Raw genomic sequence first — 144,179 nt, 5'->3', positions numbered from 1 at the left:
GAAGAAGGATAGAAGGAAAAAGAAGGGGGAGAGAGAGACAGGGAGGGGGAAAGAGAGAAAAAGAGAGAGAGAGAGAGAGAGAGAGAGAGAGAGAGAGAGAGAGTATATGAACTACCTGGATGGGTGTTGGAAGCCTAACACTGAGAGTTCACCTGTGTCCCAGACTGTAGAGAGATTCAATGAGGGAGAAATGTTTGAAAACCCTGCAGGAGTCATCTTAGCTTTAAACATCTGCCCAGACTAGGGTCAGTGCCAACTCACAACAGTGCCAGGTCTTCTTCACATTTTCAATCCTAAGGAAGCCAAAGGTGCCTAGACAGTGGAGGAGAAAAAAGTGTTGGCAGACAAAATAGAGAAAATGACAACTATGCCTCTTTGCCCCTTTGGTCTGTCGTAGTCCTGGGGGAAAACCTTCAACTTTAAAATAAGAGTGGAATTTTGATTATTATGTAGGGATATACATAATAATTACTGAACTGAAATGGTTTGGCATAATATAATGACTGGAGAAATTTTGTTTTTTAATATGAGAATGACAAGATAAGTAAGTAAAGAGGTCTGATTGAAAGGCAAGGAAAGAATTAGCTCCTCTGAGTATATCTGTTTGGGCATTAAGTTGTAGAAAGAGAAAACAATTTTCTACCTGCATCCTATAACGATTGCCTTAAATATATAACACACAAACCCCTACCTTTCAACAACATACACAAAAATAATGCAAAGGGAAAAAATTTTTCCCAAGTATTTTTTATATTTTCAGGATTAAAACATTTTCCCCCTGAAATTATTCCAAAAATGTAGGTTTAAGAAGCATTTATAAAAACAAAAAAGTTCCTATTTTTATAAAACATAAAAGGGTTCCGGTTCTAGGTAGGATGGAGCTATAAAACCTGGACAAGACATGTGGACGAGATATTGAGGACTTATAAAAGTACAGGGTGCAAGGTAATTTAGGGGAAAATAACATTTAATTCAAAGTATAACCAAACTATTGGTGAGTTCACAGTTTCCTTTTCTTCTGTTATCATTTGGCCTGGACATAAGATAACCAGAAACCTGGAAGTGGCATCAGTGTAGAAAGAGAACTAGAGGAAAACCCCTCTAGTTCTGTCTCAAGGAGCAGGAAAGGGTTCCACAGCACTCAGAGAGAAGAGGGAAAATTCCCCCATAAGACTGAAAAACAAGTCAAGGATGTCTACTCTCACCACTCCTTTTCAACATCACACTGGAAGTCCCAGCTAGTGCAATAAGGTAAGACTAAATAAAATACAAACAGATTGGGAAGAAATAAGATCATCCATATTTACTAATAACATGTTTCTGAATATAGAAAATCCCAATAAATCTACAAAAAAAAATAAATAGCTACTTGACTCATGAGTTTAGTAAGTTCACAGCATAAAAAAATCTACACTCAAAAATCAATAGTATTTCTATTCACCAAGAACAACTGGAAACCAAAGTTAAAAAACAAGACCATTTACAATAGCTCCAAAAAATGAAATAGGTAAAAATTTAACAAAATATACAAGATACGTTTTCCAAAACCTATAAACACTAATGAAAAAATAAAGAACAAATAAATGAGACTTTCCATGTTCACAAATTGGAAGACTCAACATAGCAAAAATATTAATTATTCCCAAATTGAAACATAGAATTGCAATTCTAATCAAATCCCAGCAAAATATTTTTAAATACAGATAAACTTATTTTTAAATTTACATGAAAAAGCAAAGGAACTGAAACAGCCAAAACAGTTTTGAGAAATAGGAGTAAAATGTTGTCTTATTACCCAATCTTAACATTTCTATAAAATTACAATAATCAAGACAGTGTGGTGTTGCTGAAAGGATAGATTCACTGATCAATGTACAAAATAAAGGCCAGAATGGACCTTCACAAATACAACTAATTGATTTTTGCAAAGATGCAAAGATAGTCAGTCATTTCAAAAATAGTGTTAGAAAATTTGGACATTCAAATGCAAAAATAAAAATGAACTTTGTCTTAAACTTCATTCCCTATACAAAAAATAACTCTAATTAAGTCATAGATCTAAATATAAAACATAAAGCCATAAACATCCTAGAAACATTATGAAAGTCTTTTTGATCTTAGGCTAAGCAAGGAGTTTTTAGACATGACACCAAAAGCATACCCATAAGGTAAAAATGTAAAGACTGGATTTTATCAATATTTAAAAATTTTGCTCTGCAAAAGACACTCTTAAAAATGAAAAGACAGGCTACAAACTGAGAGAAAATGTTTAAAACATTTGTAAATCACATATTTCACACATGACTTGTATCCAGAATATATAAAGAACCCTCCAGGACTGAAAAAACAAATAGCTCAATTTTTAAAATAGATGAAAGGGTTGAACAGAAACTTCACCAAAGAGAATACAGGAAGGAAAATAAACATAAAAGCATGCCCAACATCATTAGCCATTAAGGAAACTCAAATTAAAACCAAAATGAGATATTACTATTCACCCTTTAAAATAGCTCAAGTTAGAAATATGAATAATGCAAAGTGCAGGGGAGGACACAGAACAAATGGGACTCTGACACATTGCTGACAGGAATGTAAAATGGCACGCCATTCTGAAAACTGTTTGGCAGTGTCTTATAAAGTTGAATATGCTTTTACTATATGCTCAACAATCCCACTCCTCATTGTTTATCCTAGAAAAAGAAAATTTATATTCACACAAATGCCTATATATTAATGTTTGTAGTAGCTCTATTATTAATGGCTAAAAACTAAAAGTAAAGCAAACATCCTTCAATGAATAAATACCCTGGGGCACATCAAAACAATAGAATATACTCACCAATAAAAAGGAATGAATTATTGATATATATTCAACTTGTATGAATCTCAAAAACATTATACCAAGTGAAAGAATATAATCTGAAAAGATTGCATATCAGATGATTCCATTTACACGACATTCTTGAAAAGGTAAAACTATAATGATGGAGAACAGATCAGTAGTTCTGAGGGGTTAAGGTATGACTATGGAGGGATATATAGCACAAGGGAGTTTAGGGGGCAATGGAACTATTCTGTATCCTCAGTGTGGTGGTGGTTATATAAATCTATACCCCTGTAAAAATTCAAAGAATTGCACACTCCCCAAAAAGGTCCATTTCACTTTGTTAAATTGAAAATTAATATAAAATAAAAGGAAGGAGAAGTAGTTGGGAAATGTCTTATTCACTCTCTCTACTTTCTGGTAACAGACAACTGTTTGCCAGAAACTACTAGCCAGGCTAGATTACCCTACCAGAAATGCATTAAGTTGTCCAGCAGAGATGTGTCTCTTAATCACACAGACACATTACTGAAGGTGTTCTCCAAGAATTGCAAAAGAACTTCCAAAAAATTTGCCAGAATAAGAACTGCAAAGAGAGAGAGAGACACTAAGGGAAACCAGGTTTTGCTATTCTTGGCAAACTTATTTGCCAAACCAAACCCTGTCAATTACAAGATAACATTTACATAGGATTGGGATGATTTCCTTTCCTACCAAGGGAATGGGCACTTACCTATTGCTGGTTTAAATATGTCAAATGGAATGTTATTTCTGTTGGGAAATAAAAACCTCAATTTCTTGCTCAATTCTAAATTCAAATTTAACTTTACAATTATAAAGACTGCAAAACTGGGCCTCTTTTTAGCTACATCATGATCACATAAAGGGCAGATTTGGGGAGGAAATGCTCAGGAAACCTATTTTTTTGGTCATGTATGTGGGTTAGTAGAAATATATAATTTATTTGCTGGGATAATACATAAATTCTCCATGAAGATATAAAAATACATGTTAATTTGTTCTTGAAATGAACTAGTAAAAGTATGTTGTTTGTTAAAAATAATGAAATGAAATCAAGAACAAGACCATTTCTTAAAAGGCAGTTAGAAACCACCCTCAGAAAAGGTCTTTATAAGTGATTTGGCTTTAAGAAAAAAATGTCAGTGAATAGGTCAAAGGCTGAAGAACTTAGTCCAGCCTACATGGTTCTTCCTTGTCTCAATTACATTGCAATCTCATTTCAGTAAATATTCATCGTCTAATTTTTGTCCACAAAAGCAAATAGAACATTCCAGCCTTGAACCTCCTCTGCTGCTTTGCTGATATAGATACAACAAAGGTGAAGGCACATTCTGATAACTGAATAATCGTGCATGACAGAATATTCAGGAGCCCCATTATTTTATAACTAACGTGTTTCAAAATGATGATGTCTGAGGACACGACATTTATACTAAGCAGGTGTAAGTGGCATTTATTCTAAGACAAAGTGCTGCTTCGGTAGTTTGAGGAATGAATCAAAGTAAGCATGTATGTATGTGTGTGATGTATGTGCTTATTTATCTATAGATGGAAAGCTTTCTTCCTCAGGGAGGGAGGGATAGGCAAAGGAAGGGATTGCTGCTCTCCTCCTCGGCACCTGCATAGCCAGTTATACCTATCGGGGAAGGAGAACCAATTTACCCCAAACCTTTGCAGCCTAGCTTTCCTGCCCTGTGCAAATTGACTGCCGCACCCACACGTTCGGCTAATGTTCTTCCCCCAAACACACCTAATTCCTCTTGATCCCTGTTTTATCCAGTTTTTTAGATAAACATGTTACTGATTAGATAAAAATACATGACAATAACATAACTGGCAAAAATACTTAGTAAAGGTAGCTAACAAAGTCCCAAATTATTAACAGCACTGAGCATAAGATGCTGGTAAATGTCCTCTCTCTATCCCACTGCCTCAGGTTCCAACCTCTGTAAAGTGGAAGTCAGTGAGAGGGGACATTCTCTCCCTTTGGGCCCTTTTTCTCAGGCCCTGTCCATGCAGGCTTTCGTGCACCTCATGCATTTAAAATCACAATCCCTATTTATTACACACCAGCTTGAACTAGTACTTGAGATGTTATTTTTTTGATCATGAGAACAGCCCTGAGGCATAGCTTTCATGAACCCCTTTCCATGAATACATAAGTTGAGGCTCGGGGAAGTTGCGTAAGTGATCATGGTGTGTTTAACCTTTAGGCACCCAGTGGGGATTCTGGCCGAGGTCTATGTGACACCATGCTGCTTGAGGCCCACGGGCTTCGTATAGACAAAGTAACCGTATGTCCTTGTCTGCTCCGGACAGTCCAGATGTATGTCAGTTCTCCTAGCATCGCATCTGACTTGGTATTTCTCCCTGTCCTTTTGTACTTTCAAACACACCCCAGTTTTGATAATGAAAGATGGAAAGGCCCTGCACTGACATCACAAAGGGGAAAGATATGTGTCTTGGTTTCTTCCTCTCTCCCCAACTTTGCCCTTGACTGATTTTCCTTTTCTTCTCAAATGAGACCAACAGCCTCTCTTGAGGCCTTCCTTCATACTGGTCCTCTGGCAGCGTCTCTCTCTGCTACAATTTTATAATAAAGTTGAGATACGCCCACCAGGAGACCTAAGGGTAAGAGTGCTATTGTTGGGTATGGAAAAAAATGAGTAGTTAATGAGGATTTACAAAATCATGTCTCCACTAGTTTATTTTGACAGGGATTGAAAAGAAAAAGTAGACTAACATTTACAGAATGCCCATCATGCAGCAAGCAGAATGCCAAGACTTTTACGTGAACAAATTTCTCCTTTTGCCAGTGAGAAAACTGAGATTCAGAAAGATTAAGTAACCTTCCCGGGGCCTGAAATGGATCCTCAGCCTCATGGGTCTGACTCACACGCCTTACTTTCAGCTTGCTGCCTCCTACATAGTGTGAATGTAACACATTCAGGCATTAATATAAAGATGGTGCTGACTGGAGTAAGAGCCACATATTTTATATTTAAAGAATGTGTATTTTTCCAAGGCATTTTTGACCTATATGCTGTTTTTTGTGTCACGAAGCTATGAGTTAACATGAGATGAGCTTGCGGTAAGCAGACCTATATTTATTCCTCCTTTTGTTTCCTACACAGAATTACCAGGGATGTACGTGCCTTCGTGATCAGCTTTGGTTGCTTTGGTTTGTGACTGGGGCCCTTAATTGGTAGAAACAATTCTGTGAATTTGTGTATTTTTGAAATGAAGTCAGAGAATGAACAAAGTAAAGCTTCCCTTTAAAATGTAACAACACCTCCCACCACCGAGGTGGAGGCCCCGTCACCTGCCTGGCCACGCTGCCTCTGCAGGCTCCACACCTACCTCTCTCTGGGCTTCTGTTTCCACCACTAAGATATGGCTCTGGAGGGCGTGGGCCACTTTTTCCTCGAGTTGGTGGAGAAGAAGCTCAAGGGTGCTGAGCTTCTTAAAGATACAAAACCAGCATGGTGGCCGCATTCTCTCCAGGACGTGCTGAAGCCTCCCAGGATGAGCAGGCTGACACTCAGGACACCATGGAAGTTGCCATGGCCTTGGAGAGGAACCTGAACCAGGCCCTTTGGAGCTGCAGGCCCTGGTTCTACTGGAACACCCTCATCTCTGTAACTTCCTGCAGAACCACTTCCTGGGCGAGGAGGTGAAACTCATCAGGAAGATGGGCCACACCTGACTCACCTCCATGGCTGCTGGCCCCCAGACTGGGTGAGTATATCTTCGCAAGGCTCACCCTCAAGCACGACTAGGAGCCTGTGGAGCCCAGAGGCATCTAAAGGGACCCCTGTTTATCCCCTTGGTGTCTGCCTTTTGCCTGAGTCTCTACCCAAAATGACTAGCCATTCTTTTTTATTTTTTTAAATGTATTTTTGTTGGTTTCAGAGAGGAAGGGAGAGGGAGAGGGAGAGAGAGAAGCATTGATGATGAGAGAAAATCGTTGGTTGGCTGCCTCCTGCACGCCCAGCCCCCCCCTCCCCCCCCCCACACCCTGGGGATCAAGCCCACAACCCAGGTATGTGTCCTGGACCAGAATCAAACCCGGGACTCCTCAGTCTGCAGGCTGACACTCTATCCACTGAGCCAAACCTCAGCTAAAGGTTGCCATTCTTTTAACAACCCTGAAGCCCTCTCCCATGCATTTGGACCAAATGGGAGACAATAAAACTTTTTGCAGGGGAAAAAAAGGGGGGTGGCCAGCAGAAAGTCTGTTCCCTGCCCTAGCTGGTTTGGCTCAGTGGATAGAGCATGGGCCCATGTACTGAAGGGTCCCAGGTTCGATTTCCAGGCAGATGCCTCAGTTGCAGGCTGGATCCCTCCCGCAGTTGGGGCACGTGCGGGAGGTAGCCAATCAATGTGTCTCTATTACATCGATGTTTCTCTCTGTCTTTCCCTCTCCCTTCCACTCTCTGAAAATAAATGGAAAAATATCCTCAGGTGAGGGTTAACCAAAAAAATAAAGTGTGGCCCAGCCGGTGTGGCTCAGCAGTTGACTGTCGACCTATGAACCAGGAGGTCACTGTTGGATTCATGGTCAGGGAACATGCCGGGGTTGCAGGCTTGGTCCCTGGTGGGGAGCGTGTGGGAGGTGGCCAGCCAGTGATTCTCTCTCATCATTGATGTTTCTTTCTCTCTCTCTCTCACTTCCTTTCTGAAATCAATAAAAATATTTTTTTAAAAAAGAAGAAATGGGGAGAGAAACTGGAAACATGGGCAGAGACCTTGGTATCAGGTTAAGATATTAAGATTTTATCTTAAGGTAAGATAAGGACATTAAATGTTTTAAAGAGGAAAGTACCATGATTAGATTTTAGTTTTATGAAGATTGCCCTCAGCTCTGGGCCTTTTGGCTAAGATCAAGTGTAGAAAGATTAATCTTAAGATATGCCCTAAAAATGTTAAAGAAAATGAGATGATTGGATTTTCCTTTGAGAAAGACTCACTTGACTAAAACAGCTAAGGGGAGTACACAGGTATCTAAGAAGGGTAAGGTTTGAGGAGGGAGAGTGAGAAATGAGATATGCATTTTAAAACTCACTCCCAAAGGCCCTTACAAAGTATAAATGGAGAATTAACAAAAAGCCAGAGGAAACTTAGTCAATGGTTAAAGTCAAGATCTCCACCATGTCCTCCATCTGCTTCATTTGCCATTTCTGCTGCCAGCCCCTGAAGCTGATTCAGTCCACAGAGACCTCAGGCCTTGACCTCAGCCAAGAACCTTCAGCTTTGAAGCTCCCCTCAGCTCAGCAGGAACTTGGAGACACTCCGGAGGAAGGCTCTGCCTCCAGGATGGAGACAGACATTGAAGAATTCCAGGATAGGGCCTCTGGATGGACCACCCCTGGTAATGGTGAGATGTCTGGGGATGGTCCTAGCAACTTCATCCTGTTCGGGAAGCTGGCCTCTGGGAGGACTCTCAGTAGCATCCAGAGGGCCACGAAGGGCCTTTGTGACATCCTATCCAGTGAAGAAGAGCTGTACCACCCCCTGTGCCAGGACTGTACTAACAGTATCGAAGCAGCTGGACATCCAGCTCAGGATCTCAGAATCTGACAGTCAGAACTACAAATGCTGTTTGGAGACCATGGATGGATTAGGTGAGGACACGAGGGTGACACTGCAGGACGTGGAGCTCGAGGAAGCAAGGCTGGTCCAGGAGCTGGAGGAGGTGGAGAAGAACTGAGAAAGGGTATTGTAGCTCTGGAGGCAGCCTGGACAGAGACAGAGATGCTGGAGCAGCAGGAAAGGCAGTACCACAGGGACCTCAGTGAACTGCAATGGCAACAACTGGAACTATGAGCTATGGAGCGTGGAAGACGGGCTGTGGTACGCCCAGACACAGATAGCCTGGCTGAAGAAAACCAACGCCTTCAAGGCCATGTTTGAGATCTACTGTGATGGCCCCGTGGCTGTCAATAGCTTCAGGTTGGGCTGCATCCCCACTGTCCCTGTGAGCTGGAGTGAGATCAATGCAGCCTGAGGGCAGACAGCCTTGCTGCTCATGGCCTTGTCTAACATAGTCAGTCTGCAGTTTCAGAGGTACCAGCTCATCCCCTGCAGAGGGCACTCCTATCTGAAGTCATTGACAGAGGACCCCATGGAAACTATAGAAACAGACTCAGAGAACAGGCACACAGCTCTGATGGGAGTGGGGTGAGAGGGGGTTGAGGGATTGAGCATAAAAAGAGAATTCATGGACACAGACCATAGTGTGGTGATTACATGTGGGGAGGGGGAGGTGTAAGACGGTATAGGAGAATAAATGGTGATGGAAAATAACAAAATACAGGAATAAAATAAATAATAAAATAAAATGTAACAGCACTAGCGTTTACTCACCATCCCCCTAACATTTGGGTTATCTAAAACCATTCCTTGAATGGTTGTGTTCAGATATACATTCTACCTAAAAGTCCATGAAAGAAGAGCTTTCAGCTTGCTGTGTATACTAAAAGAGCTTACCAAAGGCACTGGACTGATGCAGAGAAGTGCAAGCCAGAAAGGTGATATTCCCATCGATTCCCAAGTCGCTCAGTGACGGCTCAAATGTAGCCTAGGCTACTTTTCTTCACAGTTTACTGTCACCAGACTTGAGGCTGATCATGGCCCCCTGCCAGAAACAAAAGGCGCTTTAGTTTTCTTATATTCTGTTGGAGACACAACTCCCGTGTGAATTTGGTGGTAGCACTCAACACAGCCCAGATACTCTTCCCAACCTCCGTATATACAAAGGCTCTGCTTCGTGGTCCCTGCGGCACTTTTGTGAATCTGGGGGCACTCCAAGTAGTGACTCAGAACGTTTCAGCAGCCAAAACCAGAGTCCTGAGCATCTCTGGCCCAGCTGCAGAAACAGCCTGCCATTAGTCAGGTTACCCCCTAGAATCTATCCTTTCCCTTCAGATAAACGAAAAGGAAATAAAGATTTCACACAGGGACTTGTGACCAAGGGAACTGTGAGGTAGACCAAGTCTCACTCCGCAACTCCTTTCACAGTAGAATCTCGAACTCCTTAACCCCAAACTGGAAATAGAACTTTGGAAAGAGTGTTATGTAGTAGATAAAACGCTGGTCAGGAGAATGGACTCGGGTCCGAGCTCTGCAACTACCTTGCTTCACTGTCAAGTTAGGGTGTATCCTATGCTTTTTCAGTTTCCTCCAGCTCAGGAATTGTAGGTTTTCTGTTTTTCTGATTAACCAGTTCTTGCTAATGTACCACTGAGCCAGGGTTAAGTATGGTGTAGCCTTCTGACCCTTCCCTCATTTTTAGTGGCCTCTTTCCCATCCCTGATCCATGTAAACACCAAGCATAGTTTTGTTGTGTCTGTCTTCCATGAGATGGAGCGCTCCTAGAGGACAACGTGTGTCTTATCCATTTCCACATTCTCTTTGGATCAGGCAGGATGTCTGACCCATAGTAGCTACTAAGCAAAAGGGGTTCACCTGTTTCTTGGCTAGCTAATGTCTGTAACTGAAGACCATTTATGAAGTTAGGATGGCACAACTGATTGTCAGCAATAAAGTAAGTTACTGTACAATAGAAAGTAGCCTATATTGTCTTTTTAATCTTATCCCAGTGTCACCTTCCCTACCATTTTAAGGACAAGCTTTATTCATCACATAATAGTCTAAGCATTGTAATCATGGGACTATTCATTTTTATTTTAAATTTCCTCAACACACTGTGTGTGTGTGTGTGTGAGAGAGAGAGAAGAGAAAGAGAGAGAATGCACTTCCCCTAGTTTAACATTTCAACTTGGAAATACTTTTCTCGCTGTGTCATTCATACAGGTTTCACATCCCCCCAAAACAAAAACTGACCGCAGATGCTGTTCTCCATTCCCTATCCCCTTTCTACTTCTTACTACTTCAGTGCATCAATTGAGCTCAATAATTTATTTGTTAATCAGCAAACTTAATGGAAAAACTCAAATTTCAACGGCTAAAACTTAGGAAAATGAGGAAAAATGTTGAATCAATAACATGGGTGGGTCACTACATAATATTCTGTTCCAATTTGATTAGCATCGCTCAGTCTTCTGATGAGTAAACTGTGACAGTCGACATACCAGATTCCCCAAATTAAACATTCTTCTCCATAATTAAATATCACAACTTCATTGTTTCGATAACAAAATTGAAATATTTTCCACCATCATAATATCCTTAGCAGATAATGTCATTGGAACAGAATGATGTTACCACATGATAATAGGCTCTCGATGCCAAAGTCAAGTTATACTGTTTATTTTCAAAGCAGATCATTACATTGACTTTTTTTTCCATTACCAAGTGATTGATGCAGCTTTAAAGGTGACCAACAAAAATTTCATCCAAAAAAAAAAAAGTGATCTAACGATGGGGTTATGTGCTGAATGATTCAAATACCAAGGGAGATGCCACATATAGCAGCCCAGAATCCATTTAAAAATTAACCTTTGCCAAACCTTCAGCAGCAGTTTGCTCTAAAAAAGTGAGAGCAGCTGTCAGAGGCCCCAAAGTGCCTCGAAACACAATAAAACCTTATGTTGACATAGTCCATTTCTTGATAACTATGGAATTCTGGAATAGAACACCCGCCAACAGAGGAACCTGGTGTGCAGCTAACAGATCTGAGCCAACTCATCTTGACAAGCAGCCTGAAGAAAGGTGGTTCTACAAATGCCAGGCCCTGCAAACAGGCCCTCACCCCAAACCACAGAAAAGCCTTCCCCATGCCTCCCAGACCACAGTCATTTCAGTCACTTGGGGATACAACTCTATCGGTGAGGTCATCTTCAAACAGTAGAGACAAACAATGAATACCTTTCTCGGAGACTCAAAGCACCTACACAAAGAAAGGCCTTTCAGCAGGAACGTGCTCAGTACAAATGACTGCATATCACATTTCATCTTTTCCCTCCGGAGGAAGGCAAAGGGACAGGGCTACTATCTCTAACATAAAAATGCTAGGTGATCTGACTTGGACTGGTTGACTTTCAAAATCAAGAGTGGGATAGAAAAAATATACCAAGTCCTGTACACTTTTCATTATAACAAATATTTCATGCTGAGGGCTGCTGGAGAAAGAAAAAGGAAAAAAAATCTACTCTACCCAGATCAAGCAGCCTGCTCACTGGTATTTATTTTCTCTGCATGAAGTCATTTGAGCTGGGTGGATTCCAGTTGAGAGTACTTTGTACAGTCAGTGCTTGCTGTGTGCATGAGATGTGTGCCATTCTCAATATTTTTGATGATGATGTTAATTGGCGTTGAATACAACTTATTTATAATTCTAGAGAATTATACATGTGTTAGGGATGCCTGAGGCTATAAGAGCCCAAGTTACATATTAAAGATGAAAAAGGACAGATTTCTCAACTGGACAGTCCAGCAGGCTGACCCTAGCTGATTATTTGCAAATATGATAGCCACAGTGCTGAGAAGAAGCATTAGTAAAAGAGGAAAAAAAATAATATTTATTTATTGATTTCAGAGAGGAAGGGAGAGATAGAAACATCAATGGTGAGAGAGAATTGTTGATTGGCTGCTTCCTGCACACCCTACACTGGGGATCGAGCCTGCAACCCGGGCATGTGCCTTGAATGGGAATTGAACTGTGACCTCCTGGTTCTTAGGTCGATGCTCAACCACTGAGCCATGCTGGCTAGGCCAAGATAAAACATTTAAATGACAGCTTGTTCATGAGCACAGTAACTGAGACCCCATCAAACATAATCCAATAGAGCAATCCTCAATGTTATATATTGTCCTGGGGAAGATCTTGTCCACCCAGGGCTGAACCACCTAGATCAGCAAAGAGCTCTTCAGCCCCACATGATCAAGCATTCCATGGAATCTACAGCTATGCCCCATGCCCAGCTCCTGCCCAGCCCTCTCTCAGCTTCTGCTCTGATGTCCTCTGATGGCAGAAAATTCACTCCCTCAATAAGGTCCCTAGTGCTAAGCATGTCTGCTCTACTTTTGATTTTTCTATAATGCCCTGTCTGGGTCTCCTGCTCCAACATTCTTTATGCTACTTTCTTAGCACCCTACACATCTTTTCAGTAGCACTCATTGGTTTAATGTCGGTTTTTATCATTAGATAGTAAGCACTGTGGCCCAGGAGTTTGTATCTGGATTGTCTCTACTGTATTCCCAGTACTTACTTAGTACAGTCCCTGGCACAGAGTAGGTACTTAATAAATATTTGTTCATTATCTTGATTTCCATATGCACATCCTTCCCCCAGGCTCCAGGTTGGGGAACTGAATTCTAGTTTAAAACCCATTGAGACTCATAAACAAGTCAGACCTGCTACCAAGGCCAGCTTTTATCCTGTGCTAGCTTATAGGAATCCACATCTGACCCTTAACCCAGTTTGGGTTCTCTAAGGCTGGGCCGTGACTTGCTCCTGCCAGTTTTTCATGGTGTGGGAGGAAAGCCAGCTACCTGCTGACGACCTTCCTGGTGGCCCATACTGCCTAGTCCCCATCCCTAGACTCTGCCTAGCAGTTAGAGGCTTTCTCTTGAACTCCCCTGATGCTGTTTCTATGGATATCTTTCTGTTGCTCATCATGACGCTCTAATTCAAGATAGGTTAGCCTTAGGCAACTTTGTAATTGTATCAAATATATTAAAATGCTTCTGTGTCCCTTTTTAAATGTAATATTTTACTGAAACCTTTTGAAATATCTTTAGAATTTTGTTTTATAAATGATGTGGTACACATAATAAATTCTCTATAGCCATCACTCATTCTTGACAATTTTAACAAGTTAAAAAAATACAGATTTACATTTTCAAAGATCTCTCCAGCAGAAATGTAGAGGATGAAAGGAGTTGAGGGAGGAAAGGATATAAGATTTAAATTAGGGTACAGCTATAGCAATAGAGAGGAAAAAACCTAAATATTATTGGGACATATTGGGAAATAAAACTGGCAATATCAGGGAAAGATTACTTATTTTTAAAAAAAGGATCAATCTAAAATGACTTGAGTATCTGGCTGGGAGATGGAATGGATCGTGAAATAGAGACAGAAAAGAAGAAGTAAATTGTAGAGCAAATGTGCATAGTTTATTTCCATACCTAAGGCATTTGAGGTACCATATGATATACAAGGGTAATATTACTTGCCCAGTGATCAGAGTGGTGAAGTGTGGAGAGATTAGACTCTCACCATTTAGGTGAGAACTAAAGCCCTGTTAATGGAACCCTAAATAACAACAACATTAAAAACAGGGAGAGGCAAAACAACGACAGCAAGAGGAAGATTTGGAAACAGAAAGAGAAATTATAGGAGAAGCAGGAAGACACCAGAAGAAATTTAACATATGTATCGTTTTCAAACTATGATATGTATATACAAATACAAGTTAAAAATAACTGAGGAACATTATTCCCCTTGTTTAATCACTCTTATGTAATTGAAGAATTTTCTTCCTAATTTCGAAATAAAGTACCACTGTGTTAGGAAAAGTAGAGAGAACTGGTCAGTGCTTATTTATCTGTTTTCCTAATTACCAGCCCCAATTCCCTCTTTAGTCTCCCACAGTAAAGGGGTTTCCAAGCTGTTGCTCTCTCCTGCAAATGTCCAATACATGGGTATTTGAGCTGAGACCAGGGCAGTCCTATGTGCCTTTGGCTTCTTGTTTTTTCTCTTACATGCAGCCTTGATTAAACATTTTTTGCTTCCAAGTAAGGAAATTAGGTCTTGAAAATGAAGAAATGCAAACTCTAAATTTAAATTAATTTAACTAGTGGTTGCTGTGTCAATGGGTGAGTCAGGCCATTTTAATAAATGAGATTCTCAAAGAAAAATGAAGGTAATGAGAGTAGCAGTCAGGGAAAAACCATCATTTCCTTATATTACCCTCAGCTATAGTTTTACATTGTTCCTATCAAAAGGAAGAAAATAAAATGGAAGGATTTTATGTGGTTAAACTTCTTCATTAGCAAAACTGAAGTCAAGAGGGCATATATTTCTTTGATTCAGTTCCAGTATATTCTAAAACCTTGGTTTCACCACCAGACCTACCCCAAACTGCACAATAGAACATACAACTCCCTGCATTGTCTCCCCACTTCACTGATTGAATTTTCAACACCATCACAGACCATTATATATATATTTATATATACATCAAACCATTATATATACATCACCTACATACATTTAGACTCTATCTTCCACCACAAGAATGTAAAGTCCGTTAAGGGTGGGATTTTTTCTACTTTGCTTATAGTTTAATTCCCACTAAGAATAATGATTGACACATAGTATATGCTCAATAAATGTAATCAATACATGAATTAATGTTGTCACATCACTATCAGATGTATTTCTGTGACTAAATGATGTCTTAATAAAAATAATCTAGGATATAATAAAGTATTATTGTAAACTAGAGGCCCGATGCACGAAATTCATGCAAGAGTAGGCCTTCCTTCCCCTGGCTGCCGGCACCGGCTTCCCTCTGGCACAGGGACCCGGGCTTCCCTCTGGCCGCCAGCAGGCACCTGGGACCCAAGCTTCCCTCGCAGCCCCGGCTTCATCTGGAAGGTCGTCCGAAAGGATGTCCAGTCTAATTAGCATATTACACTTTTATTATTACAGATAATAACAATGATATTAATAAATGTGAGAGGCATATGTCATACAGATACCAATACAATGTTTTAATGCAGCTTTGAAAGCTTTAACATATCTATAATAATAAAAGCATAATATGCTAATTAGACCAGACATCCTTCTGGATATCCTTCTGGGGCAGAGCTGGGGCTGCAGCCATGGGATCCAGGCAGCCACCTGCAGCTGCAAGGGAAGGATCCAGGCAGCCTTGGCTGCGAAGGCCTACTCTTTCACAAATTTTATGCATGGGGCCTCTATTCGTTATATAAGAGAAGGTGAGGTATATTGACTGTTAAGATCCCTTACTGCTCTAGAATCTTATGATTCTAGATTAAGGTTAAGTCAATGAAAGAAGAGAAGGAAAAGGTCAATAGCGAAGAAAGCTTTTTTATAATGGAAATGTGGCCTAAAGGGTGAGATGGGTAAGGGCTAATAATGGAGACAGGGTGGGGTAAGTAGAGGAAGTTGGCAGTTAACTTTGTTAAGAGTTGGCCCAAGTAGAACAAAAATGTGAGAGCTCAAGAGAAGACAAATCATGAAAAGTTGTGCTTCAGGCAATCACTGTGGATTTCAGGATGAATGAAGGAAAACATGGGCTATCATCAGTCATCTATTGAGAAGTTGCAGAGCTAATCTATACTAATAAAAGGGTAATATGCTAATTAGACCAAACATCTTCTGGACATCCTTCCGGACAAAGCCACGGTGGCGGGGGGCGAGGCAGAGGCAGTTAGGGGTGACCAGGCCGGCAGGGGAGGGCAGTTAGGGGTGACCAGGTAGGCAGGCAGAGTGGTTAGGGGCAATCAGGCAGGCAGGCAGGTGAGCAGTTAGGTGCCAGCTGTCCCAGATTGCAAGAGGGATGTCCAATGGACATTACCCGAGGGGTCCTGGAATGGTGAGGGTGCAGGTCGGGCTGAGGGACCCCCCTCCCCGTGCACGAATTTTGTGCCCCGGGCCTCTAGTGTGTGTGTGTGTGTGTAGTGAGATAAAAACTATGCAGGAACAAAGTTTCTGTTGGAACCCTAGTACAGCCACCAATTACTGAGGACTCTCAATTTCATAGCTGAATTTACAGAGCTGATGGTTTCTTTGATTCCCAACTATAGAGGTAAAAGATAAGTTCATGGAGTGACTCAGATATATTCTTAGACTTAACTGAAAAATCCAAAACAGATTCTATGTTCTCCCTTCTAGAAAATCTCAGGAAATAGTTAATTTATTCCAAGGCCTTTCCCCTCTGTCTTGCTTCTGCTCACCATCTGTTTATTTGGAGTTTCTCATGGCCTGATCTTACACTGATATGCAGTCAAAACACAGAAATTAGAGGGTTTTTCCCAGAGAAAATTTAACTTTCTCAATAAGCACATACTTTTATAACATTAGAAATGATTTTAAGTAAATATTTGGTTTTATTTCCACTATTCTTAAAAAAAAAAAACACCAACAAAACTAAAACTAAACTAACACCATAACATCACTGAAACGCTATTTTAAAAAATCACTAACATCCAATATAATCAAAACATACCCATTATTCTAGTTTGTATAGCTATCCACAATCCCACTAGGGATTTCTAATTAAAACCAAAAAGAAAATAAACTCACTAAATCCCACTGGAATCCACTGAACACAGCTATAATTTTTACAAATATAAAACAATGCTGTGAGCATCTCTTTTGAATAAGTGTCTGCATTCTTTCAATTGTTTATTTAAACTATAATTGCTTGTTGAAATATTATTAAGAAAATAAATGTACCCTTAATTAAAATGAGTAAAACCAATCATATTAAATGACCCAATTAGCTCTACTAATCCATTTATTGCTTTTTAGCCAATACCAGTAGGAAACTATGACTTCCTGGATTTGGAATTGATACTCAGCCCTTAATGAGCTTATACAATAATGCTCTCTACTTTTTCCTGCCAAATAAAACAGCAACTGACCTTTATTCATTTGTTACACACAAAAGTTTTATATACCTTCTCAATTTTTTTCAGTGATTTCTAGTAATATTTGAAAATGGCATTCTAGGCATGTCTTAGGGGACAGGAATGGAAGGAAGGCAGACCTACTAGTTTTATTTCCATGAGACCATGATGGGCCTTATGGTAGAAAACATGGCTGAGCCACTTGGGATCGAGAAGTGACTCCAAAACAGTCTGGAAATAATGGTATAGTCCCTGCTGAGTCCCAGGCACTGTACTACTTTGGTAAAAACTCATTTGAAAGGAAGAAGAGTCAAGGCACTTTCTTGGTTCATTAGCTGGGGTTTTTGTGAAGGTGAATGGTGTGAGTAAAGTATAATGTAGTACCACTGAAATGATAATTTGTCCAAGCTGCAAAAAGATTGGTCCACAGGAGAAAGGAAAGTAAATGGTAACTAAGATTTATCAAATAAAAAAATACATTACCAGACGTGCTGTAGAATACATAGAACACACTGCTACTCTAGTAAAGAAAACAATTTATTCAGAGGCAAAGAGTAATTTTTGCCCCTCTGCTTCCCTTCACCTGCCACCACACCACCAATGGAAGATAATCATGGTTTCTAAGCACTTTACAAGTGAGCCAGTTCTTCCTTCAAGTAGCATTTTATACAGATATAAGACAGATCAAAGGAAAGTTATTGTACTAGCTTTCTATGACTGTCATAACAAAATACCACAAACCAAGCAGCTTAAACAACAGAAATTTATTCTCTCAGAGCTCTGGAGGCTAGAATTCAGAAATCCAGATTTTAGCAGATTAGTTCTTTCTGGAGGCTGTAAGTGGGAATCTGTCCCATACTTTACCCATAGCTACTGGTGGTTGCCATTGGTCCTGGGCATTCCTTGGCTTGTAGACATATTTTAATCTGTCTCCATCTTCACATCTCCATTTTCACCAGTGTGTCTCCTCTGTGTAATGTTCAAATTTCCCTCTTCTTATTAGGATAGCAGTCATTGGATTAGGGCTCACCTTAATCCAGTTGGACCTCATTCTAACTTGAGTATATCTTCAAGGATCTCATCTTCAAATAAAGTCACATTCATAGCTACTAGGGGTAAGGAATCAACATATCTTTTGGGAAAGGGAGAGGGAGGTACATTTCAACGTACAACAGCTACTCTAGATGAAAGGTTGTCTCAAGAAGGAGCATGGACTCAGCTGGCATGGATCAGTGGTTGAGCATTGACCTATGAACCAGGAGGTCATGGTTTGATTCCTGGTCAGGGCATGTGTGGGGTTGATCCCCAGTGGGGTGTGTGCAGGAGGCAGCTGATCAATGAGTCTCTTTCATCATTGATGTTTCTCTCTCTCCCTCTCTTTTCCTCTCTGAAATCAATAATATATTTTTTAGAAAAGGAGCACGGCCTGGCCCATTATCCATCGTCCCTCAGGTATGTGTTGAAGCATTTTCAAGAAATCCTACAATGAGAAGTCAGAGAGAAGCCTTACAGTAATTACAACTATGTCAACATCAGGAACATCTCCAGAGTAGCTGAGGCTGGAAAAGAAGAATAACATTATGACCAGAAAATGATGGTTATAGACTCAGAAAGTAATGATGGGATTTTGTAGGTCTAGGGAAAGGCATGAGACCTTACTTTTCTTCAAGCTTCTAGATGAAGCTGATACTACCAGACCTTACTTAGATCAGACTTTAGGTAGCAAATGTTTAGGGGAAGATGACTATCCAATATGAAGAAATGAGAAGGCTGACATACACCCTGATATTATTCGAGGCCACAAGGCTTGTTGGAGCCACACACACACACACACACACACACACATACACACACCACATCACAGTTTTGAGCTAAAAAAGTAGATGCATGGAGTTGTTGGACTTCTCTCCTATCACTATTACTTTCCTCTGACAGAAAGGTGAAAAAAAAATGCTAACAAGGGATGTCTTGGTTATTGGTGTTTTGTGGGGTTTTTTGGCGTGTTTGTTTTTGTTTGATTTTATGTGAAAAGTGGTTGAGAAGAAAGGATATTAAATAAACAATTCTAACACCAAAAAAAATCTACTGAAGAGCAGGAAAAGTATAAGAGCTAGTCAGCAAACCTTTGGCTTAAGGAACCAGAGGGGGTCAGAAACGCCCCAGGCCTGGAGGCTATATGGCCACACACAGGAGTGTATTTGCAACTTTGCAGTATTCCCAAGAGTTCCAACTCAGCCAAGCTGAATGAGGCCGTGAGAGAGGGAGGAGAAAATAAGATAAGACCTAGTGAAAGGAGTATGCTACTCCCCAGCTATCAGGATAAAATGGCAGCCCAAGAGAAGGGTGTGTCAAGAAGCAGCTTCAGTGAGAAATTCTCAGAATGCCTTGCCCCAAGGCAGATTGAAAGTGAGCCCCAAATGCTCCAGAACACCAGTACTCCTGCATGAACCTGACAGCAAAATAGTCTCAGATGGGGTTTCTCCCGCTTACATACAAGCACTAATGAGTCACATTAAGTAGCAGCCTCTAGTATTATTGGCTCCCCAGAAAATTGTAAATCTGAAGCAGTTAAATTCCTGGGAATCCCTTGAGCAGTTCATTAAGAATGAATTACTGGCTCTGCATCATCCAGTCCAAGTAAGAAGTCCCAGAATCTGGTCATCTGTTTGAATTTTGGCAAAAGCATTCCCTGCATTTGGTGATTTTATTGGTTACTATTCTCTATCAAATTTCCCAGAAAAAAAAAGCACCTGTGTTTTGTCCATATGGCAATTATTCACAACACAAAATGGTGGTAAAGACATATTCAAATATAAAATAACATAAAAGTATAACTAAAATTTGTTAGTACCCAAATGCATTAGTTTTCTTTTTTTATAAATTTATTTCCATGAAGCCAAGGTACTGTTATGGACTATACAACTTTTTCCACTTAAATATTTTGCAATATGTTTCTAAAGTCTCTGGCCATTCCTTACTTTTACTCTCATTAAATTATCTGACATATTTATTTGACTTTTATTTTATATATAAATATTGATATTTATCTGACTTTTAAAAAAAAATATATTTTATTGAGTTTTTACAGAGAGGAAGGGAGAGAGATAGAGAGTTAGAAACATCGATGAGAGAGAAACAATCAATCAGCTGCCTCCTGCACATCTCCCACTGGGGATGTGCCTGCAACCCAGGTACATGCCCTTGACCGGAATCGAACCTGGGACCCTTCAGTCCGCAGGCCGACGCTCTATCCACTGAGCCAAACCGGATTTGGCATATCTGACTATTAAGAAAGTAAACCACTGATACTGACTTTTCTATACTACAAATAAATGAAGACATGGTGTTGATAAATTAAAGAAAAAGAAATTTTGTCCAAAATCTCAAAAGTGATTATTTTGTTTTATATAACTAGTACTTACTTATTTTTTAGAAATAATCAATTTTTTAAAAAATACTTCTTAAAGAATATATAATTCCATATTCAAGGCAGAAAAAGTCATGAAGAGCCTGGGGCATTTGTTTGTCAAAAAGTAAAATGAATTCAGAAATGCCTGATAGTAGTGTACAAAATTATAAAGAGTTTAACCTGCAGAGAGGCCTGGCCTATGAGTGAACAAGTAGTGACAACTTGAACATTAAAAAAAAAAACCCATCTCTATAATTAGATCATTAATTCATTCATTTCAACAAATATTGAGTGTGTACTGTGTGTCAGGCATGGTTTTATGCTGGAAATAAAATACAAACAAAACAGACATAAATCTGCAGTGCATAGGGCTTATTTCTAGTTATAGGAGACATTAAATATATAAACAAATGAATTCATAACATTTTAGGTTCTGTTAAGTACCATGAAAAAGAGCATAACAGGATAAAAAGACAACGAGGGATAGTGAGGGAATGCTATTTTATATAGAGGTGTCAGGGGAGGCTTCTCTGATGAGGTGTCATTAAAAGCATAAAGGACTGAGCCAAAAATATCTGGGAGAAAAGTGTCCCAGGCAGAGGAACCTGAGAGGTAAATCCCCAAAGTGGGAGCACTTTGGACAAGTTTGAGGAACATTAGCCACTGTGGCTGCAGAAGAACAAAAATGGAAGAAAGAGATGAACTCCGAGAGGTGGAGGGGGTCAGAACATGTCATGTGTGATAGGCTGTGGGCAGGATTTTGGAACAGCTAAAGAATTTGACCCAAGGACTGATAAGCTCTCGTGTGTTAAAAGGATAACTCTGACTGATGTGTTGAGACCATATGGAGGAAGGGTGAATGTGGGGAGAGCAATCAGGAGACTATCACAACAGCTTAAGGTTGGCTGGTGAGGAGTGATTAAATATGAGATAGATTTTGCAGGTAGAGTTGACAGGATTTGCTGACAAACTGCTGTGGGAGAAGAAAGGAAATATACATTTTGGGGAATGTGTGTGTAGATAGATGATAGATTAGATAGATAGATAGATAGATAGATAGATAGATAGATAGATAGATAGAAACATATAGTATAGATATATAGATATAGATTTTTAGATAGAATCATTGAGTCATATAAAATTACCATGTTTGTATATAAAAAAAAATAGTCAAGTGTGAAAATAAAGAAAGAAAAAAATGATCAAGTGTTAGAAATTTTGTATGATTCAACCAAATAAAAAATAAATTCAGGGGTAATTATTATATAAACATTATTTAAAACCATAGCAATTAATCACATTATATAAAAAAGTAGAATAGAGAATTACAAGAATTGAGCTCTGGGATAGTCCAACCTTAATAGGTCAGGAAGAGGCAACAAAAGGAGACTTGGAGGGATAGCTAGGAACATAGGAGCAAAAAGTATCTTGGAAGGCAATTGAAGAGATTGTTGCAAGGGGAAGGAGTTATTCAACTTTGTCAAATGCTTCTGGTAGGTTAAGTGACATAAAGACTCATAAATGACCATAAAAGTGACACTAGTTATATCTAAAAAGACTATTCATTCATAATGTTACAAAAAAGAGAGAGAGATAAGTATAAATGGAGACAGACTCATGGATACAGAGAACAGACTGAAGACTGTTAGAGGGGTGGGGAATGGGGTCTAGGTGAGAAGAGTGATGGGATTAAGCAAAGAAAAAAAAAGAAAGCCTAGACACAGTGGCTCAGTGGTTGAGCTTAGACCTATGAACCAGGAGGTCTCAGTTTGATTCTTGGTTCAATTCCCCATCAGGGCACATGCTGGGTGGCAGGCTCAATCCCCAGTAGGGGCGATGCAAGAGGCAGTCAATCAATGATGTGCCTCTCTCATTGATGTTTCTCTCTATTCTTCTCCCTTCCTCTCTAAAACACAATAAATATATATCTTTTTTAAAGAAAGAAAAAGAAGAAAAATGCCTGAGTAAAATTATTAAACTTGTAAGTTTCTATACCTTTTGCCATAACAAAAATGCCTCCTGATCCTCATACATGTACAAAGAACATATGTACTGGGGAAAAGAATAAGACACTAAGAAGATGCAATGATAAAATATATACATGTACCTAGCAATATTCTCTCTCTCACACACACATATATACATATATGTATGTGTATATGTATGTGTATGTGTATATGTATGTGTATGTGTATATGTATATGTATATGTATATGTATATGTATATGTATATGTATATGTATATGTATATGTATACTAGAGGCCTGGTGCATGAATTCATGCACCACTGGGGTCCCTTGGCCTAGCCTGCAAGATTGGGCTGAAACAAGCTCTCCGACATCCCCCAAGGGGTCCCGGATTGCGAGAGGGTGCAGGCCAGGCCAAGGGACCCTACTGGTGCACAGTTGGGGCTGGGGAGGGACACAGGAGGTTGACCAGACAGGGAGGGACTGTGAGAGGGCTCCAGGGTGTGTCCAGCCCATCTCGCTCAGTCCCGATCATCCGGACCCCAGCAGCAAGCTAACCTACCAGTCAGAGCGTCTGCCCCATGGTGGTCAGTGCATGTCATAGTGAGCGGTTGAGCAGCCTTAGCATATCATTAGCATATTATACTTTGATTGAATGGTCAACCAGACAACCGGACACTCAGCATATTAGGCTTTTATTATATAGGATGTATATATGTATGTAAATATGTATGTGTAAATATATATATACACACACATATATATATCTGTGTGTGTGTGTGCATGTGTGTATCAATTAAAGGAACAATGGAGAAATTTGTAGTTGCAGATTTTAGTCCATTCCTTCCAAAACTGATAGTTTAAAGCAACTAGAAATATAAAAAAATTGAAAAACATAGTCAATTACATTGAACAATAAATATTGATATTTATACTCCAAAAAGAGAGAAAATACATTTTTAGCAAACATGGAGCATTCACAAAAACTAACTAGCACTAGAGAAACTAAGGCACAAAAGAAGCTTTAATAAATACCAACTAATTATTAGCATACAAACTATATTTTCTAACCACAATATAATAAATTTAAAATCAATTATAATAGAATAAATTTAAAATCATATATGTATAGATAGATAAAGATATGTGTATGTATATGGAATTTGAAAACATACAATGAATCTTGGAATAAAAAGAACATAATGTTGAAATTATAATATACTTCAGACTGAATGACAATGAAAGCACTAAATGTCAAAATTTGGGACAAAGCTTACATTACACTTAGAAAAATATTTAGTGCTTTAAATAATCTATTTAAAATAAAGATATACTAGTAAAATAACCAAAGTACACATCCAGCCACAAATTAGAAAAATGGCAACATAATAAACCACATATGAGAAAATGAAGGAGAAAAACAAAGATAAGGCCAGAAATCAATTACATAAAGCTTATTTATAATAAAGATGGTTAACACAAACTAAATAATAATTCATTAAATAGATTAATAACACAGAAAAGACTGAAAATACTGCTTTTTAAAATTTAGAAAAAATAACTATAGATGTAACAGAGATTTTTTTTAAAAAATAATAGAATATTATTAATAACTATATGCCAAGACATTTGAAAACCTAGCTTAAATGGATACATTTCTGGAAAAATATAAGATGCCAAGAGAAACCCAAAAAGAAATATAATACTTGAATAGATGAATCAGACTAAAAAACTGGATATGGGAATCAATAACTCCCCCTCCAAAAATGACCAAAACTTGGTCCCACATGGTTTTGCAGTTGAGTGCTATGAAACTTTTAAGAACAGATAATCCCTTTCTCAGACAAGTTCCAGAAAAATAGGAGGAAAAAATTGCCCAACCTTGAGTCTAAAAATGAATGGATCCTGGCCAGATAGCTCAGTTGGTTAGAGCACTGTTCCGATATGCCAAGATTGCAGGTTCGATCTCTAGTCAGGGAACATGCAAGAATCAACCAATGAAGGCATAAACAAACAGAACAACAAAACTCAACCCCTCTCTCTCCCCCCTACCTCTCCTCCTCCCTCTCTCTCTCAAGTCAATAAAAATAAAAATAGGAATGGATAAACAATAGAGGGGGAAAGCATAGATATTTTAATTTTAATTTATGAACATTTTAAACTTCCAAAAATCTTTAAATAAATTATCAAACAACTGAAATTATCAATTTATCTTAAAATTAATATATCATGATCCAATGTGGTATATTCAAACAATCCAAGATTTTTTAACATCACAAAATGTATTAATGCAATTCACAGCATTAATAAACTAAAAGGAAAAAATCACATGATCCGTATAAATGAAAAAACTGTACTTGATAAAGGTCAATACATATTTATAACTAAATTCATAGAAAACTTGAAGTGAAAGGAATTTACTTGACTTGATAAAGACGATCAAATAAAAACCAACAGTTACAGTATAATTCCTGTAAGAACTAGAACAACATAAGAATTTCCATTTTCTCTATTACTAGTCAGCATAATAATACTGAACATCCTAATGAATGCAGGAAGATAAATAAGAAAGGATTATGATAATTGCAAGGGAAGGTACAATGGTATGATCATTTTAAAACACAATGAAGTACTGGAAGGAATAAGAAAACCCATCAAGTTTGTAAATATACTATCACATTATAGAAATAATAAAAACTATAACTAGATAATCTAATGAATAAGGAATTTATAAAGGAAATGTTGAAGCACTTTGGGAACTATCATAAAAAAAGATCTAAATAAACACACCATATTTAAAGTCAATACAATAGTAATTCTTTTAAAGTCTGCAAAAAATTTTTAGAGACCTTCACAAACATTTTAATACTTGTGTGGAAGAATAAAATCTCCAAATACTATGGCTCATTCTATCAAAAACAAACAAAAAACTATATACACAAACAAAAACTAATAATGCAGAATAAATGGTCCAGAAGTAGGCCTATGGGCCACCTTTATATAAAATATAAAATCCAAATCCAAAATTTCCCTCACCATATAGCATGCTAGATTTCTCCAAATATCTACCAAAATATTTGCCCTTTTCCATAAATTTGTATTGTTAGCACTACACTGGTTACACTTACTACAATGAAGACTAGAAACTCCTTGCCTCTAGCAGTTTGAATATAAACATGACATTGAAACCAAGGACTCAAAGCTTAAACCAAGATGCCTCAGAAAAGAGCAGTGTGGTGTTTGTACGAGAATTCAAATAGGAACATGATGGCTTAAAAAAGAAGTGATTGAATTGATACTCTCAACGTGAGTAAAGAGATCTTCCAAAATATTTTCTCTTAATATTATCTTGTTGAGGCAAATAATTTTTTCAACATTATAGGGAGCACTGAAGTTCATTAAGGAGGTGTTCTTTCACAATCAAGAAGTGTGGGACTTCTGATGAAAAGTGTTTCATGTTTTGTTATAAAAAGAATACCTAAAATGCCTTTGGAGGGACTTCTGCTTCCAGGAAGGTAATTTAGACATACTTGTATACAGTTCCCTGCTAAGTAAAATAAAAATCTTGGACACTAAACATAAAACAAATGTAAGAAGATTCTGAAGATGAAGAGAAGATGGCAGACTAGCAAGAAACCCAGAATCAATATGATGGTGAGTACACTGGAATATCTTTTGGAGTCCTATCCCAGACTTTGAGCCAATGAAGCTGATAACCCAAGAACAACAATGGGCATAGACAAAAACAAACAAACAAAACAAAACAAAACAAAACAAAAAGCCTGCTCTCTCTAGCCAGAGGACAAGAAGGCAATTTAGCAAGATAGAAAACCCTTAGAACATAACTGTTCTGTTACAGCCAAACACAATAGAAGGAATACTGTGCCACACCTCACTCATAAAAACAAAGGCCCACTGGGAAGTCTAGACTTCAACCCTAGACAGACTGTAATAAAGTGCCTCAAACCTGGCACGAGGATGGTGTCACAGAAGGCTAAGTAGAGGGCTGGGATGTTCATCCCCATAGGTAGTAACAAGGCTCCCAGTTCCTCACAGTGTCAGTGGAGACCACATGTGGAGCCTGAATTAATCAGCAGCAACAAAGTTATCCCACTCTCTACCCTGTGAAGTGATATCAGAGGAAACCTAGTACAGAGTCAAGATTTTAACCTTGCCACGAATAATGCAGTAAGACAGCTGTCATGGTGTCAGTGGAGACCTGGTAGGGAGCTAGAATTCCATTCAGCAGTGACAACAGAGGCCAAGTGGGAATCTGTACTTCTACTGCCACCTAACAGTAATGGGGTAACACTCCTTCTTCCTGTGTCACAGGAAGCTTGCTAAAGGAGACTTTTTAAATAAGATGCAGATTCTCATTACATAATACCCAAAAAATCCAGATTTCAATCAAAACTCACTTGTATACCAAGAGCCAGAAAGATTTCAAACTGAATGAAGAAAGACAGCAAGTGCCAACATTGAGATGAACGAGGTGTCAAAATTATCTCACAAAGATTATAAAGTAACCATCACAAAAATGCTTCAACAGGCAATTACAAACATACTTAAAACAATTTTTAAAAATAAAGTCTCAGCAAATAAACAGAGGTATAATGGACAACTAAATGGAAATTTTAGAACTGGAAAACACAATAACCAAAATTTAAAAACTCGATATCCTGAACAGCAGCACGGACAATGTGACTGAACAAATGTACCACGTGAAACACCTCCAATCAGATCCACCATTTCAAAACACCCAGAGTTTTAAGAATGATGTTTCTAGAATCTAAATTCCCAAAACTGTTCTTGTTTTTTAAAAAAACTTAAATAAAAAATGCCATTAGCACTGATATTGCAATATGGTTGACAGAAAACATGAATGAAATAACCCGTAGTGATGTTCTTGCAGTTCCCCCAGGATTTGCTGTGATGACAAGCATAAATGCTTGATTTTGTTGAGGAAGTTGGTAGATATCATTGGCTGCTTTACAGAAAGCACTTACTGTACATGAAGTAAGAAGATAATAATAATAAAACAATACTCAAAGTCATAACCTCAGCCTGGTTGGTGTAATAAGATGACCATACCACTATTCCTTAAGATTCCTTAAAAATTGTGGCTGCTTACTTTCTTAGTCACTTAGGATATGAAGTATCTTTAAAACTGGTTATTTATATCACTTTTAGGCTACTAACAACCCTATGGTAAATTCTATTTTTGAGAGATGTGATATTGACTTTAAATTCTATTCTTCAAAGATGTGCTATTGACATTAAACAGATATTTGCAATGCGAGTTAAAATTTACAACCATTCTTTGCCTCCAGTCCTACGGTATTGACAGGAGATTTGAAAGCGGGCAATTTAAGAGCATTTGAAACCAACTTCTTATAATCCAGCATACCAATTGTACAATTTGATCCCAATAAAAAACAAATCCATATTATTTTCTATTTTCTACAGTCCTATTGAAACCCATTAAAACTAAACAATAATAAAATGCTTCACAAATAAAAACATGAGATGAGTGGAGTTTGGGAACAGACATTTCCTTCCGTCTAGCTGGGTTCCCAGCCTCTTATTTCCCAGAATGATTCTCAAGTAGAACATAAAGCTCAGAAGGTAGACCTAAGATCTCAAAACTGGCTGTGGTGCAGGGCTAAATATTACTACGTTTACAGGAAGCCACATTAAAAAAAAGAATCTTGTTTCTCATATAGCAAGTAAAAAATGTTTATGTTTTTTGTAAGAAAATTTAGGTGTGTTTCCAGGCCCTTGCTTTTACTCTCTCTTCTTTGCCAACTTTTATGTAGGGAGGAGGGTGGCAGAAATGTTAACTTTGGTGGACTGAGAAGAAAGCATAGACATACATGCCCATATAACATATAGATCCACAGTCCCCACCCCGTACACACCTGCTCTGTCCACTTAGTTCCCTTTTTTCCTACTCTACCAACACCACCCAAGGAAGAAAGTTGTGTGAATAGATTGTTAGAAAAAAGCAATGATCACGGAAGAAATGTTCCATTCCTCGGAGCTACCATAATGTGCTAGAAGCAGGAAATGTATGACTTCACGTTATTCAGAACAGAATGGCATGGGGAACAGCTGTTCATGACAGATGAGAGCAAGGCTCCCATGAGTTTGGAGCTATGTACTAGAGAGGGTAAAAGGTTTTAATATAATCATGGTAGTTTATGTTCTTGAACTCCCATAAATTTTTGTGAAAGATTCAAGGAAAGATTGAATTTCCTGCCTGCACACTGCTTACTTAAACTCCAAGATTATCCTTGGGGTAGAGGAGAGATTATATGTGAGGTACTAAGTGAAAGTCCATGGAGGTGAATGTGAAAGAGATGAGGAAATGCCAAAACTCCAGAGTTTAGTTGTGCCAGAGAGACTTTTCATATACAAGTTAATATAAATGTAAACAAAAGTAAACTTTTAGAATATTTTTATTCACTGAAATATTATCCAGCTCAATGTTGGCATCTTGAATTCAGAGGGGCATTTTCCATTTTATTCCAACTGGTTGAGAGGCAGAGATGAATTTATGGATTTCTAGGTATGTACCCTTATTTTCAGACTATATGTCGTTGGATATTACTTCTTGTTTCCTGCCAGAATGGATATTCAAGAAGCATCTGAATAAAGAATATATGGTATGTATGTATATATAAGATGGAATACAACTCAGGCATAAGAAAGGATAAAATACTGCCATTTGTGACATGACTAGAACTTGAGAACATCATGCTAAGTATATTGGACAAAAAAGGACAAGAACCATATAACTTCACTCATATATGGGATATAAAACAGAAAGCAACAAATGAACAAACTAACTCATAGACTGACAATATAATGGTAATTATCAGAGGTGAAGGAGGATATGGGGAGACTGAAAGGGTAAAGGGGGTCAAATATATGGTGACAGAAGGAAACTAGACTTTGGGTGGTGAGCACACAATGCAATGTACAGATGATGTAATAGATTATACACTTGAAACTTATATAATGTTATTAATCAATGTCACCCAAATAAATTTAATTAAGCAAAGAGGCTTCCTGACATATAGCTAATATGCCCCAAGAGCTTTCATGGATGTATAGCTCAATATTCTGGGTCAAAAATACCCTTTTTCAGCAGTCCCTCTTATCTGCTCCCACCAGTATTCATGCTTCCAGATGGCAGGTTCTATTCTGATGTGGTTGATGCATGTTCCATCACTTCTTTCTTTATTTCTTCCTATGATGTAATAGTTAACAATTCTTGGTAAAGAAAATATATTTCTTCTGTCAGATATTGAACACGGAAATTGGAAAACTCAAATTAAGAGTGTAGAGCCTGATATGAATACGAGATTCCAAGAAATCTAGAGTTTTAAAAATCTTTTTACCATCACCATTTATCCCCTCTGTGCTCTCTTTCACCTCCACCAACCATCCCTCCCTTCAATCATCATACTGCTGTCCATGTCCATGAGTTCCCTTTTTTTTTCTTTTTTGCTCAATCCCTCCACCACCCACAACCACCCCCTTTCCCACCGGAGCTATTTAGTAGTTCATGACCAAAAAGCAGGTAGCCAGGACCAGCACTTCCAACTCTTTCTTATTTCACACGCCATGCTCTTTCTTCTCTACAATGCTCAAAAGAGTCAATGCAACAGTTGACACAAAAGTAAAATCGCTTCTCCAGCAGAAGTAAATGGAAATTGCAGATTTCAAGTCAACCATCACTAGATCCTCTTTTTTTGATGGACAACCAAATGACAAAAGTGTTCCTCAGGCAGTAGTGATCCTTAATTGATATTTTGCTCACCAATAAAATGAGGTTGCCCAGAAAATGTGAAGTTTTTCTAGGTCTAACCCATGTTGTGGAGTTTCCTTCCCAAAGGACACCCTCCTTTCCCATTCTCAACTAAGACTTTCATGCACTGTGGCTGCCAAATAATAGCCTTCCCAGGGTGGCTTATTCAACAACCCAGACTTTGCCTTGTTTCAGGACCAAATAAAACAGCTGCCCATTGCCTTTACTGCCCAGGAAACCTTCCCCAAAGTGCCTGGTTTAATTTACTTCATGGTTTCTGAAATGTCTCCAGCTATTGATTCTTTGGGGTAATCAGACCCTTCTTAAAATGCAAACATTATAGGAGTAGTAAGATGTGTATCAATTATTCATACTTAAGTGTGGATTAGTTCAGCCAGCAAGCTGTCCTCAAAATCCACTTGAAAATTCCTCTGTGAGGAACATAGGGAAGACATAATTAGAGAGGGAAAATACTACTTGGGAATATTTTGAAGGTAGAAGCCATCATAACTGGGGTTTTTTATATCTGGAGAGCAATAACAAGTACAAGACCCTAGAATTGGAGTGGAAAGGATGCCAGTAGGTGGCAACATAGGGTAACCAACAGGTAAGAAGAGAGATGCAAAAGGCAAAAGGTAGATTTCACCTCCATGCCAACTCAACCTATTGAGCCATCCAGCTCTTGAGACTTTCCAAGGAGGCAAGCCCTCAATAAGACTAATTCCCTGCTTCTTGGAAGTTGGTCCTTTGCAGAGTCACAGTTTGAAAACCAGGACACAATCCCTAGCCTCTTCCTGTCCAGATGACCAAGAGGGGATCTTCTGTACTCACAGTTACAAAGTAATTGTTCTGGAGGATTGTGGCTCCCACTCTCCCTAACTAATGAGAAAATGAAAAACAGAATGAAACACAGCATAGCTGAAATGGGTTAGATGGAGGAAGGAATTATTGATAACCAGACCTTCACCTTTATAGTGCCATATCTCTAGTTTGAGTGGAAAGGTTTCTGCTTTGTGTTTTATTATAGCCAGCATATTATGAGGAGAGGTCTTTTTAAAAATATATTTTTATTGATTTCAGAGAGGAAGAGAGAGGGAGAGAAAGACAGAAACATCAAATGATGAGAGAGAATCATTGATCGGCTGCCTCTTACACCCTTCCCCCGCCCCACTGGGGATTAGGCCTCACACTCCCCCCCCCTCACCCCCACCCCCGCCCGCAACCTGGGCATGTGCCCTGAGGGGGAATCAAACCATGACTCCTGGCTCACAGGTTGACCCTAAGCCATAATGGTTGGGCAAGGGGTCTTTTTATGATTGTGGATTCAGGGTTGAGTTTTTATTGTTAATTGTGTAAGAGATCAGAATGGTTTAATATGTCCTCCGGCAATATTTCTATTCTAATTTTAAAAAATGGAAATAAGAGGTGGAGTGGGTGTTTCCCCACCCTACTGAAGTCTTTGCACCCTTCCAGAGTCTTAGCAAGTGGGTAACATTTGGATCCGTTCCTTTTTTTACCTCCCTTTGGTAACCAAGAAGCAATAAGTGATGGAAACTGATTACAGTGTTCAGAAAAGGCTACACAGCGGTGTGCTCATTACCATTCTCTTTTAAGTTTCTAATAAATGTGTGCGGTTACACAGAGATGATATCATCAGTTTGTGGGGAGTGCTGCTCTGAATGCATCACAGCTGGACCATTCTAAGAAATATCAGACTCCAAGTAGACTAAAGATTTTAACCCTAGTGAGTTTTTTTTTTCTAGTGAGTTTTTTAAAAAGAGCAAGAAAATAGAATTTTGCCTTAGAATGAGATTATATATTTTTTAATGTACTAGTCTCCATAGACAAAGATCAAACAAGTGCCTTGAACACAAATGATATTGGTGAAAATTATACACTTGAGACTCTTATCGCTAAATTAAATGAATGGAGCTATTTTCAAGGGGTAGGAAGTATGCTTGTAATATTTGGAGAAAAACACCTATAAAATTCAGACCTTGACCTTGTCAAGGCAAACACAACTGTAACTTCTCTTTCATATTCAAAGCAAGTTTGCCTTCTACTTGTAGACACCAAATGACAGTGAGGTCTTTTATAGATGAGAAGGTCCAAAACAGCTGTTCCCATGTCTGTAACAGGACTTTTGAAAATATTACTATGCCAGGTCCTCTTTGGAATCCAATACTTCATGGGTTTGCTGAAATGTAAAAGCTCTGTCATTAGTCCGACTATGCTTTTGTCTTCTGCCTAGTTTTTCAGTCATCCACACAGGAGCAGTATTTGTTTGCAGGATCTGGAAATATTAGCAGGGAGCAGATATTTGTGGGATAGGCAACAGGAACAACCCGCTGGATGAGGTCCAAACAGAATCTTCCAGCCTAGGATACATTTGCTCCCTGCGTAGGGGCACCGTAGTTTTTACAGGACCAAACCCTTAGGAGGGACTCTTCCAGTAAATCTTGGTTTCACACATAAGAATAAAACCTCAGGACACTCTGTCTTCATTGCAAAAAAATCTCCTTTTGGGCACACTTCTCTTTCTTCACCAGGGTGGTCTTCTTGGTCTTGTTCATGCCTCTTTCTTACCCCATTGTGAGGAAGCAGTTCTCACCATCCAATTATTACATTCGATAAATTGCAGATTGCTATGAGATTGAAAACTCATACTGAGTTCCCGGAGTTAAACAATAGTCTGTAATTCTCATAAGAGGACACATAGGGAAGAGACAGGTAATTGGGTAATTATGGAAAACAGAGCTCAGAGAACCTCTCATGGCCTCCATTTGACATTAAAAACCTTTCTGGTAAAAACAAACTAAGCCCTCTATGTTTCAGAGTTAACAAAGTAAAGAATCATTTCTGGTACCATTCCAAGATGAAAATAACACCCTACTAACAGTTGGAGATGCACAAACTTCAGTGGAGCCTTGAGTCGTGATATGGAAGCATGACTAAGTTTGATGGAATAAAAACATTGCATCTTTACATTGAAAGCATCTCATCTATAAATTCACAGTAATAAAAGCATTGATTCACAAAAACAACTAAAGCATCTGCAGAACCATAGGTTTGAGGTCACACATTTGAATCACTCAAATGTAATGAATAAACAAATACTTATTGAGATCCTACAACATATTCAGCCCTGCAGAACAGGGGGGAAGAACCAATGATATGTTGCATGCCCTTACCTAATTGGAGTGACAAGAACTTCTATGAAACCAATACAAAGGATACCTACCACACTTGGTGTAGAAGAGGCTATGGATACTATTAAAAGAATGATCAAGATTGTGCCAAATTTTCCAAGAAAGGAGGCAGACATTGAGCTGAGCTTAGAAGGATAGACAGAAGAAGGGTCTCTGGTCTTAAGGTGGAGAGATGCAAGAGCAGACAAACAAAACTAAATTTAAACATTCAAAAAGTATGTATTGAGCACCATTATCACTCAGCATTGTGAGAACCTAACTAGCACCAACTTACCTTCTTAGAGCTTGTCAGAAGCAGCCGATGCTCAATCCTTTCTTGATGACTTTCACACTTAAACATGAAACTCTTATTTAAATGTCTCTTTCTGCCCTACTATCTTGGTGTACATAACGAAAATATAATTGAAATGCTGACTGCCAGATTTAGGGCACAAGTAGTTAATTCAAAGTTAATGCAGAGATTTTTATTTTAAGTCTTACGTATAAAAGTTCAATAGTCTCAGTAGAATAAGGTAAATATTCTGATCCTGGGGTAGGCAGCTAAATGGATCCATATTAAATTTTGTATATGAATCTCTATTAAAGGAAAAAATACTCAACATAACTCGGGGTTTTCCAACTGAGTTCATAAGAAACCCAAGAGTCCAGGGGCATATTTCCCAGTTTCTATAAATGTTTGCATAGAACTTACTTTTATAAACATAATTTAAACAATTTTTAAAATGATAGTAAAAATCCATTTTTTATACACCAGACTTTGAAAAATGGCAGGTCGGCAATCCTAAACTTGTTGGACTGAATTATATATCCGAGGACATTTTTCATGAAAAGAACTTTCACTGAATTACTTGATTTGTTCCATAGAATGTCTATGTCATTGTAATAGCTAACATTTATGGTGTGTTTATTAAGTGTTTATACTAAGACTTATGCTAAGCATTTTACATGAGGCGATTTAATGCTCACAATGATCCTATGAAATAGAGAATATTAATCCCATTCTATAATCAAATAAATGAAGTTTAAGAGACAACAATGAGCCTAAAGTCACAAAGCTGGTAAATAGAGCAGCTATTTACTAGGGATTGGCAACCTATAAAGTCTGACAATAGAGACCAAGCTCTTGGCTACTAAGTCGAAATTTATCAAATTTGGCTCAGACTGAATCATTATCATAATTTTAAAATCAATGGTAATAGAATGATATCTTTTCCCCACAACAAAATATCTATCCATGACTAGATTGACTTCAAGCAGCTTTGGTATTTTTCACATAACAAATTACTTATTTTTCTTTTCTTTTTTTATATCAAATTACTTTCTATCCTCAGAGATGCTCAGAGCACTTTGCTTCTCATGTTCACTGCTTGTCATGCACACTGATCATGAAGAAAGAAAAATTCCTTTAAGATGTACCTTATTTAAATTCTTCATTCTTTAGCTCAACATTATTTACTTTTATGTTATTTATGCCAAGATTATTTTTTCTTACTGTTGAAAAGATGAGCCATTTTTAGTGTGTACCTAGCTGCAATATCTCCAATAAGGAAAACTTGTTGAGATAACAATGTGGAAATTATATTTTAAAAGAGAAAATAAAAGAGCCCCATGTCAATAGCTTTTAGGTTGCCTAGACTAATGAAAATGCCTTCATTTTAGTCCAGCCAGGATATGTCACTGGCAGCTTCAGAATTCGTTTACCTTTTTCCTCAGAAGCTTTAACTTATCACCTTCTAAAATCTACTGTCTAGAAAGTCAAGAATGCAAACTACATTTCATATCCCTTACACCTCAAGTTTATCTCCTCCGTTTAGATGATGTGATAGTCTACGAAAATTGTAGGACTTACTAAATGCATTCACCACCTCAGGTTCAAGTAGCTAATTTTCTCTGAGAGGGGTTTTTTTTGTTTTGTTTTTTTCTTACATCAGACATCCGCAGGACAACACTATATAAACATAAACTGTTAAAGAGAGTTTTCAGATTTCAATGACATCATTCTTATGCACCACTTAAAAGGTTTTGTTTATTTTTGAAAATCATTTTATTCTGATAACCTGCCAAGTATCCAGTTCATAGTAAAAAAAAAAAAAAAAAAAAAAAAAAAAAAAGAAAGAAAGAAAGAAAGGAAAAAAAAGGACAACATATATTAAATGTTTTACTCTCATAAAACTAGATCTTTAAAGGATTTATCTGTTCCTGAATAGGATTCTTTTGTGTCCTTAGCCTGGAAAGGTGGTAAGAATATGGCTGATAGTCCTGGCTTTAATTACTTTGAGTTCTACAGATCTCCCAGAAGCATAAAAAAATGTGATATTTGAATTATTAAGCCACAATGGACAGAAGTGTGGTTTTGAACAGACATAGGCCTATAAAAGGGAAGCCATTGTAGGGTTTGGAATTTATATCCTCAGAGACTTAATAGAACTCAAAAATACATGAACTTACCTATGTTCAGAGCTGATAGTATAGAGCTGGTTGTGTTTCAATATTAGGCCAGCATGGCAGGGCCAAGACCCATTAGATGCACTGGCTACTTCTCCCTTGTCCCCTTCTCTTTACACTTTCTGTTTTCTGGGGCCTCATCTTACAGTTAATTTCAGATCTCTATCCTACAAGAAATTCCCTCAGTACATGGCTCTTACCCAATATAACTGGACCAACCACTTACTTCCTATGCTTGGTTCCAGATAGAGTACAGGCTTTGATTCAAGTGAGAAAGGTGCAATTTTTTAGCAAAATGACTTCCCCTTTCAAACTCAAGTCAAAGAATTTTTAAACTTTGTCATACTAGAGAGAGAATATATTTTAGAGCTCAGTAAGTAAGGAAAATCAGACCCAAAAAGGTAAGGCAAAACCTGGCTAGTTTTTCTCAGTGGTTAGAACATAGGCCAGTTTACTGAAGGGTTTCGGGTTCAAGGTATAAATAAGAACTAAATGGAAACCTTAGTACTGTGAAAACCAATAATCAAAATTTAAGAAATACTGTGAAGGCCCAATATCAATTAATGGAGATAATACAAAAGGAACATGTGAACTTGAAGACAGATCCATAGACATTTACCTAATTGAAAAATAAATTGGGGGAGGGGGAAATAAGTAACAGAGCCTCAAGGATATATAGCTATATACCAAAGGATCTAATATTTTGTAATTGGAATCTCAAAAGACGTTAAGAGTCCAGTGCTCAAAATAGCTGAGATAAATGGCTAAAAACTTCTAAAATATGGTAAAATACATAAACCTACAGATTCAAGAAGCTCAGTGAACTCCAAACAAGAGAAACTCAGAGACCAATGCTCAGAAACATTACAAATTGCTGAAAATTAAGACAAATGAATTTTTTTAAGTAACCAGAGTAAATGACTCAGTATTTAAAGGGAAATAACAATTTAAATTCATCAGAAAACACAGACACCAGTAGTAAATTAAACAACAGTTTTAAAGAGCTGAAAGAAAAGAACTGTCTACCCTGCACAGTGAAAATCTTCTTGAGGAGTGAAGGTGAAATAACGATGTTCTTAATAAAAGAAATACAAAAAGAATGCATCATGAGATCTGCTATGAAATAATTAAAAAGGAATTTTTTTGGAAGAATGGAAAGTTGGAACACCAGGAATAAAGAAAAATAAGAAATGGTAAATATTCATGTAAATGTAATAATCTCTGTAAACATGTTATTCTTTCTTCTCATGTTATTTAAATTACTGTTTTAGGTAACCTTCTCAAATGACTCCAAATATGATCCCTCCTCCTTAATATTCATGCTCTTAAGTAATCCCCTCTCCCTGATTGTGGACTAGCTTAGCAACTTGATTCTAACAAACAGAATTTGGCAAAGTGATGAAATGTCACTGTCATGATTACACTGTCCAAGACTATGACCCCCATCTTTTTCATGCAGCAGTAATATTTTGCCTTCCCCCTAGCAATGAAGAAGAGTTTCAGTTTTTCCACATCCTCACCATAGCTTGAAATTTTCAGTATTTAAAAAATTAGCCATTCTAATATCTCATTTTGTTTTGTTTTGTTTTTATTATTGATAGTATTACAGATGTCTCCCATTTCCCTCCTACCTCTACCCACCTCTGCCCAGCCTCTACTCATTTTGATTTTAAAACCAAAATACAAAATGCTGCTCTGGAAAAACAGTTTGTCTATGTTGTATAAAGTTAAATACACATTTACAATATGCCCAGCAATCCTACTCCTAACTATTTACTCTAAAGAAAGGAAATTTATGTTCACACAAAAAAATTATACTTAAAATATTTATAGCAGCTCTAGCCATAATTGCCAACAACTGTAAATAATAGTTGTCCAGTATCCTGATTGCAGTGGTAGTTACAGAATCAATACATGGGTTAAAATACATAGAACTACATAGCAAAACAAAGCCAATATTACTGTATGTCAATTTACAAAATAAAATTCTGTAATAAAAAAATTGTGGTCCTTGTCTCAAAAAGCTTATAGACAGGATGATGTCGAATAATATATAAAACAGACCTGTAGAATGTTTTCTACCAAGTGGAATTATACATGCTACTATGCTCGCCTTTAGCTTAAAGGTAATCAATCACTTATTCCCACTTTGCTAAGAGAAGCTTTATGTTGTTCTTTGTAATAGGGATCTTTCTCCTGTTACCTCTACTTTTTCCACATTCTTTAAACTAGACAGTTGTCGCCATTACCCCCAAAGGAAATGGATATCCCATTAGAAATACAAAGGAAAATAATTAATTATTAGCTTGGAAATGTCAAGAACTCCAGCTCATCAAAGAGAAAATTTCTGGAAGAACTTAGCTAAACTGGAGTTCATCTTACCCAACTAAAGTACCCACCACCACCAAAACTACACTCCTTCCCCACCCTAACACCTCCCCAAGTAAAAAAAAATTCCTCTCATGGGTGGAGGTGGGAAAGGATATAAGGGGGAATCAATGGTGATGAAAAAAAAATTTTTTTTTAAATAAAAATTCCTCTGTATTAACGAGGAACAGTCTCCACATACCACATTCATGAAATAATTTGCCCTAGAAATGGTAATGCTTTCCTGTTCCAAAATAGGCAGGAAAAAGAAAATGGAAAGCATAACTGCTTCTCATAGGTTCTTAAAACCGAACCAAACTTCTCAAGAGTTTTTCTTTTTCTTTTATTTTTCTTTTACACTATTCCAATTTCTGATCTCCTGCTTACCTCTCAGCTTCTACAATTCAGCTTCTACCCTCATTGCTTCACCAAAAGAGATCTTGTGAAGGTCACTAATAATTTCATGTTAAAAAAAATCAATGGACATATTTGTCCTCATCTAATACCATCTGTGATGATTACCTCTTCTTTTGAAAAAATTTTTGCTATAGACATTTGTTTGTTTGTTTATTTGTTTGTTTCCTCTATCTCTAGTCAATCCTGTATTTCCTTTGCAGGCTAACCCCAAAACCACCAAGCCATCACATGTTGGACTTTCAAAAGCCTGGGTAGTGGACAACCATTTTGTTTCACCCGCTATGTTTCTCTGAGAAAATCATATCCATTGCCACAGCTTTAATTATTATATACACTATGATCACTCCCACACTTTTAACTCTAGTCCAAAACTATTCTGAGCTTTATATCTTTATTTTCAGCTTCCTACCCTACACCTCATTTGGGAGTTTCAAATTCAACATTTCCTAACTAAGCATATTCAAATTCAACATATACAAAAATCACGGTATTGATCTTTCCCCTAAAATATGAGCTCTATTGGAACCTTCCTCACGTCAACATTCAAATCCAGTCCGTCACAAAGTCCCACTGACATAACTTCGAATTCAAATCCACTGGCTAGTCTAAGAATCACTATCTTTCACCTGGACTACTGCAGTAGACTTCTAACATCGTCCTGCATTTATCTGGCCTTTCACTAATCTGTTCTTCGCACTGCAGCCAGTATGATCTTTTCAAAATGCAAATATAGTTTTTTCTCACCTACCATTCCCAGACACCCTCGTCCTATCTAACTGAGTCTAAAATTGCCAACAGACACAAACTGTTCCAGGCAACCGCGCCTGCATGTACATGTGGGTGGGAGTAAAATGCAAAAACCTACACATGCAATTTTGAGAATGTGCCTGATTGTGTATTCTTTTTTTTAAATCCTCACTGAGGATATGGTTCACTGATTTGAGAGAGAGAGAGAGAGAGAGAGAGAGAGAGAGAGAGAGAGAAACATCCATCATTGAACCCACAACCTAGGTATATACCCTGACCTGGAATCAAACCAGTAACCTTTGGTGCACAGGATGATGCTCCAACCCACTGAACCATACTAGCCAGGGCTAATTATGTATTCCAATCATGTTTTAAAATCTCCCAAAGAGTTTCTAGGCTTGTTTGCCATTGGAAACCATTTATGCCTTTTCACAGGAAATGTCAAGTTTTCTGTAGAGTAAAAATCTTCATCACTTTCCAGGTTTATTTCTTTATTTTTCTCTTCATTGCACACAAATCATATAACATGGGTGAATTTCAGGAGGCCTTGCTTTTTTTTGTTAACTTTTATTCACATTTATTTTATGCTGGCTGAATTTACTCTCAGGTCATAAGTTTTTTCGTTTTTCTTCTGTGCAACCTCCTCTCTGATTTAAGAACAGTCTGCTCTTTTTCAGTAAGACCATCTTTCTGTGGCAAGGAAAGCTCATGTGTGGGTTAATCCACCCGTGAGCTCTGTAAGTTCTGTGCTGTATCTTGGGAGCTTTGTTCACCTGGATATGCTCAATGACCAGAGAATCTACATCTAAACCCTTAAGTTCAGCACTACTCTCTACATTTTTCTTGTGGAGCAAAAATTCAGCACTTTTTTTGAGCCACTGACCCTTTTGTCCAGCCTCACTCTTCGGCCTGGGTACACCTACCAACTCTACCATTGTATCAACGGAATAGGACACATTGCTTCTGTAAAGTGACATCTTTCAAATACTTGCTGTCTTTTTGGATATGCATACCCTTGATGACCTGGGCAATGTCACAAGTGTTCTCAAAGTGAACACAAAGATTTGAACCTCTTGATTTGCATGATTTTGTGGGGTTTTCTGGGTCAAGTGAATAGCGAACCATTTTCAGAGGTCACCTCAGGCCACTTTTGGGAAGAGAAGGAGGCTTTGCTGTTTGAGAGGCAGCATGGTGGAGCAGAAAGAGCTTGGATTAGTGAGTGAACAGATGTGAATTTAAATCACAGCTCTGCAACTTGTTAATATTATTTAAGCTCAGTTCCCTATTTTGAAATGAGAATCTCTCATAGCTTTTTTTTTTTTTTTTTAGAATTTGATGAGCTCATCTATGCAAAGATTCTAACATTTCATTTGACATGACATGCAGTAGGTGGTCAGTGAATGTTCCTTCTTACCAAGATGGGTGGTGTCAAAATATTCTAGTCCAAAGAAAATCCCAAGATAATTTGCAAATTTCTCCATAGCTAAGTTTGCCTCATAGACACTTGGAAGTGTGTGTTGAGTTCAAATTTCATTTTTATTGATGCATTTTAGCTAGCATAAATATTAAGCACTTCCTACATGCTAGGTTTCATGCTATGCAATTTACATTCATTATTTAATCACCATAAATTCCCTATGATGTACCATCCCATCCCATTTTATAGCTAAAGAGCGCCAAAGCTCAAAATTGAACTCGGTCAATCCACTCCAGAGCTTGTGATTTTATCTATAAGATTCTGACCTCTCTCACTGAGAGACCTAATACAGAAAACTCAAAGGAGAACTGCTGCCTCTGATCATCTAAGTTTCATCGGGGACTTGTAGAACACTGCAGTTCATTTTGCTAAAATCCAGAGCCTGGAACTCAACCATATGAACTTCTTTATATGAAGCAATTTCACTTCATTATATTACATGGCAACTCTAAGATTAAAGACCTAGAATGTACTTTATTTTTCCATGTTTGATATTATCCAAATAACATTTCTGGGATTATAGCATTTAATACCTCTTTTTGGCAGTATTAAACACCAATACCCTAAAAGATTATTCAGGCAGTGTTAAAGATAGGAATTTGGCAAGAGGGGAGAATTTTGATTGTGATCTTTATAGAATCAGGCATAGTTTAGGGACCTGATTTTGATAGCACTGTGTATGTTAGCTTCCATCTTTGACAATACTGATAGATTTTCAAACAAACTATCTCTGAAATAAAAGTATGAACCTCAGAGAATATTTCAAAGGTCAGGAACTATGTACCCAAAATTGTTATGCAACATAATATGCACCAAGTTCACATATAAGGAAATTATTTTTCCCAAGGTTAACTAAGGGTTGAAATCTATCCCATAAGGGAGTTCTATGGCAGTACCCAAAGAAAAACACATGTCTGTCTCACAGCCCACAAAGAAATCCATAGGAAAATATGAGAGATGTGTTTGGAATATTAGTTCACAAATCTGCCTGCCTTTCATAGCACTGGTGGAAGTTTGGATTCAAGAACAATGTGAAACCACAGAGTACCTGTAGCTTATAAATAGTCATCACTTTGCTTGGTTGGTTCCTGCTAACCCTGAATTCCAGCTTTGTGAAATCTAATAAATATGATGGAATTGACCAATATTTTGTGTTAGTATATCCTAGGTAGAGTAATCTGAGAGCAATGACTCTTACAATGACTTAGAGTTTTCACTTGGCCACATTATTTTATAATTTTAAGTAGCAAATATATATTGAAGTATACGTAATAATATTGTACAATGCTAAGTATATGGCAGCTGCTCAGTGGAATACTGATCAATTGACCAATATCTCAGAGTGCTAATGATATTTTTATTTAATTTTTTATTTAATTTATTCAAGTGACATTGGTTTGCAAAACTATACAGGTTTCAAGTGTACAACTTAATAAAACATCATCTGCACACCCCACCATGTGCCAATTGCCCCAAGCAAAGTCTCTCTCCATCCCCATTTACCCTACTTTGCCCACCTACACCTATCCCCCCATCCCACTTTCCCTCTGGCTATCAACACACTTTTGCCTGTGCCTATGTGTTATATTTGTATATATGCATATATTTGTTTGGTTTGGGTTAATTCCTTTACCTTCTTTCATCCAGCTGTCATTCAACAGAATGGCATACATCTGTTCCATGTGTCCCTGCCTCTGTTTCTATTTTGTTCATTAGATTCCACATATAAGTAAGATTATATGGTATTTGTCTTTCTCTGATTGGCTTATTTCACTTAGTGTAATATTCTCCAGGTCCAACCATGCTGTTGCAAAGAGTAAGATTTCCTCCTTTTTTACAGCTGAGTAGTATTCCATTGTGTAAATGTACCACAACTTTCCTATCCATTCACCTACTGATGGGCACATGGGCTGTTTCGAGTCTTTGGCTATTGTAAGTAACACTGCAATGAATATAGGGGTGCATATATTCTTTTGAATTCATGTTTTGGGTTTCTTCATATATATTCCCAGGAGTGGAATCATTAGGTGAAAGGTAGTTTCATTTTTAACTTTTTGAGGAAACACCATACTATTTTCCACAGTGGCTACACCAAACCGCATTCCCCCAACAGTGCATGAGGGTTCCCTTTTCTCCACATCCTCACCAGCACTTGTTTGTTGATTTATTGTTGGTAACCAATACAGGTGTGAGGCAAAAAATCTCAGTGTGGTCTTAATTTGTATCTCTCTGATGATTAGTGATGTCGAGCATTTTTTCATATGTCTATTGTCCTTTAAAAGGACAGAGTTTAGCTAATAAATTTCTTTTTTTCTTTTTATACTTTCAAATGACTGACTTTTAGATTCAAAACAACTTGTAGCCAAAATATCTACATATCCATTTTTAAAAGGCAATTAAGAGCACAGAAAATGTCAGGGGTAATAAACTTTAAAGAAAAAAAAAGCCATCGGTTTAAAAAAAAATCAGTTACACTGAAGTTCTTTAATAAAATACCTTTTTAGATAATTTTGAAATAGGTACAAATGATAAAGAGAGTTAGATAAGGCTGCTTAATTCAATTCCTACATAATGGAAGGGCCCACTTTCACAAAATAAAATAATATAACCTTGCATTGATATGGCGGATACATTCTAAGATGATCCCAATAAATCATTGCCTTGCATAATCCTTGCCCCTTCAGCATGGGAGGCATCTGTAACTTGCTTCTAACCAACAAAAATGGCACAAGTAATAGGATTTCATTCCCTTGATTTGGTTATGTTATATAGCAATGGTAATGAGAGATTGTTATTCCCATGATTACATTATGTTGTTGTGTTAGATTTCTAGGGCTGCCATAATAAAGTCCCACAAATTTGGTAGCTTGAAACAACAGAAGTTCATTCTCTCACAGTTCTGGAGGCTAGAAGTCTGCAAGCAAGGTGTCTGTAGGCCTATGCCCTCTCTGAAGGCTCTAAGGGAGGAATCTTTCCTTGCCTATTCTAGCTTCTGGTGGTTGCCACAAATCCTTAGTGTCCCTTTGCTTGTAGCAGCCTAAGTCCAATCTCAGGCTCTGTTGTCATATGCCTGTCTTCCCTCTGTGTGCCTGGGTGCCTCTATTTTCTTATAAGGACACAAGTAATTCCATTAGGGCCTGCTCTACTCCAGTATGACCTCATCTTAACCTGACTAGTTACATAGGCAAAGACCATTTTGCTAAATATGGTCATATAGTGAGGTTCCAGATAGGCATGAATTTGGGGAACACTATTAAACCCAGTACAATTACGTATGACTTTATCTTAGCAGACCGGAGGGAGGACCATTTCTTGTTGGCTAGAGTAATGAGCTCCAGGTTTTGAGAGGGCTTATGAGGAAGCCATAGAGCAAAAAATTGTGGGCAACCTCTAGGAGCTGAGAGCCACCTATCCTGGCTGACAGCCAACAAGAAAATAGGGGCCTCCATTTTACAAGCTCAAGGAAATGAATGCTGCCAATGACCAGAGCTTGGAAGAAGACCAAGCCCCAGAAGTGAGTGCAGCCCACTGACACTTTGATTGCAACCTTGTGAGACTCTAAGCAGAAGACCCCGCTAAATCATGCTCAGACCCCTAACCTATGTAAACCATGAGGTAATAAATGTGTATTGTTCTAAGCCACAATGTTTGTGGTAATTTCTTACATAGCAAAAGAAAACTAATACAAATGGTATAGTGTTTTAAGGGTTTCAATCACTATACCTCATTCATACCTCCCAAAGCTTCTTCCAAAGGCATTTCTTTTAGTTCTAAGTTATGTATACCACCAGCATTTCACCGTATTCACATGGATCATTGGGAATTACATATAGAACATGAGTGTGCTTAGTAAAAAAAAAAAAATCACAGAATTTTAGTACTTATGAAGAAAATGAGCGCCAGACATGGAAATTAATTCTTGATCACCAAGGTACCAAGTAGAAAAGGCAAACATGGATCCACAGGTCTCCTGGGATCCAGTCCAAGATTTTTTTCAATATTCTAGATCATCACCAACTCACTGGGATCCTTTAAGATCCCTAATATCAAATAACAAAGAGCTAAAAAATAAATCATGAACTCTTAGAAAATGCACATGTCCTGTAGCTTAATAAATGTTAGCATTCATAACTAGCTCTAAGTATCTTCTAGAAAAGCAGCAGTCACATGATGGCACTCAGTAAGTACAGGGTGAGGCACACACAATTGTAAACCTACTTTTGTCCCACCCGGTATTAGATGAAAATTAATATCATGTTTTATGTACTATCACTGTTATAAAACATAAAAGACATGAGCTTATCCCACGTGTGTTGATCTGAAGACAGCACAGCCCTGTCTGCAAAAGCCACAGCTGCCACATTGATGTCAGACCCACCTGAGTTTGAATGCAAGGTCTCACATTTATTCATGTGTAAACTTGGGAAATTTCCTCAGATTTTCAGTTGTCAGTTTCCTCATCTGCAAAATGAAGGTAAAAACAATGACCTCCCAGTGTTGGTTTTAGATTCAAACAAAATAAATGCAAAATGCTTGGCACTGACAGGGTGCTCAAGAAATGTCATCCCACTGCCCTTTGTTGATGCATTTAAAAAAAAATAAAGAGCAGTTTTCCACTTCAGATATTTCTTTGAATTATAATCTATTTCAGAGGCATTTAAAGTCAATATACTTTTAATTCTACATTAAGAAACATTTTCTTTGAAAACAATATTCTGTTGGAAGGATTTACTCTTCTTTGGTCTAACCACCCATCTTTCATCCCCTCAACAAGCTCAATAGAAAATAAAGGTCTAAAAAAATCTAGAGAAAAAACAAATTCATTTGACTAGGCCTGAATTCATTGACACTTAGGAACCACACGCAGAAAAAAGGCAACAGTTTGAAGATTCTTAAATTAGTCATTGATTAGGAGTTTACATAATTTAGAGGTAGTAATCCAAAACCTGCTTCAAATTAGATGAGAGCAGAAAAGTGATGTGGAAGTAGTTACTGTTAAACTGGAATTCTTCTGATTGCACTATTTATCAGGTAGTATTTCAGATAATTAAATAGAACTATGAGTAACATGAAAGATTATAGTTATGGTTCATTTTTGCACGGGTCTGTTGAGACTTGGAAATTACATGCAGGCAGAGTTGGAAAAATTCCAACATGGACCATAGTGAATTAGGCAACAGCTGGTGAAGAAGGTTTAGTTTAGGCACTGTCCTGACAGCTGGAGAAAAAGTTGTATGTGGTCCATACTAAACTTCACATTAAAAATTAGCAGTAAAATAATTACAAGTTAATTAGAAATGTACTGTCTTGATTTCAAAGCTTAAACAATCTTCCTTGGGGCCAGTTTAAAACCATTTTAAGGTTCTTTAATCTCGGCTCAAGAGAATTTATTTTCTAGCAGGTGTGCCTTAAAGCTAAAAATGTAGACATGACTTAAAATCATTTCCATGAGTTTCAAGCACTTCCACATGTTAAAAAAAAATCATTTCAATATTGCTTGAAACCCACAAAAGGTCATGGGGAGAGGAAGCTGTGAAAAACTTAATCCTGCAAATCTCATGACACATGGCATGATGCAATGGGGTTTAGAGCCAGCAGGCTTGGGTTCAAGCCTCTGCTCTGCTAATTACTAAGTAGGAGGTTTGGGGAAGAATGCATGTCCTTTTCAAATCTTAGTATTCTCATCCAACTTGGGAATGATAACACCTACCTTCCAACTATTGTGAGAAGTAAGGAACCTATATATGGTACCTAGTTTGTGGTTCCCAAACTGCACGGAGGCACTCCAGGACACTGAAGTACAGTTAGGGTGCTATGGGCTATTTCAAATTTTCAAGGGAAATACAGAAATATTCAAAATCTGTCAGCCACTGTGTGAACTACTAGCTCAAAGTGGTTCACAGTTTCAACATTAGATCATATTACATTCTTCTCAGTGATGGTATATCTTTGTGAAGCTGGGTTTTGGTGGTTGCTAGACAAAAAGGAAATAGGAGTGAAAATCAATGTAGAACAGGAAATGATGGTAGTGGTGCCAATCTGATTACAATGTCTGAGAGGTGTGTGGTGCCCAAGAGGCCCACACATCTTTTTAGTACGTAACTCGTTAAAACGAAAATAATTTTTTTCTTTCAACTAGGTATAGTTTTTTCTTAAATATGTTTTTTAAGTTGTTATAAATAGATTTTCAATTGTTTGGACCTAACCACTCAATTAACAATATAGTTATTTATTTATTTTGGCCTAGGAATCCATGCAAAAAATACTGAGACACTGAAGGTGTCATAAATGGAAAAAAATTAGAGAACTTCTGTAGTCTATACCAAAAAATTCATTTCCTCTCAGACATGATATTCTTTTACATGATTGAACTCTTTCTCTCAAAATTTAAATAAAATTAGTTCTGTTGTCATTAGTAATGCTTACCACTATTCTCAGATTTTGCAAGTTGATGGGGCCATATGATTTATCTTTGACCAATGGGATTTGAAGAGGTTATGAACTCTCCATTCACTCTTCTCCTGCTGAGGCATCTTACTCAGTTGAGAAGACAACAGAGACTCGAGATCTAAGTAGTTTTTTTTTCAAGTTACTGTAGGAAGAGTCAACCTGGACTCACTGAGTCAAGCCAATGAGATTTGGTGGTTTTACTAATATTCAAACTTGTTTCTATTACCCTCTCCACCATTCTCCTAAATATGGTTTTCTTATTCTTTTTACAACTAATTCTAAAAGATAATTAGGTAATAACTGGTGCTGCAGAAAATGTGACCCGAATAATAGAAGCCTGGATGGTGGAATACTCAAAGAATAGTAGTTATCGACAGTGTTGGCTAAAACAGCCTGATCATGGAGTGATGCCCCAGATCACAAATTAAAGTAAAAAACACATTCATTCAATCAATGTCAACCTGTGGTTTATAACATCTTAAGGGTTAAAAAGAAAATTGCAAACATTTAAACAGAATGATTACATTTGGGTATAAGGATATATATAGTAAGATAAAGCTACTTTTATATAAAATGTTGGAACCATAGATGTTCAATGTATTTTCTGTACTTTTGGAACTTTGGCTTTATATCACAAATGGGGAAGCAATTCAAATATTAAATATTTCCAGGGTGGGGGAATTTCTGACTGGGATAGAAGGCATAGAAGAAGTGATCATTCCCAGTAGTTATAGAATGAGAGTAGTAGGAGGAGGCTTTGAAAGTTAAATTTAAATAGGTCACTCAATACCTCAGATATTATAAAGAAGAAGAAGTGGACTAGGAGGAATTCAGGAAAAGAACTGCATTCATTGATTCATCAATGTTTATCAAATATCTTAATGTGTATTCCATAAATGCTACCAGGTAACTGGGACTTGGTATCTGATTCTAAAGGCTATTAATCTAGCAAGGAGATAGACTTGGAAAGGCATAATCACAACATAATGTGTCCATTATTATTTTAAAAAAACAACAACAACAAAAATGCTCTGGAAGTTCACAGATTTACAAGAATAAATTTGCCTACAAGAATCAGTGGTATTTGTATCAAAGAGGAAAGATTTAAGCTGGATCTTAAAAGATGAATAGAATGTGTTTAGAATTATAAAGTTTTGAGATTTTAGCCTATTAGCAAACTCTCATGCAACAGTTTCATGGATGCTGGCAGAAAACTTGAGATTCCTGAATCAAACCGAAAGGGCTTCAACTCAGAGCCACAGTCATAGCCAGAACCTTAGCATTTTCCTAGAGCAGTTTCCTGAGTCCCAATTCCCATGGATGACCCAAAAAGGGGCAAGTAACACTTGCATGCGTAGTGGGTTGTATTGCAGAGGAGAAACCCTGAGCTTAGGGTGGCCAATTTTTTTATATATATAATGGTCAATAAACATGCCTGCCCTGTGCTCGGAAGACACTATCTCTGCCTTCTAAGGATGCTTGTCATACAAATATCCTGGCAAAGATAATCCAGAACACTGGCAGTGAGTGCCTCTGCTCACAAGAAGTGCAGAAATGTAAGTGATCCACAGAGAATGATCTACCAACAAGCAGGGGTTCACCAGGACGGTAGAGCATGATATCTTAGCAGAATGTATAACAAATGCGACTAGCCAGATTTCAAGATACCTTTCAAAGAATGAAGCAGTGGGGAGGAGTAGGCAGGGGGTAGTATGTGTTAGGAAGAAAAATAAATCCATAGAATTACATTGGAATTAGATTGTTGAGTAAAAAATATATATATAAAATGTTAACCTGTGTTCACCAATAGTTTTTCAGTGTTAGCCTCTTGTTAAGAACTACTTATATTAATTGAATGAATGAATGAATGAATGAATTACCTGCTTTGTCTTGTAAACATAGGGAGCTACCATAATTTTAAATGAGGAGGCAAACGATCATATCCGGTAGCAGTGTGACAAAAGCATTACTGTTGAAATAGAAAAATTTAGTTTATAATTAGGCTTTTGCAACAAAATAGGGGAGATAAAGGAGAAGCACTGAGTATTGAGAGGAGTTGTTGAATTCATTTAGAAAGACCAACCAAAGAACCTGGCAGTCCACTGGATGTGCAAGTGAGAGTCCAAGAATAAACATGAGTTGTATAGTGGGTTTAGGAGAAGGTTGTTGAATAAATGGTGATGTCACTAACTGTGATAGGAAATGCAAGAGAAGATGCAAGTTGGAAATACAAAGAACTTGATGTTGGGCTTGTTTCATTTACATCTTAAGAAGATACACATGGCAAATCTGGAAGGATTTCTGAAGCTCCAGAGAGAGAATGACCTGGAAAGAAGTGGTAGGCACTGAGATAATAGCTAAAGGCAAAAGAGTGAAAGAAATAACGCAATGACAGAGAGAGAGAGAAAAGGCTTTTCATATGGGAAGTGCCAACCTTATCTCCCAAAAGAAGTATGTGTGGGAAAAGAAAGAAAACTGGTGAGAATAATTTAGGGTTGGGGGGGCGGGGAAGGAAATACTGAAAGAGGTGGAGAGGGAATCAAAAGGATGATACCAAAGACAGTTTCAAAAGGGAAAGTCATTAGCAAGGGGAAGTCAAATTGGAGGGGAGCTAAAAAGTACCCATTGGATTTAGCTTTTGAATCATCTTAGATTTCAAGAAAATAGTAGGGGGAGAAGGTAGATTATATAATGAAGCCAGCTTCTTATTTCAGAGAAGAGGGGAGAGGTAGGTTCAATCAAGTTGGTATCAGCTTACCTGGTGTGATAAACTGTGGGGTGAGGGGGGGGGGGGCACTTTTCAATATACGCCTTAAAAAGAACTTTCTCAATGGCACCCATAAGTCATCACCTGAAGTCTCCTCTACCATACATTGCTACTTTGAGTCATAAAGTTTTTTACCCTTTCAAAGATCCCCTAATAAAATGAAGTTGCTCCTTAAAAAAAAGTAATAGTTTAAACTCTTCCTCTGAAGTGTTAGTTCACATGGATTTAACAGAGAAAATGTTCTTAGCAAATGAGACACCAGAGTGGTCTTAGTATTCTAGAAGTAGAATAATGGAGGAAGGGGCCTATTAAATGGGGACCTGTGAGGTCCCCAAAAATCAAGGTACCTATTGGATGGTTAAAGTCTGGCTAGGCTGTCTTTTTGCTGGCTGGCTCTACCAAACATTTTATTTTTATTTTTTTACTATTTGAGAACACAGGACAGTTGAGAAAATATAAGTGTGCAATAGAAGTGAATTTATCTTAAAGCACACAGTAAATGGTGGAAAGTTACCGAGTTGTTAATGGTTGCTGTTGCTACCCCGACTATCAATTAAGATTTTAAGCTACTGCACTCACTTTAATTAAATCAAGCATGCTTTTTTGGCACTAACCAAGAGTATTTGGCTCATCTGCAGAGCAAGGCAGATCCATAACAAGAGTCTTCAATTTATTAACAGCTGCTTTCCAGGTTACTGAATTAACCAGGCATTTACTGAGCATCTGCTATGTAGCAAGACAGTGTTTGAAGTAAAATAACGATGAATGGGAGTTGGGTATTACTTTAATTCAAAGGTAAGTTTTTGGCTTGTAATGAGGAATTGTATTAAACACAAATAAGATGTTTCCAAGTTGGCCATAATGTTCATCTCATTAGAAACATAAACACTGCTGTGAGGGGAAAAAAACTCCCTCGCAACCAGCATATTCAAGATCATCTCCACTAGGCAAATTCTCATGAATCTCGACTAGAGAAGAGAAAGAAATAATGGGATATATCATCTCTTTTTTAAAAAAAAATTGTCACCAAGTTTCATCTAGTTTTATGATGAGTATTCTTTAAGTTTCAGAAGCAAATAGAGGCTTCTATAAAATGACAGATCCTCTTGGAAGCAGTTCCAAACATTAACCAATTACAATAGTACCTTCTAAAAGATTTAAAGGAAAACTAATTTTCTTTCACTTCAAAAAATACACATCTATTTATGTCCCTAATTTTTCTTTTTTTCTTTTTATTGTAATTATTAAATATTTGAATTTTTCTGTGAACCTAAAAATGCACTAAGAAAGTGAAGTTTCGTTTTTTTTTAATTTTTAATGCTTGAGGGCAGGGACTATGTTTTTACATGTAGAGTAAATTGGAAAATCTAATAAATTTAGATCTACTCATGATTTTAAAAAAGGATTCTTAACCCAAATTTCACAAGTCCTTTCCAATTCCAAAATTTAACTCTAGTGTCTGCAACAAAAGAGGTACTGGCACAATGATTATTTATAAGGTACTCTACACCATAAGGAAGCATCACATCTAACAAGTGTGGGGAGAGAAGTACGTGAGAGTGGAGACCTTGCATACAACTCATAGGCAGTTCCTGGGGTATCAGCTCTACCACAAAAGGATCTTGAATTACAGCCACATAGAATTTGTCAATACTCTACAAAATGTAAGGCTTCTAAGTTCTCTTTGTCCCAGAAATTGTATTTCTACGAAGCTGTCCTGTTGAAAAAAGTCATAGACATGAGCAAAGATGTTTTATAAGTACAGACATAATAATGTCCACTGCAAAAATTGAAAACTCAAATATCCATCAATAGGGAATTATTTAATAAACTACTATAATATTGCCCCAATATTCCATGTAATTGGTATAATATGGCCATTAAAAAATAATGTATAATATATAAGAATAGTAAACAGCAAAAAAAATGTTCACAATAAATTGTAAAGCTAAAAAAATCAAAGTATCTATAATTGATATTCTAAAAATATATGAAGCTATAGTATAGGTAGATATAGATATGAATAAAACAAAGACCTGAAGGACAATGCTAGTCAAAGTTGTCATTAACCTGATCTACTGCTATAACCTTCCTAACTGGTTTTTATCTACTCTTGGCTTCTAGTAATCCTACTTCTTCTAGACTGCATCTATATCGCTTCAAATACAAATCCTATCATGCCATTTCCAGTTAAAAATATTTAAAAATGTTCCTTCTACAATTACAATTTATAGGGATTGTTCCCTCCCTGGTTTTCTCTCAATCACCTCTTGCCACTCTCCTCCAGGTCTCTCTGAATGCCACTGTCAGCACTCATAACAACTGCAACCCACGATTCAGTTCAAGCAGACACTGTTCTTATCCTTCTCGAACTAAGCATTGTTTTCATCCTCCCTGATCTGTACAGTATAAGAGGCCTCAAAAGCCTATTCCTAAAGAGGAATTTATATTTCCTATCACACCAAGAAACAGGCAAAAGGGTTTTCAATCAGCCCTGAAGCAAGATCTTGGCTAGAGAATAAACAAAAATGCACAAAGGCAGTTGGCCTCTCTATGAAGGGTTTCTCTGGCAAGCTGTTGAGCTTAGCAGAACAACAAGAGCAGGGCTGCCACCATAGAAAGTAGAGAACCTACCTTTTTGTCTCTGTCTCTGAATCGTGATCATAGAAGAATGTTGATTTATTAGCAACACTCACATCCTTCATCATCACATCTACTACACACACCAACTCTGTGTCTTTAGAAAATTCATTTAACCTCTCAATACCTCATTTTTTGATACCGTGTAATGGGGTATGAACTCAGTCATATATCCATTTCTACACTTTGTTCTGGTAGCTGTAACTCTAAGACTTGCTGGCATTAATGTTCACCTTACCTTGGTTTTACCTGCATACAAATTGGACTTCAAGGGCACGCATTGATTTGCCCTGGTCCTATAAAGCCCTAGAAATGGATTTGACCAATAGATGCCACAAAGAAAAGATTGCTATGAGAAACAGACAGTGCATGGCATTAGCAGACAAAGCAAATCATTTAGCCAAATACATTTAAATCCATAGGCCAAAACTGGGCAGCCCAAATGTTTCATGAATTTCAGTAGCTGAGTGACTCTCTGAATTTGTATGGTGTGTGTATGTGTGTGACCTTCTTGCAAAGGAAGCCCCCTGGACCCCCTACCAAAGTGCAAACAATCTCCCTTGTGTGCCCGAGGCCTAGATTGTTCAGGGCTACCCTGAGATAAATTCGACAACAGGTTGTGGAATGGGGCACCTCTGGAGGCTGATAGGCTAATAGACCCTAATCCTCACAATGCTCCGCATTAAAATTCCTTTGAAAAAGGCACTCCTGAAAGGGAAATAACATGTCCTGCAGGGAGAAACCCAGGTAGACAGTGAACTCTTTCCCTCATAATTTTTCTTACTAGTCTTTCTGATTTTACAGCATGATATGTTCTGAACCTTTTAGTAAAATGGAGGTTTCTCATTTCAGCCTAACTGCTGTTAATCTGTTCCAAATGTGAAAGTTGCAAGTAAGGTCTGGTAACCATCGCCGTATTGAGTTGATAATAGGAATAGAGTTGATCACCATCTGGTTTGGTTCAGAGTACAACTTGCTGCCTAATATTGCAGAATTTGAGTTGGAAGACCCCTGCATTTCATGAATGCCACAAAAAAGAATTTAAAACAGCACTCCCCAATAGTCAGATGTCCTTATTTATTGCTCTATAGGTTTGCTAAATATGGAATATCACATTACTAATTTTGGCAAATTCCAGGGTACATAAACAGGCCAAAACCTCTTAACATAAATTATGCCAGAGCTGCCTAATGATAATTTGAAAAATTCATGGTGCTTGTTTTCCAGAGTTATGACAGAAAACCATTTCATAAATAAGAAACAAAATTTGAAATCGGTTTCTTATTGCAAGTCTCCCTTACCAATGCTGCTGTTTCAGATCTATGAAAATATACTTTCTCCCACCACATTATGAATAAATTGGAAAATCTGATTTATCTAGAACTACCAGTAATTTTCAAAATGGATTCTTGACTCAAAAAGAAACATTTCACAAGTTCTTTACAATTTCAAAGTTCTAAGTATTAGAATAATCCAGCAACAATCTAGCTTTATAAAAAGGAAACTTTCTTCTAATTATATAAAATTATTACTAGGCATTATATTTTCTGAGAGTCCAGACAATAAATATTAATGACAAGGACCATGTCAATCTATTTCCATTTTCTTTCCAATGTTTTGAATTATGCCTGGCACATAGGTGTCTACTTACTGAACAGAGCCCAAGAGGCCTCCATAGGAAAAGTAACAAGTCTTTGAATAACAACTTCCTATTTGCTTGAAATTTCTTCCCTTTAATCAGGGCATTTATAAAAGATAATCAAAGAATGTAAACTCTCCATAAACAATGCAAGAGCATGCAATGCCTCGCTGGCAGGAGATCCCAATTTCCTGAGCACACATTGCTCATTTATTTAGGGAAAGCATGTCCCAAATAACACAAGCAAGACAAAGACAGAACTCTCCTTGACAGACTTATTTCTTTATAAGTAGAGTATATCTCCAGGCACTCCCTCTACTGTAGGAAACAAGATTTATTTAGATATGACTTTCTCAATTAACTATGGCTTCAGGAATTCTTTCTGAAATTTTTGCCCTAGTCCTCCAACTTTTTAACTTTATTAATAAATATGTCATTTCATTTTGACAAGATAGACTTTCTAATATGTCCCTGTTAAATACTTCTAAATATCCAAAAGCCAATTCCTTTAATTAAATGACTTGAATATAATCACAGATTTGCAAGACAAGAGTAGAAGTCACCTAGTCCAGCTCTCTATATCCATTGAAAGCAGAACCTTGTGAAAAAGTATCACTCCTATTTTTTAAAAACCTCCCAAGTAGATTTTAAGAGCATCCATTGAATGACTGTCCCAGAATCCTCTTAGATTAAAGCATTTCTTTAAACCTCATTTTCCTTCTATACCTTCTGGCCTACCTATCTCCTACAAGACCAGCTCTTGTTTCCTAGCCAAAGGCTAATGTCTGTGAACTATGGACTGGCTGTTTTTTGTTTTGTTTTGTTTTTTTAACAGTATGACTTCCATAAGAGCAAAATTGAGGTGAAAAAGCAAACCTATTCCCTGTTCCTTTTTTCTCCATCCTTCTCAGTCTTCCAACTCCTTTCTTTTCTGGTTCTGCACATCATATCTCAGAAGCCTATTGTGTATTTGCTTTGTCACCCATCAGACATAACTCTGCAGAGAGAAAAAGTGCCTCTGTGGCACATTATAACTTGGGCCAATAAATCCCCACTGTATCGAGAAAATTCCTTTGTACCGTGATGAAGGCACCTTCTAACAGCCAAGAAAGGAAACACCAGTCCACATGTGCACCTTAAAAGAAACTTCATGTACTTTGTTTTCCCTTTCCATCTGACAGCCCTGCAATCTGGAAGCTAAACAGAAATGGGTCTGCTTAGTACTTGGAAAGGAGACAGTTAGAGAATGCCTAGTACTGTAGGCTTTCTCTCCTCCCGCGCCCCCCTTACTCATACTCCCACCTGCCCGAGCATTGTGGTGGTGAAGAAAGCACACTGAATTCCTGATAAGCAATACAGTGATTCAATAACCTTCTATGAATTACAAACCTTCACTGTACCCAAATTACAGAACAGATTTTTAAAATTTTCTTTCAGCTCTAAAAGTCAAAAAATAGATTTTTGTGAAGAAAGTCTATTTGTCCATATTGTTAAAAATTGGGTATGCTGATGGGCGATTGAACTTGAAGAAGAAAGTTAAATGTATGCAACATTGAAAACACTCTGAACTTACATTCTCCTTTTTACCCACTGCATTGGTTTGCTCTGAGTTGTAAACCACTCTGCCCATACAAGTTCTACATCATCCTCAAGACCTAATTCAAGTCTAACATTCTGCCTAAATCCTAATTGCTATAACCTCCATTAAATACTCTGTCCTCTGGATATTATACCCAAAGTCTTGACCATATGATTCTGGGTTTAATTATTCTCTATTTTTTCATGTGTTAGTCTTATCCTCTCATTGAAACTGTCAACTCCTTGACAAGCTAGATAGGAGAATAATTAAACTACTCTTAGCTTTGGTATTATTCCTTCATTCACCACATCTAGCTGTGTGGCCCTGAGCAGGTATTTGAAATTAACTGTGCCTGAGTTTCCTCATCTCTAAAACAGAGCTAACAATACTAAGCTTACTTGGTTTTGAGGGCCCAGTAGATAATCAGAAATACTTGAATCAATGTTTCCTTAATAATTTAGAAAGATTTTTAAAGTATTTCAGCCTCATAATTATATTAAAAAAAAATAATTCTAGCATTTTAGACCTAAGGATAGGATAGTCAGGTGACTTAATGTAGACCTTGCTTGAGATGTGGATGATTTAAAAAATCTCTCTTAACAATTATACTTACTTTCTCTCTGCCTCTCTCAAATAAAAGAGGAGAGCCAAAGAGAGATTTACTTGAGCTTTGGTGATTGTTTCTATTACAAACAGAGTAGAATTTATCATATCTTCATTTTATGAATTGAATATGTCTGCTGAAAATTCGTAAGAGGCAAAGAGGGTACGCAGAAAGAAGCTGTATGTAGAAGGTAGGCAAGGGTTCAGATACCTCAGGCTTTTAATACTCCATTCAAAAGAGGGGTGAGCAGTAGGATTATAGATACCAACAAATGAACATAATTAGGGTAGGTCAAAATATCACTCCTTTTAGCTGTCCTTTCTTCTGGTGTAATACAGAATACTGTCCTGGAGGTAATTGTCTAGAAAATTTTTCATATTTTCTCTTTGAGAGTAATAAGACAAAAGCAAATGGTAAGGAAGTTTAGTAATGCCCTAACCGGTTTGGCTCAGTGGATAGAGCGTCGGCCTACGGACTCAAGGGTCCCAGGTTCGATTCTGGTCAAGGGCATGTACCTTGGTTGCAGGCACATCCCCAGTAGGGAATGTGCAGGAGGCAGCTAATCAATGTCTCTCTCTCATCGATGTTTCTAACTCTCTATCCCTCTCCCTTCCTCCCTGTAAAAAAATCAATAAAATATATTTTTTTAAAAAAGGAAAGTTTAGTAAAAACTTGCTTACTCGTAAATGTTAACAGTGAGATATAAAGAAAAAATTGACAAGCTGGAAGAGTGTTTTCTGCTTGTGTGAATGAATGATATCACTTTGTTGGTTAATGAAGATTAAAACCCTCACTGTAGCTCCTGTAGGAAGACCACAAACAACCGGGCACTTTGTTATTACCATCACGTTTAAAACATGTGGAAAGAACAACAGGTAACAAAACCAGGGACACTTAGGATGGCTCTTGAAGTACGCACCACAAGATTCAATCCCCCAGGTGGTGGGACTAAGTGCTGCTGTGGTTCAGCAAGCACATGACGAAAAAGCAGTGCAATGTGAGGAAATGACTACAGAGGAAGGAAGGATTTGTCAGCAGTGCAACTGGAAAAGTAATTCTTCCAAAAAAAAGGGCTTGGCTTCCATGTGAATTTAGCTTGGACCTGAAAAGAAATTGCCTAAGATTTTCTGAATGCTGGCATTGCAGGAAAGGCATGTAGCTCCACCGGCAGTGCCAGCCTTCCTACCCACTCGTAATAGCTCAGGTTGAGGAAGATGATTCTGGAAAAGCTGTTGCTGCTCCTTTGATTTCGTACTGAATCCTGGAGTCTAGAGATTTTAAATGCATTTGGCTAAAATGAAGAGAACCCAGATCACATTACTCATGATTATCCAACTTTAGAGGATTAAGGACAAAGATAACCCAAAACTATGACAGGAAAAAGGTCACTCATCCTCCATACTATTGCCAAATTGATCTTTATTTATTTTCTTTATTTTGAAATTGAAATCTAGTAAAATTTATTCGTTTGGGTCTGCAATTATATGAGTTTTGCCAAATGCACAGCATCATGTGACAACCATAGTGTGGGTATTGTTTTAAACCCTGCCCCCTGCTCAACAACTTCCAATGGTTCCTAATGGCTAATAGGTTAAATCTAAATTTGGTAACATGGTATGAAGGCTCATCATGATTTGGTGACTGCCTATTTTTCCAACCTCAGCTCTTACCAATTTCTCTCTGATACCCTGCAGACTAGCCATACCAAAATTCTTGTACTTAACCTGAACTCACCTACTCATTTTATGAATATATATAAAGGAATGAATCCAATAGATATAAAAGGCTACTTTTATGAAATTGTCTGCTGCAGCATTATTTAAAATAGCAAGGAGGGAGAGGAAGAATTGAGAGAAATATACAACAATAAATAAATACTCAGGGAAGGGAAGAAAAATAATAATTAGTCGCTTGAATAATTAAGTAGTTTTTTAAAATAATGGTTATAAATACTCTGTAATAGCATATGAAGTATATAAACATAATACTTTGGAAAAACAAAAAACTGAATGTTCATTAGAATTACAACTATGCAAATATGTGGTTATGGAAAAACAATTAGAAGGAAAAATGCCAAAAGAATAATAGAAATTATGTGGCAATGGTATGATTGTGGGTGGCTTTTTACTTTATCTTCCAAACTTTCTGTAGCAGTGCTAAATTAGTAATAAGTGTTTTTAATTTACTATTTTTTAAATTACTTTTAAGAAAGACTTTTAGTTGTCCATCTTTTGAGGTAACTAGTTCAAGAGGAAAAGAGCTTAAAACCAAGAGGAAATACAAGTTGAAATACCTGCATTTTATTTCATTCACCACTGTGCTAGGCACTGTGGACATAAAGATGAATTAGATATAGTCTCTACCTTCAAAATTTTTCAAATGTATCAGGGAAAACATCTTCCAAATATATAGCTATAACAGTGTTATGAACCCGATTATTAGTATGAATATGTAATGTGACACTTAGAAAAGAGTGATTAAGTCAGTTCAGCCAAGGAAATCTTCACTGAAGAGGTGGCATTTAAATAGGACTTTGAACGCCCAGCCATTGTGGTTTAGTGGTTATCATCAACCTATGAACCAGGAGGTCAAAGTTCAATTCCTGCCAGGGTTGCAGGCTCGATCTCCAGAAGGGGGCATGCTGGAGGCAGCCAATCAATGATTCTCTCTCATTATTGATGCTTCTATCTCTCTCTCCCTCTCCCTTCCCCTTTTAAATCAATAAAAATATTTTTTAAATAAAAAATAAATAGGTCTTTGAAGAACAAGTAGGAGTTCATCAGGTAGAAAAGAGAAAACGTAAGCAGACAGACAAAATCGGAAAACTAATAGCATAGTAGCAATAGACATAGTGGCTGAAATGATGGGAAATAAAAATGGAAACTACTGTATTGAACACTTAAATTCTGAGCACTATAAATAGATTATAGCTAATTTAATCTTCACAAAAGTTCTAGGAGCTGAACACAGTTATTGCTTTATCATTACCAATTTATTGACATGGAAACTATTCTTAGTAAAGTTGGGATACCTGCTTGAGCAATCACACAGAAAGTGGTAAAGATGACATTTGCATCCAGGTCTGTGGGTGACCCTAAAGTCCTACCTTTACCCACCAATAATTACAATACCGAATCAAGAAAGGACCTTAATGGTCCTATCAAGAAAGTCAGACTTACTTCCATAAGAAATTCAAAAGAGTCAAAGGTTGCTAAGGTACCTTGGGAAGCTAGAGAGATTGGAAGACCAATTAGGAACATAAAGCAATCACTTAATAAAGCTCTGAATGAAGGAAATAAAAAATGGAAAAGGCATTCAGAATCTAGAGGTATTTCAGAGGGAGAGCCTTAAAGACCATGAAAGGGAGAAAAAAGGTTCAAGGTTTACATTTTGGGGATTAAAAACAATAGTAAATAAATTAACCAAGAAAAAGCAGACAGGTATAAGAAAAAAATTTTTTTAATTGGGGCAAATTGAATTTAAGGTTTCAATAATACATCCCAGTGGCATTTTATTAGGCAGTTAGAACCACAGCCCATGGACAGAATTATACTTTCTTCTGGTACCCTACATGTCAGATGAAATTCTACATTGGAAGATTAAGTTGCTTCCTTCCTTTATTTATTCACCTGAAATGTAGACCAATTAATATAATAATATCATTTAAGCATCTATAATTCCTGGGGCTGAATTATACCATGATGTTGAATATTATGAAAATTATTCAGAGGAATAGATATAAAATATGTAAAGCAATGACTTCAGATGGCATTTTAAAAGCCTGTGAACTCACCGAAGAGATGAGAATAAATTTGAAATTGTTAAATAAAGTCAATAATACAATAAAGTATTAAGTCCTAAAGTTACTAGTATATGCTTTAATACAAAATATTATCAAAACTAATGAGGGAGGACTTAACTTTTCCCTGAGGCAGAATAGAGAAGTAAAAGAAAAGCATCCCAAACCCTTCAAATAGTAGGCCAAGAAGAAGAGTCAAGGAAATTCTCACGAAAGATTTTGAAAGAGGCAGTGAAAATCTTTCTCCAGCACTTTATTTGGATGAGAAGTCACTGAAAATACCTAAGAAAATTCATGATAATGACCCAAGTGGTTGTAGCATTACTAGTAGTAGTGGTAATATATAACCATTACTTTAAATCAGTACCTATCATCCATTCAGTACTTTGTATGTACCAAGTACTATTTATAATTATTATATGGTTAATTATTACAACTTTAGAAATAAGAATTACACAAGCTTTTAAATTCATGAGTGTTAAAGAAGTGAAGGATTAACACAACTGGAGAAAGAATCCAGCTTTTACTCAAAGATTAGAAAGATGGATACATTCAGCATATTCCTATTTTTCTACTTTCCCAACATAATTTGATCCTGTTGTTTTGCTCACCTTAGATCCACACAAACACAGACTTGGGTATTTTATTGCCACTGAGCTTTATCCTTAACACAAACTTATGGTTGAGCCATAGCGTTTTCCCCCAAAATCAGTTTTTCTCTTAGTTTAAAAAAATAAAATAAACCAAAAGAGCTAGCTAGATGCTTCAACACCGAAGGAAATTGATTTGGTATAATCCAGACAGAGGGGGAAAGCCAGGAAATTTGGAAAGCTCGGCCATTTTAGACCACACCCAGTCTGCCGCACTTAGGTTGTGTGACTCCTGTTTGGCAATTTCCAGAACAGTTACATGCCCCATACAGATTCAGCATTTAAGTCTTAAATATGTGTGGCCTGAATTGGCTCCCACCAGCTGACTATCTTATTTCAAGCCGTCCAAATCAGCCACAATGTTAAATATCCTTCTAACTAAAGCATACTGAGTTGCAAAACTGCCAACAAAGCAAATGGCAGGAGAATGGGGCTCAGGCTTAAAGATGCAGGAGCTAGTTACTGCCTCAAGTCAAAGAAGAAACTGGATTTGTAATAGATCTTCATTTGATTAAAGGGAAACAGAATAGTCCTAAAAATTCAGCAAACGCCATAGCAAATCAGAGCTATGTTTGGAGTTTTAGGAAGAGGGGACTAATCAAACACATGGTAAGCTAAGAAGTCATCTTTCACAAAAAGTATAAATAAATCAGATTCTACCTCTTAACTCAGGTTCAAAGAATTTTAGGAACGTTGAATTCTTATAATACTAACGACTTTGTTCTTTTGGAATTTAAATTATTTTAAAAGTAGTGCTTTGTGGTATAGAATATTTTCTATAGGCAATATACCTTCTGTTATAGAGCAACGTATTTTAGCCATATTGGGAAGTAAGGCTGACCATGATTTGAGGTTTTTACTGTTTAGTCTGCAGTCCGAAACTACAAAAGCTTTCTGTCTTCTACTTTTAAAAGGAAAATATGAAGCTTTTTGGTCTATGTGAAAGTAGAAGATTGTATTTTTAAATATATAATTCAGGTTCTAAAAGACATTTATCTGTTCCAGATCCCCTTTGATGTGATTAATTGCTTTAGATTTGTCTACCTGACCTTTTTATTTTAATTGGATTTATTGGGGTGACATTGATTAATAAAATTATACAGGTTTCAGGTGTGCAATTCTATAATACATAATCTATATATTGTATTGTGTGTTCAGCACCCCAAGTCAAGTCTCCTTCCATTGCCATTTATCACCCCTTTACTCCCTTCTACCTCCCCACACCCTGCTTTTGTCTCTGGTGATCACCATACTGTTGTCCATGTGTATGAGTTTGCTGGGGTTTTTTATGTGTTTTTGTTTGTTTGTGTGTGTGTGTTGCTTAAGCCCTTTACCTGAACTTTTATTGCAAAAAGAAACAGTCCTAGATTAAAGAATCAAGAGAAGACATACTTCAAATGAAAGGGATCAATAGCTCCTACTCACTCTACAAAAATCCTGATCCTCTTTTGTCATTTGTTCGTTAGAAATGAAGGTCTAATAAGTACAAAATAACATTTAAATGGTAATATACTTACTCCTTTTATTCCTTTTCAAAAACAAGGCTCTGATGGAACATTTGTGCTTCTAATATTTTCCCCTCCCCTGGCACATAACCATCTTGCTATTTTCCAAGCGATATTTCATTTCAGGGCTTTGTTACAAGGCTCATAATCTTATTCATTTCCATGTTACCCGATTGAATAACTTAGTTGAGCCACAGCAATGTTTTAAGTGTTGCATCAAAACCTACAATTAAATGAAACTTTAATGAAGCTGCTTATTAATCTTGTAATAGGTCATCATTTACATTTATGCCACAAACTCGTAGTCTTTTTCTTTTATTCATATTTCTAGACTCTTCTATTTGACAATATTCTAAATCAAGTTATATTTTAATGTGCACAAACAGAATTTCTATGAATTACCTTTCTACCAAATCTGGCTAAGTGGCAATACCAAAGTAGAAAACACTGATTGCTTTTCAGTATATATATATTCATGTTACTAAATTAGTTTTTCAAAATGTTTTAACTTTTCTGAAAGAGCATTTCCATATGTCATAAAAAACTAAGTGTGAGATTTTTTTACATAGCAAAACTTCTATATACCTGAACTGAGCTTCTTTATTTTCTCTAGTTAATATGAAATTCTATACAAAGAAGATGCTGTTATGTTATGATAAAAAATCTCTAAATAAAAAACTGTGTTACCTGTTACAAAAGAGAAATGTTAAATAACACTTATACCCTTTCTAAGTTCTGTAAGTAAAATTAATAAAAGTATTTTTTATTTTAATCACCAACAAGAACAGAATCTAATGGCCAGAATCTTAACTACATTTTCGTTTTTGTTTTGTTTTTTTGCTTTTTTAAAATTTGTTTCTTTAACAACTGTATTTTCAATCACACTTGAGGGCACTATTTTTCCATGTGTATTTTTATATGGTTATGTTAACAAACATTTATTCTTATAAACAATTTTTAAATTTTTATCAAAGTTTTATTTATGATTCCAGTTTGGAAGATAGATGGAATTACAGATATGACTAATATAAAACCTCATAACTCCATGTAGCTACAATTTAAAAGAAAATACATTCTAGAAAAGAAAAAACTACGGAGACAAAAGATCAGTGGTTGCTAGGTAGCGGGGGGAGGTGATAAACAAGCAAAGAACAGAGGATGTTTACGACAAAGGAAATATCTATATAACGTTATAACAATGGATATATGTCATATATTTTGTCCAACAAAACTATAATGCAACACCAACAATGAACCCTAAGGTAAACTATGGACTTCGGGTGATAATAAATGTACCATTCTGGTGAGAGTGTAAGGGCAGGGACCTATGTACCTTCCTCTTAATTTTGTTATAAACCTAAAACCCCTCTAAAAAAATTAATTCTTTAATAAAAATACATTTAGAATTTATTCTCTTAAGAACTTTTAATGTTGGCATTATTGGAGGTGTTCTCCCCCACCGCCCTTTGCCAATCTCCATCCATCCCCGCCTCCCCCACCCTTGGCCTTCACCAAACTATTGTCCGTGGCCATAGGGTATGCATATATGTTCTCTAGCTAATCCCTTCACCTTCTGTATTCAGTCACCCCCCCTCCTCTCCTTGGGCACTGGATACTGTTCCATGTATCCATGCTTCTAGTTCCATTTTGTTCATCAGTTTATTTTGTTCATTAGATTCCACATGTTAGTGAGATCATATGGTATTTATCTTTCTTATAGGTAACTTTCAAACTCAATGTCAAAAAAATTATAATAAATTCATGTGCTAGCTAGCCCTTGTTTACTTCCTAGAAAACATTATATGATTGAGGTAGTCAATGTACTTGTAAGATCTCAGTCTGGTGCTTACTGTAAGCAAAAATCTGTACTATCCCTAACCCTTAGGGATACCAGGAAAAAAAAATGAATAAAAGACACAACACTAACAGCATAAAGCACAAGTCATCTGTGAAAGAGACAAATATGTCTCCTTAACGCCACAGAATATGGCTTTGCTTCTTCTGGATGCTAGAAGTGGCACATCAAGGCCCTGCCACATGTAATGCAGAACACTTTCTTGTTGCAACTCTTCCTTTAACTTTTATTATGTCAGCCTCTTCTGATTCTTTCTGGCACCTCTGGATATTAAAGAGAAGGAATGCTGAGGAGAAGCATGAGCTTTATTTCAGATCTTACTGTCACTCATCATTGCTCCACCACTTACTAAGTGACTGTGGGCAAATTATTTATCTCTCTGCGTTGCAACTTTCTCATTTAAATTAGTGTACGTATGCAATGAGATAAAGTATGTAATATCATTCATTCATTCCATGGTGATTGCTCTCTGTTACATTTCCTTAGTTCTCTATCCTTTACTATATTTTTCTTCTTCCACCCCCCAAATTTTAATAAGCCTTAAATTCAGTCCCTAACTTTTTGCTCTCCTATTCTCTCTTTTTCTTAAGAATTGAATGGAATCCTATGCCTACATCAGTTCCTATTTGGCATTTCCCAAATAGTAATTCTCAAGGGTCCACAAGGTTTTATGAAGAGATCATGATGTTCAAGTTAACAATGGTATCTGTTTAGTATCTACTTCTTAAAATGTTAATAAAAATCATGTGTAGCTATCCACCTAAAATGGAACACTTGGAAAGGCTGGGAGTACCAGTGCTGTAAGAATGTGCGGTGACCATCAGAAATCAGAGGAAGGTGCTCCAGATACAGTCGCTGTCCTTTTAAAACTCACCCGAGCCCTGCTAGTCAGCAGGAAGGTACTAATCATTACTTAGTTTTAAATCGTCTGATTTGGATCTCTTATTACCTAATTTATACCAACAACCAGTCATTGCTTAAAGAAAGATAACACAAGAAAAGGTTGAAATACATAATAGTGATGAATACAAACACAATAAATATGCTAATTTTCCTCAAAATGATCTCCTCTTGATCCATTAGTTCAATCTGTCTGATGAAAATTTATTAAAAATGCATCCTTTGTTTTTTGTACCTCAACAGATAATACTAACAAAATAAACTATAGAGGTAATTATATCCAATTTGGCTTTATTTTAATGTCACACCTGTCAGAATGGATATCATCAATAAATCAACAAACAAGTGCTGGCAAGGATATAAAGAAAAGGTAACCCTCATGCACTGTTGGTGGGAATGCAGACTGGTGCAGCCACTGTGGAAAGCAGTATGGAGTTTCCTCAAAAAATTAAAAGTGAAATTACCTATTGAGCCAGCAATCCCACTTCTGAGAATATATCTAAGAAACCTGAAACAATAATTTGAAAGAGTATATGCACCCCTATGTTCATTGCAGTGTTATTTACAATAGTCAAGATCTGGAAACAGCCCAAGCACCCATAAGTAGATGACTGGATAAAAATGCTATGGTACATTTACTCTATGGAATACTACTCGGCCAAAAAAAAAAAAGGGAGAAGGAAGAGGGGGAGGGGGAGAGATGGGAGAGGGGGAAGGGGAGGGGAGGGGAGGGGGGAAGGAGAGGGAGAGGGAGAGGGAGAGGGAGAGGGAGAGGGAGAGGGAGAGGGAGAGGAAGAGGGAGAGGGAGAAGGAGAAGGAGAAGAAAATTTTATCTTTGTAACAACATGGATGGATCTAGAAATTACTATGCTAAGTGAAGTAAGCCAGTCAGAAAAAGACAAACACCATATGATCTCACTTACATGGAATCTAATCAAAATAAGTTTACAAACAACATAAAACAGAAGCATAGGTACAGAGAAAAGACTGACAGCTGTCAGAGGAGAGGGTGATTGGGAGCCTGAGTTAAAAAAGGTGAAGGGATCAAGCAAAAAATAAATATGCATTTTTTTGACATACAGACATGAACAACATGGTAATAGCTAGAGGGAAAGGGGGGTAGGGGCAGATGGAAGTGGGCAAAGGGGGAATAAATGGGGACAGAAAGAGACTTGACTTTGGGTGGTGAGCACAGATGCCATATGCAGATAATGTTTTATTGAGTTGTACATTTGAAATCAGTATGTTTTATCAACCAATATCACCCCAATATATTCAATAAAATTAATTAATTAATTAGTAAACTCACAAGCCAATTAAAAAATAATTAGATTTTATAATTATTTAATCTAATTAAATAATAATTAGATTCCATATTGCCTTCTGTTTTATAAATACTGACACAACCAGAGTATCCACTTATAATAAGGTTCCAAAACCCATAAATATAATTGTGTAACATAGCTGGGTTTTACACGAAGTTCTAAGTTAACTTAGTAGATATTTAATTCAACTTTGCCTCATAGACAGCCAGTATTCACAAAATAAAATAAAATAAAATAAAATACATAAATTATAATAAATCTAATCTACAAATCTATAAATTACAATAAATATAATTTAATATGTTCACATTAAGGAGTTAATTGTTGGTTCTTTATATTAAGAATCACTATTAAGAAGGTGCTTCTATATTCTTAATGTAAATAAGGTACTTCTTTGTATATTTGCAGATAACCTTCAAGAACATAAAATATCCCAAGTTTATGTGGTAGATATAGATGGGTTTAGAATATTGGCTTGAGTTTAATGTGCACGGACTCTAAAACATATACTGAAAGTTGTTTTTTCTTTTAAAAAAATCTCAGATATTGAGTTTACTTTTATTTTCTATTCTATTATTCTCTCTTAAAAGTTCATTTAAATTTTCACTTGTTTTTAGTAAACAAAAGTTTATACAATGATATTATTGATAATGATGATTTTCCTTTGACTAAAATCAATCAATATATAAAGCTTGATTCTACAGAGGCTAATGTCAATCGACAAGACATTATATTTAGTTTTTAACTTTGGGGTTTTTATATTATGATGCAAAGTTATTAAATGCAAAAATGGTCACTGACAGGTAGAGTAACTATGGCACACAACTGCAGTTGTATTTGGTGTTCTTGGAATATATGGGTCCAAGAAACAAGAAGCTACTGCTTCCCTGCCAAGAAGTCAAGTTTAATTTGCTTTCTTTTCCCCTCCCTCTTCAACTGGCTGAAGTACAAGTTCCACTGCAAACGCAACAACCAGCAAACACAGATGCCATCATAAATACATAATGCTGCCAAGTAGGAAACCTTACATTGATGAATAACAGAACTCCCCATAGCAACGGGAAGATATTCTGAGCAGCATATTTAAATCTTAAAGCTCTATTATAAATAAAATTCATGCATTCCTTATAACTAAAAAATAAGTTAATTTAAAAACACTGACATTTACTATTACTCAATGGCTAATTTTTCTGTCTAGTTCATATTCTTAGTGAACTGAGAAATTTTATAAATCTTTCATTCTGAACTTCTGCAATACATAACTGTGATCAAGGAGACCTTGCTATGCCTTAAATAAAGTTTGCCATACTCAATAAAATAACAAAAACCACAAACCGTTTTCAAACTTTGCTAACAAAATTCATAGTCTGATAAGCTAATTTGGGTGTTTAAGATTTACCAACTGAGTGACCCTCTTCCCCAGCATCAGTGGGCCTGAGCACAAAATGTGAAAACAACAAATATTTATAAGCATCCACTATGGAAACAAAATATATTAGATGCTGCAGTGGAACGAAATTGAAGACAAGACCTCTACTCCGCAGGAACTTTTCCCCTAGTTTGTAGGAATCACTTATAAAGGACACTAATAAATCAAAGCAGTATTTCGTTAAACGCAAAACAAAAAAACTGATCCTTGTGGGATGTTACAAGAAACATCATTTGCTCACAATTGCTCTAAGTTCTTACCTTCCCAAAGCAAAAATTCCAAACATTACATAGCAACAGATGCAAAACCTAGAAAAGGATCTTTTAGGGCAGAGATGAGATAGAGGCTCAAGACGTCTTCAGCTTTGGTTTTAAGTCCAAAATATGTTGCAATGAATTTATGAACTCTTTCGCCATCACAATCATTATGAAATATCAATGCTAAGGAGTGACATCACCAAGATGGTGGAGTAGGAAACCCCAACCTCTGTTTCCCCACAGAAATCAACAATTAGACAGCTATCCATCAACAAAAACAGCTCTGGGGGAATCTGGAGTCCATGTAAGAAACTTTTGCAACACTGTGAAACAAGCAAAAAACAAACAAACAAAAACGAAACACCTGAGAATAACTGCACAAAAAGAAAAGGAAGAACAGTTTCATTTTGTGTGCATCATCCCACCCCCAGGATGGCACTGCTCAGTGCCAAGAGGGAACTCCCCAGCTAGAAAGAGGTTCCCTTGTTGGGAAAGGGAAAGCAGGGTGAGTGATCAGCTTCCCCAGCCTTTCAGGACCCTGCACAGAGAATCCACATCAGTTTCACCCTACCCAGAGACCAGCAAGGCTGAGACATATAGAGAAGGCTGGGGACAAAGAAGAAGGGAAGGGACTAGCAGTAGCAACTGCACAGCAGAAATGAGTACGGTTCCCAGAGTGGTCCCTCTGCAGAGGACCCTAGCGGTTCTAGCCACTGAGGAAACTAGTACAGCTGTAACAGAACCCCTGCAGATGTCACTGGTTTTCACCCTACAGGTTTTGTTATTTTTTAATTATACCGACTCCAGATGCCAGAATCACTCTCTGCACACCTCTCCTTCCCTCCTTATCAGAGCTTGGGATCTGCACGAACATCCTGCCCTGGCTTCTGCAGCTGCATGAGTGTAAGATGCCAGCCTAGATTTCCATGGCTGACCCACCACTGTGCACACACTCCAGGCTAGCTCCTTCAGCTTTGTACTTGCACACCTCCAGCCCCACTGCTGTCACCAAACTCCCTGCCTTGTGCACACCCATGGCAAGACTCTGCAGCCACAGGACTGCACACTGACAGCCAGAGACCCTGCAGTAGCCAGTGCACCCACACTTGGCACCAACCCTTGATGTCTGGCCTACCCCCACCACTCTGTGTGTTTCTGAGATCAGCACCTGTCACAACATAGCACCAGCAGCCGGATCCCACAGTCCCGGTGTACACACCAGCGGCTTCAGTCACCAACACTGCCTTCCCTAGTCCCTAGCCACTGGACCTGGAGATGACATTGAGGAACCAACAACCCTGGTGTCCACGGAAAAGCCCCCACAGTGCTCATCAAGGACCAATAGCTGCCAATGTTATGGACTCCAGCAGCCTGAGTCACAGACACCATGCCCCACCGCCAGGACCCAGAACCGCCATACACACCCACACTGGTACTCGGAACCACTAGACCCGAGCTTACAACATACTGCACTGTGTACCCCCACACAGTGGAAGGTCTTTCCTTACTAAAGCCAGTCCATAAACTTTGGAAGAGGTGACTGCTTCTTCAAATGTGCAGACACCTATGCAAAGGTATTGAGAATCACAAAGAATCAGGGAAACATGACATTATCAAAGGAACACAGTAAATTTCCAGTTTCTGATACCAAACAATGGAAATCCAGAAATTGCCCAATAAAGAATTGAAAATAATTGTTCTAAAGATATTCAGAGAGCTACAAGAGAACAGATAAACAATCAATGACAATACAGGAAAACAATACAAGAGCAAAATGTTCAACAAAGAGAAAGAATACACAGAAGAAGAACCAAAAGGAAATTTTAGAACTGAAGAATACAATGAATGCATTGAAGAAGTCAGTAAGAGCTTCAACAGCAGACGGCACCAACCAAGCAGAAGAAACAGTGAGCTCAAAAATATATCACTTGAAACTACCAGGTCAGAGAAACAAACAAACAAAAATGAACAGAAATGAGGAAAGCGTACGGGACACTGTTAAGAGAAAAAACTATGCATCACTAAAGTTCCAGGGGGAGAAAACAAGCAAATAAACAAACAAAAAAGGGATAGAAAACTTCAATAAGAAATAATGTCTGAGAACTTTACAAACCTGGAGACAGATTTAAAGATCCAAAATCAGGAAGCTAATAGCTCACTCCACAATTTCTATCCAAAGCAATATTCTACAACATGCATTATAATAAAATTGTCTCAAATCAAAGATGAAGGGAGAATTTTAATAGCAGCGAGAAGAAAAATATTTCTCATACAACAGAATCCCCATAAGGCTATGAGTGGATTTATCTGCAGACCAGGAGAGAATGGGCTGATATATTCAAAGTGCTAAAAGGAAAAAACTGCCAACAAAAATATTTTACCTGGCAAAGTTGTCCTTCAGAAGTGAAGGAGAGATAAATACTTTCCCAACAAACAAAATCTGAGGGAGTTCATCACCACTAGTCTTGCCTTATTAGATAAGCTGAAAGGTCTTCAAGCTGTAACAAAGGGACACTAATTAGTAACATAAATTTAAAACATACAAGAATGTAGGGGGTGGGGGTGGCAGGGGAGAGCTCAATGGGGGAAAAAAGAGACATATGTAATACTATATGTAATACTTTAAACAATAAAGAATTTTAAAAAATAAAATAAATAAAATAAAAAGGTTAATCTGAAAAAAAAAAAGACATAAGAATGTATAATATATTGCCAAAGGTTAAGTATACAGTCAGATTCAGCAAATTCTAATAGTGTAATATGATGATTTCTTTACCATTTAACTCCAGGCTACAGGGGGGGAAGTATTAAACAGAATTATAGTTATAACAACTTGTTAATGGATACATAATATAAAAAGATATAAATTGTGATATCAAAAACCTAAAATGTAGCATTAGAGGAGTAAAAGGGTAGTTTTCATACATGAACAAAGTTTAGTTATTGGTTTAAAATAGACTGTTATACCTACAAGATGTTTTATGTCAGCCTTAAGATAAACACAAAACAAAAAATCTAAAGACAAGATAAAAGGAAGGGAATCTAAGTATATCACTATGGAAAATCATCAACTCACAAAGGACGACAATGAGAAAGGAAGAAAGGAACAAAGGAAGTACAAAAGAGCCAGAAAACAATGTAAGTCCATCAATAACTTATTTCAATATAGATGGACTAGATTATCCAATCCAATGGCATAGAGTGGCTGAATGAGTGGGGGAAAAACACACAAGAAAAAACAACAACAAGACCTAATTATATGATGCCCAAAAGATCTACTTCAACTTTAAGGACACACACAGGCTCACAGTGAATGGATAGAAAAAGGTATGTCATGCAAATGGAAACCAAGAGAGCACGGGTAGCTATACTTATATATCAGACAAAATAGACTTTAACAAGAGATCATGAAGGTCATTATGTAATGATAAAGGGGTCAATTCATCGAGAGGCTATAACAATTATAACTATATATGTACCCAACATCAGAGCTATATTAAAAATGGGCAAAGTTATTTAAAAAATTTTTAAAAAATGGGCAAAGTACTTGAATAGACATTTTTACAAAGAAGACATACAAATGGCCCACCAAGTATATAAAAAGGTGCTTAACATAACATCGTCAGGAAAATGCCAAAATCACAATGAGATACCATCTTACATGTATTAGAATGACTATCACAAAAAGACCAGACATAACAACTGCTAGAGAGGGTGTGGTGAAATAGGAACCCTTGTACACTGCTGGTAGGACTACCATGGGAAACAGTACAGAGATTCCTCAACATGAAAAATAGAACTACCACATGATCCAGCAATCCCACTTCTGGGTGTATATTTAAAGGAAATGAAATTATTATCTTGAAGAGATATCTGCACTCCCACGTTCATTGTGGCAGTATTCATAATAAACAAGACATGGAAACAACCTAAGCGCCCATCGACAGATGATTGGATAAAGAAAGTGTGGTGTATAAATAAAAAATATAAATCAGCCATGAAAATAAAGGAAACCCTGCCATTTATGAGAACCTGGATGAATCTTGAGGGCATTATGTTATTGAAATAAATCAGACACAGAAAAATACTCTATAATCTCACTTATATATAGAATCAAAAAATGTCAAAATCAGAGAAATAGAGGGTAGATTGATGGTTACCAGGGGCTCTGGGTTAGAGGAAATCGTGAGATGTTGGTCAAAGGGCACACATTTTCAACCATAAGTTTAATAAACTGGAAGGTCCTAGAAGTACAGCATGGCAACTATAGTTAACACCACTGTATTATATCCTTCAAAATTGCTATGAGAGTAAATATTAAATGTTCTCATAACAACAAAATGGTAACTATATGAGGTAAAAGATGAGTCAATAGACCCTACTGTGGTATACATTTTGCCATATATGTGTATCAAACACCACACTGGAAACCTGACTTAAACTTACACAATATTATATGTCAATTATATTGCAATCAATCAGAAAAAAAAGAAAATGTCAATGCTTTTTAACACCGCCTAGTTAAGGAAGCCTATAATTCTTACATAGTGTTTTCTCTTTAATATTGGTCTCTGGATAAATTTTAAAACTGTTCTTTCGGATTTCCCGCCCCTAAAAAAGCATATTTCATGTACAACTGAAAAACTATAAGATGCCAAACAAAAGGTTCTTTTCATTAGCATTTGAAAAACTTTAACTATTTGCATGTTCAGATCTCTAGCATCAAAGCTTACTCAGCCCTGGCCAGTGTGCCTCATTTGGTTAGAGCTTGAAACCTTACACCAAAAGGTTGTGGGTTTGATTCCTGGTCAGGGCACATGCCTAGGTTGCAGGTGGCAACAGATTGATGTTTCACTCTCACATTGATGTTCCTCTCTCTTTCCTTCTAAAATCAATAAAAGTATGTCTTCAGGTGAAGATTTTTTAAAAACCATACTCAATGGCTATGTCTTTTGCAATTATATTTTTAAAATTCATTGAACAGATCAAGATTGTTTGCTGCATGCATGTTTATGTATGCATACAAAGCTCATTATTTATATCTCTCAAATATTTCTATAATTATTTTAGTTGGTAATAACATATTAAAATCAGTTCTAGTGTCACTGAAATCAGGTTTTAAAAATCATAATTCTTGAACTTGTTTTGTAAATTGTTAATTCTGGAACTATAAACAAAAAATTCTATCACATATACAGCAATATTAAGAAAGTAGCATATAAAAATAAAGTATATGAAAAAAATCCACAATTATATTAGATTGATTTTTATTAAAATATGACTACTTTTTGTAATTAAAATAACATTAAACTAGCCCACTAGTTTTTATACTTTAAAAATCAAAAAACTTACTCTAGGTGGCGTACTTCTATAAGCTTGTGGAAGAAAAAGAATACAATGGAAAATTAAGCTTTTGTGTTATTTCTAATCAATGATTATTAAACATATGAACATTGGGGGATAGGGGAGGCTAGGGGACTGTCTAGGGCGGGGGGATAAAATGGACACATATGTAATACCCTTTGTAATACTTTAAGCAATAAAAAAAAAAATCTACTAATATTTGAGATTTGTTAGTAGAAAATTAAGCTCAAACTTAAAGTTATTAAGCTAAATTAGGATATAATTAATTACAAAATACTCCATAATGACTCTCTTTAGAGGAGTAAATATTTCCTTGTGAGAAAAACCTTAGAGAAATCTTATGCAGAAAAATGAAATACTTAGGAGTATCCTCCAAAAATGAAAAGAAAAAAAATATTGTATTCATCTCTTTTTACATCTTTGACTTATTTTTTAAAGTCCCTCTCATTCTAAAATTCTGAATCTAGGGTGCCACTGTTGATGCCACCATTTGTTTGGTGCCATTTCTATTTCCTGACTGCTATTAGTTTTCTTAAATCAGCAATATATCATGCTATTTGAACTTCCTTTTAGCAAGACAGTTTTTATAGTTTTTCTTCAGTCATTTTTATCTGGAACCACCCAACTCTGATAAACCTCAAAGAACTCTAGCCATGTGTATATATTGAGTCAGACTAGTGGGGAGATTGGGGAATTATCAACCAATGGGGCTGTGTTGTCTCTGGTTCTCTCTGTCATACGGAATGTGACATGTATACAAGTAGAGTGAAATTGGATCTAAAATCAGCTGTCCTTCAAGTCCAACCCTTGAAACCCCTGGCAATAGTTACCAATCTGGAGACCTTCAAATTTATTTTAAATTGATGTGATATTATGATATGCATTGTTACCTAGAGTTTTTAAAGAACATGCTCTTTGATAAACCTCAACTTTTTTGGTGATTCCTCTGACACAATCACATTTTCACAAAATTGTTACCCATGTTTTCTTTCATGCAATATTTAAGTTACCTAAAAGAGAACTGAATTCACAATTAAAGGGAATTATTAGTAGTATTTCTCTCATGTTGCTTAGGCATAAGCTCAGATTTCTTCAAAGTTACTATCCATTCTCTATTTACAAAGGTTCATTATTACTTGGACGTCTACAAACATGTTTTCATATCAGTGACTTATTTGCCAAATTACTATCTCCAAGTTTATTTTAGTAGCAGCAGTTACATAAGATAGAGAATTTTTCCAGGACCTAAAGAGTTGGAAATAAGTTGTACTTACTTACAATGTTATATTTTCTTACATTAAATAGTAGAAAAACAATTGACCCTATTGGAATTCACTTGTGGCTCAAATGGTTGGTTACAATATGCTTCTAATTTAACTTTGGGGACACCAAAATTTTTCTAATTATTAATCAGACTTTTATATTAAGAAACAATGAGGACAGAATATAGGACTTGATATTATTCTTGCTTTCTACTATGCCCATTATAATACAAAATTCATACCTTCTATACCCCACAATAATTATAATTTGGTGCAAAAAAATACAAATACACACACACACACACACGGGAGAGAGGAGGGAAGAAATGTATATATGAACATTTTCTATATGTGTGCAAACAGAAAGATTTTTAAAATATATTTTATTGATTTTTTACAGAGAGGAAGGGAGAGGGATAGAGAGTTAGAAACATCGATGAGAGAGAAACATCAATCAGCTGCCTCCTGCACACTCCCCACTGGGGATGTGCCCGAAAGCAAGGTACATGCCCTTGACCGGAATCGAACCCGGGTCCCTTGAGTCTGCAGGCTGATGCTCTATCCACTGAGCCAAACCGGTTAGGGCAAGATTTTCTTTTTTGAAAGACTACCGAACTACCTACATCTTCCTTCTTTAAAAAATAAAGTTTAAAAACTACTGAAAGCAACTAATAAAAATCAAATAAATTCAGCTGGACTTCTGAGAAAAGTAACAGCAACAATTCTACATACAGGATCTCCCTCAAAAATATATATAAGCTTTAACAGCTGATAGCTCAACTAATGTTTCGTTCTTTTCAGATTTAACCCATTGAAATAGTAATTATTCAAAGTATGTATACATATTTTTGGACACCCTGTATATACTCATTTTTTAAATTACAAAGAGAAAAGTATTCCATTCAACAAATAAAATAAACACATATCCCTCAGTTCTTTATTATGGCATCTAGAGAAAATAGGGTTGGGGGTGAGGGGAATGGGAAAAACAAATAAAGCAGAATAAAAGGGGATAACACAAAGAGTGCCATATACAAACATAATAATAGAACAAAGGGAATGACACAGAAATCCACAGAATCATCTGCTTCTGCCAATCAGTCTTCAAATAACTGAGTCCAGGCAGATGTTAGTGGGCCTCAGGAATACCTGATGGGCTTGTTAAAAACAAATTGCTGGAGTCTCTCACATAACAGAGTGGAGTGAGGCTCAATAATTTGCATTTCTAGCAAATTAAAAAATGAACATGCGTTGAGAACCAATCACTAGAACTTTCTAAATAGCCCATTAATGAATCTTGACCATTCACAATATCCTTAGAGTTGGAGCAAATTCTACAGCTATTGAGAATGATTCAGGTTTATGTATCTCAAAGTAGTCAAACTGTGAGTTATTTTATTTTTTTCCTGTTATTAATGTGGCATATAATGATCTCATTGGCAGCCTTAAGCATAATGTTGTTCCTGATATGGATATTAGATTTTTGAAATGACTTCCTGATTACAATTTATTTTACCAGGGAACTAAGTGAAGCTAAAGTACATCTGGAAGATTTGTTAAATAGAGTATACCATAATGGGCAGAGTATTTTACTTTTAATTCATTCAAATATGTATGTACTGTGTGCAAGCATCAGTTAGAAGCTGGAATGACAATAATGGACAAAGCCGGATATAGTCTCCGACTTCTTTTAAAGAACCTATTGGGGAGGACAATCACCTGAAAATATAGTGGCAAATGGTCCAAATGAAAGGTACGTGATAATATAAAAGTATACAACTGTTCTCCAGAGGAGCTAAATATTGACATTTCCAAGTTGTTTCACATCATTGACACATAGGATTATCAATGTTTTATTTTAGCCATTCTAATGTGTTCAATGGCATGTCATTAAAGCTTAAATTTGCATTTCTCCCTATTAATTGCTAATGATTTTGAACATTTTTCATGCATATATTTGCCAAACTGATAGCCTCTTTGTGAAGTGTCTGCCTTTTGTCCATTTCCTAATTAGTGTTTTCTTACTATTGAATTTTGAAAGTTCTTCATATATCCTGGACACAGTATGTTTGTAAATATTTGTCTGTGGCTTGTTTTCTTTAATAGGGTCTTCTCTGGCCTGTCTTTTCATCTTCTTTAACAGGGTCTTTCTCAAAACAAGATTTTATTTGTGACAAGATCCAATTTATTCTTTTTAAAAGTTGCACCTTTGCTGTCACTGAAAGAATTTTGGCCAACCCTAGGTCATACTGGTCAGATAGTTCTTTCCTTTTTTTTTCCCCCCTAAATATTTTAGTCTTACATGTTACAATTAGATCCATGACTCATTTTGAGTTTGTTTGTTTTTTAATATGGTGGGAGGTCTAAGTTGAGGGCTTTTTATCTTTTGCTATGAAATATCCAATTGTTCCAATACCATTTTTTAAATATTCAACTGTCTCACACAATTCTTCTATTGAATTGCTTATGCAACTTTTTCAAAATTTAGTTTTTCATACTGGTGTGGATCTGTCTATTCTGGACCTGTTCCACTGCTTTGTATGTCACTCTGACAAAACCACACCATCAGTAGCAATACCACATTGTCATTACTGTAGCTACGCAATTTTTTAAAATATATTTCTTTTCATTGATTTCAGAGAGGAAAGGAGAGGGAGAGATAGAAACACCAATGATGAGAGAGAATCATTGATCGGCTGCCTCCTGCACACTCTCTTCTGGGGATCGAGCCCGCAACCCAGGCATGTGTCCTTGGCTGGAATCGAACCTGGGACCCTTCAGTCCACAGGCTGACACTCTATCCACTGAGCCAAGCCGGCTAGGGCTAGCTACGTAATTTTTAATATCTGGTAGTCTGATTCCAAATTTATTTTTAAGGTTGCTTAAACTATTCTACATCATCTTTTCATATAAATCTTAGAAAGTTTATCTACAAAGAATCTGAGATTTTAATAGAAATTGTATTAAACCTAGATTATTTGGGGGAGAACCGACATCTTTATTATATTGTCTTCCAATCCATGAATATGATATGTCTCTCCATTTTTTAGGTCTTTTTTCTTTTATTAGCATTTGTAGTTTTCAGCAAACATATCCTATATATGGTTTTAAAATTTTATACTTAATATTTGTGTATTATAAATATTATTTATTGCCAGCATAAAGAAATACAATTGGTCTTTCTTGGCCTTGTATCCTGTGATCTTGCTAAACTCACTTGTTAGAATTCCAAGATGTTCTTGGAGATTTCTTGGGATTTTCTATGTAGACTATCAGGTTACCTGTAAATAGAGACCATTACTTCTTCCTTTCCAATCCGTATGTCTTATTCCCTTTCTTACCACACTGCACCAATACACCAATACTATGTCAAATAGAAGTGGTTGAGAGTGCACATCCTTGCCTCATTCTCAATCTTAATGGGACCACATTTAACCTTTCATTAGGTGTAATAGTAACTGTAAGTTTTGTGGATTTTGGGGGAACTGAGGAAATATCCTTCTATTACTGAGTTAGCTTTTTAAATTATAAATGGGCGCTACATTTTGTCAAATGCTTTTTTATTATCAATTGAAAAGATCAAGTGGTTTTTCTTATTTTCTTAATATGATGTATTGCATTGACCAATTTTCAAAATATTAAAGCAGTCTGCATTTCTGAAATAAACCCCACTTAGTGGTGAAACTACTCAAATGTCCTTCCACAGTGGATTACCAGAATGTCTATGGTACATTCATACAGTGGAATATTACCTAGTAATAAAAAGGAACAAACTATTGACACATGCAACACCACCCATGAACTTACAAGAAAATATTCTGAAAGAAACCAGTCTGAAAGGGTTACATATTGTGTGATTCCATTTATAGAACAGTTAAGTGACAAAATTATAGTGATGGAGAAAAGATCAGCAGATGTCAGGCACCTGTGTTAGAAGAGGGTATAACTATTAAGGAGTAGCAAGAGAGAATTTATGAAGTTCTAGCTACACATATAACATTTCATAATCAGAAAAAAAAGAGAACATGTAAAAATTGTGAAATCCATACCCTAGTTAACAGTATGTTGCAATGTCAATTTCCTTCTTTGATAATGCACTATGGTTACATAAAATAATAGAAGCTAGTACACAGAAATTCTTTGTACTGTATTGCAACTCCTTGTGAGTCTTAAAGTATTTTAAAATAAAATGTTACTTTAAAAATATCCCCCGGTGAGGCCAAGACGGCCCCGGTGAGGTCGGGACGGCCCTGGTGAGGACGAAACGGCCCTGGTGAGGTTGAAACAGATAATGGGGACCAGTATAGACTGATGAACAGGGGTAGATGCAGAGGCAGTGCAGCACTGAACAGACTGTCAAACTACAGTGGGAAGCCTGGGGAGGGTTTGGGGGGGGGGGGTAGGGGGATAAGAGATCAACCAAAGGACTTATCTGCATGCACATAATAACCAATGGACACAAGACACTAGGGCAGCCGTGGGCAAACTACGGCCCGCGGGCCGGATTCGGCCTGTTTGAAATGAATAAAACTAAAAAAAAGAAAGACCGTACCCTTTTATGTAATGATGTTTACTTTGAATTTATATTAGTTCACACAAACACTCCATCCATGCTTTTGTTCCGGCCCTCCGGTCCAGTTTAAGAACCCATTGTGGCCCTCGAGTCAAAAAGTTTGCCCATCCCTGCACTAGGGGGTAGGGGAGACCGGGGGAATGTCGGGGGGGGGGGGGGGGGGGAAGGAGACATATGCAATACTCTTTGTGGTACTTCAAGAAATAAAAATTATTTAAAAAAAATAATAATAAAAAAATAAAGGGAAAAAAAATATCAGTAAGAAAAAAAAGAAAGGCATAACCTCTGGAGAATGAGTCAAGGAAGGCTTTGGTATATACCAGCAATTTTCAACCTTTTTCATCTCATGGCACTCAAACTAATTACCAAGAGTTTACCACACGCCAAAAATATATTTTGGGCCGATCTGACAAAAACAATAGGTAAAATTTTGATTAACACTGCGCAGCTATTGTGTTGGCTGTTGTCTTTTTTTTTTTTTTTTTTTTTTTTTAAATAATCTAAGGGAAAACAGGTCAGTGCTTCTGGCTAGTCAGGTATTGCATGTCTTAAAAATTCTTGAGGTTACTGGTCTATACAGAAGGACCAAGTATATTGAAGAAGAGAGCATAACAACTCCATGGAACTTAAGTGTGGATAAATTTAGAAATAAGAGAGGAGAGGGAGATAGTTTATACTTAAAAAAAAATTTTGAATCGTTCTTCCTGATTCTGATACCATATAGAACCTCAAAGGCCAAAGAGCAACAAATGGAAAACTGAATTTTAATGAGGGAAGGATAAACTGGCCTCTTTAGTGATATTAGTAACATTCTAGCTGCTGTTTAAAATGGACTAGGAGGAAGTAAAAGTACAGGAAACCCAGCCATCTGGCTATTCTCCAGAAGTCAGGGGATGGTTACTTGGGCTCAGATAGTGGGGGCAATAGAAATAAAGACACAAATTTGCAATGAATAAGAGCATAATACTGCTTAAAAGACTAAAAAGATTGGTGACATTAGATTGGTGACATGAAATTAAACTATTTCGAAGGAATAATGGGAAGGGTGGAGGGAAGAATCTAGTAAAGTAAGAGAGCAGAGATAATGAAGAAAAGAAATAGTTTAAGAATAAGTGTAAAGAAATGAGATGATGGAAAGTCTGAGGGAAGGCAGGATGCTTTGTGGTAGGAGAAAGTATGGCAAATTCATGAAAGTGAAGTAGAGCTATAGTATAAAAATGAAGGGACAGTAATGGGAAATAGCTCAGAAAAGGGTAAGGCTACTTGATTGTAAGAGGAAAAGAAATAAAGCTGGGTACAAGAATATCTGATCCTGGGAGGGTCTTTATCTGATTCTCTTTCTTTGAAAAATAGTAAGAAAGCTGTTAATTAGTTTGCTAGGTCTGCCTTAACAAAGTACACAGAGACCTGAGTGTCTTAAACAACAGAAATTTATTTCATCACAGTTCTAAAGGCCAGAAGTCCAAGAGCAAGGTGTCAGCAGGGTTGGTTTCTTCTGAGGAATTGCTCCTTGACTTATAGATGGTTATCTTCTCTTTGTCTTTCCTTGATCTTTCCTCTGCGTGTCTGTGTCTTAATCTCTTCTTATAAAGGTATCAATTAATTGAATTAGGGTTAAACCATATGACTTAATTTTACATGAACTGCCTCTTTAAAGTCTCTACAAAAAAATTCACATTCTGAGGTACCCAGGGTTAGAACTTCCAACATGAATTTGCAGGAGACACAATTCGGCCTATAACAAGAGGTTACTAACCAAGAGTAAAAAGGGAGATAGCATACATCAGAGGTTCAAAGTGAAAGAGGTTTAAAATAGTTCTAGTCTAAAATAGTTATCACATTGACGATAAATGAAGTAACATTTTAAATGGGTAACTTATTTAGTTCAAAATAAAATTGGACTTTATTATTCCACTAAAAAATTGTTTACAAATTATAAAATCCGAATTCTCTTCCCTGCTCTAACAAGCAATGTCCCTTGAATATATCTGGCTCTACTTTTGTTACTCTAAAATGGGAACAATGTATCAAAGGACAAGTATATGCCTCAGAGTATATTAGAAAGAGAACTAAACTTGGGAGCCCCTGACATCCTGATCCTGTTCCTTGCTCTGTCACAGTGAGCACAATTTCTCAGAAACGTCATTCCTTATCTTAAAATGAATACAACTAAATCATTGTTTTCTTTTTTTCCCTTCTAAAATTCTATAGTTCCATGAAATGAAGTAAAATGATGTTACCTTGAGAATAAATGGATTATGGCATTAGAAAATCATTCTTTAAAATATTTTCCAATAAAAATTGTATGCTTCCAGTATACTAAAACATTGGTCTTCCATTTCTATTTTTTCTACATCCCTCTCTGCTCCCAAGTCAATATTATTCTTATGGTTAAAGTTGTTTTAATATGCCTTTTTCTCACTTCTGTTGGCTTAAATACTGGATGCTGAATTGCAACAAGGTATTACTTATATCTAATTATCTACTTAACTTTAAGTGATTATATTCTGAAACAGCATTCCTAGCATGTCTAAAATAAGAGTTTTCATGTTTAAAAAAAGTTAAATGGCTCTGGCCTGGCAGCTCTGTGGGTTAGAGCTTTGTCCCGACACACCAAGGTTGCAGGTTCAACTCCTGGTCAGGGCACATACAACAAGCAAATCAATGGATGTATAAATATGTGGAACAACAAATCGATGTTTTTCTCTCTCTCCCTCTCTCTTAAAACAATCAATTTTTTCTTTAAAGTTAAATGGTATATATAATTAGTCAGAAACATATATTACTAAAGTAAGAGAAATCAAGGGTTTATTTTTCTCATGTAATAAGTAGAGGTTGGAAACTGTTCATGTAGGTTCAGGTGTTCAACAATGCCTTTAGGGACCCAGGATCCCGCTAATCTTTCTAAGAAAACTTCTTTGAAATGTAGTTTTCATTCTCATATTTGCCACTTCATGATTGTAAGATGGCTGTTGTATCTCTAGGCACAAGGAGGAGAAAGAGGCAGAAAGCTTCATCTCACAAAGCTTGTTCTTTTTAATTTGAAAGGAAGGCCCGTGCCAATATTCTTCTGTTCATTTCATTAACATGAACTAGATCATATGCCCACACATTTGATTATCTGGGGCTGTACAAAATGGTGACCATGAGTCACATTCAGCTATTTAAATTTAAATGAAATTAAATTAAAAATTCAATTTCTCAGTTGCACTGGCCATATTTCAAGAGCAAAATAGCCACATGGAGCTAATGGCTATCATAATAGACAGCACAAATACAGGCCTGGCATATCACAGGCCATAAAGAATGAAGCCATTTCTATATTAAATTAATCATGATGCATCTCCTGGGATTGGGGTAAGATCCTAATCTCCTTGAGGAACAGGGATCTCTGCTCCTATCTCAACAATATAGGATACAATTTACTAGGAAGTGAAGGTAAGAGTTGAGCAGGCAACTGTCTGCCATGATAGGGTTATCAGTACATTTAAATGGAGGTCTGTAAATTATTACATATTAACAAGGTACTGAAGAAAAATTATTGGCAAGAAGGTAATGAAATTTAAAAAACAAAGTGAAACTAAGGCTGACAGTTATGAGGCACTAAATTTCTTATTACACAAATGTAATTGCTAAAGAAAACACTATTCTAGTGACTGATGGGAGAAGGTTAGAGAGAAGAAAGGTAGTGGGAATAGTATGCGGGCACTATTTTCTTTGTAGCAAACAAATTTTAAATAGCTGATTATGTTGAAAATGCAGTTACTAAATTCATGTATAAAAAGAGTACATTTTGTTATAACAAAGGTTAGTTCAGAAGAATTATCTTTATATGAGAAGAGCTTTTACACAGTTGCTCATTACTCCTGACAAAATAAAATGAAAAGGACTGTAACATGAAAGAATTAGACTAGACAGGAAGAATAACAGAATTATTCAAAAGGTTAAAATGCTGGTATTGGCAAGTTTTCTTCCTAAAGACTTTCAGGTTGTCAATTCCTCCACCATCCCCATTTGCCCAAATCCAGCAATGACAAGTGAGCAGGAGTTTCTGTATAATGTTAGTATAAATAAATAGGATTATGACTACATATAATATATATTATATGTAACATATATATAAATTACAAACTAATACTAACAATAAATATTTGTCTTGAATGAACAATTCACTATTCTAAAAATTAACTTATGCCTGAACAAAGTGTTTAACTCTCAAAGTTCTTTGTTTTCTATTGAAACATGCAAAATAATGTTGAAGGTAGTATAATGGTTGATTAGTATAAAAAAAAGAAGAAATTTCAATTATCACTAAGGAGATAATGAGACAAGGATTGTAAAAAATTTTTTTCTAAAAAGTTTAGATTTTTTTTATTTTACCCTAAAGTAAAAATAACAGTCACTGAAACCCCTTTAATTCCTATTCTCTAGATCTCTGAATATTCTTTTATGTAATTTACAGTTAAATGTTCAATAAATATAACTTTCATAAAGGTTAAATTTGAGTATTATAGCATATATGAACCTTAAAGCATTTTATAGGTAAAAATTTAATTATCTTCTATGGCAAAATGAACATTTTACAGACATATTGCTAAATTTTGGAAAATTACATATTTTACCATGATTCAGCAGAGTAATATTACAGTACAAAAAGCAACAGCCTACTGAAACAGAGCAAAATCCAACCTGACACTAAAGGAGAGTTAAAATAATTTGTCAATATTTTGCTCAGTCAGTTATATATGCTATCTATTTCTTATCATAGATAAAAAAAAAAAAGAGCTAACTAGGCATTGAGTTCTAAAACGGTATCTTCACTATTTAAGTGTAATAAAAAGACTATAATCTTCATATGCAAGTTTAATAAATCATCATGGTTTATTTAATTAGGTTATTTCTACAGCAGATTATGGTTTAAAAGCAGTGTGATATTAAGAGAATGCTGTACAATCAATAAGACTCTAAAATCCTTCTTCTATGGACCTTCCTGATCTTTCTGCTTAGCAATGAAAGGAATTTTTAGGTTTATATAAACATATTCTTTACAACTGCCTTAACAGGAAATTAGCATATAAATAGCACTGGGCATTTAGTAAATAAGTCAAGCCAATAGGTTCAATCGTGCAATTGTGAAATGTAATGTGAAAGAATTTTTGAAACGTTAAGACTGGGTAATCTGCAGTGTTTCCAACATGTCTTCGACTGCCTTAAGAGAGTATTTGGTTTCCTTCTTACTTCGACCTGCAAACTAATTTTTTAAAAAATGCAATTAGGGTCAATTTCAGTGGAAGGTTCAAAATCACAACCTTACATTCTCATTGCTAATGAGAGCTAACATCTATTTTATCACTAGCATAAAAGCAAAAGTTTTCAAACAAAGGTAAAATATAAATGTAAAGTACTTTCTGTTAAACATTTTAAGTATAAGATATCTCTAAAATTATTTAAAGTTGGTCGTAATCCTTTAAATTATTCCAGATTTATTAGTTGACTAGGTAATATCATGCTTCTGCAGCAAAGACCTGTCAAAAAAAACTTTGTTACATATTACAATGATGTAAACATGTTTTAAAATATGCATTTCTAGTTTAAATTGGATTTTACAATGAAAACAAAATATAATACATTAAATACTATCTTTGTACATTTAAACCAAATTCATAGTGTATTAAATTCAATATAGTACACATAATCAGTGGGGGAACCACTGTTGAGTACCCCATGCTAATTTCAAAATGACTTCTAACTAGACTGACAATTCCCATCATTTATCAGTTTGATTTAACGCTACTAGATAAGTGTTTCTTATGGGGGTAGGTTTATTATATCTATATTACCTATTTTCCCCATGGTTAAAGTACTAACATTTACTATTAAAACAAAGTACTTTCAATTAACATCTAAGCACTCAATACATTTTCATGTAACTGATCTTTCCTTCAAATACCAATGCTGTCTTAGGTACTTAGTACTTGATTTATGATGTGTTCCTTCTCTTTTGTAATTAACTTAATTTGGCAAACTTCTTATGACCTGTTGAGAAAGATTAAGTGATCAAGCACAGGTAACATCATAGAAGCAATAGGTTTCAGGAATTGTTAACCTGCCTTTGACCTCTCTGGCTGCAGCTTAACATTATGATTCCCTTACTTCCTAAACCATTAGCTTCTGTGGTTGACTCTTGATTTGACAGAGTAAATAAAGAGGATTTCTAAAGGAAATGCCAGGAAAAGAGAAGAACTCATAAAAAATCAAGATCCCTTTTACCTTTCATAAGACATTACTAATGAAAAGAATTCAAATGTTAAATATTCACAATTACAAAATGTCATAACAGCAACACCACATTTAAAACTTTGCCTTTACATAATTGCATTTGGTGAGTAAAGGATGTGGGGTGTGCTTATCACTCCTATTATCCAGTTGATAAATTCACTTTTACAAGGACTTACCAAGAACAGAAAGCCTTTTCTTTTACCACTGCCTAACCCAAAATAGGAATGGTCCTAATCAGATTCTTACAGGTCTAATTCTAAGTAAAAGCTTTGATGGGTTGGAGAAGGGAGTACAAATAGGATACCACATAATAACACTTAACATAGCAAAATAAAAATAAGTTCCCATAGAGTCATAAAAAGTATTTTAAAATACAATATTTTACTTAGTTTGTACTTAAACATAATAAAAATAGTAAATATGAATTTGTGATTTTTTAAATTAGCTAATAAAAAAATCACCTAAGTTTGTGTATCAATATTACTAACAACCAGTGAGTACTATTTAGAATAAACAAAGCAAACTTATTTGTGTCAGAACAAATAAAGAGAAAGTTGAAAATATAAATCAATCACTTCAAATTGTGCCTGACATGCAATTATTTTGTCTATTCCAGAATTATATGGCAATTTAACTGATTAAGCCGGAATCCTATTTTTCCCTCAAATCATGATTTAATTTTCTATTTCCCAAAAGGATAGTAACAGAATCACCTCCACAATCATAAATAACATATGGATCACTAGCACAGATGAATTTAGCAGTATACCAAAGAAGCATTTATCTGGAAAATTATTGTGTGAAGTTTTTCATGAGCATTAATCAAACTTGCCTGCCTCTACTGAACATGCTAAACCAATTACCTCATTGAAAAGTCAGTAGTAGACATATTCTGTTTCATTATTAAGTAGGAACACAGAAAGAAAAGCAGTTCCTAAAACCTCATTTTCTCTAATTTACAAATGCCTAGAAAAACATTACAATAAAGAATATTTTTCTTTATACTTGTTTATATGCCTAGACATGAATAATGACGTTCTCAATTAGATCCCACAGATTTGCTTACTAAAATGTCAATCTCTAGTTATAATTTGCCACATTAATCGTAAATTCTGCATTTTTGTTTTTATACAGTTAGATTTTGCTTAAGTAAATTCTTTTTTCATAATTCCCTGTTGGATCTTAAAGAAAATTCGCCCAAAAGATCATCATGCTCATCATCATCATCATCATCATAAATAGTCAATGATTCATCCATTGCAATTACTGCGATACATTGGGCTAAAATTTACCTTTACACAATTTTGAAAACAACATGAGTGTACAAAGTAATAGGATAAATAAAATGGGACACTGGTTGGATGAATCTCAGAAACATTACACTGAGAGAAAAAAGCCAGGCACAAAAGAGTACATAATCTATGATCTCATGTATATAGTTCTAGTACAGGGAAAATTAATTTATAGTGGTAAAAATCAAATCAGTGCTTGTCTATAGTATGGAGTGGGTTCACTGCAAAGTGGCAGAAGGGAACTTTCTGTATGAAGATGTTGTGTATCGTAATTGGAGTGGTGGTGAGAGGGGAATTTAAACTTGTCAAAACTAAACTGTAGACCTAAAATGTGTGCATGTTTTTTGGGATATTATACCTCAATAAAGTAGATAAAAAGGAAGGCAAAATAAACAAAAGCAGAAGGGACTATGTAGTTATACAACTGTATATAATAAAAAGGTAATATGAAAATTGACTGTTACACCCTCGCACAAGATGGCTGCCCCCATGTGGTCACAAGATGGCTGGCAAGGGAGGGCAGTTGTGGGCGATCAGGCCAGCAGGGGAGGGCAGTTAGGGGTGAGTGGGGTGGCAGGGAAGGGCAGTTGGAGGGGACCAGGCCTGCAGGGGATGGCAATTGGGGGCAACTGGGCCTGCAGGGGAGGGCAGTTAGGGGCGACTGGGTCTGCAGGGGAGGGCAGTTGGGGACAATCGGGCTAGCAGGGGAGCAGTTAGGCGTCGATCAGGCTGGCAGGGGAGTGGTTAGAGGGTGATCAGGCTGGCAGGCAGAAGCAGTTAGGGGCAATCAGGCAGGCAGGCAGGCGAGCAGTTGGGAACCAGCAGTCCCAGATTGTGAGAGGGATGTCCGACAGGGATCGGGCCTAAACCAGCAGTCAGACATCCCCCGAGGGGTCCCAGATTAGAGACGGTGCAGGCTGGGCTGAGGGACACCCTCCCCCAGTGCACAAATTTCATGCACCGGGCCTCTAGTAGTGTAATAAACTGCCAAATGAGAACATATTTCTCTTCCTATTGAGAGATTAAGTACTGCATCCTGATCTAGGCTGACCATGTGATTTTCTTTGCTCAATGGAATATTAGCAACATGTGACAACCCCAGAAGCTTGAAAAGCCCTTGCACATCCAAGTTTGCCTGTTTGCTGTTCTTAGAACCCTGAGACCCCTACGTGAGTAGGTCCTGGTTAGCCTGCCAAATGAGAGATACCCAGCACTCCCAGCCAAGAGATAGCCTTTCGAATATTTAAGTGAGGCTATCAACCACTAGTATAGGACAGAAATATAAATAAGTCCAGTTGAGGAAGTATTTCAAATCTTTCTCCTGGCTTATGTCCTCGGTTTTACTCAAATAAGTTCCTAGAAGATGGCAGCATAGGTGAACGCAGTACTTGCCTACTCCCATAACCACGTCAAAATCAGTGATTTGGAATATGAGGAAGTATAAAAAACACCAAAGCAGAACAGCAAAAAGAAAAAGAATCCAAATATATGAAAACTAGAGGCCCAGTGCATGAAATCGTGTGGGTAGAGACCCTGGGCCTAGCCTCCTGCGATCAGGGTCATCATCTGCCCATTCGCCAGTCCCAAGGCCGAACGCTGCCTCCACCGGGCTGTCAGGCCGTTGGGATCACCAGCTCATCCCTGGCTGCTCGGGGGCTCAGGTCTGCAGGAAAGTGGGAGCCAGCGACTTCACCTCCATGTGCGTGCACCAGGCTGGCCGCTGATGGAATGTGCTGCCGGCTTAGGGCCACTCACACAGGCGCCGCTGCTGCCGCTGCCGCTGCCGCAGCTTGAGGCGCTGACAGAAGCTGTGGGGCACGCCTGTGACCTACCCGCCCCGCCATGAGCGGCCCTAAGCGGGAAGCGCATTCCATCAGCGGCCAGCCTGGCGCATGTGCATGAAGGTGAAGTCGCCAGCACGTGCTTTCCCGCAGGCCTGAGCCCGGAGCAGCCAGGGATGAGCTGGCGATCCCAATGGCCTTACTGCTAGCCTGGTCCTCCCGCCACCCACCCTGATTCCCCCTTTCACCATCGCTGATCCATTGGAGCCTGCAGGACAGGGGCAGGGACCAAGAGGTGAGCCGTGCAGTCCACTCGCCAGTCCTCAGTCCTGCCCCACCGCCGCTTGCGGGCTGGGGGCGCGAGGGACCGAGAGGTGGTCAATGCCACCTCATGGCGACTGGTCAAGCGGTCGTTCCGGTCGTGACGCTTATGGCCTCTGGCCTTTTATTATATAGGATAATGTAAGGAGGTTCTAGGACAACTTCAAGTGTACCAACATTCACATCATGGAGGTGCCGGAAGGAGGAGAGTGAGCGAGCTAGAAATGGAAAGCCTATTTGAAAAAAATAATGACAGAAAATTTCCCTTACCTGGTGAAAGAAATAGATAAAAAATCCAGCAAGTTCAGAGAGTCCCAAACAAGAGGAATCCAAAGAGGCCCACACCAAGATACATCATAATTAAAATGCCAAAAGTTAAAGGCAAAGATAATCTTAAAAGCAGCAAGAGAAATGCAGTTAATTACCTATAAGGGAGCACCCATAAGACTGTCAGCTGATTTCACAACAGAAACTTTGCAGGACAGAAAGGATTGGTAAGAAATATTCAAAGTGATGAAAGCAAGGAACTACAACCAAGATTACTCTAGGTAGCAAAACTATCATTTAGAATTGAAGGTCAGATAAAAAGCTTCCCAGACAAGAAAAAGCTAAAGGAGTTTATCACCACCAAACCAGTATTACATGAAATGTTAAAGGGTCTTCTTTAAGAAGGAAAACAATGATCAAAAATACGAACAATAAAATGGCAATAAATACATATCTGTCAACAATTGAATCTAAAAACCAAAATACATGAATAAGCAGAGCAGAAAGAGACAGACAGACATAGAGACCATTTTTATGGTTGCCAGATGGGAGGGGGTTGGAGAAATGGGAGAAAAAGGTGAAGGGATTTAGAAATATAAATTAGTAGTTACAGTGTAGTCACAGGATTGTCAAGAACAGCATAATGAATAGTCAATAATATTCTAATAACTATGTATAGTGTCAGATGGATACGAGATTTTTTGGGATGATCACTTAATAAGTTCTATAATGTATAATCACTGGGGTGTACACTGAACACCTGAAAATATTATAATATTGTATGTCAATTGTAAATGAAAAAAAAGGAAAGATTTAAATAAATAAGCCCCGTCCAGATTAGTGTAGAATTACTCAATTGAGCCCAAGCCAAACAGCTTACCTATAGAATCATAAGCAAATAAGTCATTATTTTAAATCACCAAGTTAGCAAAGGATAAAAGATATATTTACTGAATCAGATTGACAGAAAGTGAACCCTGAGCCTCTGTAGAAAAATCACAGAATATATAAGCTTCAAAAGCAACAAGAGATTTCATTTAAAACCTGTTACTGGTGTCAGGAGGAAGAAATAATTTTGCACAATGATTCATAGATGAGGAGAAATGGAAGTTGCTACACAGAAATATAACCTGACCAACTAAATTAAGATGCGATACCTTCCAAGATTACAGAAACTGGCAAAAATTCCTTGTACTATCCTGTCTAATAGAGTCAAGAAAAGGCAAATCATACCTTCAGTAAAGATGTGCAAAACATCTGAGAATTATAGAGCTTACAGTGTAAAACTAAAAGACTGAGGAGCATTAGTGATGCTTTCAGAGTTCTTTCCAGAGAACACTGAGACCTTATAAATAAGCATATAAAAAGAATATGGATCTAAAAAAATTCAATAAGAAAAAGTTTTTAAATAAGAATGGCAAGGAGGGCAAATATAACTAAAGAATAGGGCTTAAATCTTTTAATAATGGCTGAAATTACTGAAATGATGGGAGTCATGGCTATTGGTAAAGTGCATCTCATAAGCAGGGAAGGACACGTTTGTCTGCTTTTGTGTTACTGAAGGGACAGGAAGAAAGAAAAAAACCCCACAAACCTCTGAATTTAGTTATTATTGAAGCTTTAGGTCTGAACTGAAGAAAGTGAAGGTAGAATATCAATTGTTCACATGAAAAAAGATTGAAAAGGGAGTTCAAAACTATAATTACAATGTCAGACACATTTATACCTGATACCTCTTTCTAGCAGTATATTGTGGCCATTAAGAGCACCAACTCTGGAGTCAGACCTGCCAACTCTGGAGTCAGATTTGGTAAAAATTATGTATTACCTCCTTTAATCCTCAGAAAACTTTTATTATGCCCATCTTGCAGATGAACAGTGAGGTCCAGGATAGTATATAATATATCCAAGGTTGTAGAGCTAATAAATGTCAGGGCCGAACTTTGAACTCAGACAACATGGATCTATTCTGTGTTCTCTTTAACTACTATATGGCACTGGCTTCCATGGAACGGGACTCATGACAGAATACAGAGATGAACAAAAACACTCTGGATAGTTAAAAGGGGGAAAACTGACTCCTATTTCACACTGTACATAAAAAATCAGTTTCAAATGGACTCTGGATCTAAATGTGAAAAGCAGAAGGAAAAAAAGATCTAAAGACACTCAAGATTACCTTTATAACCATGAGTAGTAAACAATTTCTTAAACAGAAAACAAAACACACAAACCATAAAGGAAATGAAAGATTAGGTTGAACATATTTAACTTCAGAACTTTTATTCTTCAAAATCATTTGGGAGCGAAAACAAGTAAGGAGTTGAAGAGATTTGCTATACATATAACAAAGGGTTCATAATCAGTAAACTAAAAATCAAAATAAAAAGTCATAAATCAGTGAAAAAGATAAGGCTTCAAATGGCCAATAAACATGAAAAAAAAACTGTTGAACCTCACTAGTAATCAGGCAAATGCATAATAAAACCATGGGACACCACTACACACATAACACAATGGCTATAATTACACAAATTGACAGACTGAATGTTCGTAAAAGTGTGGAACTGTGAGAACTCTATAACACTGCTGGTGATACTATAAAAAACTGATTTGAAAAACAAACTTTATCTATTAAAGTTAAATATACGTATGTCCCATGATCTAGTATTTCCACTCAAAGATCATCACCAACATATGCGTATGTACAACAAAAGACTTGTACAGCAATATTCAGTATAGTATTATCATAATAGTCCAAAACAGAAAATAATCCAAATGCCTAACAAGTGATGACTAAATAAGATATATGTTCATATAGACTATAGTTCAATGAAAATGAGTGAACTATAGACATAAAGGATAAGTCTCATAAATTTAACAGTGATATTGGCTAGGCAAAAAATACATACTGTATAATTCCACAAAGTTCAAAAAAGGCCCAAAACTACAAGATTATAAATCAACACTCTTGGGGAGGGCAGAAGGATTGAGAAGAGGTACCAGGAGAGCTCCCTTTTCAATCTTTTCTCATGTGAGAAGAGGTACCAGGAAAGCCTCTCCCACCTCCGTGGCAGTCAGACATCCTCCGAGGGCTCCCAGACTGCGAGAGGGTGCAGGCCGGGCTGAGAAACCACCCACAAGGGTAGCTTCCCCAGAAGCTTAAACTTTATACTCCACAGGGGTCCAAGGAAGGGGAGATAGGCACATGCCCAATAAAGTTGGGGTGACATAGGAAAGGTGCTTGCTGTCAGAGCTGAGAACAAAAGTCATTGGCCAGAATGGGCACAGCCATTGCAAGGGCATGAAATCTGGGATATTTAATCCCTTGAACAAAGGAGTTCACACACTCTAGGGACTCTTGGGACTTGTGTGACTCTGGGTTTGTGGGGCAACCCTTACATCCCACACAACAATGGACTAATGGACTGCAACTAGCCTGATACTGAACTGGACCCAGCTCAACATGGAAAGGAAACTTTGGCTATTGGCTTTGCTTCCAGCTTTACTAAAACTCCACCTCCACTTCTTCTATGACTGGACTAAGAGAAATGGGACTTTGGAAACCCAGGGATGTAATTCTACACAAATAAAAATCACCCATCCTCCCATGCAAGTCTCAGAAAATTCTTTTTCTTGAGATACTGTAAAAATTCCACCACCACCAGCACCCAGTGGGGAAGAGAACTTCCCATTTTCTCCGATAACAAAACTGCATTTGAAGAAGCAGTCAACAAAATATTTATAAATATGACTTACATCCCAACAGAGCTAACATTCTGTATTATATACATAAAATAAAAATAGTTGCATTGAATGATGTAATCATGGAAGCATTTAATTTTTTAATCTTCCCAAGCTTCTCCAAACAAAAGTACAAAAACAAAGAAACAGCACCAAAACCAAATTAACAGAAAACAAGACCAAAGAAGACAACTTCAAAAAACTATACAGCAGGTAATTTTCCAAAACCCTAGAATATAGTTGTATCAACAACAGAAGGACCTAAAAAAGACCAACAGCTGTGAGGTAGGAACAACAGGAAGTAAAAGAGGACAATCTACTACTCTATAAGCACAGAGAGAAAAAAAAAGTGTAAACTGATGAATCTGCCAATGGCCTGCAAAACCAGGACAGTCTCAAAGGCTACAGATCAAAGCTATGCAAGTGTAACATTAAACAAGTCTAATAGTCAGACCTAAAAATCTCTGAAATATCTAGTAAATACCCTCTTCCAAAGGGGAAAGAAAAACAACTAAACAAAACAAACAAAAAACAACCCACCTCAGACAGAAAGAAAATTACTGGAATCTGAAACCAAACTGACAAAGACAAACCCTGGGGGTAAGAAGAGGAGAGATGGTTTAGAAAAGGTAGTCATGCCCAGAGGCACCAAATCCCAGAAGAAAACAAAACAAAAAAACTAACAATAAAACCCAACATTTAAAAATGAAAGCAACACCTCAAAATTTAAGATCTATAGAGATCTAGGGGTAGAACAGAGGGGTGGAACCAAAATGTATTTCTGAATTAGACCTACTCTGACATAAGCTGAATATACAAAGAGGTCATATTTGAGTTCTCCTTAACAGAGAAGAAGAGGAAGCTACAGAGAAGTCAAGTTGGAAAAGTTATCCTATTCTCTCTCTGATTCCCTAAAACTTTCTAATAGCCAAGGAAAATTGTCTCCCTGAAACATGGAGAATAAGAAAAAGAATATAAAGAAACTCCATAAGAATTATTAAAGAGAAAAATAAGAAAACGACAGAAAAAAATATAGGAAAAAAATGAATAATATAGAACATGAGAAAAGAGAGCCAATAGACCAGTGGTTCTCAACCTTCCTAATGCCGCAACCCTTTAATAAAGTTCCTCATGTTGTGGTGACCCCCAACCATAAAATTATTTTCGTTGCTACTTCATAACTGTAATTTTGCTACTGTTATGAATCATAATGTAAATATCTGATATGCAGGATGTATTTTCATTGTTACAAATTGACCATAATTAAAGCATAGTGATTAATCACAGAAACAATATGTAATTATATATGTGTTTTCCGATGGTCTTAGGCGACCCCTGTGAAAGGGTCGTTTGATCCCCAAAGGGGTCGCGACCCACAGGTTGAGAACTGCTGCAATAGACTTATAATTGGAGACCTGAAAAAGAAAACTTAAGCCTTAACTGGTTTGGCTCAATGGATAGAGTGTCAGCCTGAGGACTGAAGGGTCCTGGATTTGATTCCAGTCAAGGGCACATGCCCGGGTGGCAGGCTAAATCCCCATTAGGGGCATGCAGGAGGCAGCCAATCGATGATTCTCCCTCATCATTGATGTTTCTATCTCTTTCTCCCTCTTCCTTCCTCTCTGAAATCAATAAAAATATATATTTTTTAAAAAGAAAAAGAAAACCTAAGCAAACAATAAAGTATTTAAAATTATAATTTTAAAAGCAAATTCCTCAAATTAAAAGAAGACTAATATCCACATATTAAAGGGTCTATTGTATATTTGAAAAATTAACCCGAGAATAATCAACAAAACATACTGTAGTGCTTTAAAAATAAATAAAACATTCCTTAGGAGAACCCAGACAAAAAGTCTAAGTTACTTATTAGGGAAAGAAAATCAGGATGGTGTCAGATTTCTTGACAGAAATATTTTATCCTAAAAAACAATGGAACAATATGTTTAAAAGACAGTTTTGTAAGCTTCATAAAGGTTTCATAAAAAGCCAAATCATCCTTCAAATATAAAGACTATAGACAGATAAGTTGTAACATGCAAGATGTAAGAAGATATGTTTTTCCATGAGGCCTTCTTGAAGAATCTCCTAGGTATGAGCTTCAGAAAATCAGGTAAGATATGACATGTAAGGCGAGTACATAAACTGTTAAATAGTCTGATTAGTTTACTTTTGGCTTTTCTTTCCTTTTTCATTATTTGAGATACCTCTAACAAATAGCACACGCACATACCCAATTTGCTTCTGAAATGCATCCTGAAATTTGTTTATCCTTTCTGGATTTTTCACAATTACTTTTTATTTGCCAAATACAGAACTACTGAGATTTCTAGATGGTGAGACTAATTATGAGATCATAATAGTAACAGGCTCCTCTAGGGAAAAAAAAAAAGTTATTCTACAACTACAAGTTCATTCTGTAGTTAAAACACATTTGATAAAGGCCCAAAGGCATAAAAGTCCAATGATGGACATTTGGCTTTGTACTTTGTAGAAACAAAAACAACTAAAACATACAATACATTAACTGACCTATATCATAAAATAAAACTATTAATACTAACCTGATAAGCTCTGTTTATTTGACTAGCTGCCCAACTAGCATATTTCATGTTGTCCTTTTTTGTTTTTGCACTTGCTTTTGGATTAGAAGCAATATGACTTGCCGACTAAAAACAAAAAGGAAACATCAAAAACGAAATGCCATTTTTCTATCAAGATAATAAAAAACATGTAAGGTCACAGTTGCAATGGGATAACAAAGTTTTAAAAATTGTACCAACACAATTTGTTTTTAGAATAAATATAAATTTAAATAAAATTGCAGTGTTTAAAAATGACAATATGTTTTAAAATAATGAATAATCCAAATAGAAAAGAGAAAGGATACTTTAAAAAATATCGAAAATTATTTTATTAGTTGTCTACCACAGCTCTTAAGGGTAAAATTCCATGTCTTTTCTGAAAAGTATTTCATTTGTTTCTTCCTGACTCTATCTCTGCAATCAATTCTTTTCATTCATCCGAAAGTCCATAAAAAGACTAGGATAAATTAAAATTTCAAAGAACTGGCTTATTAAAGGAAAGTTTATTTTTCCAGGCATTTTGATTGTAGAGAGGGGCTCATTTTATATATATTTTAAAGCTCAGCAAATTCTTCCTACCCCAAAGCTCTTGTTAATTTACTTTTCTAAGCTTGTCACTTGGCATACACAAATAATGGGAATATTTAATTACATGCTTCCCACAACTTCCAAACTGGTTTTCTATACCATAAAAAAATGGTTTAATTTGACATTAAAGATTTTATTTCTAATATGTCTTTTATTGTCATAGTTTAAAAATATCTCATACAATTTTAATTTAAGGTAAGAACCATAACAATGTTGGGAATAAATCCAAGAATATCAAAACAATTAAGAAATAGATAATATGGATTTTTATCAGTTACTATTTAATTTTATAAGGGAATATATCACTTCTGATACAATAAAAAATATTTTACAATGAAATGTCAAATAGATGGGATATATTAACATTCAAAAATAAAATTATGTTATAACCTATTACTCATAGTTAACTAGAAGGAAAAATGCATATGCTTATCAAAGAAAAAAAACAAGAAAGCAGTGATTGAATAGGATAGTTAATGGAGTTTAAATGACAGATTTGGTAAAATAACATTAAACATGCACCTTAACTCACCATGTAAAGTCCAAACAAAGCTCTCATATTTCTGTTGTTCAGTTTCAATGCCTGTGCAAAATACTTTCTTGAAAGTTCAAGGTTTTCAAGTCCACCTTGGGTATATTTAACCTGTTAAAAATTTCAGAGTGCTGAAACTTGTTTATTTTACTACTTTGAAATATAGCATGTTTCATCATACCAGCGGCATTAGTAACTGAAACAGATATTCTGTAAACAAATACAAGATGTTTAAAAATTTTCATCTTAAAGTTGTTAAAGTTAATCTAAAGTTTAAAGCATAACCTTCCCCAAAAAACTATTCTATTAACAGTCCTCAATAATGAAGTCCTTTTAACCTTACAGCATTGAATTATATTGCTATCCTTAATACTTAATGACAAATACCTGCTACTTCCCAAAATGCTGACCTTGATATGAATTTTCTAGAACATAAATTTAAAAAATCATAATCACTGTCAATGTTTTATAAGTTATTAAATGGTGACAACTGTGGCATAATTTGTAATTCAAAAAGAAAATAGTATACAAATAAAAAATACAAAGGATTTCACTGTTTTAAGCAGTGCTTTTAACTGAGAAGTCACTATTTCCATTACAGTATTAAAAATTTAAAACTTTTACTCCAAGTCAATTTTCATCAAACGCTTTAAATATTAATATACTTGCCTAACATTAATGACATAATCTTAGTTCCATTATAATACCCAAACCAACAAAAATAAAATCACATACAATTGCTGTTTTTGAAAACACTTACTTCAGCATATTGCTGGCAGTATAAGTGGTTGTGTGGATTAGTCATCATAAGCTCCTCTAAACAAAAGGCTGCTTTAGCATAGCTGAAAAATATCAAGGAGAAATTAAAAGTAACAAATTTTATCTTAGTTTTGTCTTAAAATAGTTTTAAAACAAGTTTAGTGATGTTAGACATTTTATTCCCTCAATAACTGAAATAGCTTTATTATTAATAAAGGACTTACCCTGAATTCATAAATATAAATATTTAGTTTTTTACTGAAATAAACAAAGGCTTAAATCCTAAAGCAGCCCATGAATAATCAATATATGGTTATATTTTTTAAAAATAGGTTACTACTATGACATTCAAATATTATTAACAACATAGGCTTCAAGACCTTGGATCAAATTACATATACAATAACTTCTAGAATTCCACAAATCATTTAATAAAATAATCAAATAGCTAAAGTGTAAGGAGGAAATAAACATTTTATTAAATACCCTCTATTCATTAAAAATCCTTTACAGACATAAATTTATCAACATATTCTATTACAAAGACTTGTCATTAGTTAAGTGTACTGTAAAATACAAAATCATAATAAAGTCATAAATTTCTAAACCTATAAAAAATAGACTTAGTGGCTTTGATATACACTCTGCTACTATTTAATCACGTGGTAGAGAAACAAAAATCTTGCTGAAAACCTAAGGAGAGAACTACTGCAAAGGGTTCTGGAAAAAATGGTTTTACACCAGGTAACTACAATTCCCTTCAATGTATTTTATGTTTAAAGTCATGTGACTATACTCACTATTTATAAGAAATTCTAAAGAATACAGGTGTCCTAAGATTTATTCACAGTGAGGAGGTGATGAGCGTACCAATTAGAAAAAGGTTATCTACGATTATTTTTGGCATTTGTCACCGATATCCTATCTTTAAACTAGTATCTGATATACTTACTTTTCAAAATATACATGTTGCAGTTTCACACATGTGACTAATAAGAACTAACTTTTTTAAAAATATGTTTTATGATTTGAGAGAGAGAGAGGAAGGGAGAGAGAAATATTGATGTGAAAGAAAAATGTCAACTACCTCCTATAAACCCCGACCAGGAATCAAACTCGCAACCTTTCAGTGCACAGGACAACGTTCCAACCAACTGATTCAACCAGCAAGGGCAAAATCTAACTCATATCACATCTTCACTATGTATTATTTTCTAGGTATTAGAAGTATTAACTCATCTAATCCTACCAAAACCCTAGGAAATAGAAAATTAATATCACCATTCTATAGTTAAGAACACTGAGGCGCAAAGATTAAGCTGAAACCCAGGCTGTGCCACTCCAGATAGTCTACACTCTTAACCACTATGCATACTGCCTATAAGCACTACACACCACAATGGAAAGTTGTGGTGGTGATGTTAGTAAAGAAGATTGAATGACAACATAAAGACAGGAACAACAATCAAATCCAAAGGGTCTGAGGAACCAAAACTGCATGCATATTACCCCCAAATCACAGTATTTTATATTTATGAAGGTTCTTATAAATAGACTAGAGGCCTGGTGCACGAAAGTCATGTATGGGTAGGGTCCCTAGGTCTGGCCAGCGATCAAGGCCGTTGGGGCCTTCCTTTGTTCCGCGCTGCCCCCTCGTGGTCAGCGCACATCATAGCGAGTGGTCAAACACCCAGTTGGTTGAACTACCGAGGGGACAATTTGCATATTTGCCTTTTATTATATAGGATTCTCATCAAAGATCATGCAGCTGTTTAGCCCTTTCATTTTTATATCCAAAACCAGTTCTTGACATATGATAGGTATATAATGGGTGCCTGGATAAATGAGTGAACAAATAACTGAATTAATGTCTAGAACAACAAAAGTGTTGATATGTAATTATCTATCTGATATGTATTTATTATTCTGTAAGACAAGGGAAAGTGGCCTCTAAACACCTAACTTCATCAAAAAGACAGTTCCCTTCTAAATGTTTCTTTTACTAAATTAAGTTTTTAAAAGTTCTTCTGATCCTCACAAAAGCCTATGTATAGGTTACATATTTGTCCCTAGACTGCTTTATCAACATTATTTTTCCTTATAACATTTTAATAATTCTATTTGTTATGAAATTTTACAATAAGGCTAGGCCTACAAAAAGGAACCATAATCACTATCATAATTAATTTATAATACTAGCTGGTTCTTACTGATACAACATCTAGTTTTAACTACAAATCAAGTAAAAAACTTAAGTGTCTGTTTAAAATATGTATTTTTGTTTTATAATATGTATTGGTAATGCTAACAATACACATTATAAACAAAAATATATATGTTATATATATTATATTGTTTTATATTTAAAGCAAGTAAAGTTCTCAACATGGACAATTGGTATAACATATACCACTTGAATAACTAAATACACACTAGAATTTATAAATCAGAAGCAAACTTAAATAAAGGTAACATAAAGATATAAAAAAATTCATGGCAGAATTCTATTTTCCCTTTTCTCTCTCTGTACTGAATAGGCTTATAGGAATATTCTACTGTGAAAATTTAGAGTAAAACATTCTAGATTTACACTAGCAATGCTGCCTGTGACCTATTATATTTAAAATAGCTTATAAACTATTCATATGCAGAAAATGCCAAAATGTTAAATATATCTAGCAATTACTAAATTGCTACATTTTGCCACTGTGTCCATAAAACTGTGCTAAGCTGACATCCCACAATAATTTACCACACACACACAAAAATCCTACCTACTATAATGACTTGCCCAAACAAAATGAATTAAGTGAACAGATTCTGATTTTCATTTCAAAAAATGTGAAGATATTTATTTCTAAGTACTGTACATCTGAATATTTCTTCTAAGTTCTCAATTCAAAAAAAATGGTTATTTTGTGAATGAATACCTTTAAGAACAAAAAGAGTTTTGTGATACAGGATAAAAGGGAAAGCTGAACACAATTATCATTTCCTCTGAAAAGAAATTTTTCAGGTGCTTTTCTGTCTTCGTAGTTTTCAATTTCTTGGGATTTTTTTTATTTCTCTTAAGTGTACATTCAACTCTACGTCAATAAACTCTTTAGAGATTCAAAACAAAGCAAAACTAAATGTGGGCATTACAAGATGAAGCGAATATTAAATTTAATGATGGGTTAAACATAAAGTATAACCTATTTGAGAATTAAATAAAGAAATATTAGAAACATGCAAAAGAGAGGTGGTATGTTTGTATAGTTCTTAGAGGACAGAAAATATACAAGCAATGAAAATGGATATATCTGACCATCTAAAAATAAAACCTGTTTTTTAAAAATCAATATTAAAAAAACAGAACTACCAAGCACATATTTCTGAAAGAACAAATCTTCCAATCATTTATATAAAGAGCTCTAAAATAAATTTTTTTAAGGTATAAATAATTTTCACCTAAGAAAATTTGCAAAGATTAAAAAGAATGATAGCACCCAATGTTGTTAAAAGGGATACTAATAATAGCTGGTTTGAGAGTGAACTAGGAACAAGTTATCAAAATCCCTGAAAATGTATATATCATTTAATCAAGTAATTCTACTTCTAAGAATGTAGCCCAAAGAAACAATTAAAATAAATCAGTATAGCATTATAGTGGAAATGAAAAACAACCTTTATATTCACTTAGAAAATTAGTTAAGAAAATTAGATTACATTTAATAAGATGGAATAATATAAAGCCACTGAAATCACACTGTGGAATGTTTACTGTGATAAAAAAATTTTGACACTATAACTAAGTGAAAAACATTAGGCCACAAAAGATAATTCTATTTTAGGTTTCTGTGTGTCTCAAAAGGTATTAAAAAATAAAAAATAAACTACAGTTAATTTCAGATGATTCAAGTAACACATGACTTTTGTCTTCATCTTTACTCTTTATTGAGTTTTCCAAATTTTTCTGCATTAGGTATTCCTTTAATTAATAAAATAATTTCCTTGATGATTTGAAATGTGTTTAAATGCTTTTAATCACAGATCTCCATACGGCACAAAAATATTTTAGATGACTATCATCTGTCTTACCAACAAAATAAAACTTAAATTTTTTTTTACTGCATTCTGAAAATTCAGTTCATGTTATTTAAAATATATACTGTATACTTCATAAATATGGATTTAAAAAATAAGAAAATGACATTATTACCATTTAAACCAAATGGTAATAATTATCAAATGGTAATTTGGTTTAATTACCAATCTCACATGCATAAGAGAATCCTAAATATGGTCACATATGTGGATATACAAGTATACACACATCTATAATGAACATGATTTGGAAAATAATTTCCTAAGGGAAACTAAAGAGAATCTGAGAGTCAAAATATGGTAGAGAACTGGAGACTGCTTCCCAGAATATAGTACATTCATTAAATGATGCTATAATTTTAATTTTAGCCCCCAATAATCTCAGAATTATGCAGTTAACTACTTTAATTCTCCATTTCACATTTTACATATAAAGCCCTGAACAAAGGCAAGAAGCAAGTGTCTTCATTCTATTTTATTTCCTGTGTCAGCTATTTGTAGTATGAGAATGAGATTAACTATTCATGCATAGTAAGAGATGTGCATAAGAATCTGATTCTATTCTCTCTATAAGAAGGAAAGAAACAATGTGATATACTTCAGATTCAGAAGAACTAAGGGGGGGTGGGGCGCTTGCCTCTGGATGGAGGTTAGCATTAATGCTGTGTTATTAGAAAACTTGCACTAAGACTGGGCTAATCCTCTCACACTGGGATTTCCTCCTGTCACTGCAGCAATAAAAAAGCTAACAAAAACATTAAATATCCAATAAGCCAGTTCCTACAGCATTCAACATTCTTGATTATTCTTGGTTTTTTACCCAGGCAACAGGATGCTTCTCTACTTTAGAAGACTTGATTCTCTTAGTACTAAGGCTAATAAATGCATACAATTGACAGAATTTTTAAACAGCAGAGAGTATAATACTCTTTGTATTATAAGAATAATTTGAACTCTAAAAATTCACAATTTTGATTCACTAAAATAACCTTAGCTCAGCAAATGCAGGCCTTTCTAATTCCAAAGAATGCCTTATGCATTTTAAAGAAAAACTTATTTCCCCAACAAAAATAATTTAGTAAAAAACAAATGACCAAGTTAAAACAATCCACATATTATATCCAACAAATCATGGATTTGTTATTTTTTCATTTAACTATTTATTTTGTTCATTTAAAATGGCGTGATTCATACCTTCTCACCAATCCTTGGGAAACCACTAGACCTTTTGAACTTAGACAGTGATGAAAACTGCACTCCTAACAAAATTGTATGCGTACTTAACAACTTACTCATGTTCATTGATATAAAGTTCTGCAAGTTCATGCCAGGCTTCTTGGTCTCCAACAAATCTGGTGAGGGAAAAGGACAAAAAGAGTGTATAGATATTTGGTAAATAAACAGCATGTGGGCAAAAAGGAAAATCAATGCAAATTCCATTTTAATTAAAAAAGATTTCTCAGAACAACAACACACATTCCTCTTGAAAACACTCACTGTTCCAGATATTCATTCAGTTCCCGAATGGCCTCCACATTTTTTCCCTGGGCTTTTCGAATGGCAATCTTACGCTTTCTTGCAGCCTATGGGTTGACATTAATAAAGGATTAGGCGCTCATGATTCCCTGGGTTTTTGTAAAGAAGGTAATTTGACTGTGCAAATTATTATCTCAATGCCAGTGAAACTCTATTGTAGAACTACTGCTTAGTGGAGATTTATAAACATACCCCATGACATCCCACCGGGGAATTCAAACATTCCTCTAACAATCACATATGCTTTACTTTTGATGTACACATATATGCATCATTTCATTCAAATAAATAACCATCCAGATTCTGATAATTACAAGCCAGCAGGGAATCTTAATCTTTATCCACCCTAAAATCCTTTACTCTGTCTCATTCATAGATCTGTATCTTAAGAGACAGAGGAATAGTTGAGATTAAGAAAAAAAAATCTCACCATGGCCACTTGAATGCCATTATACAAATATGGCTTCTAATAACTTTTTCACAATTTTAAGAGAACAATCTACTTATGAGTCTTTCAAATGAATAATATAGGCCTGAAAGACATATTTTTAAATAGACACAACAGTTAAACTTGCATTTTAAAGTTTTTTAAATGATAAATATCAAAATCAGGGGAGGGAAATGGGTGGAGGGGGGTAAACAGGAAAAAAAGGGGACATCTGTAATATTTTCAACAAAGTTAAAAAAAGATTTTTTAAAAAAATCAATGACATTTATTTATTCATTCATCAAATATGTACTGGACATCTACTATATGATAGGTACTATGCTAGACAATAAAAATATAAAAAGATACATCAATAAAAGAAAAACAATAATAGAGTATTCTAGAGAGTGTTGTGATGGAGTAGATCCTAACATGCCTGTAGCAGAGTGGAAGAGATGGAAGGTCAGGAAACAAAGAGGGTCCCAAATGTGACACCTGAACTGAAATAGAAAGGCAAGTAGACATTAAGAAAGCAAAAGAGGAAATAGTGTGGAAGACATTGCATAATAGGAGGAACACTGGAGCAAAGGCATAGGAGACAGCGATATTGTGTGTAATCAAGACTATGCACTAAGGCTGCAGTGAACAGTCTGGGACTGGAGGGCATTATATGAATTATTAAATTTACAACCCCTCCATCTCTGTTTATTTTATTCAATGCAGAAGGCTAAACAATAAAACACACTAGGACCAGATTTAAGCTTATTAATTATAATTATTGTTACTTTTTTATATAAAACATACTCCACAAGATGCAGACAATGGAAGTAAAATAGATGGATCCTCTTTAGACTAACGGAGCTACCTGTCAAGGAGGGAGAAAGGTGGGAGATTTTGCTCTGAAGAAGTAAGAATCAAAAACAAAACAAAACAGAGAAAAATCAAGAGACTCTCCAGTGAGACCAAGAGCAGTATTTACAATAATAGCAATAACAATATTTCAGTAACAAAAAAAATAACCTACATGTTAAAAATGTGCATCTTCGAATATTTGGCTCAGGCCAACGGCCTAACACAATGCCTGCCACCCAGAAGGTACTCAAACATATTTAAAATAATTTCAGTATGTAAAACAATGAAAGCACCAGAATATATGTAAAATTTAGAAAGTCTCAAGAATTTATAAGAAATGTAGAAGTAAAGTTGTAAAAGTAACGCAATCCTAGAGCCTTTAGTGAAAATATTAAACTTCAAATGAAAGCATTATTCGAAGCCCTTCTGAAAACAGGTGAGGAATAAATTACCATGTAATTAAGAAACTAATTTCTTTTGGACATATAATACTTAATTTCACCAATCCAACAGCATTTGAAACAAATTTAATTGTTTATTCTTTTCATTTTTTATGATACTTATTCCATACGGTAGAGCACAGAGTCCAGATTTTGGAAAAAAAAGAAACTAAAGCCCAACTATTCTCACTTATCAGCTTTCTAATCAAGGGCAAGATATTTATTGTTCACAAACCTAAGTAATATCACCAATCTCCAAGGATCACTGTAAAGCAACTAAAATAATATGCAGAATATAATGGTATTAATTAAATGAATGCTATCTTCCTTCTTTATACCTTTGCTTTGTGCTTAACATCTGTGTTTTAAGCCTTGCCAAAAGCTCTACTTATGAGATCTTTAAAGAACTGGCACAGGCTTGCTTAGTTTGATATTGATATCTTACCCCAAACCTTACAGGATTTGCACCAGCTGAGATGAGATAATTTATATAGATACAATGAAACGTGTTGAAAATAGTGCATCCAAGTATCACAATTCAGACAAAAGTCAAAGTATAAACCTGGATGGCAACTAATACTTCTACAGTCATAATAAGAGGTACGGTATGAACACTGTAATGGACACCACTATGCAGAGTATGAGTTTCTTGAAGAAAGGTGTACTAAAAACACCAGTCTAATGTTGTTAACCTCATTTTCTCAGTGATTTGAAACAGAACCATTTCTCTATTGTCGAACATACATCAATATTTTTAGGTCAGCAGCATTCTGCAGAATATAGTTTATAAAGCACTCCTATAGTGTTTCAAGGATAATTAATCTTTTAAAATGTCTTTTAAAAACAATTCTTTTTCTAAATGATGGAAAACAGAGGTTTAAACAACATAAATGCATCAAAAGAGATCAAATTAGAAGATCTGAAATTTCTGATTCGAATCCTAGATCCTCCTATAAAACTACTTGAAAGAATCTGAAATATTTCAAATTAAATAATGTTCTTTTGAATTATGTGTATTCCTGGTGAAATATAATTTTATAATGTAAAACAAACAAATTCAGTATTAAATTTGTAATAGCCTACTTTAAAAACTGTTGTCTACCTAATACACACTTCACAGTGAGGTATAAGAAAAGATTTTAAATATGGAGCTTTACTAATCAATTTGAGAAACATGCCCAAAAAAATCTCTACTATATGAGCAATATAGTGCTTAATCATGTAAAACCAAAGGTATAGCATTTTATCTCCTAATATTCTGAAGTTTAAAACAAGTTTTTAAGTGGTAACTATTCAAGTATGTAAAGCTAGTTTTCCTAATGTGAGAGCTTAAAAACCACCTGCATGGCAATTACTATCATACAGGGTATAATAATTTATTACTAAGTCACATAATATACAGCCCTTTCCAGGTTTTGAGAAAAATAACACCATGTTCTGACATAAGAACCAATCTTTATTTATCTTAATCATTTAAAGGAACATTAAGTAGGGATTTCATTTCTGGTCAAGATGATGTAACAGGGACCAGATTTACCTGCTTGTCTGAAACAACCAAAGAACTGGACTAAATACATGAAACCTTGTATTCAGGGAGAGGGAGGGGGATAGGGAGGGGGAAGGGGAGAGAGAGAGGGGGGAGGGGAAGGAGGAGTGTGAAGGGGAGGAAGAAGGAGAAAGAGAGACATTGATTGTTTGCCTCCCGAAAGCACCCCTACCAGGGCTGGGGAACCTGCATCCAAAGTACGTGCCCTTGACCTGGAATCAAACCTGAGACCACATGGTCCACAGGTCAACGCTCTAACCCCTGAGTAAACCAGCCAGGGCCATGAAACAACCATTTTAAACTGCAGGACAATTGGCAGCAAAAGACAGTAATTCCTGAGAGGCAGGAAACAAATGAGGTGAGCCCTATTTTTATTGCCCTGGCTTGCTGCCTTAAGAGAGTTTCAAGGGTGCTGTGCAGAGAGGAAGAAAACCAGATTGAGCCCAGCAGACTCTGAGATCAGAAGGAGCTGAGAGTAGAAAGATCAAAGAGGCTAGCATTAATAGGCTAGAGTACTGGAGGGAAAAAAACACAAGACAGAATAAAGACACTGGAAGTTCCCCTTGAGGAGTACTCAGCTTGGTATTGATCAGTGCATGTGTGTGAAGAAACTACCCAAGGCCAAGGAAAGAACCATCAAAAAGGTTTTGGGAGCCCAGCCAGTGTGGCTCAGTGGTTGAGTGTATGAACCAGGAGATCACCGTTTGATTTGGGTCAGGGCACATGCCCAGGTTGTGGGCTCGATCCCCAGTGTGGAGCGTGCAGGAGACAGCCAATCAATGATTCTCTCTCATTGATGTTTCTATCTCTCCCTCTCCCTTCCTCTCTGATATCAATAAAAATATACTTTAAAAAAAAAAAAAAAGGTTTTGGGGAGCCCTGGCTGATATAGCTCAGTTGGTTGGGATGATGCACCAAAAGGTCACGTGTTTGATGCCTGGGTTACAGATTCAGTCTCTGGTCGGAGTGCAGCTGGAGGCAACCAGTCAATGTTTCTCAGATCATCTCTCTCTCTCTCTCTCTCTCTCTCTCTCTCTCTCTCTCCCCCCCCCACCCTCCTACCTCCCTCCCTTTCTCTCTCCTTTCCCCTCTCTCTCTAAAATCAATAAAAACATATTTTAAAAAAAATATTCAACATCACTCATAATATAAATTATAATAACAAGGTAACATTTTAATCAATCAGACTAGCAAAAGTTAAACATGCCATGTGGGAGGATACAGTGAGAGAAGCATCTCCTCCACCATAGAAATGACTGTAGACAGCTAAAAAAAAAACCTTTGTGGAGGGAAATTTGGTAACTCCTATCAAAACTTAAAATGCATGTAACTTCCTGACAGATATTTTACTCCAGGAATCTATCCTACAAACAACATCCACTGCAACACTATTTCTGGGAGGAAGACATCAGAATCAACCTAAGAGTTCGCCAAAAGGGTCTTAAGTAAAACTGTTTTTCATGAAGACAGACTATACATCCATGCAATGCAATGCTATGCAATGCAGCTTCTCAAAGGATGATATAAAGGTTGTGCTGACATGGCATGACCTTTAAAATACACTGCTAGGTAAAGTATGCCACCATTTGCATTTTCAGCAATTCTCCCTATCAAAAGGAGAATACATAAACGTGTGCACATATCAGTAAGTGTATGAGAAAAAAATTATCTAGAAAAATACATAAGAAATTACTAACAAATGTTTGACTAAGTGAAGGAGGACTTGAAATCAGGAATGGGAGGAAAGATTTATTTTTCCTCTACACATTGTTTTGTATTATTTGTAATTTTTAATCTGGGTATAAATTACTTTTTCAAAAGAGTATTGCAAAAAATTTTTTAGATAGATGGAGAGAATGTGTCCCATTTCAGTAACTTCCCAAAAGAAAAATTTAAAAACTTCTGTTATAACTACTTTATTCTTTTTGCCCTAGGTAGGCTTTATGCTTTAATGTTAAAACTTACTCATGCCATTCATGAAATACGATGGCTTTGTCTCAAGCCTCACTCATCTTTCAAAGCTTACAAGGCTCAAAAATCACACAGCAAATCATCAAAGAATCAGGACTTAATAAGTCTATCTCAAAGTCCATAATCCATTCATTATATCATCCTGCCACCCTAAAAGCAAAGTCAAGGATGGTGTTTAATTCATTCTTCTATTCCCAATACCAAACACTCTGCAAGCACTCAACAAATTTTTTTTGAAATAACGAATGCATAAAGAGAGCTCCTTAAAGCTTGAGTAACAGCCTCATTTCTATAGTGGTTATCTAGGAGCATAGATGCACAAGACCAGTAAAAGAATCACATAACCACTTTTAGACAAAGCAAAGAATTACAGTTACAAGCTTGAATTAAAATTACAGATAAAAATAGAACTGGACTTTCTCATCTTTGAGATAATAAAGTTGCTTTGGAAAAAGAAACTGTGATGTCTTCTAAATAATAATTTGACTACTTAATATAAGTAAATTCTTTCCCTAATACACTTTTTTAATTCTAGGTCTTATATGGCTTTGTTATTTCCTTCAATGTCTACCTCAGTATTTTCTAAGGAAACAGTAACAGAGTCTTTAATTCTTAGTAATATCAACACTTTGTGACTCATGAAACATAATCATCATTTACAGCAGGACAGAAGGGACTGAGTAGAGATTAGATAAAAAATCTCTTATAAAAGAATAATACATTTAACAGCTGATTTTAATCACCTTATTCTAAAATATTCACCTAACAAGTAAGAAATTTAGTTACTACCACTTCATTCATAGTCAATGAGGGGACCCATTTGAATTTCTCTTTTGGCCAGTCTTAAAGCCATAAAACGTAGGAAGTACTACAAAGACAGAACAATATATAATTACATATTATTTTAGGTCTTGAAAAAGTGAAATAACTTATTTAAAATATCCTCAACTTAAATTGACACAAAAGTAAAATGTCTGATTCCTAAGTTCAAAAAAATAAATTATAAGCTATTAATTTTTAACTTAATATGAGAAAAATATAAGAAACAAACTTTTTTTCAGAAACTTGATTTCATTTTTTCAATATACAGGGCAAAAATAGGTTTACAGTTGTGAGTACATGAAACACAGTTTATTCCTGTATTAATATTTATTAATTATTATATTATTTATCAGTATAACTGTAAACTTAGTTTTGCCCCACCCTGTGTGACTGGGTAAAAAAATTAAATACTTTTAACACAGGTCAAGTCTTATAGTTAAAATAAACATATTACAACATCTTCAGAACAACAAATAGTGCTTTTTATATAGTTAAGATTAGAATACTATTCAAAACTTTCCTATTTTAACTACCTTTTTTGAGGGGAATATCTAGACAAAAGTAATAGAAGCTGTTTCTTATTTTTGTCTTTTTTTTAAATAATAGGTAGATTTGTAGCTCTGCCAAAACTTTTCCCTGAATTTTCTATATTCTTAGAATCTTCACAAAATAATGAATCCTTACCATTTAAATATGTGCCAAACAAACAAACAAACAAACAAACAAAACCTAGGAAGTTTCCCTGGGGGGGCGGGGGGGGGGGATAATATTAAAAACACAAATATAAAACATTTCAAAATATATACTTATAGCAAATCACCATGTTGTGTAACGTAAACTTGTATAATGTTACTGGTCAATTATATCTCAAAAAAACTGGAAAAAACTCTGTCTTTTGAGCAATATACAGAAGTATTACTAAATAATGTATCAAAAAGGACAAGCAGAGATCAGAGATTTATGACCAATGAATGCTTGGTTTAATGCTATCTAGAAATTGCACACTTCAATATGAAATCATTTCCCAACTTAGCATACATAATTTATTTTTAAATGAATCAAGTTACTCATCTTCAATTATTAAACATTTCTGCATCTTATAATCCAGTCATATATTTTATTAGCTTTTTTAAAATGTGCATTTTTAATGAAATACTGCCAAATAAGAGAACACCATGTTTTTGTATTATGTGTTAATGTAAGAATTTCTCCTTTTATAAAAGGACAATACAAACTCAAACTGTCTTTTGTTTAAAATTTCTAAAAATATTTTTATTTTAGCAGGCATATGTATGCAAGACATTAACAACATAAAACATTAAAAATGCCTGATGTTATTTAAAGACTCTCTTTAACTTTTCATTTAATACAAGGTAAATCTGAGGGAAGCCATTCTATCAATACTAAACTAAAATGTTTTCAACAACATAAAATTTTTTCTCTAGGGTATTTTTAAAACAAATAATACTATATAAGTATATTTGGAACAAATATTTTGTCCAATAAACTGATATGAAATTTGTTCAAAATCAGAATAAATTAAAGATATTTATATATTTTTCCTTTAAATATATTTACATATGATATAGTCATTCTTATTCAGGTAGAAAAAAGTAAATCCAAAACAAAACACCTTCATTAACCACATTAACCACATATACTAATTATTGAGATGACTTCTTTCATTTCTCATTAAGACAATTAAAATTTAACTACACAAACAAGACGAGTTACTATTTCATAAACTTCAACAAAATATTACAAAATTAAAAAAACACTGAGCTTTGCTGGGCTTTTATGCAAGCACATAAAATTCTTTCTTCCCCAATTTCAATTAATTTTTTTTTTAGTAAGATATCTCGTAAGTCAAATTTAACTGGAGAGTTTTAAATCTATTTTTTAAAACAACCCATCTTGAAATATTTAAAATAAGATAATAAAACATGGTTTCATATGTATTTTTCCATTACTTCCAAAATGAATTAATTTTGCCTTTTGAAATAAACTATATCATCTTCAGAACCATTAGTTAACTTACAGTGTTAGTTGGATCTTCATGTAGAATTCGATCATATAGCTGTATTGCATCATCATATCTATTTAAAAAGAAAAAGAAACATCAAGAATCATGAACTTAAAATTTAGTGACAAATAGTAAATACTGGAAAAGTTTCAACTGGCAGTGCTTTGCATGCATTTATAATTGCTATCCAAGTCACTTTTTATATTCCTATAATGGTAAGGTTTGCTATGGTGTGGGTTTTTTTTTAAAATGGAAAAAAGTATCACATAAAGTATTTCTAGAAAAAGTTACTTCAAAACATACTGATCTAATTGGGCCTAAATACAAATGTAAAATCTAGCAGCACAAAGAGATACCTTTATGATCCTCGATATACCTAGAATTACAACCAATAAAACATAAGAAAAAGTTTAATTTTAATAAATCCGTTCACAAGGAAATGATATATGTATTAATTCTCCTTTAATGAATATTTATAATAGCTTTTCTTAGTTAAACACCTACTAAGTATCCATACATAATACTTACTCTTTGCTGGGTTACAATCTCATGAGAGAAACAGTTAACAAATTTATCAAATGAAAGAATACTCACATATGACAGTAAATAACTAAAAAGCCAAAATTAACATTATGTGATAGAGATTCTAAGTAGGGATACATTAGAAATTAAATAAAAAACTTTCCTTAATTATATACTCTTACATAGGAAAACCTTGATTAGGATGCAAAGAAATAGCTGAGTGATTCTGAAATTCCTTCCTAACAATGTTCATAACCACCAGTTCCCATCCTATCAATTTCTCCACTTCTGAATAAAGATCTTTAAACAAAGCAAAAACCAATGTTTAAAAACTTTTACAGCAGTATTTCTAAAACCAGGAATAACAGATACATGTCTTAGGATCTCTTCATAAGTTCCCTATAGGACATTTTTAATTTTATATTTTTCTCTTACTGATATTTTCTTGAAGATATCTTTTAATGATAGATATGAATACTTTATATCATGTGACTCATCTTTCAACTATACAGTGACCCCAAAATTTTAGTACCCTAGTCAATGTTTGTGATTATGGTCATGCCAATAGGTAAGAATACTTTACCTGTTATTGTTATCTATAGCAGATTACTGAAAAAAATAAAAGCAGACTGAATTTGTAAATGTGTTCACTCCATGCAAAGAGCAAACCACATCCCTGCACGCTAAGTCAATTAGACTCAGCAGTAATTCAAATAAAGAAAATTAGTTTGGACATCAACTGCTTGATACTATAATAGGTCTGCTAGCCTCATAAGAATCTACAACTAAATAAGGAAATAAAATCAAATCATTAAATAATAATGAAACAAAACAGTAAAGTATGCAAAACAAGGGCAAAATTAATGCTATAGAGCAGAAATTATCACAGGACAATACATGAGAATCACCTGGGAATCTTTTCCAACTAAAATAGCTCTGAAAAAGATATCAGAAGTGACAGAGAAAGATATGAAGCCATTCATTGTTTTTATAGTTGTATAAAACCTATATACATTATATTTAAACATCTTTAAATTATACTGTAATTTAAAAAATAATTTATGTAAAAACTGAGTGTGATGGTTAATTTTATGTGTCAACTTGACTGGCCCAGATCAAACATTATTTCTAGGTATGTCTGAGGGTGTTCAGGATGAGATTAGCTTTGAATCTGTAGACTCAGCAAAACAGACTGCCTATCCAATGTGGGTGGGCATCATCCAATTCCTTGAGGGTCTGAATAGAACTAAAGTGGAGAAAGGAGGAATTTAACCCTATTTTACAGCCTCACTTCTGAGCTGGGACATCTCATCTTACCTCCCCCATCCTCAGATTGAGATTTATACCATCAGCTGCCTTCGTTCTAGCCTCTGGACTTGGACTCAGACTGAATTATAGCACCAGTTTGGCTGGATCTCCAGCTTGCAGATGGCAGATTCTGGAACTTCAAAGCCTCCAAAATCGTATGAGCCAATTCCTCATAACAAATCTCCATTTATATGTTGCTCTCTGTGTATGTATGTATGTATATGTCTGTGTGCGTGTGTCTGTGTGTGTGTGTGGGGGGGGGGGGGGCGGTTTCGCTAGAGCAGTGGTTCTCAACCTGTGGATCCCGACCCCTTTGGCAGTCAAACGACCCTTTCACAGGGGTCGCCTAAGACCATCCTGCATATCAGATATTTACATTACGATTCATAACAACAGCAACATTACAGTTATGAAGTAGCCAACGAAAATAATGTTATGGTTGGGTCACAACATGAGGAACTGTATTTAAAGGGCCAGAAGGTTGCCGAAACCAGTTTGGCTCAGTGGATAGATCGTCGGCCTGCAGACTGAAAGGTCCCAGGTTCGATTCCGGTCAAGGGCATGTACCTGGGTTGCAGGCATATTCCCAGTAGGAGATGTGCAGGAGGCAGCTGATCGATGTTTCTAACTCTCTATCTCTCTCCCTTCCTCTCTGTAAAAAATCAATAAAATATATTTAAAAAAAAAAAAAAAAAGGGCCAGAAGGTTGAGAACCACTGCTCTAGAGGATCCTAATACACTGAAGGTCAAGAAAAATTTACATTTAGTCAGCAATGTTCTGATACCTGTCTTTTTACCTGGGGGGTTTTTTAAAGAAAAATCTGGATTACACCCTCACAAACTGATTTCAGTAAAGTGGGGGCAAGGCAACTACTGATTTTTTAAAATTCCACATATTCTAATTTACACCATCATGTATGAGAATCAATGATTAATGATCCTATTTAGCAAAGACACACCTAACAGCCACTCTTTTATATAAAAAGATTAAAACTTTACTAAGTAAAATGGTGCTACAAGTTTCAATTAAAAGAAAACACATAATTGTATATGATAAAAGGCTAATATGCAAACCGACCGAATGGTGGAAAGACTGGTTGCTATGATGCACACTGATCACCAGGGGGCAGACGCTCAACACAGAAGTTGCCCCCTGGTGGTCAGTGCGCTCCCACAAGGGGAGCACTGCTCAGCCAGAAGTCCTGAGCCAGGCTCACAGCTGGTGAGCACAACAGTGGTGGTAGGAGCCTCTCCCACCTCCATAGTAGTGCAAAGGATGTCCAACTGATAGCCCAGGCCCACTCCCTGGGGAGTAGGCCTAAGCCGGAAGAGGGACATTCCCGAGGGTAGAAAAAATAAGCACATAAAGATGGCTTGCATTCTGTCCCTGACCTGACCTCAGATTCCTGGACTGTGAGAGGGTGCAGGCCAGGCTGAGGGACCCCCCAAGTGCACGAATTTCGTGCACTGGACTTCTAGTCTATATAATAAAAGTCTAAGTGACCATTACAGCAGAACCAGAATGACCGTCGCCATGATGTGCACTGACCACCAGGGGGCAGACGCTCAAAGCAGGAGCTGCCCCTTGGTGGTCAGTGCACTCCCACAGGGAGAGCGCCACTCAGCCAGAAGCTGGGCTCACGGCTGGCTCCTCCTCCGCGGCAGCTCTAAGGAGCAGCAAGCCAAGCGGTAAGGAGCAGCGAGCAGGCGGGTGGTAAGGAGCGATGGGTCCCAGACTGCGAGAGGGCGCAGGCCAGACTGAAGGACACCCCCACCCAAGTGCACAAATTTTGTGCACCAGGCCTCTAGTAATAATAATAATAATAATAAGGCTTAGCCCTGGCCGGTATGGCTCACATAGCTGGAGCATCATCAGGTCATATGCCCACGTTTCAGTCGAGGTGTGTGCAGAAGGCAACTGATGGGTCGATGTTTCTCTCTCTCTTCACCTTCCTCTCTCTAAAATCAATAAAAACATTTTTTAAAAAGGCTTAAAGAAATTAAAGTTCACTGAGTTTCTTAGAAAACCTGAAGTAACACTTAACAATAAGTTCTTGTTACCATATCAATATTTTTTTTGGTTGGAAAGGAATAGTAAATATTAAAAACTAGTACCACTCAATCCCTCACAACATAATTTTAAAAATCATTCATCTTGGACTATGGAATGTATTCTGCTATTCATATATTTTAAGAATGGTTTAGGGACTCATATTACTTGAGATAAAACAAAAAAAAAATTATTAGAGCAGCACACTGATTCAGGAGCAATCTTTTCAGATTTCTTCCATTCTGTCCTGATTCAAAATTAGTTTCTGCTAACCTAAACTAATACTATTTTATTTACTTTTTTATCTATATCCTTTGCTAACTCACAGAGAGGATACAAAGAGATTAAAATGTACACTCAACAAACATATAAGTCCAGGAGTGAAGGAGTTGAGAAAAATTATACCAATAAATCCAGCTTAAAACAAACTACTGCAATTGAGGTACAAGTTAATTGTCTTACCTGAAACAACAAGCTAAAAAGGCGAAAATAAGCTGATCTTAAAATACATGCATAAATTCAAAGGATTCAAAATAGTCAAAATAATCTTGGAGAGAAAAAACACACAAAGCTAAAGAATTCCCAATGCCCAATTTCAGAACTTAATACAAAGCCACAATATCAATAGAGTGTAGAATCAATATGGTGCAATATATGATAAGCCCAGAATTCAACCCTCACATTTATATTTAGTTGTTTTTAACAAGGGTGCCAAGACAAATAAGGAAAACATAGTCTTTTCAGCAAATGGTGCTGGGACACCTAAATATTCATATGCAGGAAAATGAAGATGGACACATACTTCAAACCATAAAAAATATTAAATCAAAATGAGTTAAAGACCCAAATGTAAAAACTAATACTATAAAACTCTTAAAAGATAGGCATAAACTTTGTGACCTTGGATAAGACAATGGTTTCTAGACATGACACCCAAAGTAAAAGAAAGAAAAAAAAATAAACCGGACTTAATAAAAGATCAAAAAATTTGGTAATCAAAGGATACCACTAAGCCAGTGATTTTCAACCAGTGTGCTGTGGCCCACAGAAAATTTTCAAACATGCAGTACCTGACTATTAAGTCAGAAACAATGACTTCTTTTTCCTTAGATTGTCAAATAAAAAAATGGCAACAGCCAATATAACAATAGCCATCTGTGTGAATGAATCAAAATTATACCTTTTTTTGTCAGATCAACAAAAAATATATATTTTGGTGTGCTGCAAAATTCTAATAATTAGTTTATGTGTGCCTTGAGATGAAAAAGGTTGAAACTGCTACACTAAGCAAATGAAAAGAGTGTGAGACTATTTTTGCAAATCATTTATCTGATAAGTACCTTGTATCTAGACTATATATAAACAACTTTTACAACTAAATAATAAAAAGACAAATAACCCAATTTAAAAACAAAGAAGATATAGAAATGGTCAATAATTTTATGAAAAGATGTTCAATATTTCTGGTTCCTGGAACAGCATGTAAAAATATCATGGAAGCTGTCACTCCCATCCACACAAGAAAAAAAGCTAAATTGGACAAACCAATAACTCTCTAGATCCATCAGAGAATTAAAGTCACAGGTCAAACCACTGCCCCCAAAATTAAGACATGTAAACACAGATAATCACAGCTTACTGTAGCAGGAAAACAGGACATAAGTGTTGACAAGAATATGGAGAAAAGAGAACCCTTGTGCACTGTTTGTGGGAATGTAATTTGGAACAACAACTATGGAAAACAGTATGGAGATTCCTTAAAAAAATTAAAAATAAAATTACCATTTAATCCTAGGTCCACTTGTGGGTATTTATGTGAAGGAAACAAATGCACTCTCTTAAAAGATATATGCATCCCCATGTTCATGAAAGCATTGTTTACAATAGCCAAAACATGGCTCAACCTAGGTGTCCATCAACAGATGAATGAGATCGTGACATGTATACAATGTAATATTATTTACTCATAAAAATGATGGAAATTCTGCCATTTATGGCAACCTGGATGGACCTTGAGGACATTATGCTAAGTGTAGTAAGTCATACAGAAAGACAAGTACTATATGATCTCACTTGCATGTAGAATCAAAAAGAACCTGAATTTACAGATCAAGAAAGCAGATTGGTGGTTGCAGAAGTGGGGGTGGGGCTGGGGGTGGGAGTGTGTGAAATGGGTGAAGAGGATCAAGCTTCCAGTTATAAATAATTAACAGCATGGTTACTATAGTTAACAAGACTGTATTATAATTGAAAGTTACTAAGAGAGCAAATCTTAAAAGTTCTTATGACTATGGGTGGTGATGGATAACTACTTACTATAATCGTTTCATTATACATATATATCACATCATTACGTTGTATACCTGAAACTAATACAAAGGTATATGCCAATCATATCTCAATAAAAAAATTATTAATAATAGCTTCTATACCTTGAGTGCCTATGAGGGTCCTACACATATATTTGTAAGTCCCCCCAAAATCCTGAGAAGTTGGTAATATTCTTGCTTTACAGAGGAGTGAAGCCAAAAAACCTTAAAGTTAAATAATTTGCTAGGTAAACAGCTAATAAATCCTAAAACCAAGATTAGCTGAAGCCAATTCTTATTCCAAAATATAATCTATTTCATTAGCCCAGAGATGGGAAGTGGATTACACTTTTATGTCAAATTCTATTTACTGGGAGTAAAGGCCAGGATTTATGCTGAGATTACTCTGAATCTCAGGAGCAAGAGATTTTGCACAATCAATGATGCTGCCATAAGCATAGGAGAACATAAAGATAGGCCTCATATTTGCTGTTTTCAAATGGGACCACACTATTTACAAGACTCAGTTACCTTTCCATGGCTTCAAATCTCATGCCAGTTAGTCGCTTGACTCTGTGACTGCCAGGGAACTGTCTTCTCAACTCCTGAAGACAAAACTAAAAAAATAATTGGTAAACAAGACTTGAAAAGTAGTAATTATATTACATACACCAAATGAACTACAAATAATGACCTACAAAAGTCTTCAATGTATCTTCTTAAATAATATCACTAGTGTAATATAATGAAGTGATATTATCTAATGAATAATGGGATAAAAGGAGAAATCTGAATTATAGTGAAAGAAATCATCAGTTCTCAGACACTAATCATACTGATAAGTAGGAAAATAAGCAGATCATGTGTCCACTAATAACTTCAAATACTACCACCATATTACTTCTCAAAAATTGCCTACATAATGTGTTAAGCACCATTTAAATGTCCACCACAGTTTCCTGGCATTTTCTTCCTAACGATGCATAAAGATTCTTTAGATAAAAATTAAGTTCTTTGGTAGCACTTTTAAGTCCCTGGCAACTACTACTAATACTTTGCTTAATATTTCTCTGTTGAAATTATAATAATCTTGTCAGTACAAACATCCTGATTTGGGTCCGGGAGGAGCCTGCAACGTAGGTACATGCCTTTGACTGGAATCGAACTCAGGATCCTTCAGTCTGCAGGTTGACGCTCTATCCACTGAGCCAAACTGGCTAGGGTGTGTGCGGGATGCAACCAATCAATGTCTCTCTCTCACATTGATGTTTCTCTCTCCGTCTCTCCTCATCCCCTCCACTCTCTTTAAAAATCAATGGAAAAATGTCCTCAGGTAAGGATAAACAAAAAACAAAGAAACAAACAAACAAAGAAATAATTGTGAAAATTAAAGAAAGCATGATGTAAAGCATTTAGCATAGTACCTAGCAGATACGCGCTCAAAATATAGCTATTATCACTCTCTATTTTAAAAGCAGCATTAGTAATTTAAGTCATGCTCTGCAAATGTTAGGATTTTCTAATAGTTCAAGGTATACATTTACAATATTACAAAACAGTGTAACAACATATACTATGAAAGATATTCAATAACCCAAAAGATAAACTTGTTTTAAATTATCTACTTCTCATTACATACTCTATAATATAGCATAATTCAACCAGTAAGCAGATAACCTTCAACTAATTTATCCTCTTCAGTAAAACTGGAATACTAAATATCTACTTCTCAGGAATGTTAAAAAGATGTGAGAACATACTGTGTTCAAAGTACCCAGTTAGGCCTACCTACCCTTAAGAGTAGCATTGAAAACCAGCTGTAGAAAGCATTCTATACAAGCCATATACTAAGTCTTATACATATAATCCATGAAGCATATTAAATATAAAATAAAATTAGTTTAAATACCTACCAATGCCAAGTCATCCCGACCATAGTCTAGAGCTGCAATCATCACCTGTTCATATATGATCCAAACTAGATACATAGAGAGAGAAAAAAACTAAATTTACTATAAAATCTCCCAACAGAAACTAGATAATGAATTCTTCCTGTTTGGTATTTTAGAGAAAAGTACTTATAACTGAAAATTATTTAGTGTATTTTATCAGCAATTAAGAAAAGAAGGTATCCTTATATGCTTCAGCAATGTAAAATATTTAAGTATCTTATCAAGTAAAAAAAAAATTTCCAATTATCTAATACCTTTACTGTTCTAAAGGATTCTTTATGAAATACATTTTGAACAGACTAGATTGCAGCCCTGAGCTTTAAAACAAAAACGCTTATTTGATGGCTTTACTACTAACAGAAATTATAAAGCCTTCCCAAAATAAAGTATTAGTCTTCCTGAGAAGTTTTTAATAAGTGACAATCACAGATAGATTGCTATAAACACTAGAAAAAATAAGATTTTTTTAAAAAAACTAAGAATGGTAAATAGACATGTGCTAAGCATAAATATAATAAGTTAAAAAACTTACTATCATCTCCAAGCTTAGAAGCATATTCATTAATTAATTCCTCTCCAACTTCCACAATTTGCTCACTATTTCTTGAGTTTTCATCTCTCCATTTTCTCATTTTATCTCGCATTTCTGAAAACAAAAAACTTGTTATAATGTGTGTGTGTATATATATTTGATCAATGTCAAAATCACTAAAATGAAGTCAACTTTTTTGATAAAGAAAATAAACTCACACTAATATAAAAGTCCATGTATCTCAAAGTTCATAAAGCAGAATACCAATTTAATAAGACAGACAGATCCTTTGGAAGACTACAAATATATAATAATGCAACTACCTTTAAAAGTAATGAATGGCAGTCCACTACAAAGATCCTCTATCCCTTTAAGCAAATGTATCTTAACATTTTTGAGATTCTAGAAAATGTTCAGAATTTGACAAAAGCAAGGGATTATTTTCCCAAAAAAATGCATAAAATTATACATAGAAATCTCAAAAATTCAAGGTGTTCCTGAAGTTAATCCACTGACTCAAGAACATAAAATTTTCATAATCAGGAAATAATAGTAGCCCTTTAAGAAGCAGACTGCCCATGAACTAGAGACTAAAAGAGAAAAATTGATTCCCATCTGTCAAATATCTCATTTACCAATGGTCTTCAATTTTCATCAGTCTTACTCTACTTATTCATAACCAAACTATTATTGAAATAACTTTCTAGGCCCAAGATGGAGCCACTTTTCTCCAGGTGCCATGCTAGCAAACTAAAACTTAAATAACTCTCAAGTCCCTGTAAATGCTCCACTTGATCAGAAATGCAGCATATCCTATCAACTGGAGAAAAAAAAAGGAAGTGAAATCTCATGGGATGTTCAATAGGATCTGTTACCTCAAATGTCTTGTTCAGTACCGTGTCCTCAAGAACTAGAACAGTGCCTGGTACAAAGTACTCAAATATATGTTTAATTAACATGCTATTTAGCATATCGGCTAAAGCTAGGTGTGGTTGAGATTGCCCAAAGAAGACATTTAACCTTTTTTAGATCTCTTTGAAGTTATGAGACCTTTGAATTATTTTTTTCCCCAAAACAAGTACATGTTTACATACACTCAATTTTGCATATAATTTCAGGGAATTCATGGACCACTTAATACCTATGCCTACATCAGTAAGGAGCCTATATATCTCCAGTCTAATGTAACCATTGATAATAAATTAAGAAGAGGATTAAGGAAAGAAGCATTGGAGACACAAAAATTAAAATGTAAGTAGATGTAGAGGAAAGCAAAGGAAAGGTCTAAGAAAATGAGAACCTTAATGTTATTAAGAAACCAAGGAAAGAATTTTTCAGAAGGGGGGAATCTGCAATGACAAATGTAGTATAGATGTACAAAAACACATAAATCTGGCATTAGGTCTCCCCAGAAACCTTGCTGGAGTGATAGAGCAGGGAAACCAATTTGTGGTTGTTTTAAGGACTGAATAAAAAGAGAGTAAGTAGCCCTAGCCGGTTTGGCTCAGTGGATAGGGCGACCGGCTAGGAACTGAAAGGTCCCAGGTTTGATTCTGGTCAAGGGCACATACCTCAGTTGCAAGCTTGATCCCTGGCCCTTGAACCGGTGCATAAGGGAGGCAACCAAGCTCTCACAGGGATGATTCTATCTCTCCCCTCCTTTCCACTCTCTAAGAAAATCAATGGAAAAATATTCTCGGGTGAAAAAGAAAAAAAGAGAGGAAGAAGAGACACTATGAACAACTAAACTGCCTTTATTTCACAAATTTTTTCACCAAATATTTATTTAGTGCCTACTAGATGCCAGGCATTGTGCAAGGTATCCTATCCATACCCTGACCAAATACCCTAACCTCAATGAACCCTCCTTATAAGTCTGTCCCACCTGCAAATCACTAAATAATAACTCCTCTAATAAACCTCAATAATTTTCAACTGGCTGAATAAATAAACCATATATCCTACTTTTTTAATAGAACCTAATAGAGACTAGGAGAACGTTAGATGTACTATATAGGGTTTTTATAAACATGTGATCACTTCTCCTATAACAAGATTTACAGTACTCTTTGAACTAACCATTTCCACAACTTTAATTCATGATACGATTCAAAGGAATTCTTAAGGACCTAGGTCCAACTGACAGCCCTCATAGAAATATATAAAGAAATTATTCCAACACTAGAAAAATTACTTAGTTTTTTTTGGTAACAGTTTATTAATGTTTATTATTAATCTAATTAACAATTCATTTAGTCAGCAAATAAATACTGAGTTCCTCACATAAATCAAGCACTAGAACCAGAGGCCTGGTCCCTCCCTCCATTCTAGGAGAGAGAAAATTTTACAACTTAACACAACTGGGCAAGTGCTTCACGAGTATAAAAACACATAGTTAAAGGAGGAGGGGCAGGTTTTGTTGCTTTTTTGATTTTGTTGTTTTTCTTTCCCTTTTTAAAATTTTGGAGGGATGGGGAAGAGCTGTGGGATAGTCAAGGAAAAACTCTTTAAAATATATGACTGTTGTGGGAAATTTTGAGAAATGATGACGTAAAATGGGGACAAGAGTGGGACAATGACGAAAGAACACTCCTGGTGGAAGGAACAGCATGCGCCCAGCCCTAATACAAGAGGCGCAGGGCACATTTCGGGAATTCAACAAAAGGCAGCACTGTCGGCTCGGAGAGACAGAATAGTTTAAGACAAAGCTAGAGACCTAGGTGGGAGCCAGATCATTTTTCCTAAGCACTTAGTTTAAAAGCACTTTCACCTGTTTTCGCTCTTGTTCCTCAACAAACTTGTGACATAGTTATTATTTTAGAATGCCCACAGGGTAGTCCAAGTTACTCAGTTAAATCACCCTGTCGGCTGGTACATACCTACTCATTCCTTAAGATTATATACATGATACTACCACCTAAGGAACTTATCTTGAACAAAGTTTCCAAACAGCACTTTCTAAAAACAAAAAGCATGATACATTCACATTTTCAAAAAAACATTAAAAATAACAGCCACCTATCTACCATCCAGCCTAAGAAACATGTCCTGAGAAGCCTTTTATAACTACATATTGACAGCCCTGACCGGTTTGGCTCACTGGATAGAGCCTTGGCCTGGGGACTGAAGGGTCCCAGATTCGATTCCGCTCAAGGGCTTGTACCTTGGTTGCAGGCACATCCCCAGTAGGGAGTGTGCAGAAGGCAGCTGATCAATGCTTCTCTCTCATCGATGTTTCTAACTCTCTATCCCTCTCCCTTCTTCTCTGTAAAAAATCAATAAAACATATTTTTAAAAAAACACAAAACTACATATTGACAGGTTTGTCTTCATTCGACTGTGAACTCCATGAAGGTAGGGACTGTATGTTGCTTAATTTCTTATACCCAAGATATAGCACTAAGCGCTTTTCTTGTTTAATATCATGGAATTCTCCGATACGGGTAGCAACACTGAGACTCACGGTGGGCTGGAGGCCACAAAGCCAATAATCACTGAATTAGGTTCAAGTATACAGGAATTTTACCTTTCCCCATACATGTTTGCAACTTTGTGATCTGATCCTGGAGAGGTTTATTCACCAGGGGTGAATACAACTTTCAGGACACAGGTGATCAGGCCATTGTTTAACCACTGAAACACGGCATTCCTTGAACACACAAGCTGTGTAAGTCTCCTGTTAAACGCTGGGAAGATGAATTTCAAATACAGGTATTTCCTGCGCTAGAGAAACTCAAGGCTCTTCTCTCAAGCATGTTTCCGGCTCAAGTTTTCCACAAGGGAAAACAACTCTGTTACAGAACTGGCCCTAAGTTTGCTTCCCGACTTAAAGAACACACGTCACCTAACATTAAACCGGGATGGGGAAGAGGTCCAGCTCCCGTGAGCACATGCCCAAGGTACCAGTCCTTTTTCCCTTCCGAAAAGACATTCCTGCGGGAGTAAGATGGACGTTCTGCTGTGTATGTAGATGTGTTCCGGGGAGGAGTGGGACCAGGAGTCATTAAAAAGGGAAGATGTCAGAACTCCAGCTTTGCAGAGGAAACGAGACGTAAAGCAGCAAGCAGAAGAATGAGATCTGTTCACGGGTCTCCCACACACCTTTTCTGCACCAAGTTGTAACCCTTCCTCCATGGCGCTCAATGCAAGGGCCTTCCAGGTCCTGTACTTCTTGGCTGCAGGAACCTCCCCGCCCTCCCCGTGCCGCCCAGGAGCCCCGGGTCCCTCCCGCCTCAAAACAGAAGCTGCCCTGGTCCCCTGAATTGGTCTTGTCTCTCGCTGAACACAAGCGGTGGGGACCCCGCAGACACCGGTGGGCGGCCGGGCCACGGTACAGGTCAGCCTCCACCTCCTCCCTGGCCGCTACCTCCACTCAGCCGGCGCAGAGAGCAGAGAGCTCAGCTCTCCAAGGGCACCAGGTGTCCCGCACCCGTTCCCAGGGCTTCCGGTCTTTCCGCGCCCGCTCCGCCTGTCGTTACCTTCCCAAGTGACATCGTAAAGCTCTGACACCTTCGCCATCTTCTCAGAGCCTAGAGGCAGCTGTGGGGAGGGGGCGGAGACACGCGGTCACGTGACGAATTACGACCCCCACTTCTCATTGGTTGTGAAAGCGCAGGGGGCGGGATCCGCGGCGCACGTGCGCGCGGCTTTGCGGAGGGCCTGTCGGGCCAGGGGGCGGGGCGAGCTGGGCGGCGCGCGGGCGGTGCCGGGACGTCGAGGACGCCCATGCCGGGTAAGGGGGCGGGGCGAGCGGCGCTGGGAGGTGGAGGACGCTCTGGCGGCTGAGCTTGATGGGCGTGAGGTGTGTGTTTTACCACGGAGTTTTAATGAATGCGGGATTTTAAATGTGTGCACTTCCGGCTTTTCGCTTTTCTCCGCCTAGGTGTGTTTAGTCTCTTCCTACTCCCTAATCAGTTCCTTGTTCTCATGGCCTGCTGCAGCGCCACGTTCTGCCCGAATCCCTTATTTGCCCCCAACTTTCCTTCTTCCTCAGCGGCATCTCTCTCCATTTATTTTTTAATGTTCGGCTAAGCCGATACTCTCTAAGTTTTTCCTTAAGTCTCTTTGAGGGACAAAGTGGGATTCGGCTGTTGCCTATTACGTACTGTGGACAAAAAGGGGCCGCATGCTTACCTGACTCCCTCAGGGAAGGCCTGGGTGGGGCCTTGCAAACTCACATACCTGAAGGAACCTCAAAAGATGGTCCGAAGTTAGAACTGATTTAACTAAGCAGCTTGTGGTGGGTAGTCCTGTCCCAGGTGGGTAGCTTCCCTGACAAAGGTCAGGCTTTACCTTAACGGAGCCTATCTGTTGTCTTTTTGCATCTACAATAACATATCGTTGCAATATCAAAAGTAATTTTCCTTTTCCCCGGACCCTTCAAAGCATAGGCACCACTCAAGGGAAACCACAAATCCTCTCGTTGTTATTAATTATTGGCTGTTAACTATCCTGTACCCACCTGTGTAAAAGAAGCCTGTGTCTGTCATTTTACTTTTCATCCAATCCCAGAGGTTTCCCCCACCTCCCTAATCGATCACCAATGGATTTCATGAAACCCACATACGTCTCCTCTTTTGATTGTAATGTACACAGTAAGGTGCAAAACGGCCATTCTCAGAGCATTATCTCCATCTGTTGAGATTTTGCTTCCCAGCAGTTGTGGGCAGTTTGGCTCAAATAAGCTCATTGACATTCTTCACGGGTTTGCATGTTTCTTAAATTGACAGGACCTGTGGCCTAGGCTTTCTTTATGCCCCATGCAATGTCTTTGTGCCACCCCATAGCCTTAACACTCCTCGGATCAGTCTGCCTGTCACTCTAGATTTGAAACTCCATGAGAGCAGCCAATATGTCAGTGCTTATGAATAAGTGAAATACTGAATAGATGTACAAATGAGACCGTCACAAACCCTACACTTTGCTCCTCTTAACCTCACAAGGGAGCCTCCTTCCCTACCTTTCCCACCTGGCTAATTGCTATCAGGAACCTTTGGATCTAGCCAGGGAGAAATGTCTGGAGTGGAAGCCAAAAATTTGGAAGTCATAAGCATGTATTTAGTATTTGAAGCAATGAGAACATGAAATTATAAAGGGGGGAATATGTAAAGTGAGGAAAGAAGGCTAAATATTCCTGCATAACAGCCATGGTTAAGAGTTCATGAAAAAAGGGAATCAACATTGAGAAAGAAAAAGAGTCCTATCCCACAAGCTCAGGAAGTAGAGTTAAAAAAAAAAAAAAAAAAAAAGCAGCCAATTAATTTTACCTCTCCCAACTTCTTACCATATAGTATGTGGCATACACATACAAATTAATATTTGTACTAAATTGTTGATGCCCAACATTTCTTTTGAGGAGGTAAAAGGCCTACAGCGATTCTCAACCTGTGGGTCACGACCCCTTTGGGGGCCGAACGACCCTTTCGCAGGGGTCGCCTAAGACCATCGGAAAACACATATATAATTACATATTGTTTTTGTGATTAATCACTATGCTTTAATTATGTTCAATTTGTAACAATGAAATTGGGGGTCACCACAACATGAGGAACTGTATTAAAGGGTCGCAGCATTAGGAAGGTTGAGAACCACTGGCCTAGAAGATTTCTTTTAAAAGTGTGCAATGGATATCAATTAATGGTTACAACTAATTGAGGGTGTAAATATTTTCTAGTCACTTAAATGCCCTTATAGCTAGCTACTTATTGTCTATTATGCAATAAATCATATTTGACACTAGGTTGAAAAAGGTCATTTTCAGAATTTTTGAGCTGGAATATAATCTCATTGTAGGCTTAGAACAGTGGTTCCTAACATGGGGCACACCCCACAGGGAGGCAATTTGATTTTTAAGGGGGGCAATGAGTTATTAACAATGAATTTTTTGCATTTCTTATGGTTCTAGGGGCCTGGTGACATGTTTATGCACTTCAGCATTATATGTTTTGAAACTTTATTTTCTATTCTTTCATATCACTTCATATTATTATTTTTTTTTTAACAATTCCTTAGTGATTTCTTCCTCAGCACTTCAACTATCCTTTTGTTCTTTTGTTTTTCTCTTTCATGGATGCCATGTTCTTTGGAAACTTGTTTAAATCAAGTTCATGGCCTTTTAGGCTTTCTCCACATGAATAGGAGTTCACTTTTTGAATAATAAGATTTATATGTCACGTGGGGAGGGGCATCAGGATTTTAGAGATGCTTAGTTGGGGCATGGCCATAAAATGGTTGGGAACCACTGGCTTAGAAGGTACTTATGATTCTTTGGAACAATATTAAAGTTTTCTGCTTGCAGCCATAGTAAGGAATACATTTTATATCATCATACAGTATATATACATATATTTAAAGCTAAAAATTTACAAACTAGCTTTACAATATGTCTGGTCCTCTATATTTTCTACTTAAATTGAGTCAATTCCATTTTTATAAAAATACTAGTTGTGCCCCACTAATGGGGTAATGACTCATATTTTGAAAAATCACTAATGGACACTGTGTATGTTTCCTAATCTGAGACCCTGAAGTGACATGATTTTTCTCAAGTTCTTGCCACTAATAGGTAACAAAAATGGGAAATTCACATGTAGGAGATGAGTTATTTAGTTAATGGATGAAAAATGAAGTTTTTATAGGAAAAATGTTTTTAAGGGAACATTGGTCACCAATAGTACTTTCTGAAGTAGGGAAAGTGATTGTTTCCATATAGTAACATTTCAAATATCTAATAAAACCTGCCTTCCTCAGGCACACTCATGAAAAAACTGGTATGTTAGTGACATTATTCTTTTTTATAGTCTTCTTTAAATTTTTTAATGTAATTATAACTAAATAAAAAGAAATATCTTTTATAGATAAAACCATAACCCTGAAAACATAAACATTATGTTTTCTATAAACCTACCTTTACAAGATGTTCTCAAAGTTTTGCCTTTGCCATCTTATTCCTTTGAAAAAGAGTTTTCATTCATGTATGTTAAAAAATATATAATATAGTTTCTCTGATTGAACACTGCCCAAAATGGTGACAAATATCAAGGTAATATCAAAGTAGCTAAATATTAGACTGCAGTTTTAGACACCATTGGAAATACTATCTCATTTAATAATCTTTAAAGCACCATGAAAAGGGTACATGACTATGGTCTATGACAGGGGTCCTCAAACTACGGCCCGCGGGCCACATGCAAATACAAATATTGTATTTGTTCCCGTTTTGTTTTTTTACTTCAAAATAAGATATGTGCAGTGTGCATAGGAATTTGTTCATAGTTTTTTTTTAAACTATAGTCCGGCCCTCCAACGGTGTGAGGGACAGTGAACTGGCCCCCTGTTTAAAAAGTTTGAGGACCCCTAGTCTATGATGTGCTTTTTTTTTTTTTAAGGTGAAGCTTTTTTCCCCCTTCATGATCATGTTTGAATAGTTAAATGATAATACATTAGAATGAACCAGGGTCAGAAAGGAATAACTTTGAATAAGCCTACATTTTCTTTGAGATGGGATAAGCTTTGATTATTTATCAAGCCAGATTGATCCACAAAACACTCTAGAGTGCTTCTTTGTTATGGCCAGCGTTTACTTAATTAAATTTATATTTTCAGACATTATGAAAGACTAAAACAACCTCTTTAATTTAATAAAACTGTGACATTTATAAAATGGACATTGGTTCTTGCCGGTGTCTCTCAGTGATTGGATGTCAGCCCACGCACTGAGGGCTCGCGGGTTTGATTCCCAGTCAAGGGCACATACCTGGGTTATGGTTTTTGCTTCCCAACCCCTGGTCGGGGCACCTGCAGGAGGCAACCAGGTGATGTGTCTCTCTCACATCAATGTTGCTCTCTTTTTCTCTCTTTCCCTCTTCCCACTCTCTCCCTCTCTCTCCTCCTCCCTCCTTCCCTTCCACTCTCTCTGAAAAGCAATGGAAAAAAACAGTGAGGATTAACAAAAATAATAAAATAAAGTGGACATTATATTTAATTGGCCATCGTAGTTGATTTTGCAGTAGTCAGCATCTTTATCAAATCTTTTATTTAGAACCTACTATCTGATTTGTTCTGTCTTAGTCATAGTGAAATAAAGTATCCCACATTATGTAGCATAGTTTATAATCTTTATTTACTTTGACAATTACCCATCTAAGTAAATTGGTCTCACTACAACTCATGAAATTTACCATAGCTTTTAAATCATGTTAATGTTTCTAATTAGTGAATCATAACCATATCCCTTTGTATTTAAGGGAAAATATTAACTTATTTTGTCTTCGTTCCATGTCAATAGATTTTCACTGTAACACATTCACATTTGTAAGGAAGTTTTTCTTAGAGTTTGCTTTACCAAAAGCCAGATTAGCATGGAATTGTTTTAGGAACCTTTTGAACATTGTTTTTTATTACATTTTTAAAACATTATGTAACTTAATATGTAACCAAAACACAAGAGCCTATGCCCCCTTTGCTGACACAACCATAGCATTTAAGCACTTTTAGTTTTTCCAACTTTGCCATCATTTGCAATATATATGTTTTTAAATGTGCCAGCCATTTATTTCATATCCAATTATATTATTTTAGAAAGTAAAGGAGAGCCTCTGGGAAACATTTCCAGTGAGGTCACTTTGGTTCTTTCACAGTAGAATTCACAAACTGATAATTGCCCCTCTGTGCAATAGTTGTAGCAGTGAAGAGGAAAGTACATCCAGAAAGAGTACACCCAGAATTTCTCCCACATGGGCAATAAATTAGAACTGTTTCTTTTTGAGATTTATAACCATACTTGAGTCCACTTTTTCAAGAAGTATTTATTTAATTTTCCCAAAGTGCATATTCTGTTCTGGTATACACATCCATCTGTGCATATGTAACAATCCTTATGCAGAAATGTATTTTTGTAAACATCCCTTTTGGATACTGAACATCAGGAGTCCCTATGTACTATAACTGTTACCTAATCATCTATGGAGCCCATCTAGACTCTATTTTCTACTATATATATATCCCTAATATGCAAATAGACCAAACCGTGAAACAACCAAACAACCAGTCGCTATGACATGCGCTGACCACCAGGGTACGAGCTGGAAAATGGTGGGCATTGGCAGCAGGCGGCAGAGCATGGAACATGGCAGGCATTGGTTGCAGTGGGATGGTGGAGCAGGTAAGTAGGGGCGCCAGGCCAAGGAAGGGTGCAGGTCGCTGTCATCAGGGTGAGCCTCTGGTGGTTACTGAAAATTCTTTGATCCCATACACCACGGTCCTACCTGTCACTTGCACCTGCTGCCAGCACCCAGCGCCAGTCCAGATCGCTCAGTGCTGTCAGGGGTGTGAGCGGCAGCTGCCGGCCCTGATTGCCCCTGAGGGCTTCTCCATTTCCCCCTTTCTCCTGAGGGGCGATTGGGGCAGCAGCCACCACTCACACCCACTGCTAGTGCCAGACCCAATCGCTCCTTGCCCTCAACAGGTGCGAGCCGGGCCAGTACCATCAGCATGTGGGAGCGGTAGCAGCGAGAGCAAGGCTGCCAGCAGAGAGGGGACCACGGGGGGGCCCGGTGGGCAGGGGCACAGAGAATGGTGCAAGAACTGCCCCTGTGCCCACTGTATCCTTGTAGCCCACAGTTCCTTTCAAGGTGCATGAATTCGTGTACTAGGTCCCTAGTAGAACTATAACTGAACTCTTGCTAGAAAAATGTTCAAAAAAGTATTTATCCACACAAAAACAAATTACATTATGGGTAAGCTCATGCAAAAATATACATTTTTTATAATTACAAGTTATTATATTATAGATGTAATTTTCATTTTTCAGCAGTACTTGTCTTTGGTGGTTTGGTAGCATCACTCTAACCACAAGTGAGTAAGTTATTTACTCAGACCTGTAGTTCTGAGGTATCTTACCCTTGCCATCAGACTATAGGGTATTCACTTCACTGATCATCTTTTTCTTTCCATGGTCATACTGACCACTTTTGGCCAAATTAGCTTAAACACATATAGACACATTGGACATTAAGTGGCCAGCTCATCTTTCATAAATCCTGTGCTTTTTTGAACATAGGAAGACTTATTTATTCAACTCTTTGGATTTATTTGGAAAAGGAGTGATTTCCTGGCAGGCTGTCTAAAAAAGCTGCCCACCTCCTAAATCCAATCCACCAACCTATCCATCACCACCTTGTTTCTAAGGACACAGCACTATTTCAAGTGTGTTTCTTGAACTTTATGTAACATAGTATTTTTAATTTACTTAAAATTATTTACCGTAAAACTGTGAGGTGAGGAACAATATAGGTGTCCTCCAAAAGATTCCGCTCCGTTTAAATTGCTATCACCTCAACTAGAAATTCTTTCAACATTTTAATAACTTCCTTCTCATTGTGTTTTTATTATAGATTTTTTTTACATCTTTTAATAATGGATTTGAACATTTATCCTGTGGGTGGGGCTGCACAGGGACAGGCAGAGGGGGAATAATTTAAGTTGATGTAATTTTTCTAGCAATAGCGAGATTATGGAACATTAAATATAACCTCAGTCTAGTCATGGGAAAACATCATACAAACCCAAATTAAGAGCAAAAATAACTGACCAGTACTCATCAGGGAGTGGTCATGGCATTATATATTGCTCTTCTAAGCTGTTAGACAAATGCTTAGTCTTCAGGACCCATTAACAGATTCGAATGTCATATACATGATGAAATTAAGAGCATCAGCTTACAGTTATGAAAGAATCCTCAAAGTAGTTTGTATTAATTACAAATTGTAATCCCAATCACTTTAATAAATATTTTAAAAATTACAAATTGTACATGCCACATCATAGAAGATATGGAGCTCCTTTATATTCTAGATAACAGAAATGGATTATTTGCCAAAATACATGTCCATTTCTCTCTTCTACAAAACTTTCTGGGTTTCAATCCCAGGTTACACATTCTAGTTATGTAAATTAAGTAATTTGAGCAAGTTATTTTAACCTCATGAAACCTTAGTTTCCTCATATGTAAAATGAGCATCATAATACTTGCCGATTATAACAAGGATTGTGAGTAATAGACACAGAATTCCTCAACAGAATCTGGCATATGGCATAATAGCACTCTTAGTGTTATATACTAGTTATTGAGTACCTACTGCATATCAGGCACTGTACAAATTGCTCTTTGTAGATTATTTCATTTAATTCTTACAATAACCTCACTTTATAGATGTGGGAACAGTTGGGAATGGTTAAATGACTTCCCCAAAACACTATGGTATTCTTCTTCACATAGTAGGTTCTTAATAAATAAGGGCTTTGCCATTTTGGTCCTCTGGGAAGCAGATGTTGATGGAGTTAAGAATGCAAGAGGTTTGTTATAGGCCACGCTGTGTGAAAGATAAAAGGGGGAGGAAGCAGGATAGGGTTGGAAAAGCTTTCAGACCATGATTCACATTTGATATCTGTGAAAGAAAAGACAGTAGGAAGCAGAATTGGACAGAAATTGCCTCACACCATACCTGCCTGATGAAATATCAGCCAACTCAATGAGGAGAGCTCCAGAGTAAAGATTACCCATTAGAGGAGGCCTACATTGGGCAGAAATGGCCAAGCACCAGGACCCCCACATGTTTAGTCATTGGCCAGGGGCTACCCAGAAGGGCACAGGCTCAGCTTAAAGCGGAGATAATCCTGAAGGCTGTCAGGTCTCTGCACTCCTTGCAGCAGAATAGCAAGTTCTTTCTTAAAAGGAGATTCTAGCAGTGCACATCCATAGCTGCCACAGTAGCCATTATTATTATTTCATTCTGACTGTAATCTCATTTTTGATGAGGGTAGAGGTGTGTGTTCTGAAGTGCTAGCTAGATTCAGAAGCTATTTGACATATGGAAATTATATTTCAACTCCACAGAATGTCTTTTTCTGGTGTATGATTAATAGCTCAGCAATGGTTGCCTTCTGTTGAAGAAAAGGCATGGTAGGATATATATAGCCCACAGAGGCTCTACAATTTGCTTGTTCTTTATGAGACACAAATCAGTAATTATTCATCCTTTTCTTGGGTTGAGAATTAATGCTACTACCAGAGATAAATTACCTAGAACTTCATATTTCTTTCTTTTTCACTTGGATTCCAAATATATCCAAGTAATTTAAAATTTTCAAACATCTTTCCAAGAATAACAGTTTAACTCTGCATAATGGCAGCATTTCTAAAATTTTGAAGATCTCTATAAAGTACTAGAAAATTCCCCCCAAAATGCACTCAGAATGCCTCTTGATAATCAGTGGGTAACTGACATACTATCATTGATGATTGCTTATTAATAAACTTAAGCAAGACAAAATTTTATCAATACTCCCCCCCACAAAAAAAAAGACCCTCATTGTCAACCTGCTCTTCACCTTTTTAAATGCCAAGGCAGCTCTAGTTAGCATTTGCTATGCTAATTAGAAGGACATTACAAGTGGTCCATACCTCAGGCTGCCAGAAGGAATGATATCATGAAATTGGTACCTAATAGGTGGAGGCAGAGTACATTCAAGTCTCACCTGAATAGCAAGGTTATTAAAGAATTACACATTTTTTAAAAAGAGAGCAACAGAAGAGAAATGGTGAACAAATAAAACTTTGGTCATTAATTTCAGGGAACATTTACATGAGACATAGTAGCTGTAAATCTCAGTACATAAATTCAGGTATGAAACTGCAAGAACTAAATTTGCATTTATATAAAACTCAATTTCTAATTGAGGTACCATTCTTGGGGAAAGACAGAAATTTAATCTCAGATTAGAATTTGCTTCACACTGCTGCCTCCTCATTTTTCAAGGCTACTCTGACTCATGCATGAAAGTAATGTTCAAAATTTTTAACAACACATAGGGCAAGGTGACTGATTGTGATAGGAGCGGTGAAGATGGTCCCCAGTGATTTTCACCTCCTGGTTAATATACCCTGTGCAGTCCCTCCCACATTGAATAGGATGACCTTTATTGTCAATAGGACATTTCAGAAATGATGGAATCTGACTTCCAATCTAAGTCACAAAAATATTGTAGCTTCAGCCTTGCTCTATCTTAGATCACTCATTCTGAGGAAAGGTAACTGCCATATGATGAAGACACTCAAGCAGCTTCACAGAGCCCAGCCAGCATGGTTCAGTGGTTGTACATCAACCTATGTACCAAGAGGTCATGGGTTCAATTGCTGGCCAGGGCACATGCCCAGCTGAGGGCTCAATCCCCCGTTGGGAGAATGCAGGAGGCAGCTAATCAATGATTCTCATCATTGATGTTTCTCTCTCTCCCTCTCCCTTCCTCTCTGAAATCAATATATATATATTTTAAAAAGCAGCTTCACAGAGAGGTCCATGTGGTGATGAACTTGCCTTCCATGTGGATGAGACATTTGGGAACTGGTCTCCTCAGCCCAAGTCAAGACTGCAGACCTAGCTACCTTGATTGCAAACTCATGATAAACCTTTGAGCCAGAACTGCCCAGCTCAGCTGCTCCCAAATCCCTGACACACTGGAACTGTGTGAGATAACAAATGTTTATTATTGCTTTAAGCTGCCAATTTTTTAAGTGAAGTGTAATACAGCAATAGATAACTGCTACACCAACCAATCAGAAAAGGTGCAGAAACTGGCTTTCGTATTTATGCAGGATCCTGGAGGCTCCTCTGCTATCCCAGGCATTCATCCTTTAGTTTGGGGAGAGTGGGTTATTCTGTGTAAATGGTTATTTATCAACAATTACAAAGTACTTTGATAATTTAGCAACCAGTACCGCTATACCAGTTACATATCAGTCATGCTTATGTCATCTCAAGGCATTGGGAAGCCCACCTGGTTGGTCTTCCAGCTTGGCAGTATAGCCCTGTTTCTCTCCACAAGCACCTTCTATAACTCTCCTACTTTTCACATTGAAGTTTGAGGTTCCCTCTGTGGACATACCTTCCAGCCTTTTATTTTCCTGAGTGCTCTTACTTCCTTGAGACTGTGATTGGTAGGACATCTCTTCCTGGGAGCCACCAAACTACTTTTATTAGCTGCCCTTGACTCTCTTCCTCTCTGTCTCCCCTCGCCCCCCGCATTACCCAGCCCTTCAACAGCAATATTCCAGTCTCAGGGGAGATTCCCTCACATCCTCAGTGCTTTATTCCCTAGGCATTGTCTTACTTGTGATTTACCCAGAAACACCTACATATATCCTATTTGATGCGTTTTTGAAAACTGAAACCATAGAGAAACCATAGAACTGAATTATGAGTTTTCTCCCTCTGAGACAATGATTCAGTCTGGAAGAGAGGCATATGAGAGAGAGAGAGAGAGAGAGAGAGAGAGAGAGAGAGAGAGAGAGAGAGAGAGAGAGAAAAGAAGAAGAAGGAGAGGAGGAGGAGGAGGAGGAGGAGGAGGAGGAGGAGGAGGAGGAGGAGGAGGAGGAGGAGAGGAGGAGAGAGAATATAAATATCACTTCTTACCACAATAATGCTATCCCACTACTCTCTCTCTAGAGAAAATATCTGCTCTCTAAAGAACTGTTGCTTTGGCTGGGACATGATTATTTCATCAAAGTTCAGCAGGCTCTAATTATAGCCATTAGCTTCAATTCCATGGTAATAAAGAAGCTCTTTGTTTTGCTTTTCCTAGTACCTAAATACCTTGAAAGAGATACTTTGCTCACAAGACCAATATGCCTTACTCATATTTTTTATTGCTTTCCTAGAGAAATTCTTGCCTGACTTCCCCTAGATAGGGGTTAGGTTCCCTTCTCATATACCCCAGTATTCCCCAACTTTCCTCTCCCTAAAAGCGTTTATCCCACTGCATTATTATCTACTAATTTGTGTCTATCACTATATTCTAAACTCTATTCAACACTTGTTCATGATCTGGCCCCAGAGACTCAATAAATATCTGGAATGTCAGAAGCTCTATTAGATCACTGCTCACCAACTTGGGCCTTTATGATCCAGTAAAATTTCAGGGGACAAGGTGGAGGGATCAATATAAGGTTGCCAACTTTTTTATCTTGCTAAGTGAGGACATTAAAAATAACAATTACAGCCCAGCTGGTATGACTCAGTGGTTGTGTTGACCTATGAATCAGGAGATCATGGTTCTATTCCTGGTCAGGGCACATGCCTGGGTTTCAAGCTTGATCCCCAGTAGGGGTGTGCAAGAGGCAGCCAACCAATGATTCTCTCTCACCATTGATACTTCTGTCTCTCTCCCCTTCTCCCTTCCTCTCTGAAATCAATAAAAATATATTTTAAAGTAACAACTACAGCACAATCTCCCTACAGGAGCACCCCCTGAGCCTTTCCCCTCCCCCTCTCCTTCCCCCACAGGCATACATCTCCTAAATTCTAAGGTACCCTAGGCTTGCAACCAAGGCAGCAATGGGCAGCAGTAGTTCGTCCTGGGCAAACCCCCTGAACCTGTCCCCAAGGCCCTCTCTTCTCTGACTCTCTTTTATTGCTTCATCTATCCTAATCCCTTCCTTGTTTCACTGTCCCCAACTTTAATAAATGTGCTCTAAAATTCACCTGGACTCCTATTGTGAAATTTTCCCTTCGTGAAGTCAATAACCCTCATACTGGAGGCTGACCCTAGTCCAGTGATGGCGAACCTTTTGAGCTCAGCGTGTCAGCATTTTGAAAAATCCTAACTTAACTCTGGTACCGTGTCACATATAGAAATTTTTTGATATTTGCAACCATAGTAAAACAAAGACGTATATTTTTTATATTTATTTTATATATTTAAATGCCATTTAACAAAGAAAAATCAACCAAAAAAAATGAGTTCGCGTGTCACCTCTGACACGCGTGTCATAGGTTCGCCATCACTGCCCTAGTCAGACCCACTCAGAGCCCGTTCCCCTTTCTGGTAACAATAGGAAGAGCAGATATTTACTAAATAGAGGTTTGCCCAGCTCTAAAGATAGGTCAAAAGAAGTTATCTCTGATAATCTCTTATGAGCTAGGTACTTAATTCAAAGTCTTCTAGGTAGTTTAGGGAGGAGCAGGAAAAAAAAGTAAAAACTACAATTTAACTTCACATCATTTCATCTTAAAACTGCTACTTTAACAACCAAAGGAGTTAAAGGATTTACTAAAGAACAGTCCCTGAAAGGAGTTTAAATTTAACTTCTTTACCAGAGAACAGTGGCAGCCTCTACCTGAATTGGTACCACATGGCAGACACATTTGAGAACTGCTGTTACTTCTTAAATCCCTCCTGACTCTCAAATAAGTTAAAGCAATTGGAAATAGCAATTCATCTGTTTTCAAGGTGGCAACCTATAGATTTTTTTTCTTTAAGAAACACTCTCAAATAATTAAAACTTGTTTTCTATCTGTATTATCTATGTCTTTAAAGAAAAAAAAAGTCATTGAGTATCTTGGCACATGATTCTCAGCTGGCATCCATTATCCTCTCCAAGATTTTTTACTCCTTCCCAAATTTCTGAAGGAGTGAATATACTAGAAAGTAAGAACTACTGTAATTTTGTTTTATTAAAAATAAAAAACATGTTTGGGGCAGGGTTGCTCCTGTATGATCTCAGAAGAAAAATAAAATTATAGTTGAAGTATTTCATGATGCCAAACATTTCTGGCAAAATTATTTTGGTTATAACTGATCTCATAAATTCAGCAAAATTCACTTTGGTTAAATTTTACACTAATGTAGAGTAATGTATTATTCGTGTTTCATTTTACAAATCACAAAAGTTCTTGATCTCACTGACAAAATAGTGGAAATATAAAGTACAGTGGAATGGGAGCAGAATATACTGTTATCTCTGCAGATAGGTTTGGTATCAACAAATGGCAAATACAATAAAAGAAACACAGAAGCGAAGTTTCTGTTTTAACTTTTAGTTATTTTGAGGACCTGAGGTATAAATTACAGCAGCCTTTGGGAAAGTAGAGCCATTAAAATTAGAAGATGGAAAAGATGAAATCAATTATGATGTAATCTTTCCCTTGATGACACAGGAGACTCCCTTTAAGATCCTGCCTGCAAGCTGTGTCTGTTGCAATGCTTCAGGCTAAGAGAAATTTCTGAATCTGACATATCTATGCTTTCCCCTTATTTTTATTTTACTTTGTATTGTAACTTCCTTGCTATCCTTAGAAAGAGAAAGAACAGGGGCCTTAATATTCTAGTTTCAGTCCATCTTTTTCTTACAATAGTAATGCTGAATGCAAAAGCATATTATTTTCTGTTATAAAACAGTTCGCAGGTAAATTTTACAGCTAAAGTCTAGCCTCTCAATAAAATTGTAGATGAGCCCTAGCCGGTTTTGCTCAGTGGATAGAGCGTTGGCCTGTGGACTGAAGGGCCCCAGATTTGATTCTGGTCAAGGGCAAGTACCTCAGTTGCAGGCTCCTCTCCAGCCTGGGCCCTGGTCCGGGCGCATGCAGGAGGTAACCAATCAATGTGTTTCTCTCACGTCGATATTTCTCTTTCTCTTTCTCTTCCACTCTCTCTAAAAATCAATGGAAAAATATCCTCAGGTAAGGATTAAAAAAAATTATAGATCAAACAATATCCATATGCAGGAAGAAAAATTAGAAATCTCATGAATTATAAGAATTTAGTACATTTAACTCTGGTTTGAGATATAGAACAGGCATAATCAATTTTGTGAAAAGTAATATATTTAATGCATCAGTTGCCCCAATTATAATATTACCTACTATATTAACTTAAGGAATAATTAATTTATTAGCCAGAATAGTATTTATGATTATTATCATTAATCTCATCTGATTCAATTTGAATATATGGCATAAGAAGTTAGATTTGTACTATATATATTTTTAATGTAAACTAGTCTTGGAGATTTTCATGTAGTTCATAAATATCTAATAACATCTTTAACCATTAATTTTGAACAAAAGTTTCCCATTCTAAATATGCTGAGAAATGAAAAACAAAAAATGATTTTGATATCATTTTTGAGAAGTGTTAATGATAACAGCTAAATATTTTTGAACTATCAAGAGCTAAATTTGGTTTATCACTTATGAAAATAGTTATAACTGGCAGCCTGATATCAATGCACAGATACTTTAGTGTCAACACAGACGGGATTATCAACCTGAGCTGCATGCTAAGCACAATTAACTGAAAAACAAAAGTTCAACCAGAGTACACTGGTCTGATTTTTAAAGTTCTCTAAAGTTTCAGATCACAGTCACTTAAGAGTGTTTACATGAAGCTAACTTAAATAGGCAGTTGTTTTTAATTAGAAAAGATAAAGAATTTTTAAATTTGAGATGAAAAGTATGTATTACTCAATAAAATGTAATTAAAACTTTTTTGTCAAAAGACCCAGGTAACTGAACTTCTGAAATATATCTTTGAATTACCAGTGGATCAACCTATGAAGATACAGTTGTTTTTGAAAAAAAAATAAAATGCCACTCAGGAATAGAAACCCAATGAAATTATAAACACACAAATAATAATCTGAGTATATATATGACAAATATAAGGATATGCTATTTCTTACAGTTACTGCCAAAAAAAAAAAACTTTATTGAATTAGTTGATTTTTTTCAATTGCAGCTAATATTCTGAAACATTGATATTCCTTGGAATCCTAAAACTGTGCCTTGATTTCTGGATTTACCAGTTACTAATAATATGACCTTGTATCAGTTCTTGACTGTATCATTTGATAGAAGATAATATTACCTAGTTCAGATAGTTATTAAGAAGACTAAATTTGAAAATGGCTGTGAAAAGCATAGCACAGTACCTGACACATGAATAAAATAAATTTTAAGTGGTTAAAAATTACTGTAATGAAATCATCATTTCTGTTTTGTTTCCCATTCATCATTCAGCATTAGTACAGGATGATCTAGCAAACTATGTATGTACTATCTTCTTGGTGACAGTTAAATAGCCTGATATGTAGATCTAAAAAGATATGTTTTTGGAAGAAGCAAAGATAATTTCTACTTGTTAACATTTTTATCCACACTATTCTAATACATCTACCTTAAATCTGTAAAATCTGCAAGCAGTTGTCTTGAATTTTCTGCCAGATATCCAGGAAGCCCAAATGGTTTCTTAAGTTTATTAAGTAAACAGCTACCTATTCTAAACTAACTTGTCTATGAAGTGGAATGCAATGAGATTATAATCACACCTGTCTCACATCTCTTCCCACACCTAACCTAAAACTGAACCTCTTTACCCCATAGAAACACTGCTGATAAACCCTGATAACATGGTTTTCCCCCATCTCACTTCTCTTTGGAATTTCCCCGTAATGTCCTTAAGATTCTACTGCATACATGTGAAAAAAAAATTATTCTAAAATGGAAATAGGGACATATATTATTCTTTACACTTTTTACCATTTCATTTGGAATACCTGTCAATCACTACATTTTTACTAATTGTCCACTTGGATGAACTAGGCTATGGAAGGAAAGAAACCTTTTGAACCCTTGTCAAGAGAGCTGAAAAGGTAAAGCAAATGTGTTAGTCAAGGCACCTATTCCTCAACCTCTTCTCTCCTCCCACAATCCTTGCTGAGTGAGCATCAAGGCACATGACATCTCCCCCTCACCACCACCACCCCACACACACAGCTCACAGCTGATTGGCTCAATTGTAAGCACCTGACTCAAGATGAGCCAATTGGATTCTGTCTTCCAAGCTTTTGAAATTTGGACTTAGAAATTCTAGTTTGCAACTTGGAGTCATTTAGGGAGATCATGTAAAGCTGGGCCTGGAATGGCCATGTTTGACTTGTAAGTGAAACACAAAGATGTGCTCCATAGAGAAAGAAATTATTCAGGCAGGTAGAAAGATGAAGAGATGAGAGTTCTGGTGGCTCTGGAGAGAGAGAGAATAGAGGTAATGAAGTCAACAGCCTTGGATCTTGATGGCATTCTGTTTCCTTGTTCTAGTTTCTCACAAAACCTGTTCTTGAGTTTTTGAAATAGTTCTTTATCCTTTAAATAAATTCCCCATTATTACTTAGCTAGTTTGAGTGAGTCTCTGTTCTTTATAACCAGTGACTAAAGAAGGAAGTAAGCTGTTCCCTAGCCTTACTTTGGAAACAGTTTTGCAGAGATATACTGTTGTAGACTAACTAGAGGCCCGATGCACAAAATTTTATGCAAGGGCCTTGGCCCCAGTCCCCGCCTGCCGCTGCCACAACCACTGCCGAGGCCTCTGCTGTGGCCCCCACTTGCTGCAGCTTTGTCTGGAAGGAAAGACGTCCGGTCTAATGAGCATATTACACTTTTATTATTATAGAGTAACCTAGTAAAATCTTTGTATGACAATTTTGATCTTTTGTTCATATTTTTAAAAATGTAGTATATATTTTATATAAATGTAAAGATGCCAAACAAAAAAGCATGAATTTAGTAAATATGGGCATTAATATAATGTAAAAATAAGAGAAATATCATTTGATCATACTTAAAAAAACACACACAAATTTACAAATAGGGTCTATAACTGAGTGAAATTGCTATCTCTCTGACTCCATCTTGTCCAAGCCTGCAATCCCAAGGCCTTCAGGCTAATAGCTCCTGCTTTTCCTTGCATATAAACTAGCTAATCATTAGAGGAATTCTGCAGAGCTTTACAAAAACAGGCCCTCCCATTTTACTTTCACTTGACAAAAAAAGAAGCCTGCACTCTGTACTTTCTTAAAGTGCATGTGAGGAACTGCTAGGGCTCCCATCTTCTTGGTTGGCACCTTCTGGATCAATAAACCTTTCTTTATTCCAAACTCTGACTTTTTGAGTTTTGGCTTTTCTAAGCATTGGGCACATGGACTTTAGACTGGTAACAGGTCCAGTTTTAAATGTAAAATTATTTGTATAATATGTTAAGTATACATGAGATGTTTAAGTCTTGACTACTCATTTCTAGTCTCTCTTACCCTTTGTTAAAATATGGTTTTCCCTTTCGAATTAATTTTAATTAGATTTTTACTTTTATCAAATGTATGTACATGGTTTTAATTAAGGCAAATTTTACTAAAAGAATTATAAAACTGAGACTCCTCCTCTCCCAAACCAAATACTGAATTCTTCTAAATATGTGTTTCCCCTCATATTTCCATATTTCTAAATGATTTACTTTGCTTTTGTCTCAGTATAACAATGTTAGCTCTCCCACTGCTTCCTTTCCTCTTTCTCCATCCTTTCCATATAGGGTTTACTTTATTCTACTATTACTAGAAAGGGGACCTGGCCCTGAATGGGTCTGCCGAGGGTTAGCTTTAGAGTGTGGGTTCTCGATTTCATGCAGGAAAGATTTCACAACACAAGTCCAGGTGATTTTTAGAGGACATTTATTAAAGCTGGGGACAGTGAAACAAGGAAAGGCCTAGGATGACAGGAGAAGGGCTAGGTGGAAAAATGAGCCTACTCTGAACTGCTTTGGCTCACTAAAGCAGTCAGAGGAAAGGGGCCTTGGGTACAGATACAGGTCCAGGTTTGCCCTAGATCAGTGGTCAGCAAACTGCGGCTCATGAGCCACATGCGGCTCTTTGGCCCGTTGAGTGTGGCCACGAAGTTTCAATCACACTGTAAGTGCGCGCCCACACATGGTATTTTGTAGAAGAACCACACTCAAGGGGCCGAAGTTTGCTGACCACTGCCCTAGATGCATTGCCATTGGCACATAAGCTGCCTTGGTTGCAAGCCTCATGGGGTCTCTTAGAGTTTAGGAGATGCATGACTGTGGGGAAGGAATGGGGGTGGGGGAAGGTGCAGGCATGCTCTGAGGATGGAGAGCTGATGCTAGGACCTTGGCTTTGAGGGGTTTTAAAGGCTGGGAGCTTAGGGGAGGCCTTAGGGGAGGATAGAATATTCATCAGTTTTATGCTGATGTGCCAAAATGAGATTTATTCCCTTAATTTCATCTGTGCTTGGGAATGGTTGGCAATTGGCACTAATTGGCTTTCTGCTATCTCTCTGAGTAGAGTGATTTAAGCTGTTTACCCTCTGATTGGGGAGATGTGCAAACCATTTACTCTTAAGTATCCTTGGTTAAGAGAAGATAGGGGAATGGTTGGAGAGAACCAAGATGGCGGCATAGGTTAACGCCGGAGTTTGCTGCCTTGAACAACTACTTCAAAAGTGAAACTAAAAAACGGAACGGACATCACCCAGAACCACAGGAACGCTGGCTGAGTGGAAGTCCTACAACTAGGAGGAAAGAGAAACGCATACGGACACTCAGAGGAGGCGCAGTGCTGAAGTCAAATTCTGAGGTGCGGAGTGCACGGAGCGGGCTGGCGGCGGAGGGCGCGGTTGGCGTTTTCAATCGGGAGGGAGTCGCAGACTCTGAGCTCCAGATACAGGCGAGTCTTTAGGGACCCAGACTCAAACAGGAGAAGCGGGACTGTCTGGCTTCGGTCAGAGCGAGTGCAGCTTTCTCTCCGAGGTTTGCAGCGGGTGCTGGGACTCAGAGAGGCAGAGCCCCTGGGGACAGGACTGAGAGCCGCCATAACTGCTCTCTCCGGCCCACCCTGTTGATCCTGTGCGACCCGTCCCGCCCAAGCCCTGCACACAGGCATTTGCCGGATAGCCTCAGGCAAAGGCTAGATTAGCACCTCCCTAGAGGACAGAAGTTCTCTCACTGCAGACACAGCTGATTCTCATAGCCACTTGGCCTGGAGGTCAAACCCTCCCTGGTATTAGCTACAACATCAAGGTTTAACTATAAGACTGCGCACAAAGACCACTAGGGGGTGCGCCAAGGAAGCATAACAAAATGCGGAGACAAAAAAACAGGACAAAATTGTCA

General features: G+C 36.6%; 1 protein-coding gene across 2 annotated transcripts; it reads right to left on the bottom strand.

Annotated features, from left to right (window-relative positions):
* Positions 1 to 81,274: 81,274 nt before the first annotated feature.
* On the bottom strand, positions 81,275 to 124,904 carry EMC2 (ER membrane protein complex subunit 2). 2 transcript variants are annotated; one of them, XM_036338071.1, is made up of 11 exons: positions 124,865 to 124,904; positions 120,387 to 120,500; positions 119,816 to 119,880; positions 118,434 to 118,519; positions 111,729 to 111,786; positions 103,594 to 103,679; positions 103,389 to 103,448; positions 98,012 to 98,093; positions 97,252 to 97,362; positions 96,111 to 96,215; positions 81,275 to 85,113 (listed from the first exon to the last, which is right to left on the bottom strand). In XM_036338071.1, exons 1-11 carry the CDS (start codon positions 124,902 to 124,904, stop codon positions 85,027 to 85,029), a joined length of 894 nt encoding a protein of 297 aa, XP_036193964.1. In that variant the 3' UTR covers positions 81,275 to 85,026. The 2 variants fall into 2 exon arrangements, with proteins under 2 accessions (XP_036193964.1, XP_036193965.1); XM_036338072.1 differs by lacking the exon at positions 81,275 to 85,113 and adding an exon at positions 85,352 to 85,387.
* Between the last annotated feature and the right edge of the window lie 19,275 nt (positions 124,905 to 144,179).

Source organism: Myotis myotis, unplaced genomic scaffold (assembly GCF_014108235.1).
Source record: "Myotis myotis isolate mMyoMyo1 unplaced genomic scaffold, mMyoMyo1.p scaffold_m19_p_16, whole genome shotgun sequence".
Lineage (NCBI taxonomy): Eukaryota > Metazoa > Chordata > Mammalia > Chiroptera > Vespertilionidae > Myotis > Myotis myotis.
Note: the sequence above shows the minus strand (reverse complement) of the source record. Positions and strands in the feature narration are given on the sequence as shown.

Coding starts and splice junctions, on each gene's coding strand:
- EMC2 (XM_036338071.1), bottom strand. CDS start 124,904: ATGGCGAAGGTGTCAGAGCTTTACGATGTCACTTGGGAAG. Junction 119,881..120,386: donor TTCTAAGCTTGGAGATGATA/GTAAGTTTTTTA, acceptor CTATGTATCTAG/TTTGGATCATATATGAACAG. Junction 103,680..111,728: donor ATGAAGATCCAACTAACACT/GTAAGTTAACTA, acceptor GTCAACCCATAG/GCTGCAAGAAAGCGTAAGAT.